We start from the raw sequence: 143,085 nt of genomic DNA on the forward strand, positions 1-143,085 counted from the left end.
GATTTAGAAAAGAAGAGAAACAGATTTCTTGTACTTTAAGGGCTATGGAACAATTTGTCTTTGTTGAAGGTGTGAGTGGCTGAGTCCCAAGTGAAGCCTGCAGGTACTGTCCCAGTATGCAGTAGTGCTCAATGCACACACAATGCCACATTTCAGGGAAGATAAAGCAATGGAGAAACACCATCTAGACATTCTCTTATGCTTATTAATAGCAATTTTAGACACCAGAGCGAGAAAGAGTGTCAGAGTTGGAGAGACCCTTAGGTCACACAGCCAATTAGCAGCAGGGTTGGGACTATAACACAGGCCTTCTAATTCCCAGGCCAGCTCTTTCCACCAAAGCTCAAATGAGCCACTTTGCTCCTCTAATTTTATGACATTCCATTGGGTTAGATCTCTGGATTTCCGAACTACTGTTCTTCTTCACAGCAAATTCCAAAGCAGAACAGCCAGATAACAATCTCAGCAGAATGGACTATAATCACTAAGTTTTACTCTATATTATTTATGCTTACGTTGATAATTATAATGGGAGACAATGAAGACAAGAACCCAATTACGTTTGCTTGTGTGTTTAATCACACAACTTGTGACACTGTCACCTCAGTTTGGATCATTTCAGCACTGATTATTTGATTTGTTAATTAGAACCTTCGCATTCCAGAGCCGGGGGACCTTAGAGATGGCTAGTTCATAGTGCTTTTAAGTCATTTTTTAAAGCTACAGCTGACCTGGAAGCCGAACACTTAAAAAAAAGAAAAAACGAACATTGTGGGCTCTGAATCATCGCTGAGGAATCCCTTTCAGGTCTTCAAAGTGTAACTGGAAAATGATTGACGTAGTTCCACTTTCTCATTGTAGAGATGGAAAATCAAGCCAGTCAAGAAGCAGACTTCACATCAGGATTTTACTCTATCTAATTTTTCTGTTTAAGCTCCTCCACCAAAGGGTGAGCAGAAAAACATTCAAACCCCTTTTCTCTCCTACCTGATTAGCAGAGTTTCAATTCAAAGGTTTAACGCAAAAGGTGCAGGAATGCTTGACTCAAATGAAGGGTTTGGATAACCATGGCTGAAGGCAATCACTAGTTTCCAGACCTTCCCTCCTCACCTTCACGTTCTCTTTCAAAAGTTTTCATATATATTTACTTTATTTTTTAAATTTAATTGTTTTGACCACACCAAGCGGCTTGTGAGATCTTAGTTCCCCGACCAGGGACTGAACCCACGCCATCGGCAGTGAAAGCATGGAGTCCTAACCACTGGACTGCCAGGGAATTCCCTATATTTGCTTTAAATAAGGCCAGGATGTGAAGATCTGGAATTAAAACAAGAAACTTAACCTAATCAACTGTGCTGTTTGGAGGATGGTCTGCATGGCCATTAGTACAGGGGACATCAGAGAAACCAAGTGGGGCCTGAGCCTGAACTCAGGGGCCAGGCCTGTCCGACTAGGGAACGATGCAACTGGCTTTGAGTGTGATGGCGCCAGCCACTCAGACAGCTCAAGTCCTTCATGAGCATCAGTTAAACTTCTGATTATAATTTGGGTTTCCAAATACGTGGGTCATTTAAATTCTCATTGTAAGTAAGTGTGAAGTGGCATTTTGGTTTTGACACCAGCATCCCAGGAGGTGACACTGGGAGGACATTCCAAAGAGACCGCTCCCTTCTATGTGTGTATTTTCTGAGGATTGGGAGGTGTTCTTTGAAATAAATTTCAGAGAAGATTAGTTCCAACAAGATATGGGCAAGCCCAGAACCCAGAAGTCACTGCCTAAAAGGCTAAGAGTCAAGGCTAAAAGTATTCTAGTCTATGAATCTAGCTAGTTATTACTTCTCGGGGCTTAGGTTCATGGTGGGGACAACTGGATGTTAACAACATAACACAGAGATAGTAATGGGTGTGTTTTATTTACAACAGGGTTTCAAAGTTTGCTGGTAAAGGACATAGCATTTTTATCCTGCTTGCAGTGACATGGAGGCCATGCCCTAAGAGACCCAGGTCAGGGGTTGGTAACCAGCAAACTGGTTGGTAACCAGCTTACTCACTCAAATCCAGTGAGTAATCCTTGGATTTGCCCAGAGTTTAAGCCAGGGAGTTCCTAGTTGTGTGTATATACTTGGGGGTGGGGGAATCAGTCAGTCTTGATGGAGAGTTTCAAACAAACCCGATGACCACAGGGAGAGGATATGGTAGCTAAGAAAGAGGAGATTCACAAGCCATTATTAAAGACGGAGGGCAAAGAAACTACTTTTTTTAGAAGCGGGGGTAGGGAAAAGATGGAAGGAAAGAGCATGCTTTTTTTTTCCATATGGTAATTTAGGCCTAAGGAGCTGAGCTGGCTTTACACCCCATGAGACCAATGTCTTAGGAAACTCTGGTCTCTGCCAGAAAGCTACTTTGTAGCTCTTCTTCATGCCTCACCACACACTGGGGTTAGGAGGTATGGATCCTTAAGATCCTGTTTGGTGGACTTCTCTGGTGGTGCAGTGGTTAAGAATTCGCCTGCCAATGCAGGGGACATGGGTTCGATCCCTGGTTCGGGAAGATCCCACATGCCGTGGAGCAACTAAGCCCATGAGCCACAACTACTGAGCCTGTGCTCTAGAGCCTGTGAGCCACAACTACTGAGCCTGCGTGCCACAACTACTGAAGCCCATGTGCCTAGAGCCCGTACTACACAAGAGAAGCCACCGCAATGAGAAGCCCATGCGCCGCAATGAAGAGTAGCCTTCGCTCGCCACAACTAGAGAAAGCCCGCGTGCAGCAATGAAGACCCAATGCAGCCAAAAAATAAATTAAAAAAAAAAAAAAAAAAAGATCCTGTTTGGCGTAGCAGAGAGGCACAGTTCTAGGGCCCAACGAAGACAAGGTGAGAGTAAGAGGGGAAATATAGGGCCAAGCTTTAGAAAGAACTCTAGTAGTATGTGTGTGTGTGCGGGTGTGTGTATTTTGTGTATTTTGCACCCCTTTTAAGCAAGGGTATTTGGGATGGAAGCTACAGTGGAAAGAAAGAGACTTTATTTCTGTTTTGTGAAAGATTTGTTATCAAATAAGTCCCAGCCCGTTTGGTTGGTTGGTTATTAATTATTTTCTCCCCAACATGTTTCAAAGAAACTAGGGCAGTGTGGCTGTGCCTGTGGAGAACAACCTGGGACAGGCAGGAAAAGTGGGGATAAGACTTCTCACTACAGAAGGCTCTTTCAAGGGCTCGTTCCTCCTTTGGAACCAGCCTGTTCAAACAGCCAGGAGAGTTGGGCTATTCTTCAACATCATACTTTTCCTAAAATACCTTGGGGAGCTGACAAAGTCCTTTCCTTCCTTGCTGTTCTATTTATTTATTTTATTTTTTAAAAAAATTATTTATTTTTAAATTTATTTTCGGCTGTGTTGGGTCTTCGTTGTGGCATGTGGGCTTATTGTGGTAGCCTCTCTTTGTTGCGGAGCACGGGCTCTAGAGTACAGGCTCAGTAGTTGTGGCGCATGGGCTTAGTTGCTCTGCGGCATGTGGGATCTTCCCGGACCAGGGATTGAACCCGTGTCCCCTGCACTGGCAGGTGGATTCTTAACCACTGCACCACCAGGGAAATCCTCCTTGCTGTCTTAAAAGAGAGAAGGGAACTTGATTTGATTGTGTGCCTGGATGAGAGTTGCTGGAAGGAGTTCTGTGTTCTCAGATATGAGAGCTCAGAACTTAAAGGACCTGCCAGGAAGCTGTTTTGACCTGAAACTAAGGCCTACTATTAGGCATGCTAGAGACCCAGTGAATGGAGCAGCTAAAACAAACAACAAACAAACTCCCAACCTCCCCAAAAACCTTTGGGAAGGTGGGAACTGGAGAAGCCCAGAAGAAAGATAGGGAATAGCTGCTATACAGGAAACTAATTTTCCCGATAGGCGTTTTGTTAAAAACAAAAAAATAAAACAAAGAAAAGAAAGAAAGGACTGCCAAGCCTGACTCTTTTTCATCCTTCCAAACTCATCCTTTCTTAAAAAGCTTCAGCTTCACAGTTCTCTGACTGCAGATTCTAACCAAGGTGGGCAGAGCAAAGCTCGTACTCCAAGGGAATGAAACTGGCAACCAGGGCTGCGAGTCACCAGAGGCAAGCATTGGCAGAGAAGCATGTCAGGGTCCAGTGACAGGCTAAGTTCTGGGCTTGCACAGGTAAGCTCTCCATGTAGCCGTGGCAGACCCCTTCTCAACTCTGACAACCATTGACATTACCCAAAAGTGGATACACATTGAGCACAGCACAGTCTCAAGTGGGCATGGGTTTTTATTCTCAGTGTGCAACAGTTTGGTTTCTGCTCATCAGCAACAGCTTTATTGGTTCCAAAAAAATTATCCTTTTTTTTCCTTCTTTTAAAACTCCCCTTCTATTCTTCCTTTCTCAATGGAACAACATATTTGAATTTCAGATTTGCCAGTTTATAGCTTTTTTTTCTAAGAACCCTATAAATACATGCAAAATATTGTACAGAGAGCTTAAATAATATCAAAATGCAAATACAGATTGGGTGCATGGTTTAGCTGAACTGCAGATTACGGCAACACACACTGGGGTACACATTGCTTTGATATCACCATTTGTTTGTTTATGTCATGCAGATCACAATAGTCAATCTTTTGTTTTGTTTTTTTTTTCCTTTTATACAAAAATACCAGTGCCTGTTATACTAGTTACTGAAAAAAAAAAAAAAAAAAAAAAGAAGAAACTCAAAATTCCTATCTGCTGATTTGAAAAGAACAACACAGATAGATTTGTTGGCACATATATATGGCATATTCACATACGGCATATATACATATGGGGAGAAACATGAACGAAAGGCCAATTCAGTCATGGGGAGCTCACTTCCCTCCATCTCTCCTAATCAGGAGGAAAGGGGAAAGCAGGCCCAACAGCAGGGCTGGGAAGGTAAAGGACAGCACTGAGCTAAATGGAAGGGTGTCTGGTCTTTTCTGAGGAAGAGCCTGGAATGGCTTAAGAAGAGCAGACAATTATTAGTGCCCCACCCCCACCACAGTAGTGGGGTGGTCCTCAGATACGGAGAGTGAGGAAGAGTGAGGAAGTACACACTTCGTGATGGCATCATGGGCTGCTTCAATCACTAGGCAGTGAAAGGAGGAAAGAAAGGAAGTGACGTGTTCAGAGGTTTCAGGGCACATGTGAGCTTGCCACACCCCTCTGGTTTTGGGCAGTAAGGTCATCACTCAGATTTAAGTGTGCAGATTCCCCCCTCTGGAGCTCAACGGGAAGAAGGAACACAAACTCTAAAGAACTCACAAGTGCTGGCGGGATTTCTCGGTGGTCTCTCTACAACCTTTAGAGATGGAGAGTCATTTCAGAGGGCAGAGGGCACCTGTGGGAAGGATCTACTCAAGACTGTCACCCAGGCTAGAACCAGCCTTTATTTTTCCACTTAGAGCTCTACCTCCCAACTAATATATTACGTGAAACTTTTCTAGGGGAGGGAAGGAAGCCTCAGATCAAATCCTTGCACAAAAAGTCGCTAATGGAAAACTCCAGGGGAAACAGGAGGTGAAAAGAACCATAAACAATGCAAACCCCAAATCAGAGAGAGTATCCTTGCAGCCCAGTGTCTTGGGTACCACTCTGCCAGCTGTTCTTCAAGAAATATAAATCTATCTGAGGTCCCTGATCCTGATCACTAGCTCCTGGTACCCATTTCCATGGGGGTGCACACTCATTTCCTGCTGGCTGCCCCTTCTTCCTGGATGCCTTCCTTCCCATCCGTAATCCACTGCCCACTCTTCTAGGTTTATCAAGAGAGGAATCTAGGATAATATTTCCCCCTTTTCCCCATCAGACCCTTTTCAAATCCAAAGCACCATTTTTGGGGAAAGCTTTATTAACTCATGCCATATTTATTCACTGTCAGTTGGATCACTGAAACCGAACAGGAAAAAAAATTATATAAAAAATATATGCACATAAACACTTAAACTTAATTCCATATCAACAAATTTATATTAAAAACATTCTAGAACCCAACAAATTTTTTTTTCCCCTAAGTATAAAGATGGCTGTTTGGAGAAAGGAAGTTTGGTGCATTGGTTTCAAAACCGATTGCAAATATACTATAAGTCACCTGCCATGTCTAACAGCTGGTTATGTGCTCCCTTCCACAGGGTTACATGACAGCACTTTATTTTAAATCCTTTAAACAAAATACATATGGCTGACTCAAAAAATAACAGTTTCTCATCTAAAGAAAACTATATTTTTTTGCATAATATTTCTATATTTTCTCTCCTACTATGGAAACTAGAATACACACAAAATCCCCACTGACTTTAAACAAGTAGACACCAGCCCTCATGAGTAACCTGTCAGGCACCATGAGAGTCTTTTGGGAGCAGGAATGATAAAATAGCCTCCAAAGTTTGTTTTAAAAACTGATCTGAGGTAATAAAAAGACTCGACAGAACTAAATCTTCCACTGTACTTAATAAATATATATGTGAACACCTAACGCCTTGCGTGAGCTATTTTTTCCCCCATTAGTATTGAAGACAGAGAAAAGATCACTGAAACATGTAACCTTTACAAAACCAAAATCAGATCTGGTAGCTGATGTAGTAATAGGGATGTGCAGGGGATACTGTTTCTTTATTCTTCCTTCCTAGGGCAGCTCAGGTGAAAGGGTGAGGGAGGAGGGATCCAGAAGAAAAGGCCAGAGAGGATAGGTTCGGGTCACCTGACTCCCAAATGGAAATTTGGCAGTTCCTAACAGCCTCAAGCCCCTTCTCCCTACTCCCGTCACTCTAGAAAGAGGGGGTAGGCTTCGTTTACCCAGTGGGAGATGGGAATCGGCAGACATGAGTTGACCCCTACACGGAAGAGCTTACAGCAGCATGGTAGGGATAGAAATGGAGATCCTGCAAACGCGGCTCCACCCTGTTGCCTTAAGGAACACTGAACAAATCTCCTAGCCAAGTCCCTGGCTCCTGAGAGACAGGTGGGAAGGGGACGCTTTGGGCAGTGTTCAGGGAGAGAAGGCACAGGGCTTAACTGTGCAGCACTGAGCACATTCTGGAGGGGGCTTGAGTGGGGTGTGCAAGAGGGAGGGTGGAAGGAGGGGAGCTTTTCAGGGTGGGTCTTTTGCTCCTTTAAGTCGGCAAAGCGTCAATGAAGCCTCCCACTTTGGATACATGTTTTCAAAATCAGAATATTTGAGGGGGCTTCCCTGGTGGCGCAGTGGTTGGGAGTCCGCCTGCTGATGCAGGGGACACGGGTTCGTGCCCCGGTCCGGGAGGATCCCACATGCCGTGGAGCGGCTGGGCCCGTGAGCCATGGCTGCTGGGCCTGCGCGTCCGGAGCCTGTGCTCTGCAGCGGGAGAGGCCACAGCAGTGAGAGGCCCGCGTACAGAAAAAAAAAAAAAAAAAAAAAAAAAAAAAAAAAAATCAGAATATTTGAGAAAGGCTGGGGCCTTATCAGAGACTGATGTTGGCGGACATGGCAAAGAGTAGAATTAGAAAACTAAAGGGCATGTCAAAGCTGGTCCCCAGCCACCTAAGCTCAAGGTTTCTGGTTTCTGAGAGGAAGGTTTGCTCAGATGCTGCTGGAATGGCACTTTGGCCTCTCCCAAGGCTGCTCAATACTCACTCTCCCAACAATCAGGTCCTGCCCTGGAAGAGCCTTGGTGGATGGCTTTGAAAGCAGTAGTGGTCACCCCGAGGAGGACCCCACAGAGTTGACTTTGATGGTCTGTTTTCCAAGTCCAGTTAGGAGGCAAGGTCATTCTTAATTCATTCCTTTGCCACCACTTTAGGAACAGGAGAAAGCTCAGGCTTCAGGTAAAAACTACAAACCGCATATATGCAAGCTTCACGTCAATGCTGATCTCCCTGGCACTTAGAAACCACACACACCTGACAAGATGGCAGTTTAGAAGTAGATAACCTGGCAACAACAGGAATATATTCTTACCAGCTCTCAATTGCTTACAAAGGACGCGGTTAACAAAGAAACCTATCTGCCTCTAGAACTAAATCAAGGGCTCCACTGGGGCCAGAAAGGAGAATGGTCAAAGTCGACTTAACTCATCCATGTCCTTTCTATTTTCTAATCATCACAACTTAAAAAAAAAAAATTAGTGAAGCTAAGGAAGACAATGGTCACAAAAGACCAAGAGACCATGGGGAGGCTTGACTGGAAGGGCAGAAAGAGGTAAAGGGCTTTAGGTATAAGTTTTCAAAATGGAAAAATTGTTTGAAAACAATCACTCTATAGGCTGATTCTGTACCTTCCATTCTTACCTCCACACATTTCATTTGAGGATATTTGTCACTCTGAACTTTTAACTGAGCTGGTAAACAGCACAGACTCATAGGGTAAAAATCTAGAAGTGAGGAGATGGATGACACAGGTATGAATACTGGTAAGAATTTGGGTTGCAGTAAATGCCAAAAGGATTCTTGTCATTTCTTTAAAAATGACAACTGATACAGGCAAGGAGTAGATCTACCATTCATTACTTGCCTGGGGTCTAACTGGGTCCTGCTACAAACCCCAGCTCAGGTTTCAGCTGAAGTCCTCGTAGGTCTGTGCTCTTGCCTCTTCACGGCCAGGTGGGGGTTCACACATACTTGGGAGCAGCTGACATGACAGTGAAAAGTCCCATCATCCCCTTAGTGACGGGGTAGATGAAAAGGGAAATAGGGAAAGCAGGAATGGGAGTCAGAGAATGAAGTTCAAACTGATGTCTCCAGGCTGTGTAGAGGGCTGTCTGAGTGGCAGGCAACAATTTGCACCTGGCAGCAATCCACTGCATTGTTGTTTTTGTTGGCTTGTGGAGTGACCTCACCATCCGATGGGAGCATCCTAGTCCCAGGCTTAGAGACCTTTTCAAAATTTTCCTCTTCTTGCTCATCCAGGAGTGGTGTTCGTGGCCCCTCCTCATCTATGGCGAATTCAGGGTGGGTCATGAAGTTGTGGATGGAGTTTTGGTTCTTGGGTTTCTGAATGCTTTCATGGAGGGAACTATGGAATGCTTTGACCACTTTGATCTACACCAGGGGAAGGAAAAGGAGGATGAGAAAATACGGAGGCGAGAATTGGTTAGTAGAACAAGGAACTGGGGGGTTTGAGGACAGAAACAAAACTCAAACTACAAAACACTACTGCTCAACAACCAAAACCAAACGTATGAGAGGAGATCATGAAACACTAGAAACATCACGTGGCTCAAATTTCAAGCACTGAGGTGGGGTGGGGAGAGTGAGTAATGGCAAACAACTGGAATATTTCAAAAGCTGCATAAAAAAAAGCAGAAAACCCAAAGCAAAGTTAGCATTCCCAAACAATCCACTCTTAAAATGAAACAGGAAACAAAAAGATTCATTAGTTCTTTTGGATGGAGGGCAAGGACGTTGGAACTAGGTGCAAATTAATAGCCGAACTTAAAAGATAATTCAGACATGTGGATTTTGTGTTAAAGCCAAACATTTTGTGAATGTGGAATGGAAAATTACACACTGAAGTTTAGTTATCTGTTTAACACCCTCAAAGAGCCAAACACATATCAATTCACACGCAATACACTTTGGGTGATAAGTGACCATGAATACCATTCAGCAAGGCAGACAAACCAATCTTCATTTGTGTCAGCAGCATGCAAGAAATGAAAACTCTTATACTCTCCAATTTAATAATTGCTCTTTCCGTCAGGAAACATGCATATATTTATATTCCACAGCCTTCACCATGTCCTCTTCCCCCAAAGAAAGTAGAACTCCATTCCTTCAGTCCCTCCCCTGGAAGAGGTGAATGAATACAGGCATCAAAAGATGCCTCCCCCTGACGCTGACAGAAGGCCCGCTCTCTCAGCTCAGATGAGGCCGGACACGCATGGCCATGTCTCTGACACACAGCAGCTGTGCCCAGTCGTGCAGCTTTCTCCAGCTGTTTGTAAATTATGAAGATGAATGTGATCTTATGTGGAGAAGGGAAAGGATAGGACCAGGACAGAAAACACCCCATCCAGGAGGCAGTGCTACAAACAAGAGGCTTTTCTGATGGGGTGGACCAAGAGGATGGGGGAAAGGAAATGATTTGCAGTTTGACTGGGCAAGGGAAATGCACTGCCCTATAAGTGTCAAAGTCTTTGTTCCACTGCACAACAAAGGAAGGGATTCAGTTTAGAGAAGAGGAAAAATCGACAATAATTGATCCCTGGGCCCAGCCTTCACCTTATCCACAGGGAGCAGCTCCTTTGGCAGCAGCTTTTCTGAACTGGGGGCCTCGCTGAGGTATGCTTTGCAACTTGGGTTGGTAGAATTGGAGGAGGGGAGAAGGTTGGATCCTAAGAGTTTGGAGAGAGAGGCCAGGGGAAAAGAAAGTGGTCCTAGGACAGTTTTAGCTGTTGGGAGGTGGCTGATCCTAGTCTTGTCCCAAAGTTCTTTCCTCAGAAAAGAAATGAAAGTAATGCAGGAGAAATTGTTGAGGTGGGGAGGGGGATAAGGAGAAATGATGAGGGTTGGGATAGGGCACATCTTTTGTTACTCTGCTCTTTAAGCAAAGAATATGTTCCTGGAAAGGAGGCAAGAATGTGGAGACATCAGAGCACCCAAAGAGGCAGGCAAATAAACTGGCTGGATTGCTTGTCTCAGTGTTTCCTATCACTGTACAGAACCTACAAAAGTAATGCACAAAGAAGGTTCATTAAAGTTGTGTCTCCACCAACTAAGGCTTTCCTTACCTTGCCTCACTCCGCAACAGACTGGCAGACTCACCCAGGATGGAGGGTGCTCGGTGCTCAGAAGGCAAAGGACTGTCACTCAATGGAATCCACTCAACGCTTCAGCCAAGAAGAATCAAGGAACCTGGGCACACATTCACCATGCTGCGCAGAAAGTTAGGACCTACTTTTCTATCTTTAGGTGAGATCAGATGGAATATAGGTTCCATCTGGCTTGCAGGAAATCCCAAGTTTTAATGGATCTATGTCAAACATCTTAGAGCAAGGCAACTTGGATTAAGTGAGCCCAAACCCAATGCCTTTTCCCCTGGCCCTAGTCAAGAAATGGGCTCAAAGCCATACCACCCCCTGTAGGAGTGATAATATAGCCCATACTTTTCACTCTCTCTTCAGATCTCAACATTTCTAACAAGTGCTACAGGAGAACAGGTACCTTTATACCATGAGTTGATCATCTTCAGTATCAGTGATTTTCAAACTTCCTGCTTCTATTTTTTTTGAAGCAATTGAATACTTTGTTAAAATAATTATATGTGAAGTCCTATCTAGAAAACAGATTTTTAAAAATAGGAGTTGGAATGGGGGTCTGGATCCCTGTTTGCTGGCTTTTCCTCTCACCTGTTGGGGTGATCAATCACTGTTACAGGTAAACAAAAAGGGAGATCAGAGTGAATTGGGGATGGGTAGATGGAAAAGATAGGGACAATTTCTTTTTTGGGGGAGCAAGGAACAGTCATCCAGCTAGATAACAGGACTTCTGGAATCTAAAGGGAAAGCAGCCACCTGTAAGGGAAGCTCAAGACAAGAGGAGTCAGAGAGCTAGGGAGCACCATCTTGTGGCCTGGCAGGTGGAGAGAAGGGTGGGGCTGTGCCAGAATGCTCCTCAACTCCAACACTGGCCTCAGAGGCGATATAGTATGTGCCGATGAACAATCACACAGCTACATCATCACCAATCCACCCCAAGTGGTGCCATCTTCCTTTCTTGACGCATAGTGCCTGGTGCATGAGCAGTGTATGGGGAATAAGACACAGATAGTGAGGTGGGTGCTGTGAAAGCTTCAGGTCCTCTCCACTCAGTCAATCGACCCTTCCTTCCCCAGTCATCATCTCTCAAAGTCTCCGGGAAGTGTCTCTTCTGTGGCCCCTATCCTACAGGTGAAAGTGGATGACTGAAGGACAACCTTTTCTCATGGCTCAGAAGCCCAAACCAGGCTGGACCTTAGGTTAGGTATGAGCACTAAGGGCCACTCTCTGGAGCTCAATGAATGCACAGATGAAGACTCCATTTCCTCAGCTGGTATTCTGTAGGTTTCTGCTCCTTTGTCAGAAACCAGGGGAAGAGAAGGGATTAGGACCTTCTTACAGAGAGAAATCTTAGAGATTTATCTACTTGAAGGTTAGATAAATAAATGAATTCATTTGGAACTCTGGAATGGGCAATGGGTTTTAAAATGCATGACTATAACTTCTAGGCCCTCCAATAGGAAGGCACAGCTGGAGAAAGAGCAGGTGCGGCCTGACTCTCCTGAGTTTCTAGTCTTTGAGGGTTTGCACCATATCCTCCACCAGCAACTCTACTACATGAGCCCAGTGGGCTCTGTCTTTTCCTTAGTCTCCTTCTACCTTCAAATTACCAGGGCAGCTGACACTACCCCTCCTAACAGAGAGGCATGATTTAAGAAAGAACAGTAACTAGTTAGAAGGACATGACAAAACTAGAAGAAAAAAGGAAATGAGAGGAATATGGAAGGACTAGAATGAGAGACTCTTGCATATTTGTAGGGTAAGACTTACTTAGTTCTTTGACTGCCTTTGAGCCTAAAGAATATGCATCTACATAAACCTCCTCTCCCCCTGCCCCTCATATCTCACATGAGAACACTTAGAGTTGGCTAGAAAGACAACAGATAAGCGAAGTCTGATCAACCTACACACTCACAGTCAAGTGAACCACAGATAGTGCAATTGTTCTTTCTTTATCCCCCATCCCAGGGTTACGGTGGTGGTGATTGGGAGTGGGGGAGGAAGAAACAGACTAAGCACTCAGATATTGGAAGCCCACAGTATACTTAACACAGAGAGACTCCTTCCCCACCAAATACCTTAATAGCATTATCAGCAAAGAGCCTTCCATTTCCTCTCTGTGTCCCACTTGGGAAAGGTGAAAAGATCAGGAATAGGAAGGCATAAGCATTAGCAAGAATCCAATAATCTACCAATAATCCACCAGATCTTAGGTTGAGCCTTCACAGCTTTCCGGTTGATAGACTGGCTGAGAAAGGGGTTCCTAAAACTTTACATGCAAAATAAGATATGAAGTGCTGGCTATAAGTAAAACAAACTAGAGGAAAGGAGAAGGAAAAAAAAAAAAAAGTTTGCTCTTCAGAAATTCCTAAAAGAAAACAAAAGACTTCCTGAGTCTTCATCTGGCTTAACCTTACACCTAACCTTAGGAGACAGAGTTGAGACTCAAAGGAGCAGAAGGAGAGAAGAGGAACAACAACATATTCAAACAGAGCAACAAACAAACAAAGTAAAGTAAAACAAACAAACAAAACTCAAGGAAGGACCAGGCAATGCAGAGGAACAATCAGAAAACAGGATTACTGTCTTTAAAATGGTTACGGTTTAAGAGCTTTTCAACATAAAAAAATAATAATAATAAAATTAAATAAAACGGCACACAGCCCGGTTTTGGAGTGGAATTTTTGCCCCGCTTTTCTTCCCTTAAGTCAAAGATCAAAGGGAAAAACCAAAAGGAAAAGATAACCACAGCTGGTTAAAGTGAATGCCACGTGCTCTCTTGTGGTCATTTTAGCAAATCATGCATCATAATAGACTATCACTCACTGCCCAGAGTAGGAGATGAAACAGCAGCAGCAACAGAAGTGGTGGGGGGAGATTTGACTGGTGCAACTGTTACATAGGATGAGCTAGGAACATGTTTTACATCAAGGTGTTGACCCATGGTCTGGCGCTTTAGGACTCCCTTAAAAGAGGCTCCCGTCTGGAATGTGTTAATTACGTCGATCTGCAAAGAATCAGAAAGTGAGACAGCTTTGCTCCACAGTCAGAAAGAAGTGAAGAAAGAGGAAGGGAGGGTCCAGGAGGGTTAGGGAGGGGGATGGAAAGAGCTGGGAAAAGGGGACAGGAGACGGAAAGCAAGAGAGAGAGTCCCTTACACACAGAACAATGGTGAAGAGAAGGGGGAAAAACATTAATTGCACATCACACTTCATTTAAGGAACAATTTGCCATGGAGTCTAAATACCCAGCCAGAATCCAGTCTTCTCTTCCCTTTTAGCCTATGATGGACATTTTAGGTGTGCTGGTATCCAAAAGTATCTAAAAATTTAAATGGACTTTCCCACTCATGATTCCTGACAGAGAATGACAGCTGTCTTATGCTCTGACCTGTATTTTCTTTTCTTTTTTTGACCTGTACTCTTAAAAAAATAAGGCATGCAATTTAAGATAGTAGGTAAAGTGTATATATTACTGAATTTTGAGGCTCAGGAACCTCTAAACCAATTAAATTGACTACCTATTTTTGCAGATTTTCCAGGAAAACAACTCATGTGTTTAAACAGAGGCATGTAGTAATCCATACACAGGTGCCATGGTGGAAAGGCTCCTGGACCATGAGTTGCTGGGCTCACCCTCTTCTGGGTTCTTCTCTAAGACTCTCTGTCCTTGGGCAGAAGTGGACAAGGTCCCTGAAAGTGGAGCTCAGGAACCCAGTGGAGAGAATGCCACTAGCAGCATTCGCGCACTGGAGATCCTGAGAGGCTGGCACAAGTGCAGACGAGAAGTCAGCAGTTAGACGGGGTTGGGGGAGGAAGAGTTGGCTGGCGGTGGTGGCAGTGGTCAGCAGCTGCTAGTCTAGCCCCGTACAAGTTGTCTCTGGTTTTCAGTGTCCTACGCCTCAGAGACAGAGGCAATGAATGCCATTTGTTTCCCGACAGCGGTCTTGATCTAGGGCCTCAGTCAAACCTACCATCCTCATCCCTGACCTCTGCCTGACCAAGGGCCAGTTGACCAGGGATGTAGGAAAGGTGCTGATTTCACTCATCTAACTTTACTTCCCCAGGTGAGAAGGTGGGAAAGCAGGTACCGTGTGAGTCAGACAGTTGTTCTTACTTATAAAGCTTCCTGAGAAGCCATGAAATGTTTAGGGCTAGTTTCTGGACTCAGACCAAGTCTGAGCTAAAATACCACTCTTCATCACATGATACGATTTCAGTTCCAGGGGACTGAGGAGCCTGATGCTGTAAGAGGAAAAGGTCTGCATGTGGGGAGGGTTCAGCCACACGGAAGGAAGAAGGGGCTGGAGAGTCACCTTCCTCAGGGCTTATTAGAGTCACAAGGTCCCAACCTCCACAATGAAACTGGGCCCCAGATTTACCTTCCCAAGATTCTAGACCTCGAGTTTCCCAGCCTTCCGCTTCCTAGTGCTCTTAGCTCTCCCAAAGCTAAAGGGACCAGGATGGGACAATAGCCTGGCAACACTTCCCACCCATAAGTGTTGCAAGAATGACAACAAGGAACAACAATCGGATGGCAGGGAATTTCGTTAGAACCCTGCTGAGGTGAAGAGTTGATGCCAGGAGAGAGCTTTAGGATCCAGGATGCAGGTTAGCACAGTCATCTGCTTACGGAGTCTGGTGGGATGGCATAGCTATGCTCATCATGGCATCTTTAACCGGTTGCCTTTGCTGCCTAAGTTTAGACTTTAACGTCATTCTGGTCCAACCGCCTTTTGCTCCAACAGAAAGGTAGTATACCTAAAGCTATGTAGACAGCGAAACCAGAGAGGTATATAGTCGAGGGAATGGAAATTGGTAGTGGAGGGGAAGGAAGATCCATGAATCTCAGCCCCAGGAGAGAAGACTGGGAAGGAGCCAGGAGACACCGGAACGAGGGCATTCTGGCTAGGAAAAAAATTACATAGTAGAAGAGGAGGCAGATGATCCTGAAGGGAAGAAAAGCAGACAGGTTATTCTGAAAAGAGCAGACCTACAGGGAAGCACCGAGGCCTTAGAGACATGAGCCAAAGATGCCAAGTTCTCTGGGCACATGAGGCCCTTGCTCGTGATGGACTTGGCAGCCTGGAGGGAGGGGTGCGTGTGGAAACTCTGGACATGCTGAGGTAGAGTTTGCAGGTCCCATGTGGATTTCCCTCTCTGGGAGGGGGAACTCAAGAGAGGGGAAAGGAGCCCCAGTGCTCCCCTCCCTAGCCCTGCTTTCCCATTTCCATCTGTTGTCTTGTCTGTAGGAGACAAATTCCCAGCTGCTACAGTAGTCCTCCCTTATCCGTGGGGGATATGTTCCAAGACCCTCAGTGGATGCTTGAAACTGCAGATGGTGATGAACACTGTATATACTATGTTTTTTCCTAGAGTAATGGGTGGGTAGCTTATATAGCGAGGATGTGATAGGCAATGGGATGACTTATGTCCAGCGCAGGACAGAGTGGGGGGGTGGTGAGATTTCATCAGCTACTCAGAACGGCATGCAATTTAAAACTTATGAGTTATTTATTTCTGGAATTTTTCATTTAATATTTTCAGACTGTGGTTGACCACGGGTAACTAAAACCAAGGAAAGTAAAGCCACGGATAAGTGGGGGACTACTGTATTTAGTTTAGACTATTCATTTCACCTTTTCCCTAGGAAGTGGTGGGCTCCACTAGGGAACTTTTGAAACCATCTGCAAGGTTAATTTCAGAGAGTGAAATTTACTTCTGGGATCTCTAGCCAATCAGCAAAGAGGGATAGGCCTGTTCTCTGGTGAACACCTTTGAGAACTTGGGGATTTACAATTCCTTGAGATGGGAAATCTCAGGGCTAACACAATAGAGGTATGTGGGGTAAGAACAGGGAAAGTGATAGGATTATCAATGTCTAGATCAGCGCATTTACCCAGGAGAAGGTAGGTACAGTTGCTGCACAGGAAGTGGGGGAAAAAAGTTACTGTAGGGCTATAGGAGGGGACTTAATAGCAGCAGGAGCAGCTTCTATCCCATTTTAGAAATTGCAGGAAGGGAAAAGGTTTGAAGAAATTATAGCTTCTTCCTTTCTGGGAAGCAAGTCTGAATCCTGTAAAAGATACTCGGGCACTGAGAGACTATTGTCGTTTATATACACTTAGCCATCAGATTCCCCACCATGGCCTTAAATTTTGAGTGGGGAAGACATAAGAGAGCGAGTTTCTTTTACAAAGATCAATCCAGATAACATCTACATTCCCCTAATAGCAGCTTGAGGATATACAGTAAATGTCTGCTGGGGATGCTGGCATAGAGATACTGTCTAAATCCTTCCCTCTGCAGGGTTAGGAAAGACTCTGAACATTTCCCACCCTGAGGTTAGGCCTAGTGCTTACAAGAGACCTTATGCAGGAAGATGGCCCACCCGACAGAGGGAAGTGGGCTTCAGACGAACCCAAAGCTAGAGGATGATGCTAGCAGTTAGTGTCCCGTGTTCTCGGCCCCCCATGATCACTCTCCTCTCAGAGGAGCCCATACCACCGCCTCTGCCTGTCTGTCCTGAAGCAAGGGAGCTCGGGCTGCCCACCAGTGAGAGGGCCTTAGGAAGGGGAGAGACGTTGGCCAGCAAGAACTGCTGCCCTCCCAACACCTCCCAAGAAAGATGGGGGAGATTCCTTCTCCCAGGGCGAGGATAGGCCACTATCACAGTACCTGAGTCTGGATACGGTTCAGGCCCCGGAACCAGAGGATCTGGCCTCGGCGCAGCTCCATCTCTGCATGGTCAATCTCGTCCAGCCCCTCAGCATCCTTGGTGATCTCCTCTTTGGTGGTGCCATGCCCAGCCTCCTTTAGGAACTTCAGGGATTGGGTAGGTATTGTGGAGATGACCTGAGGACAGGTGCAGCAAAAGGGTAGACACTAGAATCAGGGCGAGAAGAGCTGTCACTCAACTTTATGGGTCAGGCCCTTGGGTAGGTCACTCTTTGCCCTATCAACCTTCCCACTGGGAAAGCAGTGGGAAAAGTGCCAACCCATTCAGGCAAGCATTTGCCAAGTGCCTACCAGCTGTCAGGCCCTCAGGAAGATTTTCTGTATTTGTGGACGTACAAAGGAGAACATATATTCTAGTATTTGACCAGCCATCTGCCTTGTTATATACTTCATTCTCTTCCTCCTGTCTCAGTTCTTTCTTTGCATTTTGCCATCTGTCTGTTAAAGGAAGTAGAACCATAATGCGTGATACATAGTAGGAAGAGACAGAGACAAGGACCTGGGAGAAAAAAAGTCTGGAGACAGGATGGTCAAAATGTATGTGTATGGGCAAGGGGAAAAGAAGGGTGTTGGAGGGGAATGACCCTCTTCTTAGTTACCATATGCTAAGTAATTCCTCTTTTATAAAACTATAGTGAGAGGATACTAAAAATTTTCTTGGGCTTGGGGTGAGGAACTGGGTGGGATAGCCCATAGAAGAAGGGACATATGAGTATTATCAGAAGACATGGAGCAGTAGGTTGGGGCTTGCAATTCAAAATAAATCACTCTACAAGCTGTCAGTCAGTTCTCCTTTACAAATAAGACAAGGGCTCAGCTGGGAAAGGGGGGCTGTGTGAGCAGTCCAACATGGAGTCAAGTGTTTGAAATAGAAAGAATGTCCACGTTCTGCTTTTAGATGTTAGGAGCTGTTGTGATACAGAAGGAAGGCTGTTGTTACCTGGCATCAAGGCCACATGGCCACATGTGAGACTAGATCCAGGTGAGAGTTTCAAACAGTACGTGAAATAATCAAGCTCCACCCAAGTGTAGAAGTGCTTTAGGGACCCACTGGTAAATAAACTTCAGCAAACAGAGCATGGTGGAAGGACTTGTGTTAGGAACGGGGAAAGGGATTAATCAGGGAGGCATCTAGGAGCTCTGAAAGAAACAACTAGCAGGTCTATGGGGGAAAGCCTGCAGCCCTAGGGAGGGATCTTTGGGGCCAGTTAGAGCAAAGCCTCCATTACCCAGGTGGCTGGGCACCAATCAGTAGAGACCTGGGGTCTGCAAGCAGAGGTAAAGGCCAGGCCAGAGCTGAGAATGAGAGGGACTCGCAAAGTGGTATTAGGGAGGGAATGAAACTCTTATCAAACCTGATTATATTATTAGAATATTAATAGCTAACATTTATTGAGTGCTTACAGGGTACTAGACATTGTTCTAAGTCATTTCTGTATTGAAACTGATATGCTGGTTAACAATGATTCACAATGATCCTGTTATCCGGAGTTGAGGAAACCGAGGCAGAGTTGCTAATAAACTCGCTCACTATGATGCAGCTCGTAAAAAGAAGAACCGGGATTCAAACCTAGAGAGTCGGTTCCAAAGTCTGTGCTTTGACCCATATGCTATACTGTTTCTCTAGAGACCTTGTGAGTCTGGATTTATCTTAGATGACAGTCAGGCACCCATCCTGGTTAAGGCGATGGTGAGAAACAGAAGAGGCAAGGGAGCCCTACATTATGGCAGCACAGTAGAAGCTCACGGCCAGACTGCGGCTTCACTGAAGACATATGCTTTGCAAACTCTTCTACTTCCAAGACACTTAATTTTTTTTTTAGCAAAATTCCATTGAAAATGTCCACTTCCATCTCAGAGAAGCTAAGGGATTTGTCTGTCTCCAGGCATGATTAGAGAAGAGATCAGAAGCCTCTGAAGGGATGGGCACTGATCATTCTTTGGGATCCTACAAGATGGAAAGAACTTGAAAACCTGGTGGTAGAGAGAAGAGGGAAGAAGAATATGAAGGCGAGGAGCTGGGTGTCTCCACAGTTGCTCGTTCCATCTCGTCTAGGGAAGGGGGCGTCTGCCGGCCATGTGACTGCACAGGGAGGGTGTGCCCGTACTCACCTGGCCCCACAGCAATTCTCCAAAACCGATGAAGAGACACCAGAACCACTGGGACAGGGTGAGGTTCGTACAGCTGAAGGGTTTCCCCCCAAATTCCACAATGATAATCTAGAACAGAGAAAGAGGCAGCCCATCATTGGGAGGTAACAGGTAGCCAGCCCTCCAGTCAAGGCCATCAAAAGCCACGTCAGCCACCCTACTCCAGGATCCCTGTGGTGTAAACCCTGATCTGCTTGTTGGGGAAGGAGAAAGGAGAGATCCAGGTGGGGAGAAGGGAAGACAGACACAGTCTTTATAGAGCGCTCTGATGGGGAGACAGATACAGCTACTATGAACATTATTAATGCAAAGGCTGGGGGATCAAGGGGAGCTGGAGGCTTCTTGTGACTAAAGCCAGTAGGTGACAAAGAGAAGGCACAGTGATGGAGAAGAGGAATTTAGGAGTGGGGCAAATAAGAGTGAGGCAGGAGCTCTTTTGTTACAGGGCAGGCTCATAACCTCTTGTATTGGCAGGCGTCTTAGTGTACCTCTGACTGGGGCTCAATCCTTTCACCACCAGGGCAGCCATGCCCTTGACCCCACTTCCCACAGAAGGAGCCCACATCAGGCTTATCTGTCAACTACATATGGCAACATTCCACGTCTTCTACTTTTCCCTGAATTGCGTACCATTTTCTACCATGAGCCCTTTCAGAACAAAGGGGCAAGGAGGGACAGGGAGAGATCCCATATAGCACTTGCATGCACATTTCAAGTATGCTGGCAGGAGGCATGGAAAGGGGTTAGAAGACAGTGATCTTCCTCCTGGTCACTGTGTGAAATTGCTGTGTTTTAGAAAGATAAGGAAAGGATTCTACAAATTTTATTTTATTCACTACCAACATGCTGCCTTGCACTGGAGCACTTGACACAGCAGGATCCAATTCGAGAGCAATGAGCAAACGAAAGCATTTGGGAACCCCAGAGTGTTCAACCCACAGCCTGAGTCCCCATCACTCCCTCACTCCTTTCCCCGGGCGCTCAGGGAATCCTGGCCCCCAGCTTCGGGCCTTTATCCTCCCAGACTCCTATCTCAACTCCAGCTAGAATCCCACCTGGCTGACGAATGTGCCCAAGACCACAGAGCAGAAGATGAGGTTGCGGAAGATGCCCGAAAAGACATTCCTCTCTCCATGGATCTTGCGGGAGTTGATTTCATTGAAGAGCTGCATCAGCACGAACGTGTTGAAAATAATGGTGTAGTGCTGGCTGGGTGGTGAATGCAGAGGTGCTCTCCTCCCACTATCAATGTCAAAGAATTTCTCACCTAGTTGGGAGAAGGGATGCATTGGAGGATAAGTATGCTCTCAGGGAGGGTTCAGGTTGAGTCAGAACACTTGAGTATGGCCTCACTGGTTGCTTATGACTGGTGTCCATTCTAACTGGTCAGTATTCGAACCACAACAGTCATCAAATATTTTCTGTGTTAGCCCTGGTCTCAACATTTCTTTCTTTTTTTTTTTAATAAATTTTATTTATTTATTTACTTATTTTTGGCTGTGTTGGGTCTTTGTTGTTGTGCCTGCGCCTTCTCTAGTTGCGTTGAGCGGGGGCTATGCTTCGTTGTGGTCCGTGGGCTTCTCATTGTGGTGGCTTCTCTTGTTGCAGAGCACAGGCTCTAGGCACGCGGGCTTCAGTAGTTGTGGCGCACGGGCTCAGTAGTTGTGGCTCGTGGGCTAAGAGCACAGGCTCAGTAGTTGTGGCACATGGGCTTAGTTGCTCTGCGGCATATGGGATCTTCCCGGATCAGGGCTCAAACCCGTGTCCCCTGCATTGGCAGGAGGATTCTTAACCACTGTGCTGCCAGGGAAGCTCCCCCCGTTTTTTAAAAATTTTTTTGGCTGTGCCATGTATCATGTGGGATCCTAGTTCCCCGACCAGGGATTGAACCCGTGTCCCCTGTATTAGAAGGCGGATTCTTACCCACTGGACCACCAGGGAAGTCCCTCAACATTTCTGACCTTCTCCCTCAGTTTGCTCCATCACTATTTGCCTTTTCGTAGTGCTGCATTGTGGTAGAACTATGTGCACGAGTCTGGCAGACATGGGTCTGAATCTTCGTGCCACTATTTACTCAATATGTGACTTAAGCTTCAGTTTTATGATCTAAAAAAAAGGTAACATAAAGCCACCCTTTGGAGATTCTTTTTCTTTTTTTATCATCTTTATTGGAGTATAATTGCTTTACAATGGTGTGTTAGTTTCTGCTTTATAACAAAGTGAATCAGTTATACATATACATATGTTCCCATATCTCTTCCCTCTTGTGTCTCCCTCCCTATCCCACCCCTCTAGGTGGTCACAAACCACCTAGCTGATCTCCCTGTGCTATGCAGCTGCTTCCCACTAGCTATCTGTTTTACATTTGGTAGTGTATGTATGTCCATGCCACTCTCTCAGTTTGTCACAGCTTACCCTTCCCCCTCCCCATATCCTCAAGTCCATTCTCTAGTAGGTCTGTGTCTTTATTCCTGTCTTACCCCTAGGTACTTCATGACCTTTTTTTTTTTTTTCCTCTTGGATTCCATATATATGTGTTAGCATATGGTATTTGTCTTTCTCTTTCTGATTTACTTCACTCTGTATGACAGACTCTAGGTCCATCCACCTCACTACAAATAACTCAATTTCATTTCTTTTTACGGAGATTCTTAAAAGGAGTAATAAAGTGGCACAATGCACCACGTAGCAGGAACAGAGGATGCACTCAGTAAGCGAAGCTGCTATCATTCCCGTCTTGTGCTCAGCTTGCTCCCTGCTACTTTCTTTCCTTGGGCTCCTCTCTGCCCCCATCTCCCTCTAGCGCTCCAAACGCCGCCGCCGCCCACCCCCGCCTCGGCTCACCGGCAAAGACAAGGAAAAAGATGACAGTGAGCTGATAGACGGCGTGACCCAAGATGTTCTTCATCATAGTGCGTGAGATCAGAGGCTTATTTCGGCCATAGGGGCGACGCTTCAACAGAGAGTCTGTAGGAGGCTCTGTGGCCAGGGCCAATGAGGCAAAAGTGTCCATGATGAGATTAACCCACAACATCTGCACGGCTTTCAGTGGGGAATCCTGGTGGGAAGAAGAACCACTCCTTTTAGCTCTCCTTGGAGACTACTCCCCACCTCACTCATCAGCTTCATCTTTGCCCTTGAAATGGCCTACCTCCTGCTATCCACCATTTATTAGCTGAGTGACATTGAGAAACTTATTTAACCTCTTTGAGCCTTGGGTTCTTCACCTGTAAAATGGGGATAATACCTACTTTGCAAGGTTGTTTTTGAAGAACAGAGAAACTACATATAAGTGCTCATCACACTGGCTAACATGTAAGTACTACATTAATGGTAGATAAATTATCATCATCCCACATGAGCAGATGGAGACCTAGTAGAGCTATTCCTGCCCCAACACCCCTTCGGAAACTCTGTTCCTTACTCCTCAGTCGACATACTGTACCCCACACCCCTTGTTCCTTAGCCCCAGCCTCATCCCTCCCATCTCAGCTCACCCCACATTCCCTTCACCTGGGTGATACAGGCTCCAGTGAAGGCCACAATCACAGCCACCACGTTGACAGTGAGCTGGAACTGTAGGAACTTGGAGATGCTATCGTAGACGTTTCGTCCCCACATCACTGCCTTCACGATGCTGGTGAAGTTGTCATCTGTTAGGATGATGTCAGAGGCCTCCTTTGCCACATCCGTGCCTGCAATACCCTGAGGTAAGAAGGGGAAGGAAAACAGTGAGGAACTGGACAAAATTCATGTACATTCTGAACTCGTATCTTGACCTCCAAGAAGCTTCAGAACTCAGCATAAACACTAGAGGGCACACTAGCCACACAAATCCTACAGATTAAACCACCATATTTTGAGCCGTCTTCTCTCCCAAAGAAAATGAAGGGAAAATGTGTCACTGTCATTCTGTGCGAAAGGGGACTGGGCCATGATGCCACCACCTTACTCCTGATCTCAGACTGGAAATTACAGTTATCTCTGATATTCCCTTCTCCCGTCCCTCCTACTTCCCCATCTTAGAAAATAATTAGAAGATAGGGGAAAAGTCCTATCTGTTTTACCTCTAAATCTTAAAATTTCTTTTGCCACTGCCAATATCTCATTTAAATCCTTATCTCCCCCGCACCTTGAAGTTACTCTACATTTTTTCCCAGGAGGAGTAGTCTGGCAGTACAGTTCAGATGTCCTGTCCTTATTCAAAATCCTGTCACTGGGGAACCACTAAAGGTTTCTAAATAGACAGATCAGTGGTTGAAAGCAGTGTTTTAGGAACAGTAAACTTTCTAGTCTGGTAGTCAAAGCCCTCAACAAGTGAACTCTGGTTCATTTTCCAACCTGCTATATCTTTCTGCTCAAAACCTACTGTTTTATTCACAATTCCCTGAATCTCTCATTCACTTCTAGAGTCCAGTCTTCTACTTACACCCTTTTCTCCAAGCCTGGAACATCCTCTTTCCCCATCTATTTAAATCCTATCTGTCCTTAAGGTTCCATTCAATTAATTAAGCCCTGCTTGCTTGGCAAAGCTGTCCCTAACATCCCCAGCCTATTCTTCTATTCCATGTCTTACAATCCCTATAACCTACAGAGGGGCTTGTTTGTGAATCTGACCTGCACTAGTAGATTATTTGTACCATTTACCTGGTAGTATTATTTTCCTATCCAGATTGCAACAAATGAATATCTGTTAGATAGACTATACAATTCAGTTTCCCCATCAAAAAGTTTTGTAACACATCCACACAATGCTGTACCATGCACTGTAAAGAGAAAGGATGGAAAGAAAGAAAGAAAGAGTATCTTTATATATGTACTACTGCAGAATAATCTCTAAGTTAGGTTGTTAAATGAAAAGAAGCAAAGTGGAAAAAAGAGTATATAGTGTGTATATAGATAAATATAGATAATTATCACTTATCTAAGAGAGTGGGATATAAGTATACTACACATTTGACTGTATTTTAAAGGAGCAAACAGAAAGATAAACCAAAAATCAAAGAAGTAAGTTATCTGTGGGATTAAAAAGGAGGCAACAGGGTGGAGGTGTTAGGGATAGAAGCTAGACTTCTATGAATAGACCTTGTTGGTATATTTTACTTTAGAATTATGTAACTACTTTATACAAGTATAAAACAAAATTAAGCTTAAAATAAGCAATCTCAAAAGTGGAAGAAAAAAAAAAAACCATGATATAAATGAACTGGTATAACCAGTTGGTAGCACAACCATACCAAGGGAAAAGTTCCAAATGACTTTTTGAAAAACACAGTAACTTGATGTTAGGATATAGTAGGATATACCTACAGGATAAAAAGAACCACAAGAAAAATCTTTAACTGTTTTTAGTAGAGTAATTGTATTATTATTGCTATTTTGAGACTATTACATATATTTTAGGATAAAGCAAATAATAATTATGTTAATGCCATTAGGAATCAAACTTTTCAGCTTAAGTGATAAATATAAAATCAGGGAAGTAAAATAGGAAGTTAGAGTTCTAGAATTCTAAATTTGAATTGGAAATGCCAATATGAATTCATGAAGTATTTATCTTTAAAACAAAGAAACACAAAAACAAAAAGAGACATAAAAGACATATTTCCTAGCTTTGTCCACTGAAAAGTTCTAGAAACAATAATTGACTCAGAAGTAAGGAACATCCTGACATTCAGATTGTGTTCTCTGAATATCATCTCTCACTGAAATGAAGCAGAACTCCTTTGAGAAGTGGATGATTCTAGATCTAGCACAAGAAATATGCATGATGAATCTGGAACATCTTATCATGCAAGAGACCAAGAAAGCTATTAAAGACAACTGAGGTTGTACCCAAAGGACTTAGCAGTGTTGAAGAGGCTAATGATGGGTCAGTATAAACATCATAATAATAATAAGGGCAATGGATCAAAACATATCACATATACTTATAACCATGAGCTCATAATGATATTTTTAAAAAACAGACAATTAACTTTTAGTAGAGTAGTTTAGTGAATTTTTAAAAGTGAACAATTCATTGGTCACCTTTGGAGGATCCTAAAAAGTCAACGCATTATTTTGAAAACTGGTAAATAAAGGGAAAAAAAATCAAGCATTTAACCTGTCTTTCATGTAGGAAGTGAACCTCACAGTAACCAAATAGTCGACGAGGGCAAATTTCTTTTTACAGAAGTATTCAAGTTAATAAATAAAGAAAATCAGAACATTGTCATTTTGCAACCCCTAATGAAAGATGGGATGTAGAGTCTGATTGCTCATAGAACTAAGTACTACTTTATAGGAAATACAAGGGCTAAAAGAACAGGTTAAAGGACACTATAGGGATACAATCAACAAAATCCCTGCCATGGGATATTCTACGTAGAAAAACCACCTTATTCCTTCAAAACTAAGTAGCTAGAAAAAAAGAAGGAAAGGGATTGTGCAGAAAAGAGTTAACATAGCAGTCCTGAGACTGCTTTCTTGAGAAAGTCCTGTTTGCAAGGTTGGCCCTCGACTAGCACCTGAACACTTGGCTCTCAGTCAACAATTAACTGAAAATTAATTAGTGACTCACTGTGCCTAGACTGTGCCCAAACATATGGTTTCCACTGAAAACCTGCTTCCTTCTGGAAGTCTGGAATCTTAGCACGTGCTAGGCAGAAGGTGCCTATACGACCAACCCCAATAAAAACCTAGGACACCAAGTCTCTGGTGGGTTTCTCTGGGCAGAAACATCACATGTATTGCTGCATTTTCATTGCTGGGGGAAGAAGGTGCTCTTTGTGACCCCTCATGGGAGGAAGAGATCATAAGGGACCCTGCGTGTGGATTCCAGACTCTACCTGTGACTTTCTGCCTTACTAGATTCTTACTATACCAATGGACTGAATCTTAACCATGAGTACAACTGTATGCTGAGTCCCCCTGACACATAGATCCTATAGGGTCAGTGGTTGCCAAACTTTAGGATGTGTCAGAATCACCCAGAGGGACTGTTAAAACATGGACTGCTGGGCCCCAACTCCAAGCTTTCTGATTCAGTAGATCCGGGGTGAGGCCTGAGAATCTGCATGTCTATAGGTTTCCAGGTAGAGTTGGAAGGAAGAGCACACTTCAGGAAATACTGTTATAGATTAATAGATTCAAGAGATACATCAACCAATTGCAACGTATGGATCTTGTCTGCATTCTGATTTAGACAATCTACAAAAACAACATTTATGAAGCATTTGGGGAAATGTGAACACTGACTAGATATCTGATGATAGTAAGGAATCAATTTTGTTGTGAGACCATGGTACTATGATTCTTTTAGATATTTTATTGATACATATATATTTTCCAGAGACATATACTGGATGAAATGATATAATATCTTGGATATGCTTCAGAGTAATTCAGGTGGAGATGGGGAAATGTGTATGTGTGGGCCAAGATTGGCCAAGTGTTGATATTTGATGCTGGGTGACAGATACATGAGGATTCAATAAACTATTCTATTTTTGTATATTCTTGAAATTTCCTAGAGTAAAAACTTTTAAAATTTATCTTTTGGTTAAAGAGAGCACCCTAAAGACAGATTTCTTCTTGAATCTTCTTCCACTGCTTAAAACTCACCAACAGTTCAATGTGTATGGGAAGCTTACAACCATAAGTCACTTGAGTGTGAGAATGTACTTTGCAATCTGGGGACTTCTAAATGTCCCTGAGCATTAGAATCAATAAGTGTACCTGTTCAGAAAATCCAAACACTTCTGGGACCCAGCTCAGATGCTACTGAATCAAGACAGCCGACTGTGGAACCTTGGAATATATGATTTTAAATGAACTTTCCAAGTGACTCTGATGCTCCGGGCCTCACAGGTGAAAAGCAGAGTGACGAACAGTGCTAACTATAGAGTGCACATTTTCCATATAGAATGTGAATTTTCTATAGTGTGCCTAGGCAGACAATATCATCATGTTTATGAGCAAGTTTCAGTTGGTCTTGCTTTGCTGGGTAATGATACCTCATGATTTCCCTGCCTTCATACTTGAGGGGTCCCTCATTATACATATTATTATTGGCCAGGTAGGTAGGAGAGATGGAGTCAGAGAAAGAGCACAAAGGGGGATGTGAAGGTACAGGAAGCAGCAGGTTAGCAGAAGCCTGTCCTGGCTTCCCACTGGAGGAGGCAGCTTGCAGCAGAGAGAGACACTACGCTGAGCTGCTTACCATGGCAAAACCAACATCTGCTTTCTTCAGGGCCGGCCCATCATTTGTGCCATCCCCAGTGACAGCCACCACCTGCCGCTGTTCCCCAACGGTGCTGTCGATGATGCCTAGGAAAAACAGACACACTACAGTGAGTTCCACATGTGCCATCTGAGGCCATTTCCCCATGAAAGGCAGTTTTTTGGTCTTCCTCTCCTGTCCCTACCACCACCTCCCTTTCTACACTCTTTCCTCCTTTTTTTCCCTCTGCTAGAGGTTCTATAGTGTCACCCGATGGCAGTAAATTGTTTCACGGGTAGCACTCTAAGCTAAGAAAGTCTGACCTTGTCGAATATCCTGTCCGGTGCCCCAAGGCAGCTATTATGTGGTAGAAAAAGCACTGGATGATTTGAAGGCAGAGACCCAGGGATTGAATGGTAACACTTCCACTTACCAGTTGGGCAGTTTGGATAGGTCACTTGTTGTCTCAGCCTCAAACTTCCTTATTTGCAAAATGGGACTAGCTTAACTTGTACTGTCTAATTCACAGTACTATCAACAAACAAGATAGGATAATGTTTAAAAACAACTTTATTATATTATGTATCTTATACTCACCAGGGCCTCAGATGTTTGCTAAACTGTATGTTCTTCCCATGAGCGGGGAAGCTCTCCTAGGACCCCCCTACTCAGGACAGGAGAGTTGCTTTGGTTGATGACTCTTATCTGTGCTCATCCCCACCTGCCTTCCTCTATCCTAGGCACCTACTCAGGAACCAACCTCACCTTTCACCAGTGTGTGCTTGTCAGTGGGGGAAGATCGCGCCAGCACCCGGAGCTTAGGCCAGATCTTGTCCAGCTTTTCTTGCTCTACCTGCCAACACCAGACCACACCTGGGTCAGTCAAGCTCAGAACAGCCATCCGGGAAAATCTTACTTCCTTACCCACGCTGAGCTTCTGGGAGAGCTGGTATTCCATGGCCCCCAGGGCAGTGTTATCCTGGCCTCCAGTGGAGGTGAAGCAGCCAACTCAGGCTCCAGGGCAGATTCATGGATGGTGACCATTCAGGCCCTGCTTGTCTTCTTTTCCCTGCCAATTCCCTACCTGGGAGCCAATCCCGTGTTTCTTAGACCCTTGACAGAGGTGGGCCAGGGTTAGCTGTTGGCTCAGGTGGCTAAAGTAGTGCTTCTGAGGTCTTAGGCTCAACTTCTACATTGACCAGGAAGCTCTGGCCTGCTCCACACCCAGACCATGTCCTCTTACCAACCTGTGCCACTCTGAGTCACAAGGCAGTGACATAGGAGGGGTGAGGTAGAAGGAAATCAGTACAAAATCATCCCACAATTGAAAAAAATGGAAAGACATGAAAGATTAGTGACACTGTCTCAAAAGATGGCTTGTGAATGAAGATAGTGAGAAGAAAAAAAATCCGATTTTACTGTCTGAACAGTAAAAGGGACATCTCACTATGAATAGATTTTAGTCTAAAAACCACCCACTTCCTCCCACCTGTCCCAGACGCCTTACACGTGAACCAGCCCTCGCCTAATAAAGGAGGCCCTGATTCCTCCCACCCAAGACTCACCTCGCCCTTCTCGTTTCGGATGAGTCGATTGAATTCTTTGCCCTCCAAACACAGAAAGTCATCCCCAGGTGTCATGATGCCACATTTGGTGGCGATGGCCCGGGCTGTGTTGATGTTGTCACCTGTCACCATTCTGACAGTAATGCCAGCTCGTTTGCATTTGGCAATAGCTTCCGGTACCTGTGGAGAGTGAGGCAAGAGGAATGGAGGAGGTGGGGGTGGTGAGGCCTGGTAAGCTGCTCCTGTTCAGTTGTCCCTTCATTGTGGACAGCGGAGAGGCACCCTGGAAGCAGAACCATGGGGCATGGGCTAAGTCTGGTCATTTTTATATTGCTTGGCGCCACCTCGCTTCTGTCCTATCCATGATACTCACATTTGAATTTGCCTTATTGTACCATGAGTTGAAGGGGAAATTTGCTTCAGGAGCCAGGTGTAAAAGCTTACTCTCCCACTTACAATCTAGATTTCTTAGCGGGGCACGCCTGGCCTTTTGAGATTTTGCCACTGCCTTCCTTTCTAGCAGAAGTTTTAACCACCTTCCACCCCCCTGGCACATACTCCAACAATATCAATTCTTTTAAGTTTCCCAAATGCATGACACACTGGGTCTTGATGGTTGATAGTCCATTGGTCTGAACTTCTTAGAAGCAGAGACTTTTTCAATGCCCTAGAATTGAGAGTAGTGCTCAGCTCTTCTAGGGGTGCTCGACAAGAACGTGTTGCTTGAAAGAAGGTGGCTAGAGACAAAGTTGGTGTTCCAGTTAATTCCATCTCCTGACAATTCTTGAGTACCAAACAATAAGCCCAGTAAAACCTATGTTTCTTACCCCTCAGACAGCATGAACTGTAGGAATGCCACTTTCTATTAGTTCAGTACTCTACAGCAGTTCTGTGAAGCAGGAAGCACAGAAACATCGATCCCAACAAATGAGAAACAGTTAGGTAACTTGCCTAAGTTTCCTAAGTTACAACTAGAAATGGAGCTAGTACCCCAGTTCCTGCGACTCCTGGGTGGCCTCGCATTAGGTCACACTGGGCCGGCGCATGGGCCGGGGCCACTGGAAGACTTCCATTCATGTTTCCTAGCCCTTTTTTCAAGTCAAAGCCTCACCTCTGGGCGCACAGGGTCCTCAATGCCCACCACTGCAATACAGGTCAGTTCAGTGAGGATTTCACTCTCATTGTCCCATGGGGGCTCTCCGTCATTGAAATCCCGGTAAGCTATGCAGATAGTCCGGAGTCCCTCACTGGCCATGGGCTCGATGACGGTGCGGACCATCTCATCTCGGTCCTTATTCTTGAATGGCACTGCTTCCCCTTTCTTGTCCAGGATTCGATTACACCTGGTGGGGCACACAGTCAGAAAGCAGCATCCCCCGCTATGTGCTTGCATAGTCATTTACAGACATTCTGGCCACTCTGCATTACTCCTAAAGATACTGTTCTGTGGCCATAAATCTCCACTCATAACCCAAAGCTGAGCCCCTTTTTCCAAGGTGGGGTGGCCAGTAGGTGGGTAACGTCTAGGTGGGCAGAGCATTTGATTCTCCCATGTTGTCTGCTCCTACTCATATGTGAATACAACATCAAGGGTCATTTGTGGATCGCCTGCTCTTTTGAGCTTCACAAAGGTAGAGACACTTTCTCAATCCTCAGTATCTAGAGTGCTCAGTGCAGAGGGTGTGCTCAACAAGAACGTGTCACTCAAAAGGGGGTGGCTAAAGCCAAGCTGGGGCACTGGTTTTTAGCTACTGGCCCTATATCCACATAGGTGATCCACGTAGGTCACCTTTTAGTGACCTATGGATCATCTAGCCACTTTGATTATGCAACCTCCTGTGATCAGAATTGAGAATAAAAAGGAAAAGGGAACGCAGAACTAACATTTCTAGTATCAATACTTGCTATGTGCAAGGCATTTTACATACATTGAATCACTTAATCAGAGTAACCCTGTGAGATGGGTGGGTATTATCATCTCTTTTCAGAATAGGAAATGGAAGTTTGGATTGCCTAGGTCTGAACCGTGGCTGTGCCACTAAGAGTTGTATCACTTCCAGAAGTTACTGAACTTCCCAGCACCTCTGAATTCTCATCCGTAAAACAGGGATAATGACAGCATCTACCTCGCTGAGCTGTGAAGAGCAAGTACAGTATCCAAAGCACTTAACAGCAAGGCTTGGCCTGAACCAAGCTCAGATGTTAGTCATGATGTCACCGCCTGGAAGGAGGGTTCGCTCGTCATCCAGGTGGATTCAGCGTGAGGCCTGGCACCCTGACCTCCCTGAGGGGAGGATCCTGAAGGGAGGAAGAAGCGGGGGAGGGGCGCTCACTTGCGCAAGATGATCTCAGAAGCACCCTTGCTGTACATGCGGTAGCCACCGCGGGGCTTCTCGATGACGGTGCTCATGGACTTGCGCACCGAGTTGAAGGTGTACACCTTGTAGAGCTTCTCCTCGGGCACCTCACTGCGCACGGCGTGGTAATCCTGCTTCAGGTCCGTGACGAAGCCCAGCAGGGCGCACTCAGTCTTGTTGCCCACCTGCCGCGGCAGGCCGCCCTCCTTCTCCGGAGGCTGAGAGGAAAAACACACGTGGGAGTGTTGGATGAGGTGCCGAAGCTGGGGAGAGAACCTAGGAGGGGAAGGACTCCGCTCGAGGCTTTCACACGTGTACCCAGGGCCCGTGGGGGTGCTGACTGTGGTCCCTGAGCCACCTAGGGCTTGGGGATTTTTTAGTTGCCCTGGGGGTGGTGATGGTGTCTCACCCTGTGTGGGTCTTATTCTAACAGTCTCTCTTAGTTTCTAGAAACTGAGTAATTTACTCCTGACCAGCATGAAGTCTCTTTTTTTTTTTTTTTTTTTTTTTTTGCGGTACGCGAGCCTCTCACTGCCGTGGCCTCTCCGTCGCGGAGCACAGGCTCCGGACGCGCAGGCTCAGCGGCCATGGCTCACGGGCCCAGCCGCTCCACGGCACGCGGGATCCTCCCGGACCGGGGCACGAACCCGTATCCCCTGCATCGGCAGGCGGACTCTCAACCACTGTGCCACCAGGAAAGCCTGAGGTCTCTTTTTATTTATTTATTTTTATTGTGTTTATTTTTTAAAGATTTTTTGATGTGGACCATTTTTAAAGTCTTTATTGAATTTGTTACAATATTGCTTCTGTTTTTGGTTTTGGTTTTTGGGCCCCGAGGCATGTGGGAGGGACCTTAGCTCCCTGACCAGGGATCGAACACACACCCCCTTCATTGGAAGGCAAAGTCTTGGCCAGTGGACTGCCAGAGAAGTCCCAAGATCTTTTTAGAGATACTGCATTTACCTGGTGATTGGAGGTCATTTCATAGCCATAGATTCCTACCTGCCTCCCCCTTTCCCTCCCATCTCCCAATCTACTCCCATGGATTATTTTTCCTAGTTTCACCCCAAACATGTTCACTGGGGAGTGGGAAATGGGATGTGGGATGGCAATTCAGGCAGAATAAACAAGAGAAAATTAATGGTTCCCTCCACCTACCCATTTTAAGTGTCCTGGCAAAGGAAACGCTTACCAGAACCTTGGAGGTGTAGGCACTGTTGATAGAAATACCATTGACAATAAGGTCCAGGACCTTGGGCACGAGGACATCAGGGCTTGGGATTTGATGGTAATGGGTTTCTCCGATATGAGCCTGCACCACAGTCATGCGGTTCATGGTCAATGTGCCTGTCTTATCAGAGCAGATGGCTGTGGCATTGCCCATTGTTTCACAAGCATCCAAGTGCCGCACCAGGTTATTGTCTTTCATCATTTTCTACAAAGGAGAAGAGAAAAGACTTCCCAAATACAGGTCAAAGGCCATTTCCTAGCCAGCATCTCTCCACATTTCATTCTCTGGTCTCACACAAAAATGCAGGATACCATTTTTGTAAATGCTCTTAAGATTCTACTGGGTTACTTAAATGTTGATGCAACTGATCCAGATGGTCCTTCCAAAGTGCCAGCGGCTTCTGCTCCTGAAGGCATCACCCAGAGTTTATGAAGACAGAGTGGCCCATCCTTTCACCAGAGGCTACACGGTACCCTCCCCTCCGGTCTCTGTTCTGAAAGAAGACACAGTTTCATTCCAGTCTCACCTTCACAGAGTAAGCCAGTGAAATGGTGACTGCCAGTGGCAGCCCCTCTGGCACAGCCACCACCAGCACAGTGATGCCAATGATGAAGAACTTGACAAAGTACTGGACGTAGATGGGAGTACACTCAGCCAGCCATGGTCTGCGCTGTATCACAAAGTTGTCGATCACAAAGTACAGAATCAGGATGAGAACTGTGATTGCAGACATGATCAGACCTGTCCAGGAAACAAGTCAAATGAACCCAGGCTTCAGGGTATTCCTAGGGCCCTAGCCAGAGATGGATTGGCATAAATTGTAGCCTTTGCTATCCATTTTTAAAATGACTATCTAAGTCATACCCAAAGCCCCTATCCATTCTCTGGTGCTTGTACATTACAGTGTAGGGGACAGAGGTGGCTTTGCATTCTAAAGACATGGGTGCTATTCTCAGCACTGCACCAACTTGACTCATGGCTTCGGACTGGTCTTGACCCTCTCTGGGCCTATTTCCTCATTCATAAATAAGAGGATTGGTTTAGTTTTCTAAAATAGCATTCTATGATTCTATCTCAGACCTACTCTCTTCCTACAAATCATAATGTAGTGACTATAGGTGCCTATTTCCTAGTGGTTTATCAATTTTAACTTCTTCCCTAGTAGCCTGAGAATGTCAGGCAATTCACAACTTGTTCACAGTGTTGCCCTATGGTATTAGCACATCACCTACATAACTAACCCTTAGAGCGGTGCTTCCCAACCTTTCTCCTGACGTGGCATAGACAGAAGATGACAATAATAACAACTATTAATATAGTGCTTACTAGGAGTCAGGCAAGCACTTCACGGGTATTAACTCATTTAATCCTCACAACAATCCTGTGAGATGTTACTATTATCATCCCCTTTTATGTGTCTCTCTAAGGCACAGAGAGGTTTTGGTATGGTACACTGGAGGGGGACCAACCATCCTGGTTTGCCTGAGACTGAGCAGTTTCCTGGGCTGTGGGACTTTCAGTGCTAAAACTGAGAAAGTCTCAAGCAAACTGGGATAGTTGGTCATCCTACATATCCTACAATGGAGAATCTGCTCAAGATCAGAAAACAACTGGTCTAAGGGTTCCAACTGCTTTGGGTGCTGCCTGGCTACTCTGAGGGCTGAGGGGATCAGTATTTGGGCATCTGTATCTACCTGTGGTACAATATCTGGGAAAAGTTCCACTTCAAATCATAGTTTGATTTGTGTCTTTGCTTTTCCTGAGGGCCCAGTGATTCAGAGGAATCAGAACAAGGCTAGAGGTGATTGTATCATTGAAAGCATATTCTTTTGTACTTTGCTTCATCAGGGTCAGGCCTAAGAGGTGAGGCAAGCAAGGCACCTAGGCTGCAAAATTTAAGGAGGCATTCACTCTCAGGGTGGTGCAAGGCACCTCACTCGCTTCCCCCTGGTCCTTGGTCTAGATGATATGTGAAATGAATAAACAGAGGAGACCAGTGGGTAGCCCTCAGGTAGCTTGTACTCCCTAAAGAATAAGGTAGGGATTAGGAGCACAACAGGAGGATCTGTTTAATGTTTCAAACCCGTGTGCCAGGCTCAGCAATTTGATTCCACACTTGCAATTTATCTCATCTGTGTATCGTTTTGTTTTCTTTTTAAAATTAATTAATTAATTAATTTTTGGCTGCGTTGGGTCTTCGTTGCTGCGCGCAGGCTTTCTCTAGTTGTGGCGAGTGGGGGCTACTCTTCGTGGCGGTGCGCGGACTTCTCATTGCGGTGGCTTCTCTTGTTGCGGAGCATGGGCTCTAGGCGTGCGGGCTTCAGTAGTTGCGGCACAAGGGCTCTAGAGCACAGGCTCAGTAGTTGTGGCGCACGGGCTTAGTTGCTCCACGGCATGTGGGATCTTCCCGGACCAGGGCTTGAACCCATTTCCCCTGCATTTGCAGGCGGATTCTTAACCACTGTGCCGCCAGGGAAGTCCCTCATCTGTGTATTGTTTATATGCAAGAGACTTCATGGTGGTCAAAATTAGCTAGGTACTAGAACTGGATGAATAGGCCAGACTGACACTCTATAAAACTCTCTGTGGTGCTTAAAATGTTCTCTATTTGCACTGCCCAATATGGCAGCCACTAGCCACATGTGGTTATTGACCAACTGAAATAGGTTAATGTGACTGAGGAGATGAATATTTAACTATATCTAATTCTCATTAATTTCATTAATTTTCATTAATTTAAATGGAAACAGCCACACATGGTTAGTGGCTGCAGTAGTGGACAGCATAGATTCAATCCCCTCCTGGCAGCATAGATTCTTGTTATTCAATGTGTGCTTAGCAGAGTACTGGCATCACCCGGGGGATGGTTAGAAATGCAGAATCTCAGGCCGCACACAGAAATAGACTCTGGACTAGACTCTGACTGTAGTAAACAGAGAGGTGAGGTCAGCAAATAAACAGTGGAAAAAGACTGTAGTTTAAGGGATATGTGCGCTGAAGGAGCAATCTTCCTTCTTTGTTCCCTCCTCTAAATCTCCCGCCCCACCCCACCACTGAAAGAAGACAGGAGAGAGGAGAGTGAAGAGGCAAGCGATGGAGAAGCTGCTTCCTCTCACGATGCACAGGAGTGCCTTTACTGACCTCTGCTCTGCAAAGCGCCTCTTTAATCACTGTCTTCCTTTACCCTCCAGTCCTTATTCTGAACTGATTGCTCTATGCCTGGCCATTGCTATGCTAGGGAATTACCCTCAGCAAACAACAGCCTTCTCTACTGTTAAGGAGCTTACAAGCCAATACACAAGCAGGTGAGTAGCTATTAAAGTCTTCCTTCTTGCTAATGTAAATCTCCCATTTGTTTGCACCTTTAACCCTAACACACAGGAAAACATCTCTCTCTGCAAAAGCTAAACAGTCGCAGAGAGAGACACAGCTACCTGGACTGCATTAGCCACTTGGAATTTTCAGCTTCTTTCTGCCAGACCTGGTTGGTGTAGAAAGAAGGCAATCAAAGTAGCGAGGATCCAGAATAGCACTGATAAACAAACCAAGAAGGCTCCACCCTACTCACCAGCTTTCCCAATCTGTACAGCCAAGCGCGTCAGCTTGCCTTGCAGCACCGACTTCTCCTTTTTGGGCAGCTTGGCTGCCTTTTTCTCCTTTTCCTCATTGTCGATCCCCTCCTGGCTGTTGAGTGGCTGGATTTCCAAGGCCACTCCATCCTGAGTCTTTGCTAGGGTGTACACACAAATAGGACAGGTAAGCAGGCAAGGTAGTAGCACTGAGTAGCAGGCAAGTGGAAACGGACAAATCCTTCTGTCTTATTCCTGGAATATACCTTGGACCCCTGACATCAGATCTGACCACCCTCACCCCATGCCAGACAGGGAACTTGACTTTGAGCCTCTATGAGGGCTTTTGGAATGATATCTTAACAACTGGCGGTGAAATCTGGTGCTTTTACGGTGTGGATTTCCACTTCAGTGGCAGCTTCCTGGCATTACCTCAGAGCCCCAAGCCAGGTTTATTCCAGCAAGAGGATTAGTCATGCCATAAGTGCTGTTACCAACAACCATCTTTCCCGGAATTCAGTGCTTAATATAGAGAATCTTTACTGCAGAAAGGGGCTGAAGGGGAAGGCTGGTAGATATTCCTAGAGCATAAGGGTCCTAGTCAGCTCTTTGAAAGGTTCATCTCTCTCTCACTATATCTATCTCTATCTCTATCTCTATCTCTATCTATATCTATATAGACTGTCAAGGAAGAAACACAGACCCCAGACACAGGGTACTTTCCAGTTCCCTCTCGTATTAGTTGAACGATAGGGGAAGGAAATCTCTTTTCTCCCCTGTCTGATGAAGGTAGGGAGGTACAGAGTGGGACCTAGGGGAAAAGGGAAGAAGCTGGTGTGAGGGACTCCCTGGAATAAGAGAAAGCCAGGATAAAGACAGACATATAAATCCACTTTGCTTTAAAAAGAAGAGTTAAAGAAATCTAAAATTAAAGAATTATTTTTGTGGAGCCCTGGTTCTCCGACATGATGCCTTTATTTCTAAAAACTACTATGATGTGGGTTACAAAAGGAAAAAATCTCTAGGAGCTGTCTCAAGAGAGTTCTTGCTGGTTCCTGGCACCCCTCCAATTTCACCCCTGCAGAGCTCAACCCCTTTGGTTAGATGTCCTTCCTGAGATACTGTCTCTGCTGTCAGACTCACAAACAAGACAGAGACAGGATGTAAACACAGCCACCAAAAAAGCAACACACATCAGATTAGGAGGAAGAAAACAGACTGTGGAGAGAACAAAGAAAGAGGTGGGGAACGAGGTTACGGAGAAAGGGCTCTCTCCACCCCCGAGAAGACTAGCTGAGAAGGAATCCAGATCAGAAGAGGACACCGATGAGGAAGCCAACGAGAGGAGGGTGCAGGGACTGCCCATCCCAACTCCTTCCACCATTAAGGACCCTGAAGTCTTCCAACCCAGAAACCGATGACCGTTGTTGTTTAAATCTGGCCTAGGGCAGTGAAGCAAAGAGTTCAGCACCCTGGGAAGAGCAGGTCAATCTCACAGGCTCTCCAAGACTGACATGAGGTTCCTTGAGCCAACAGCAGAGGGTGCTGTTGTCCCATCTTAGATTGGGTTTGAGAGCTTGAGACCACCCCCAAATCTCTGCACCTTCCTCAGGATAAGGCATCTGGGCCACAGCAGCAGATAACAAATTTATGGAGAGGAAAAGGGAGGAGGCAGATGGCCTGGGAAGGCCTGGTTTGAGTGTGGGCAGGTAGAGATGGTAAATGAGTGGGTGGAAAGGTTACCTTTGTTGCGATTTTCAGGGACTCCTTGTTTTTTACCTGTTTGAACAAGAAAGAAAAAAATGGGGTGGAGACCCAAAGTGACTATTAAGAGATCAGATATCCAATGTTTCGGGTCCTGCTCAGAGCCCAAAAGGGCAACAGCAAAGGGGCTGAGTTACAGGAAAGGGAATGTAAAGGAAGCTCACATCTGTTTACCTCCATTTTCATTAGGGGCTCTCATGAATCCTTGGGCTATGGACCAGGCCACTCATGCAGGTGAGTGCACACCCACTTCTGAGCTGCTTTCTCCTGGAGCACAGTTGCTGTTGGGAGGGTGCTCCCGGCCTGAGTCACACCACTTGGAGAAATGGGGTGGGGGTTAGGAAGCGAGAGGTTTGAACTGTTTCTGCCTGGTGGCAAAGGCCCTGCAAGGTGCCTCCATGTCAGTTTACCAGCGCCAAGCAAGTGTCCTCCTTATTCACTTGCAGGCAGCTGCAGAAACGGATAGTCTCGTTCCTGAGTGAATGTGTTTTGTCTCCTTCTCATTAACTCCCCTTCCCTAAACAGCTCAAGATGGTCCTCCAGCCAACTGGTAGAAATCCTTCTCTCCTCCAAGGGAAGAAGGAATTCTTAAGGGAAAGGTGTAGATATGGTTTGGTATCTTTTTTTTGCCTTCTGTTTTTCCTTCTTTCAGAAACAAGTGAATGGCAAAGACAGGGCTAACTTCGGGGTAGACATTCCCTCTCTGTTCCTACTCTCCTGGCCGTGTCTCTCTTCCACTGACAGCCCATAGTTTCAGCAGGAATCCAGTTTCTTCTCCTGGACAGTTTTCCCTTAGCCTTGATGATTCATATAATCCCCCATGTCTGAGGAAAAAAGGGGCAAGGGTCGGAGGACTACACAGAGGGGAGTTGCGCACCTTGCCAGCTCATTTGGGGCAGGCTTTCTACCTCATCCCTTTACAATCCACCAACAGACACAGGAATCGATGCAACCTGACCGGGCCAGGATCTGGTTTCCATGAGAGCACTGTGGGGAGCCGGGGATGATACCCTTCGCTCAACAAGGGGTTTGGATATCTGCACTCATCATCCTGCTGATTCTTCCAACCAGGTACTGCATCCAGATCTGCTCCCTTTCCTAGTTTGTCCATGGGGGTGGGAGGGAAAAGACTCTCATCCCGAAAGCCCTTTACCTTTCTTCTTCTTCTCTTCCTCTTCCCCCTCACTGGCCCCCAAGAGGGTAAAGATGATTCCAGTCTGAGAGTTGATACCCACAGCAGTCACTACCATTCGGCCAGAACCTTCCATGACATGGGTCCCTAAATGAGAAAGAAGACGAGAGAAGTGTTGTTTTTTTTATACCTGGCCATTCTTTGGTGTGAAACGTAAACCTGGAAAAAAGCAATCCCTCTTTCTTCCTCTCCCGTGGATAGTGATATACTCAGCAGATAGCAGGAAAAGATCAAGAGCAAGCAAACTGAGGGGTAAGGGAAACAATGTGTCTAACTGCTTTAGGGTAAGGCTCCTTTCCCACCACCCATCCCCAGCCAGCAGAGCCCTTATAGCACCTGCTTCATAGGCAGTCTCTTATAGGTTGCTTGATATCCGTGTATTCAACCCACTAATATGCTACTGCCTCTGCTGAACCTTGGGGCAGGGCCAGAAGGGAGAGCAAGGTCTGGATACGGTCTCTGGGGCTGACTGTCTGGGGGGAGGCAGCATGGGAACTGGTGAAGCCAGAGGCCATACCTGAGAGCAACATGGGGTCTCTTTCCAGGGACTTTTTGACATGGTCCGACTCCCCAGTCAGAGAGCTCTCGTCAATCTTGAGATCATTGCCCTGGATCAGGATTCCATCTGCAGGCAGCAGGTCACCTAGTACACAGAAGTGAAGGGGCAACAGGGAAAGAGGGTAGGTAAGGACCATCCAACCCCATCTCAGGGCTGCTCCCATGGGCCCCGCCTATAGGGCAAAGGCCCAGGGAGAATCTGGAGAGCATTTGAAAGACAACTTCAGCTCTGACAACCTGAGATAAGACTCCATTCCGGGTATTATAAATTCAAACAGTTACTGATCCCCAAACACATTCCCATGGCCTGAATATTATATACTTTTCATCTAAGACACACAGGGTACAGTCTAACAGTCTTTGGGAGTTTCAGTTACTGCTTTCTGTGAATTTCTCTCCCATAACCTCCTTAAACTCTAACCTAGAAGCTAACACAATTTGGGGTCTTATCTTTTTGGGCCCTCAGCAATTCCAAGCAGCCCCCTTATGCCAAAGGACCTAGCCTTCAAATAGGGAGGGTGGCACAGGTACAAGAAACACAGGGCTCTCACCGTATTTGATCTGGGCAATGTCCCCCACCACGATCTCAGCCACAGGGAGCTGAATGATGTGACCATTTCGGATAACGGAGAATTTCTGTTCCTTTTCAATGCGGTTCTGCAGCCCCCGGAATTGCTTCTCTTTGCTCCAATCATTGAAGGCGGTCACTAGCACCACGATGATCACTGAGAATAAGATGGCTGCCCCCTCAATCCAGCCGGCTTCTGCCTCCCCTTCATCTTCTGGGCTAGTTACGGCTAGACCACACTCTAGCCCAGGGAAAGCAGAGAAAAGAAGGGTCACGTAGGGGCTTTTGTTGGCATTAAAAATGGGGGTTGTGGGGCTTCCCTGGTGGCGCAGTGGTTGAGAGTCCACCTGCCGATGCTGGGGACACGGGTTCGTGCCCCGGTCCGGGAGGATCCCACATGCCGCGGAGCGGCTGGACCCGTGAGCCATGGCCACTGGGCCTGCACGTCCGGAGCCTGTGCTCCGCAATGGGAGAGGCCACAGCAGTGAGAGGCCCGCGTACCGCCAAAAAAAAAAAAAAAAAAAAAAAAAAAAAAAAATGGGGGTTGTGCTTCTGCAACCCCCCAGAATAGAAAGTCAGGGAAAGAAAATAACAGCTATTCTCTTGGGTAGAATAGCTCTCCTCTGAGGATACTGGAGGACAGCAGGATTGGGCGTCATCTCACCACCAGTATAACTATTTATGTTTACCCCAAAGAAGCAAATGACTAAATAGCATGAAACATGTCAATACAAATTACAGGTTAGTCACATATAAAGAACTTATGACCACCAACATGGTAGCTCCCACTACTACTTCCTATGATGCTCACACAACTGGGGGAACTCTGAGATGCAGGGCTTTGTTGGTTGAGTGAGCATAGAGGATTTAAGACATTCTGAATAAGGATTTGATGGGAAAGGGGGGAAAAGACCCTGGAATCAGGATAGGTTGGAAGAATAGCTTACTAGCTACTTGTTAGTTTCCTTTGGAGAACCCACTCTGGATAATGGGGGGGGGCATTTTTAAGCTATAATCTGTCAACGTGAATACTAAGTGTTTTTCGGTGGTGCTGGAAACAACCCAGATCAGAGTCACGCTGGTCTGTTCAAGATACTCACGTTCATTTTCTTCCCCAGGGGGGCGATAGAAGGACAGGACCAGGGAGATGATGGCTGCGATCTCCAGGATGATGAGTGTGACATCTTGAAGGGCTTCCCACACTAATTCTAAAAAGGTCTTGGGCTTTTTGGGGGGAATCAAGTTTTGTCCAAATACTTGTTTACGTTTCTCCAGATCTGCAGGGTTTCCAGATAGGCCTGAAAAAGACACAAGAGTGGAGCAAATGAGCGAGAAAAAAGGGGTAGAGATGAATGACAGAAGAAGGCAGTTAAAAGATCCCTTTAAAAAAGATACCTTGCTTCCCGATCTGCCCACGTATGAGATCCAGTTAGGGTGACTGGTCTCTGTGGCTGACAGACTTTTTGCTCAGACTCAGGGGATGTGAAATTTTCAGTCTAAAAATGGGGGCAAACCCAGACAAGTTGGTCACAGGGGCCACTCACTCCTCTTGGTCTCCAGGGTAAGCTAACCTAGACCTAAAACTTCATCTCTTCCTCATGGAGTTTGCTCCAGGCTCCAGCTCTAAGAGCACAAACATTAAAATGTTTCCTGAGACTCACACAGAACTTTCCTCTCACATTAACATGTAAATGCTGGTCATGATTTAAAAATAGAGCTGGGACTTCCCTGGTGGCGCAGTAGCTAAGAATCCGCCTGCCAATGCAGGGGACATGCATTCGATCCCCAGTCCGGGAAGATCCCACGTCGTGGAGCAATTAAGCCTGTGCGCCACAACTACTGAGCCTGTGCTCTAGAGCCCGTGAGCCACAAATACTGAGCCCACGTGCCACAACTACAGAAGCTCGCGCACCCTACAGCCTGCACACCGCAACTACTGAGCCCACGCACCACAACTACTGAAGCCCGCGTGCCTAGAGCCCATGCTCTGCAACAAGAGAAGCCACCGCAATGAGAAGCCCATGCACTGCAACGAAGAGTAGCCCCTGCTTGTCGCAACTAGAGAAAGCCCGTGTGCAGCAATGAAGACCCAACACAGTCAAAAATTAAAAAATAAAATAAAATAAAATAAAATGTTAAAAAAAAAAAAGGGCTTCCCTGGTGGCACAGTGGTTGAGAGTCCGCCTGCCGATGCAGGGGACACGGGTTCATGCCCCCGTCTGGGAAGATCCCACATGCCACGGAGCGGCTGGGCCCGTGAGCCATGGCTGCTGAGCCTCGCGTCTGGAGCCTGTGCTCCGCAACAGGAGAGGCCACAACAGTGAGCGGCCCGCGTACCGCAAAAAATAAAAATAAAATAAAAATAAAAATAAAAACAGAGCTGGCTTCCACCCACTGGCTCATACACAAAAGCCAGAAAGAATAAGCTATCTGCCCAAGGTCATGCTAGGAGGCTAGGAGACAGGGCCTAAGCAGTTGTCCTGTCCAAGTTTCAGTGGTTTCAGGAGATCAACAGAGTAGAGGCTTCGAGGCTCCAACTTTGGGCATCCCCTTTTTGCACATAGCCATCCTTTTCTGTCACACACAGAGGCATACATGCATAGACACACACACATCACTAGAGGTACTACTGTTCTGCTAAGTACTATGTACTTAGAGATGTACTAGGTGCTAAGAGAAGTACTACTTAGACAAAGTACTAGGAGAAGCACTATTATTCAGGTTGAATAAAAAGAGAACAATGAAGGTGAAGCCACTGAGTTAGTACTCAGTCCTTCATCAGCATGTTCCCCACTAACACACGTGTGCTTACATACCTGTGTGAGTGTGCACACATAGTCCAGGCATGTTGCCAGAGAGAAGAAGAGTGAGGCAGAACTATTCCCAGTGTCTTCCTTATATTTAGGCCCTTCTCCTGGGCCCCAGGGGTGTTATACTTTAAGGGAAGAGGAGACAGCTTCTAACTTTAATTAATGCCGGGTGACATTTATCAAATTGTTTACACAACTTGATTAGCAAATTAGCCCTGGTTTTGGCACTGGACATTGTTGGCTATACTGTGGGTTCCTCATAGGCAGGGTGAGGCAACCTTTGTCTTGAAAAAAGATCAGCAGCTGAGGAGGGTTAGAATCAAAGGATGGGGACACTTAACACAGCTTCACACAGAGGTGCAAGCAAAGCAGATGACCGGAAGCTGCAAGGAGAAAATGGGGATACTGATGCCAGAGGACTTCTCCACACTTTAGTCAACGTGAAGGGCTACTCCACGGGTGGGGAATGGGGGCTTAGCAGGAGGGCAGACATCTATCCTCCACCTCCACTGAATAGGATGCAAGAGTGTTACTTTAAATGGCAAGGAGAGAGATTTGGGTTAGAACTAAGGAAGACAGAGCAAGATTTTGAAAATGGGAAAATAGGTGCTCAGGGAGTATTGTTTGCAGGGTCCACTTCTCCACCCTAGAAACAAAAACCATCAGGAGAGGTACTTGAAATCTACCTGGGGACCCTGCCTGGAGGTAAAGTGGGGGTGTGAACTGGCACCCACGATTGTGAAGTGGGGACTGCAGACCACTTCCTCTTGCCAGTGCTCAGGAGAGGGAAACAGGGGGAGTGGCGCCTGATGCTCTTATCCAGGGCCTCCTGCCTCCTTGGGCCCAAAAGTGCCACCCTGGCTGGAAAGCTGAGAGGCACAGCAGAGCTCTGCAGGGGAGCGGGTTTGACCAAAGCACTAGAAGCAAGCTGGGCTGCTTGCCAGAGAATCCCTGCCTCCACCACTCTGAGAAGTCAGTTCTCAGCAGGAAAGAAAATCCAGGGCCTGGGAAAGGAGTGTTTCTGGGCAGGGCATCTTGATCCCCAGGCAGGCAGAGGCAGAGATGCCAGGGGACAGGGCCTTGCTGGTTCTTTCTCTCAGGGACCTGAGATAGCAAGTCTGTGCCAACTTGGAACTGCTGTGCTGGATGGCCAGGCTTGCTGGAGGGAAATAGGAGTTCTGCTAATTTGTTAATCTACCTAGGATGCTTCTCAAGAAAGCAGGATTCACAATGTAAAGGGAGGAGATGTTATTCTCTCCTTAACAAGGGTGAGTAGATGACTATGAGGGCAAATCAAGACGTCAGATATTAGAGGTTATCATCAAGGGACATCCCAATAAGTCTAATGAAGGCCAAAATGGCATCAACACAACAAGAACAGTCTAGCTAAAAGCACCCCATCTGAGGTAGCCCTGCCTCTCCCTGCTCTCATATTAATGCCCCATAATCACCCTTGACTCCTCTCTCTCTCTCTCATCCACTATATCCGTTTAGTCAGGGAATCTGTCAGCTCTATCTTCAAAATATATCCAAGGTCCCCTCACTTCTCATTTTCCACAGCTCCCATCCTGGTCTAAGCCACGGTCATCTCTCGCCTGGACCACTGCGACTGTCTAACTGGCCTGCTGCTTCCACCCTTGCCTTTCTGTTCTCAGTCTCTTCTCTTTCCAGAATGATCTCTTACAGCCCAACCCATGACACTCATCTACCCAGAATCCTCTGGTGCCTTTTACTTGGAAGGAAACTGGGTACAGAAGACCTTACGATGGCCTATAAGCCCCCTTTATGAGCCCCCAGCCCCCCACCCCTTAACTCCTACCATTTTCCCCTTGTTCATTGAGATGCCATCAAGCTAGCCTTCCTGCCATTCTCTGCATGCACTAGACACGTTTCTATTTCAGGGCCCCTGCACACGTTTCCTTTCTCAGATTCCTCTCCACTAGGTAGGGCTCATCCTTTCACCTCCTTCAGGTCTTTGCACAAATGCCACCTTCCTCGCGAGGCTCACCCTGACCACCGTATTTAACACAGACTTTTCTGCCCCTAGCACGTTTGATCTCCTTATCCTGCTTAACTGTTTCCCTCTACAGGTCTTCTCTCAGAACAGGTTATATATTTATCCTACGTTTGTCTATCCCCCTCCACAAGGGCAGGATTTTTGTCTTTGTTCCTTAGGTCTAGAACAGTGCTTGACACATAGTATGCACACGAATTTATTGAATGAACTGCATGAATGAGTAATAAATAAGATTGTGAACATTTAAGCGATTACAATTGTGCCAGATGCTTCACCAGGCACATTTGTGTCTTCTCACTGAAACACTGCAAAGCCCTGTGTAGTAGCTGCTATTAACCCCACCTCACATATAAGCAAACTATGGCCTGGAGAGGTTTTGTAACTACTCAGGTAAGTACACGGCAGTCTGTACCGCTCTACAGGAAGCAGCTGGATGCCAACCTACACACAGTGGGGCTGGGGTGTGGAGGCAGCTGCACTCAGCTGAGGCTTCATTCTGGTGTGACTAACTTGTCCTGGTTTGTCCAGGGCTTTCCAGGTTTTAGCACTGGAGCTCCTGCCTCCTGGGCCGGCCCCTCAGCCCCAGGCAAACAGGGATGGTTGGTCACCCACCCTCCTTTATTTACCTCAGGGCAGGCCCACATGCTGCTTTTCTCTACACCTCTAGGCAAATCAGTCCTGTTCCCACTCTTTATTTACCACCAGGGTGAATTAGTCCCATCTTTTCCCGTCCTCAGGGTTGGTGACACCAGGTCTGTCAGAGTCTAACCTATGAATTTTGTATTCAATAAAAGGTCCATTATTGGCCTTTTTTGGACCCAAGCAAATGGAACAAGACAGGTTATGGAAAACAAAAAAGGTCAGGCCTTGCTCTTACTTAGATGCCCTCAAAGTCACACATTTACTTCCCTTTTGCCATTTTCTCTCATCTCTCTGCTCCACCTTAAGTCACCCTACGCTCTTAAAATAGCTACCTTAAGAAGTCAAGTGGCTGCCCAAGTTCCCAGCATGCCCTGTGGCAGGGAGGGGCAGTTTGGGGCTGTCAGCATAGTAGCCTTGGGAATCCTCTCTGACATGTGGCATGGCCCAGGAAAGCCATGTGGGACTGGGATCTCGGCCAATCCCCAATTTGGGGCTTTCCATTCCCATTCTTCTGCCCCCAAGAGGCTCTCAGGCCTTGATCTCAGCAGCTGTGATTTCACATAAATACTCGTCCAGCCCAGGAGGGGGTTTTAGTCCCTTATCTCCACAGTTGTTTCTAAAATATACTGCTTCCTGAAGAGGGGAAGGAAGACTTGGCAGGGAGAAAATGCTGGAAACACTGGAAAAGGGTTTCCCCTAAAAATACATCAAGAAAATGAGAAGAAATCTTGTCCCCAAGAACATAAGAGAGAAAATCCTACCCAAATCGGGAATACATCTGGCCCGAAGAACCAGACTTAACACGTGAGCTAGGAGAAGTGACAAGAATGTCAGTCTGTGAAGTCATTGCCCCCACTCCACGCTGGGGAATTACACAGCCCTGCCCAGGCTGGCGGGAGATGGAATAAGCAGCAGTGGAAAATCTGTGTCTGCTATGAGCCTGTTCGGGGACCCAGGGCTTGGGAGGAGAAGCAGCAGCCCAGCCCTCAGTGGCCTGGCTCCAGCAGGGAAGGACCAGGGCCAGATTCCCTAGGAGGCCGAGGACTGTCGGCAGAGGCACCCCTTATCAGAGCCAGCTCAGGCCCAGAAAGGGTGGGGCTAGGTTAGACATCATGAGGGACTTCCCAGCTGTCTGAGTTATGATACCTTGCCAATGGGACAGCAGAACCTTCTCCTACAAAACTAGTATAAGGGAGAGGCTTCTCTGGGTTGATCTGAAGGCAATCTATTTGGTATATAAGAACAGACATCAGAATACCTTTCAAGTCCTACCTTAAAAACCGTGGATTAGGGGGCAAGAGGGAAGAGTAGCCTAAAGTCAACATAAGGACTGACAGCCTTCAGCCAGCTGCTACTGCTAACCCACTGCCACTCCTCTGAGGATTCAGAGCACTTTCTCTGCTTCTGCATCTCTAGCTTAACACACCCACAGCTTGGAGATGTGCTCTGTACCTGCTGGCCTTCCAGCCCCCAGAGAGAAGGCAGTCTCCCTAAGGTCACCACAAGAGGATGATGGACTTAGAGAGGAATGCCCCTTTCTCACTCGCAATCCTAAAGCCCTGCCCTAGGTGGACAGCTTCCTCAGGGAATGTCTCCCCGTATCTGGCCATCTGCTGTATGGCTTTTGTGAACACTCCAACTCTGGCACAGAGAAGAGACAGCTCCCTAGAGCACCCTCCTCACCCTCTGCTCGGCCGCCCTCTCCCACGCTGCATGCACACACTCCCCTCCGGTGTCACACCCCCCAGTACTCACACCTCAGAGCTAAATACAAAGAGCGAAAGCTCCACTTCCAAGGGCGGATGCAACATCTGCCTCAGCCAAGGAGGGAATGCTATCTTTCTTCCTTCCCCTAGCTGACGGTTCAGTGCAAGGCAATGACAAGAAGGTTTAAAGCAAAACAAAGCTCGCAAGAATTTCTGCTGAGTTGCCAAAGGAATGTGGCACAAAAGGTTCTAGGCCTGGTGGAAGGGGAGAAAGCAGGGAGGGCTCTCAGGTTGAGGAGATGTAACTATTCTCCCTGCCTCCAGACTTCTCTACCCCCTGCTTGGTAGCATTATGCCAGCTAAGCCAGAAGACCAACTCTGGGCAAGGAGGAGCTGGATAGAAAAGAATTCACAGAGCCTGGGGTTGGCCTGGGAAAGAGCAGGCCCATAGCTGTCACGCACGGTTGACCTAATTCAGCCTATAACTCAAACCAGACAGGGAACTCCCAGGATGCAACGTGGAATTCCCTGCAGGGGGAGGAGGGACTAAGGGAGGGCACTTTTTCTCTCCTGTCTTTCTCAATCATCTACCATCCCACTGTTGATGCTGCTTCCCCCAGGTTTTGTGAAAACCTTTCCCACCCCTCTGCTAGGTACTAAATATTTCACAGCTACTCACAGCACAGTGTAGCTGCTCTCTGGCTGTTTGAGCCGGTCTGCCCATCTCTACCCCTTCTCCTCCCTCTAAGATATTCTTTTGGCCTGAGTCTCTGTCATACCTTAAACTTAATACGTCTGCCCAAAGTGTGATGGGCAGAGAGGACCACAGATTGTTATTCTCAGCAGTCATGCCCACATGAATTGTTTTTAGAATAATTTATTTGGCATCTTCCAGGTGATGGCTATGGGGCAGAGGGCATGAGGAAAGAGAGGTAGCTTGGCTATGCTTCTAAGTTGAAATTGATGGACTCCTCAAAGTGGATTTTCTAAAACAGACTATAAGCCCTACAGATAGGGAAGAAAATCTCAGAGAAGCCAGTTGCCCATCTTCTTCTCATATCCGTTCCATCCCATATCCACTTGCCCATTTCTTTACATCCCCTGCAACATCAACATTCTCTAAAGCAGTGGTCTCTAAGTCGGGGGCCTGCATTCATCTGTTAGGGCGTGGGAAAGGTACTGGAACTTTTTGTATTACTTCATCCATTTCTATTCCTTGTAGATCCTACTCTAAATAATGTTAGTGTTAGAAGTACTGTAGGTGAACATTTATGGGGCTACGTGTGCAATTTTCTTTCAGATTGACAATGCTACTAGAAATTTCAATCTCCTACACTGAGGAAGAGCCCAATCCCAGTATGTCCCAGCTTATGGGAAAATGGATACTTCTTGGTAGAACGTGCCACTGACCTCGAAAGGCATGGCAACAGGAACACAGCTAAACCCCAGAGACCTTAAGGTGCAGAAGAGATAAACCTAAATCCTGCAGTTAATGAACCAAAATCAAAGTCTGCGCTGTCTTAAAACAGATTCTTTCCCCCTCCTGCTGTTTAATCCCCAAAGAATCTCAGCTCCCAAAACCTAGTAGGTGCTCAGTTATTAGGCAAGGCAAAGATGCTTGCATCTTATGCCAGGAAGATTTAGTAAGTGGTAGCAATTACCACAGAGCATGGCCAGGCCAGAGCTTCCCTAGGCAATCACATGATGGAGGAGTCCTATCTCTGACTCCTAGGCCCCCTTTTCCTTCCCTACAATCCCCTCAGCTTAGGTCCCTGTACTGTGTGCCCCCATAATACCATCATAGCACTAGGACAATATTTCTGAAATTGCCTCAAGTTTTGTGTATCCTGTTATTGCCTGTAAGCTTTATGGAAGGAAGAACTGTCCCTGTCGTGTTCACCATTGTGTCCCCAGCACCTGCTGGACGTTAAATATTTGTTTAATGTGGTTGAAAAGAAATTAGAAACCCTCTGTATCCCACTGTCACACCCTCAACTCTGCAGAGGAGAAAAGGAATAGCAGGGTACAGAGGGAACATGAAACAGAAATTCCCACCAACATTCTTCTAGATCCAAATTCAACATAAATAGTCTTTAGCTTTCTGAAAGAAGCCCACAGGTAATGATTCATTGTTTAGTCAAGGCTCCCCTTCTCTGCCCTTTCTCATCTGGGCCCAGACCTCCCCACTAACTGGTGGCCTAGCTCCTCCTCAGAAAACATCATTCTTCCTCCTAAAAAGGGTCACACAGCTGAGGACCAATGTGGGAAAGTTCTACGGGGAAGAAGAATTCATACAACTTTCTATCTAGACCAAAGAATCTCTCAACTAGGATCCTCCCTGCTTCCTGCACACAAAGGGAGACTGAGACTAAGGAAAAATACCTCTTCTTTCTTCCCCTTAAGCCACGGGTAATTCTCATTCCAGATTCACAAAGGTTCTCTTGCTCTTGGAAGCCAGGAGATAGCATGGAAAACTGATCAGAAGATAAAAGGCTATCTTCTAGGGGGTATCATCCAAAATGCGCAGCTCTTTGGAGATTGGAGAGATTGGTTGGGGTTGGGATGTAATGGGGAAAGAAGAGGCAATAGAAAGAGGGGGGATAAAGAAATTGGAGTGAGGAAAGAAGCAAGCAAACTAAAAAGATTCCATTGGGCTTCCCTGGTGGTGCAGTGGTTGGGAGTCCGCCTGCCGATGCAGGGGACACGGGTTCGTGCCCCAGTCCGGGAAGATCCCACATGCCGCGGAGCGGCTGGGCCCATAAGCCATGGCCGCTGAGCCTGTGCGTCCGGAGCCTGTGCTCCGCTGCGGGAGGGGCCACAACAGTGAGAGGCCCGCATACCGCAAAAAAAAAAAAAAAAAGATTCCACTGGCGCAAAATGCTCAGGTTTTCCCTACTGATAAACCTCAGGTAACACAACAACCACTTATCCAGGAACTAGAGCCTCACCTCTGCCTCTTTGCTCTTCTTTAACATGGCCATGAAGGCTGAACTCTTTAGTGGCTTAGATGAAAGCATGTGTCATCTTTCACGTCTCCCCCACCCCTTTTTGTCTCCCCAACTCTCCTTCCCTTTTTTGCTCACACTCGGCCTTGTGTCTGGTCGTTGCTGAATGCCATGGAGGCTGAGCACCTCCATGTCATCTCGAACGTAACCAACTCTTGGCCACTGGGGCATCTCCTCTTGTTCCAACTAGCCATTGTACTCAAGGAACACAAGCCAACATTAAATTCACATTAGCATTGGGTCACGGTTAGACATTTTATCAGGCGTTGGAATACAAAACAAATTGTAAAATTATCTGTGATTCTGAGACTCTCCGTGTTGCTGCTCTAGCCAAAGGGGCAGCAGAACATGAATGGACTGTGAATCAGAAAACATGAATTATTCCATCGAGTTCTACCCTGTGGTAAGACTTTAGGCAAGTCATTTAAACCTTTTGGTCTGTTATGAGCAAGAGCGAGAGAGAGAGACAGAATAAAAGAAACATTTTAGTGTTTGAAATGTTATAAACTCCAAGTTCCATAAGGCCCCTTAGTAGCTATGGTTTAAAACAATCTACCAATCTATACTAAAGATACTATCAATCCAACAGAAAATAAAGGGGAAGAGTCATATTCTAGAAACCAGTCTCCCCTATCTTACTTCACCTTGGTTTCCAATCAGCAGAATTCTAACACCGGGAAAATTTCTTTATTATTCTTATTATTAACCTGCAGGGGCCCCCCACAGCTATGCTAGGCTGTCAGGCAACTCAGTGCAGTGTTCTGTGAACAGGCTGTTTTTTTATGGCACCTGGATATTGATGCTCTTTTCTTAGCCTGTCCAAGCAAACCGCTCAGCACCATCCCTGTCTGGGGAGAGACTCCTGTGTCATAGCTCTTCTGTGTCTCCTTTTCCTATCCCTTTACTCTTCTCACATATGAGGGGGTCATTGTTGGCACTGGGGGCTAAAAATTACTCACAGAAAAGTTATTTTCTGACACCCTGCCTCCCCAGCTCCAGGACCAGCCCTATGGGTAAGTCGTAACATTGAAATAAATCAGGATACATATTTGTGATCTAAGGAAGCAGGAGAATGGCAGTGGACAACTGTGACAATGGTAGGGGTACTGGGATATAGGCATGGCCAGGGTCTGTAGCAACAGAGGCACCTGACATCAGAAGGGTGACTTTCAACTACAGGTCTGAAACCAGGACTGGGAAAGAATCTAAGCATTTGATATCTGATGTTGAGATTAAAGTACAAGATATATGCTGGCCTTTGGGAATGGAAGCTCTCTGGGAATCAGGAAGTTAACAATAACAGCTATGAGAAAGGGTTTGGAAAATCAGGAGGAAAGTCTGGACCCTGCTCTTAGGGGTTTCTTAGGTTCCAGCTTATTTGGACTTCTGAGTTTCACTCTGTGAGAGAAACAACTGACCCAAGGGATAAGAACAGAAGAGGAAGGGGGAAAGAAAGATCCTGCTTAAATTCTGATGGATGTTTCTAAAGTATTGCAGTATCTCAGTTAAACATAACAGGAATACCCTCTCTTTAAGGTCAATGCTACTGTGAAAGTGGCAGAATAAAGAAATCTAGCTGACAAGAAGTAGGCATTATCCAAAGGGCAGTCATTAGATACTAAACAGAAGGCCTTTGCTAAGCCACATGAAAGCAACTAAGCACTGCCATCTTAACCAGGCTTTTTGACATCAACAGGTGAATGGAGAAAATGGACAGTGGTTGCAAGTAGTCTGCAGCAGCCTCTCCAGATGTAAAAACACATTGCACTCCATAGGCACCCAGATATTCTGGCAAATATCTTCAGACACATGGACTCCATTTTAATGTGAGACCACTAATTTATTGAACACCCCTTATAAGTGTAAGCACTGTACATAACATTACATTATTTAATTCCAATAACTCTACAGGCTAGGTACTAACATCATTTTCAAAGAAGAAAATGATGTTTACTTAGGGAGGCTGAGCAAACTGTTCAGTGTTATTCGGCTAGTAAATGGTAGAGCTAATGTGTGAACTTAGAGCCTATGAGATAAGAAACTGAATTCTAGAAGTACAGAGAACGTGTAGGTCAGCTCTCTTTGATTGCAAAAAATAAAATAAAATAAAATAAAATAAGACATGGGCAATGTACAGATATCTAGATAAAAATCTCTTCCTCTTTTTAATCCTAGAGAGTCTGGACTCCAAGTCACTAACTCATAACATTGGCTAGGGGTCAAAACTTCTTAGAATTGGCAAGAAGTATGATGTGGCCTCCAAGGAAGGGTCGGAAATGGTATACCTCAAGAGGCTGAAGGCATCTAAAGGACAAGATCTTTGCTCTATCTCAAGCTACTCAATCATGGCCTGCCTGACTGATAGGACCAAGCAAGGACCTGTAACAGATGCTGAAACCGGGCAAAGGAGAAAATAAGATTCCTCTGGTACTCTCTCCATTTCAATGAGGCAAAATTACCATGGCTCACTGGGCAACTGGGCTGAGCCAGGTAAGCATGAAGCTGGATTTTTCATTTTCTTTTTTTTTTCTTTTTTTTTTTTTGCGGTACACGGGCCTCTCACTGCTGTGGCCTCTCCTGTTGTGGAGCACAGGCTCCGGAGGCGCAGGCTCAGCGGCCATGGCTCACGGGCCCAGCCGCTCCGCGGTATGTGGGATCCTCCCAGACCAGGGCACAAACCCGTGTCCCCTGCATCGGCAGGCGGACTCTCAACCCCTGCACCACCAGGGAAGCCCTCGTTTTCTTTTAAGAATAGATTAAGAACAACTATACTAAAAGTGTATAGGACAGGGTTGAAAAGCCATCAATAATTCTCTGAAAGAAAACAGAGTGAGTAATCCAAAGATCTGGTGGGTACAACTCTCTACGTTATGACTTACCGTCCTGTTTTTAACTGTGTACCATAGAGAAGTGCTACATTAGGTAGATGGACTCACCCACTTTTCTTCATGTTACACTGTAAGATCAGTGTGGGGAAGAATTATATCTTCAACCCTTTGCAATCAAAGACTGATACAGAATGAGGGACTTGATTACTGATAAAAGCATCTCTAACATAAACATTTATAAAATAGAGATCTTCTGCCTTCTGTACATTGATACAGAAAAAGGAGGAAAGAATGATCTTCAGAGAATACCACAGTCACTCAACATCATCTCTGGGAAAGAAATGACATTTCTCTTCATAGCCGCACCTCCTTTCAGCACTTCAGATACTATACTTTACCCACCAGACACAGATATACCAGCAAGGTCTCCAGAAATGTTCCTTCTCTAGAAGTTGGGAAAATAATATATTTTAACACTAGCCACCTTCCTCCAACTCCCCACCCCTGGTATGGCCTTTACCTTCCACAGGGTTGGTTTTCAGTCTACTGCAGAGATTCATTACTCCTCCATAGTGGACATTGATCTGGTTTATTGCATCAGCTGAACGCAGCTCCATGAGCTTCCTCAGGTCCATTACTGTGCAGCCAAATTCCCCTTCATGGCTCTCAATTATCGAGTTGGCTGGCAAGGCGTGTTCTGTTGGGTTCGTCATTTTGCCTGCTGTTACCAAGCCCCTCAACCAGAGAAAATGTGAAATTTCCCTTCCACTGATCAGGGTCTCTTGCCTCTCTGCCTCACTTCTTCTTACTTTTTGCTTCACTGGGAGCCCAGATGGGAAATAGATCGACTATATCTTGTGCAATAAGCTTCAGAGTGGCAACCCGTAGCCCAGATCCTTTTCTGAGTATGAAGCTTGGCAGTGGGAGGAGGAAGAGGATGGAGGAACTGAGTGGAACCGGACCACGTGTCACGATGATTGGTGTCCCCAGGTGGTGATGGAAGTGGTTGTCCAGGGTAGGTAGGTTCCTAGCTTAGACCAACTTGCACAGATGGAGGTGTAAACAGGATGTGCATGTTACCACGGAGGCAACCTTAGCAACAACCAGCGACTGCAGTGGTAGAGAGGCGGCAGGAGGAGGAGGAAGAGGAGGGTTCCCTGGATACCGATGACAACGGGATCTCTGGAATAAAGATTCAAAGACAGACAAAAAGAAACAATTAGAGCAGCATGGAGATCCAGCATCTGCAAGGGCAAGAGGTACTCATTCTAGCACAGGGTTTAGGTGACAGTTGATGTCTGAGCTGAACTGATAGCTGAGGCCTGAGCTGAGGCCCCTTCCTCCCTGGGAGGCCCCAGCAGCCTGTAGACTCCAATAATTTCAGATACACCCCAGTCTTCATACCTCACCTCTTCCAAACCAAGCAACACAAATCCTACAACTTCAGAAACTTGGAAATAAAAGGTTATGACCTCTAATTGTTCTAATGCACTCCCTGTCTATTTGAGGGACCTGCTATAGAATCTTTTAGTCTGACCTTACTTCTAAGAGGTGAGAAGAGGTCAGAAAAGGAGTCCAGACCAGAGTGATCTGGAGGGTGGCCTGCCAGTCTGCCACCCTCCCCCATACCCTGCACCCTCCCTTATACCTAATACACACATTTACAAACCAGGAGGACAACCTGGTAGAAGATGCCCAATCCTCTGCAGCCCCTCAGAATACTCAGCCTGATGCTGTATAGAAATTCTTCAGGATGCCACAGTTGTCAATAGATCAGGAGCTAAGCCCCCCCACTGCTCCAAAAAGCTTTTGGGGGGAAAGGATGAGTAAAATGCTCTGTGAGTAGGCGATACAGGGTGGAACCTTTTTACATAAAGGGGACAGAAGGACCTCTGAGGAGGAAAGATAGTGAGTTTGAAGCCTATGAGTGTTCAAGTTCCTCTTGGGGTGGCAGGAATACGACAGCTACCGATTCAGATAGAGCGCAGGGCCACAACAAGGTGAGTAGGGGAGCAAAGTTAGTCTGCGTGTGAGTGACACCGGAGGGTCTCAAACCAGCACTTCTCCCCTCAGGAAGGCATGTGTTACCTCTTACACGTGCTCACTAGGGAGAGAGGGTCAGGAGTATGTACAGGTGAGAACAGGGAGGATGAACGTGAACAGGCTTATCCTGAGCCCCGTTCTCAGCGTCAGAAAGGGGCTGCTGTGTGGCACGCAGGAGGACTGCCACACATCGGCTCTTTAAATGTGAAGGGGCTCTTCCTGAACGCAGCACCCAAACACTGGGGGCCCAGCCCCTCTCTAATAAATGGATGACATCCTTGCTTCTGGAACAAAAGAGCACAAGGACCATCAGATAAGGACTTGACTCTTTTATCAATTAATTTTCCAAAAGTCACATGTGGCCAAAGTTCCTGCTAATTGTAATCAATCCTGTTCTTGGCAGGTTCCACTGGGATGGAGGTGGCTAAACCCCTCCCTCTCCCAGTCTGCCCTCTGCCTCCTCCTTCTACTATAAATTTTTAGAGCTACTCTGACTTACAAAGGGTTACACAAGCAGGGTTTTGTTTTATTGTTGCTGCTATTGTTTTTTAAACATCATATTCCCTTTCTTTTTAGGTGTCATCAGAGAATCCTGGGGAACAAGGAGGTCTGGGGAGAACCTGAGGCAGAGTGTCAAACTCTCTTCAATCATACTGGCAAAGGGATAGGCAGTACCACAGACTTTTCTCTCCAGTTCACCTTCTTCTCCAAGTCTGGAAGCAGTGGGAAGGGCTATAGCAGCAAGAAGCCCAGCTGACCCTTAAGTTGAACTCCTTAAACTTTCAAGAGGATGTTGAGGGCAGTGCTGATTGAGAGCTTAACTGGAAATCAGAAGATTTTACTTTTTTTTTTACTCTCTACCCACTGCCATGTTTGTTCTATGAAGGCAGAGATTTTTCATGTGTCTTGTTCACTGCTTTCTCCCCAGTGCCTAGATGAGCACCTGCACGGAGCGGGCATTCAGCTAATTCTTTTGGTGGAATAACCAGTAGTAGATTCAGAACCAGATTCACCATCTTCCCAGGTACCCCTCGGGCAAGTCACTTGGCCTTCTTAGTGCTCAGTTTTCTTAGGGCTCAGCTCCTCCCATCTTTATCTGGGGGAAGAATCAGCCCTACCTTTTCACACCATCCTAAGAAAGTGATAAAGGAAAGGGATTATAAACAGAAATAGTGCTTTGAAATCTTAGATGAAAGATGACCAGTGTCCAGTATAGGACACTCAAGTGATGAGAAAAAGCTTAATTTGATCTTAATGAACTTTTTTTTTTTGTGGTACGTGGGCCTCTCACTGTTGTGGCCTCTCCCGTTGTGGAGCGCAGGCTCCAGACGCACAGGCCCAGCGGACATGGCTCACGGGCCCAGCCGCTCCGCGGCATGTGGGATCTTCCCAGACCGGGGCACGAACCCGTGTCTCCTGCATTGGCAGGCGGACTCTCAACCACTGTGCCACCAGGGAAGCCCCTTAATGAACTTTTAAAATCTAGCCCTTTAAGCAGAAGAGCAATAATTTCCATATGCCCCTCCATCTTTCCTTGCCAGGGGGAACTCCCACACCCCCCAAAGAATGGAAAATTCCAAGGCAGCTTCATTAGCAGTAACCATTAGCTAGGTTATAACCATTAGCTATAACCACTAGGCAATGCGGCCTTGGATCTCTAGAGAAGTAGGGGCAGCCTGAAGAGATCAAAGAGGAGAGATTCTTCCACTCACACAGACAACCAATGAGAAAAGGTCACTTAAGATTAGAACACATTGGACAAGTAGAAAAGAATGAGGTTTGTCTGCTTCAGGTTGCTCTAGAGACACATATGTAGGTCAAGCACTGAGCTGCTGGCGCAAAGTCACAGGGACAGTGCCCATTTGGGACCCTTTCTTAAGTTGGGCTCTCCGTGAAAGTTCTTCCGGAATTCAGAGGTATAGCTGGTGCCAATACTTCTCTCTGAGCTCTTAGAATAAGAGCTCTCTGCACTGCTGAGCTTGCCTAGCCCCTAACCTTAGTAGGCAACTGGCAAAGAAGAGTATGTAAATGCTCACACAGGCTCAGCCTCAGATGCAATGCTCAGATGCCAAGGAGGTACCACCTCTTGTCAGGTCAACATTAGTCATTCGGCTCAGGGCCTCCTGGGTTAGGTATGTTCTCACTCCCCGTTTCTAGTATTTTGCCAGCTTAACGATGATGGGATGGAAGAGCAAACTCTCATCCCTTCCTGCGGGGGCAAGAAAGCATACTATTTATATGATCATTAAATCATTTTAATTTTTTTCCTCTTAAAGTTCTGTAACATCTGTTCTACAACTTGCAGTGACATGTAAAAGGATTGTCGTATCAATTTTAGGTAGGACAGCTGTGACTCCCACCTTACAGATGAAGACACTGAGGTCCAAAGACATAAAAAGTGATTTGTTCTTTGGCAAGTCAGTGGCCTGGACTGGCTGGTCCTCTTTGTTATACCTTACTCCTTCCCTCAAGTCTGGACCTCCCCATTTTCTGACAAATATAAGTCCTTTAAAAAGTAGGCAGCTTTGGGATACAGAGAACACACATAACCACTTAGAGGAAATGCTGACTCTTACACTTGCTCTTTCTCTTTCAGAATCGACTACATCACATCACAGGCAATGAGGGTGAAAGAGACCCCCTCCTGTTCCTACACATACCTGAGAAGCAGACCACCCTATGTTTCCTGATGACTCAATATGCAGCTAAGCTCCCTAGCAAGTTCTAAACTGAGGAGCTGCCAGAGACAAAAACCTCATGCCTTAAGTCACCAAACCACAAACAATAGTCAGACACTGTTTCCTCCAATTTTGTCAAGAAATCCCTTACTCTTAACTTTCCTGGGGTACGTCCCCAGGCTATGAGGAAAAAGGGTAACTCCCTATGTAGGGAGTAGGGTATTCTGAGAATCTGAAAGGAACCCACCCCCTGAATCTCCCCTGCCAAAGGCTCCTATTGAATCTGGCGTGATGCATGGGAAATGAAGTATGAATGGAAAGAGGAGAAAGGAAACAGGAGGGGCCAGGGGCCTAGGGCTTCAGGCTGGTGCAGCACTGCAGCCAGACCTGCCTGGAATAATAAGTAGCTATGCTCAACTCTGGCTTCCGGGCTGCAGGCAGGGGCTGTTCAGTGGAGCGGCCTCTCATGCCCTGCCCTCTTCGCTGGGCTGGGAGCCTCTGCTCAGAAGTGAGTTGGTAGCACTTGGAGATGCTGTGTTTGGAGCGTCGGTGCCAAGAAGGGAAGACCTTGTGCGGGTGGGGAGGGGGGTGGCATAGGAGTAGGCTGGGCCCCCCTTAGAATGCACCAAACTGAAATATGAAGCCTGCTTCAAGCCCACACTTCCCCGAGAGAAATCATATATGTAAGCACACACACATGCGCACACACGTGTGTACTGTATAGGCAGCAGCCTAGCATAGCAGCTGATATGTAGTGGTTGGTCCATACATAGTAGTTATTTATCATTATTCCACATATTGTTTCACTGAATCTTCACTAACAGCCCTATAAGGAGAGCACCTCATTTTAGAGCAGGGAAATAGAGATTCAGAGAACCAGGATTTGTGTCCTAGTCTGAATCCAAAGCCACCCTGCCTCAAGTACAAGGACAATCCTGTAAGAAAAATGGAAAAAAAGCTACAGATTTACTTCTTACAGCTTGATCAGAAGGCCCATATAAACCTATCTATCTGTCCCTGGCCCACAACCCCTGAAGCCTCTACAACACATCAGGGCAGGCATAGGGGTAAAGCTACAGCTTGTGAGGGGCAGACACTCCCCACTCCATCCCCACCCCCACACATACGTATCCCCCCAGCCAGAATGCCCTTAGCTCTGGATTGGCATGATTCCACGTATATCCAGTTCCCACCTAGAGACCGAAGGAGTGGGGCTGAGGGCTTCCTCCCCTCCTCATCTCACACCCAGGGCCTTGCAGCCGGTAGGGACTGGGGAGAGGCACAGAGAGCCCCGGCTCTAGACTCTCTCCCTCCTTTCTCCAGCGGGGGCAGTTCCTCGGCCATTACCCACAGTGTCTTAAGCTTCACTCCTTTTCTCGGCACTGTCATACCTCTTAGAGGGGCTTTCAAGAAAGCTGGCAAGCACCTGAACATGGCAGGCTGCCCAGCACGAAACACCCCTGGTTGGCCCTTCTCTCTGAAAGTCTAAATTCTACACAAAGGCTACTCTGCTTCCTCCTCATTACAGACCCCTTATTCCCATAACCCAGAGTCTAGCCCACCCGCGCTGGTTCCCACCACTTGGGTGTAGCAGCCATCCTCATTGTGCTTCCAGGTTCTCTTTCCCTCCTCATGCCCGCCCTGCCCTACTTGCTCCCCTAATGCCTGCTGACTTGCAGAGCAGACCTGTGCACATACCCTCCTTCAGTCTACTGAGGCCCTTTGGAGGCATATGGGAAGAAGGTCAGAGGCAGAGGATGTTGGCTAAAGTTCAGGTAGTGGGCGGCACCACCTGTCATCATCAGCAATAGCCATGCTGGTGCCAGGAAGCCAAGTGAGGGCTGAGGCACCAAAACCATGCCTCTGTACTGACTACAGCACGACACACGGTAGCCTGTGGTTCTGGTCCTGGTCTTGGAACTCGATGCTAATTCTCAGCCAGCCTCTAGGATCTGGATTCTGGTGGGTACTCCCTTCCTAAAGAGAAAACATCACTTGCTGGTTAGGAGGTGGTATACATGAGGCTCCCTCCCTTACCCTCCCCCTCCCCAAGTCTGCTACCCTGAGAGTGTCTTCTTCAATTCAGCAGCAGAAATGCAGTGCTAGAATCAAAGCATCTATCCGGAGAAAATGTCTTGCCCTCAACCCCTGGGTCTCAGGGATCCAGAATTTCCCCTCCTCCTTGGAGCCACCTCGTACCTGACAGAACTAAGTCTATGCGTACTCTGGATCCAGTCATCAAGTGGGTACATCTCCCAAAGAAATTCTCACACAGGTTCAGAAAGGGGCATGTGTAAGGATATTCACTGGGGCATTATTTGTGGAGACAGAGAGTTGAAGGCGACCTGGGATCCCCTCTCCCAGTGATGGACAGGTGAAATATGAGCTACATAAGAGGGGATATTATGCAACAGTTAGAAAGACAGATCAGATATACACACAACAATATTGCTATCTTAAAAATAGTGCTTAGTGGGGGTAAAAAAGGTGCTTTAACAAAAGTTAAAAACACATGCATCTAAAGCAAAACTATACATTTTAAGGGATGTATTTAAACAAAAAGATACATATTAACACATGAGAATGCTGCTCCTAGGCAAGGAAGGGAAAAGACATGGGATATGGGGAAACAGTGAGCACAGGAAGGGCCTTGCATGGACCAACGATAATACTGGGCCATGAATCCATAGTATGATTGACTCAATAGTCTGTACCTGAGGTCCCCCAAAAATAAAACATACTATGATGCTGAAGCCTGGAGGGGCTGTACTGTCTAAGATATGCTATGACAATGAGGACAACACTAATCAGTTCTGGCCAGATGCCTTCAGAGGGCAGGGAGAAGGTCAGGCCCATAGATAGCACAGTCTTCTCTCAACAGTGATACCAAGAATTGACCCAAGGCTGATGACAGTCTCTTCCTGATCATCTCGCCTGTTGATCCGGCCCCTCTCAGAGACTCCAGGAACCATCAAGATGAAGACAGGAAGCTTCACGGTATGGGTTGGGAAACTGAAGCTGGCATGTGCCTAGTGGGGCACTGTCACCCCCCTGCATTCATCCTAATAATAGCATCAATGGATCAAGATGAAAACGGGCAGTCCCTTGAGCCTAGAGCCATAGGGAATATACCCTTTTTTTCCAAATATTATGAGTCATACTGGCCCGGGCCACCTCCGTGGCCTCCTGTGACTCAAGGGGTGTTGACGGAATGTTCACAGCAAGCTAGAGCTAAAAAAAATGTAGAGGATGGAACAGCAACCTCCCCCGCCTTCAGCTGATTAAGGAGGACAAGAGGTGACTTCAGGTGGTAGCAACAGTGCCATCCAGAAGGTCTGTTGTCTAATGAAAGGAGTGCTGGCCAGATTGTGGGAAATGCTCAGGATATGGGTTAGAAGGGTACCTGCCTCTAACACTAAGGTGCGGCTGCTCGAAACTGGGACGGTTAGAGGCAGACCCTTGGGAAGCAGCATTCAAATATCCAGTACACACACTCTCCTGGGCAACACAGATTGCCTTTCTTGAGGCTGCGGCGGTTTTTCCATATTTTGGTCCCAAGGGAATCAAGGGGCTTTTTAGCAGCTGGATTGGATCCTGTGTTATTTTTAGAAACAAATTTCAGCAGAATCATGCCATGCTCATGGAGGAGGGCCAATCTCCCTTGACTACTGGAGTCAGTCAGGATCTCGCTGCTCCCGGGCCTCAGGCTCTGGGGAGGCCTCGGGGTGAGAGGGAAGTTGCCTGGCCTCAGACTGAGGAGGCCACATGGCATCTACCAAAAGAGACCGCCGGGGCAGCTGTCCCAGGGGCTCAGCAGGAGAGGAAGCAAAATAACATTCCTGTGGGACCCAGACACTAGCCAGAGTACCACACCCTGGACACTGTGCCTGCCGGCGTCCCATCGCCTCCCTCACTCCACGGCAGTCTTGCCGGTACAGCCTACACAGAGAGCCAGCCCTCGCCGCTGCCTCTTCCAGGCCCTCTCAGCCCAGCTACTTCCCGGAATTCCCAGGCAAATGGACAACGGCTCCATGCTGAGAAGATGGAGTTCACCAGGAAAGAGAGCCGGGGGCATTCCTGAATAGCTGTCGCCTCACCCCCCAGTTTCACTCAGGAGGCGCTAAGTCAGTTCTGGTCTTTAGAAAGTGGGCAGACCATACTCTCTGGCACTTCTGTTGTGCCTTGGAGCAGTGATCCTGAAACTTGAGTGAGCATCAGGACTTCCAGGAGGGCTCCCAGAGTTGCTGGTTCAGGAAGTCTGGGGTGGGGCCTGGGGATGTGCATTTGTAACAAACTCCCTAACAAGAGGATGCTGATGCTGGTCTGGGTACCACACTTGAGAACGACGCAGAGTTTACACCGTCGTGAGAACCTCCAGCAACACCAGGCTAAAGCACTTTGAGAGCCTCGATTGGGGGCCCAGTCCCGACACTGTCCTCAGATCCAGCCTGACAGGGGAGGCACAGGAGGCTCTTGTCACATCTCGCCCTCCTTTAGTCCTTCCAGAATGTTGATCTCTGCTTCCATTCATCTTGGGGCAGCGCCCTTTCCCAGAGAGACCCATGATCCTCCCAAGGAAAGCTCCTCTCCTGTGAGTCCTTGAGAAAATAGACTTGAGAGGACCTCCCTGAACAGGCTGCAACTGAAGCCAAGATTTATTCAGAAAGTTAAAACAAGATACCTGGTGAGGTTCAGAGGAAAACCCAGACCCCTTTCGGGTTCTGGTGCAGCTAAGCACCCTCTGCACTCCTGTTTCCTACTCGGCAGGAGATGAGAGATGGTGTGATACCCAGGGGCGGGGGAAAACGGACACAAAAGACACCCACCACTCACTTCAGGCTCCCCAAATATTACTGCCCCCCCAGCACATCTGAACCCCATGCTGCTTTTGCTCTGTCATTTCCCACAGCCCCCACAGAAGGGCTGGTCTGTGGCCCCTGCAACACCTCTCGGGGGGTGCCTGCCTGCCGTGCTGAGGCCAAGGCAGCGGCACGGGTGCAGCTGATGAGCAACAGCAGCTGCTGTTTTCCAGTTGGGGCGACAGGCTGCTATAAACACTCGACAAGGTTGCTATGGCAAAGTGAGTCTGCAGCCTGGCTATGGTGTAGCTATTTATGTGCCTGTAATGGCAGAGTGGTCTGTTTTTTATTATTTTACTTTTAAAGTTTTCCTTTCCCAACCCCCTAAAGCAGCTTAAAAAAAAATGTCAGCACAACTTTCTTAGGAACAAAAAGAGTATGGCCAGACTATAGAGCATGCGGTTTGAGCCAGCAAGGGGAACACTGAAGTGAGGTGTTCGAGCTGAGGTGTCCTCAGCTCATCAAGGAGAAAGGCCCAAACTCAGGGTTTTCTCACCTCTGCACCACTCACACTGAGAAGAGACAAAAGCGCTTTGTCCTCTTCCTTCCTGTCAAAGGCTGGCTCCAGCCAGCAGCATTCCTCGCATCCCTTTACTCCCCACCAGGCCCCACTGGCTGCCTGTATCATCAGGATGAAGATACGGAGACTTCCACCAGGGGTCGTGGGAAGAGAGCCTCAAAGCAAGCCCCATCCCCTACAACCTGGGTACAGTGCCACCCAGCATGGAGCCTGGTCACTCCTGGCTGGAGGGCTGCAGGAAATGACCTCTGAGGTACCTCTGAAGAGACACATGTTTCCGCCACTTGTACAGAGAACTTTCATCCAATTCTTACTCCTCAGGGAGCTCTGGGGTGAAGGGATACTCCTGCACAACAAGATTCAAGGTTCTAGTCAGGGTGGTGAGGACCTCTCACCAGCACCAAGGAGTCAGATGCTGAAGGATGACCGAAAACGAGGTTGATTTATCCTTGAACACATATGTCTCCAGGGCACTAGGCACTTGGGAAAAGATTTTGGTAGAAATAGCGAGTACCTCCTACCTCTGGCTACTGGATGGGGCACTATAGCCTCCTACCTTCTCCACTCGCCCAGTCAAACTCAGAGTAACAAATGAGAACAAAGAAATGGGCCATCAGGCATAGGCAGCTCAAGAGGGGCAAGAGCGTGGAAGATTACCATGTGGTAATCTCACACACACACATATACACACCCACACACATACACAACTGAGCTGAAAGTGTGTGCTGACTGATAAATATGCCAGTCACTAAATGGTATCTAAGGAAGAGAGAGACACCTTCCAGAAACAGCTGCTTGGAATACAAAAGATGCTGCAGGATTTTTACCATTCTTCTTTCTCCACATTATTCCAGTTCCTTCTGGATTGTTATACACTTAGTAGGAGAAAAAACCCCACTGCCGATGGGCATATTAATCAGATTAAAAAATAAAGTTAGGGCAGTGTTAAGAAGAGCAAATCTCACAGACTGTTCAATTCTGTCCATCTCAGATTATAACTGAATGTCTTGCAGATACCACTATGGCTCAGAAAGGCTAATGAGAACAGCCCCCAAAGGGAAGAGAGAGGAGGAAGAGGGAAGCTGCTGCTGATTCCACAAGGGAAGCACCCTCTGCTGCCCCAGGAGAGGTCAAAGTCCTAACTGACAGCCGGGTGAGCTGATAAAATCTTGCTGGGAAAATCAGAACTTGGGACACAAATCAGTCTTGGCAGCACCTTGAGGTCAAAAGAGCAGAGAACGCATGGTTTCTAGGCTTGTCAAACCAACTGTCATCAGCATCCCGTTGTTCCTGTAGGGTAGGAAGGGAGAAGGGAGGAGGTGAGGAAAGGGCCCAATATGGGGCACCGTCCTGGATGGTCGGGAGTAGGCTGATAGCATCATAGACACCAGTGTTTCTGTTCCTAAGTCTCAGGGTATTTACTCAGGCTGAGTGGCCGTTACGTGGGAATACATAAAAGACAAAGAAACAGACATGTCTCAGAACCCCCAAGGTAGAGCAAGCTTCCAAAAATCATGGTTAGAAAGAGCATCTATTCAAAAGGGCTCAGATCCACAGTGATGGACACAGGGCCCATTGTTGAAAGAAACAACGAGCAGGCAGAGAGGTGACTCAGACCCAGCTGGTGGCTGTTTATGGAAATCTCACGGGAGAGAAAGAGGAAGGTACTGTTTATTCTCCTGAGTGAGCAGAAAGGTTGTATCACCTCTCTCTCTCCCAGTGTCTGTCCCAGTGCCCAACCTAACATGTGGAGTTCATGAATGAACCACCCTTCTCTGCTCCAGTATGCTTTTGTTTCTAAGGGAAGGAGAAAGATGGAAGGCCCAGAAGGGGACCCAATCTGCACAGAGAATCAGTTGTCTGTAAGTCCCAAGAACCACAGCCTCAGCACAGGCCCCATCTCCCCCTCTTCCCTCTGGGGCTATATAGTGTTGGTGTATTGGAGGCACATCACCCTTGTTCTCCAAGACACAGTCACAGGGCTTTTCTGGTGTAGACAGAAGGGAAACCAGCCATCACTGTAGGAATCATCCGCTCTCTAGGCAGAAGCAAAGGTAAACTATAAAGAATTCAAGTTCTCCTAACACCCATTTGATTCTAAACTCCCACACACAGCATTTTGAACATCACTGCCATACCTCCAAGGAAAAACCTGGGAGAACTATGATGATGGTGCTTGGGGGGAGGTCTGTAGGAAGTGGCAAAAAAGGATGTTTTCTGGATTATTTTTGAAGCACTGAGCTACCAAAAATCATGGGAAAAATACTCAGTACCAATCTCTTTCCACCTCCTCATTTTTCTCTCTATACCTCATTTCCAAGCCTCTCACTTTGTTTTTTCACATCTCTGTATATCCCTTTCCCCATCTCTCCCTCTCTTCTTGCCTCCTTCCTTCTCTCTCTCTCTTCCTCTCACCTCCTCTATCTATCTATCTATCTATCTATCTCAATCTCAAAATCTCTGTCATTCTCTCTTTTCCACATCTCCAAGGACAGCCTAAATGGACAGAATTCCATTCTCCTTACCTGGGTAATTTCTGAAACCAATCAGCCCTGTCAAGTCCACATTGGCTCAGATAGCGAAAGAGTATGGAAGTGCTGAGAGGCAAGCCGGGAACTCATGGGGCTGCCACAGCTAGAGCCAACACAGGGCTGATCCGTGTCATGGGTCATGGATGATGGGCCCAAAGCCACACAGGATGAACTCTATGAGCCAATCTGCATTCTCCCAAATCTACCTGGAGCTTGCCTGGATAAGTCGAATATGTAGTATCTAACTATGCTTGAAGCAGAGGCAACCACTGAGGACTCAGAAGTGAGAAGCCCTAAAGAGATGGGGGGAGAGGAAGGATATGAGACTACTCCTATGGATTAAAAAGTAAAGTCAGGATTTAGTATGCTCAGCCATTCCCAATCCAGTGTAAATAGGAAGTGGCCTGATGGAGGAAGAGGCTGGGAGATCAGACAGATGTAAAATACACCTTGTGCTACAACTGGACTCTGGTTCCTTTCAGTACTCCCACAGAAGGTGAAAATTCAGAACTGAACATGATAAACTAGTCCTAGCCAACCACAAGCTGCAAGGTGGCTCCACTATTCCACCTGAATTCCACTCTGAGCCTATAAAACTGGGGCTGGGAATAGACAGATGGAGGCAAACATTCAGCTCCCTGGTGACACGGCCACCTTCTCCTAGCTCTCCCCAGCACCGTGCAAGGATTCAAGGATTTGCAGAGGGGACCAGAGGAGGAGCAGCAGAAGGCATCCTAATCCAGCAGAGCCAGAACTCTGTAGGCATCTCACACTATTTACCTAACATTTGCTTCTGCAAAGGTTTGTGGGAGCTCCAGTCTCACATGCCCTGGCCAGCTGTTCCAAATCAGTTAAGACCTCTATCTCCAGAGAAAATCCTTTTCAGTGTGGGGGGAGGGGTCAGTGCCCTCCCTTCAAGGCTTCAGCCGCTAAACCCTCCCATTGCAAGCCTCCAAGTCCAAAGAGAAGCCAAGGACAGGCCAGCCCACTCTCTCCCCTCCCACCTCCAGCGGCCAATTCAAGAAAGAGGACTCCGTGGGGGAAGTCCCTCGGCAGTGAGGCTATGGAAACTTTGCCGTCTAAGGCTGTGGAATTCTTCTACCGGGCTCCTGCATTTAATCATCACAGCTCCCTGGATTCCCTACTTGGGGCTTTAAAAGGTAGCACCAGAACAAGAAGTACAAACATGTCAAGAAGAAAAAGAAAAAAAAGTTGGTGTAAGCTAAAAGATAAGCACCTCCAACAGAATTTTCTAAGCAACTGAGTAATTGTGAGAAGGGAAAGGAGAAAAGAGCATAAGAAAAATAAGTGTGGACCAGACACTCCAGAATACGCTTCAGGATTCCTAGCTAATGCTGCTTATATTCATACTCTGGATCTTACAGGGAATGTTGCTCCCATTCCTAACCAACTTGTAAAAGGATTATATTGGGGTTGGTTTGTTTGAAACTTTCTTCTTTTAGCAGAACTGAAAATTCAGAGGCTCCTGTCCCACTTTGGAAAAACGTGTTAGAGACCTCGCAGCTGTGAGTACAAGGCTTTGGAGCATTAACTTCCAAGGTGGTAGAAGTGGCCTCTTAGGCCAAGTTGCCATAGTTTCCAAGAGAACAAACAGAATATGGCCCTAAAGAGGGGTAGGAGGGAGAACTGCCTTTTTTTTTTCCAACGGGAGTAGTTTCAAGAGCCAAGACAGGAGGGGGATATCGTAAAATGTAGAGAAGTTTACAGAAGGTTACAGGGGACAGAAAATGGACTTGATAGTCCCCATTCTTCCTGGGGAGGCTAGGGTGAAGGCCCCATTTTTAGGATGATAAGGCACTATGTAGGGGGTGAAATAAACCTAGGAATTACATAGGAAGATGAGCAACTTCTCTTCAAATGCCCAGCCAACCTAACCTAGGAGGCAAGGGGAACAGAGGCTGAAACTGAGTTGCTTCGGGAAAGGCAAGGACCTCCAAAGCCTCTGAGTTTTGCCTGCAAGAGACAGGTGAGACAACTATCCCCAAAAGTGATGCATAGAGGTGCTGTTCCCCAGAACTGAGGCCCACCCCACTGGCTGCTCCCTACACCAGCATCAGCGTACAGCCTCCCAGGCCCCCTGGTCAGGACTCTTCACTCTTGTTCCAAAAGGAGCCAGATGGGGCAAAAGTGTCCAGTGCCAAAATGCTACCATGTCTTTCCAGCAGGAGCTGGCAGGTGAATGGGGCCACCTGGCCTAGGAATTCCCTTTCATGCTCGTGGGCAGCTCTCTGCATTGTACAAGAACCCCCTGGATGCCTCCTCTAGAGCTGCTGCCAGCTTGACTCATACTGGAGAGATGGAAAGGAGACAGACCTGCTCAGGACTCCACTACACCCAGAAGCAGTGACTGCAGCACCTTTGTAGGTTAAGTACCACGTATGCCCCGCTACCTTCTCAAAGCAGAGTGGGGCCAGGGGTTGACTGGCCACAAGCTAGGAGGCAGGCCAGACCTAATCACAATTTCATTACTAGTAACTGCGCTCAAGAGTAAGTTCCTTGGCTTTGCAGGGAGCAGATCGTCTGCTCTTCCTACCAGCTACAGCAAACACCTCACAGAGTCCCAGAATCACAGCCTGGTAGGGAACTTTGGGGAAAGCCTAATACAAACCCCCTCATCTTACACTGAAGCCTCTATGAGTCAAACACTGTGCTGGGCACTAGGACAAAAAGACTATACAATCTAGATGGGGGACTTCCCTAGTGGTCCAGTGGTTAAGACTCTGTGCTCCCAATGCAGGGGGCCTGGGTTCAGGGAACTAGATCCTGCATGCTGCAACTAAGAGCCCACATGCCACAACTAAAAGATCCCACATGCTGCAACGAAGATCCCACGTGCCGCAACTAAGACCCTGCAGCAGCCAAATAAATAAATATTAAACAAAAAAAAAAATCTAGGGGCTTCCCTGGTGGCGCAGTAGTTAAGAATCCGCCTGCTGATGCCGGGGACACAGGTTTGAGCCCTGGTCAAGGAAGATCCCACATGCCTCGGAGCAACAAAGCCCATGTGCAACAACTACTGAGCCTGTGCTCTAGAGCCCACGAACCACAACTACTGAGCCCACGCTCCTAGAGCCTGTGTTCCGCAACAAGAGAAGCCACTGCAATGAGAAGCCCGTTCACTGCAACGAAGAGTGGCCCCCGCTCGCTGCAACTAGAGAAAGCCCGCGCGCAGCAACAAAGACCCAAGGCAGCCAAAAATAAAATAAAATTTTAAATTAATTAATTAATTAATTTAAAAAGTCTAGATGGGAAAGCACGGGGCAGATGATGCAAAGAAATCTGTCTTAGGTGTCAAATGAAGGGCGGAAATACCTCACTTACCCATTCACCTGTGTGTATCCAACACCTCCAGGGTCTGCTCTGCAGGCCAGCTTGCAGCCATCACGTGACTGCCAGGGAGCGCTCACTCACAGCACCCCCAGCCCCCAACTCTGGGCTCAGCCCACACCCTGAGCAAAGCAGAGGTTTCTTACAGCTTTCCAGAGCTGCTACATACAGGTGTGCAGAGTGTGCCCTGAATATGATGAGCCATGGTAAGGAGGGGGTTGGGAGATGAGACATGCTAAGTTTTGCCAGGTAGGCTATGCACCCATGCGCTGCGTTCATCTGAAGGGAACATCTTGCTAACATCTTTATAGAGGTGTCTTACAGGCTGGCAGTTGCACTTAACCATCAACCTGGCACACTGCCTTGGGTCAGTAGACCCTAAGAAATATCTAAGGAAGAAAACCACAAGTGAATCCAGTGTGACCAGAGGATACACCAGAAGCAGCCAGCCCCATGGGCCCAGGCCCTGATGGAGCTCTGGGGGCCAGGTCTGCCCACTGTTGGCCAGGCTCCTGCCCCTCACAGCTCACAGGCTTTCCCTTAACAGTTCTTCCCAAGCAGCACTAGGCTTGCCTTCCCCTCAGCACATTTTCCTCCAAATCCATTCTGCCTAGGTCTTAATTTCCTCATCTGAAAAAAGGAGATAATGAGAGTAACTGGCTTCATATGAAGTTGAGAGGGTTATTACTTCTTTTTTTGTGTGTGTGGTACGTGGGCCTCTCACTGTCGTGGCCTCTCTTGTTGCGGAGCACAGGCTCCGGACGCGCAGGCTCAGTGGCCACGGCTCATGGGCCCAGCCACTCCGCAGCATGTGGGATCCTCCCGGACCGGGGCACGAACCCGTGTCCCCTGCATCGGTAGGTGGACTCTCAACCACTGCGCCACCAGGGAAGCCCTATTACTTCTTTTGTATCCAAAGCTCCATTGCCTTGAAGAGGCAATGATGAAGAATGATGAAGATCATTTGCATTAAGAAGCTTTTGCAGAATGGAGGCAACCAAGGCTGCCCCTTTGTCAGAGGCTCACAGTGCCTCTGGCCACCTTGTTCCTATACATCCCAGTACTGGTCTGGATCCTGGCTCTATGTGCCAGGAAGACACTGATACTCCCCATTCACGGATCTCTCCATAATCTCCAACTTTTGCAGCTTTATCTTGGGAACCTGTCTGCCTGAGGTTTTCTGTTAAGTGGTGTCAGGAAAACTGAGGAGAAAGGCAGAAAAGTTCATGAGAGTCAAAGACGATTGAGGTAAGAACTCACATCCGGGTACTGCCTCGTAGTTTCAAAGCACTTTGATGTGTGATCTGAAAGCAGCCTTTTAAGATAAACAGGACTGGTGATATTATTCCTTCTACAGATTTTATAACACATGGTCTTAAAGGTGACATGACTCAGTTAAGGGCACGCAACCACAGGAAGAGCCTAGAAGCTAAGACATACCACATGATACAAGTTCCTATAAAGAAAGTGGAGAGAAACAGGAATAAGAGAGAAGTCAGCAGCCTATATAAAACAGTCAGATGATTTTAGGCCCAACCCAGGATGTTGAAGCTGGGAGATTCCTGTCCTGATGAGCTCAGAGGATTAGTATAGGTTCTCCTACTTCCCCTGAGAAGTAACTGTGAGACACGCTGAGGGTATGTGTGATGACGGTGTGTGTCATCATCTTAGCCACGGACACCTTGAGGGTACAGATTGTGGTCGACATAAAGGCTATGCAGTTCTGGTGCATTGATGGGGTGTGAAAGGGAGAGAAGCAGAGAAGGGAGAACAAAAAAGGGTGGAGGAAGATTCAGAGAAAGGAAGAGAGCCCTTCCCTTCAGGGAACTCCCAGATACAGAAGTCTAAATAAAGAAGACAGGACACGTCTCTATTAATAAACCCTACAATTATAGTATAGTACACACAGAAATACTGACGTGCCAAGCAGGAGACCAGAAATGACAGAGATTGATGAGAAGAAATATACAAAACAAAAACATACAAACAAAAACTTAAAAATATACACAGGAAAACCAAAGTTGCTCTAGAGTCTCTAGACCCTTTGCCTACAGCACTGAAAACAGAGCATCCCTGGGGCAGCAGTAGGCTCTGTCCCCAGGAAGGCAGGCAAAGGCAAGCTTGTAGCCTCAGATAATCCCTTCTCTCCTTTGCCACTAGCACTTCTGGGTTCAGGTGACCTCAGCACATTATGTACCTGTTGGGAAGAGACCTCTGGAAGGGTGAAACCCCAGAAGAGGCTTCAGAGCAGAGTTTACAGACAGCACACTCGGCTGCACCCTCTCCCACCATCTGGGACAGTGACACCCCTCCGTGTTCTGCTGCAAGAGGCTGTTCTCTCCATATTATTGCAAATTATGATATGCCCAAAGAAGTTCGATTAGAGAAAAGAGAGCAGGGACTTCCCTGGTGGCGCAGTGCCAGGCCTGCCAATTCAATCCGCCTGGGACACGGGTTCGAGCCCTGCTCCGGGAAGATCCCACATGGCGCGGAGCAACTAAGCCCGCGTGCCACAACTACTGAAGCCCGCGTACCCAGAGCCAGTGCTCCGCAACAAGAGAAGCCACTGCAATGAGAAGCCTGCGCACTGAAACGAAGAGTAGCCCCTGCTCACCACAACTAGAGAAAGCCCCCGTGCAGCAACGAAGACCCAACGCAGCCCAAAAGAAATAAGTTAATTAATTAATTTTTTAAAAAAAGAGAGCATTCATCAACAGATGAATGGATTAAAAAACTGTTGTATATCCATACAATGAAATATTATTCAGCCTTTAAAAGGAATGAAATTCTGATACATAGTACAACATGGATGAAGCTTGAAAAAAATTATGCTAAGTAAAAGAAGCCAGAAACGAAAGGACAAGTATTGTACAGTTGCACTTGTGTGAAGTGCCTACTCTGGACACAAATTCATAGAGACAGGAAGTAGCACAGAGGTTGCCCAGGCTTGAGGGGAAAACTGTACGGGGGTTACTGTTTGATGGGTACCGTTTTTATTTGGGGTGATGAACAAGTTCTTGAAATGGATAGCAGTGATGGTTGCACAACAATGTGAACGTAATTAATGCCACTGAATTGTACACTTAAACATGGTGTAAAAGGATACATTGTATGTTCTGTGTATTTTACCACAATGAAGAAAAAAAAAAAAGAAGAAGACAGGAAAGCAAGTGACACAGTGCCGGTACAAACAGGTGAGAAGGGCAGAGCAGAGTCTAGTCCAGGGCTGTGGAATCCAGCTGCTGCTGTCATCAGGAGCTCAGCCCCGTCTTGGTAGTGGAGGTGGAGGCCCAGTGGCGCAGAGGTCAGTTACCGCAGACTTGCCCAGAGCTGACAGCCCATGGAGGGCCTAGCACAACATCAAACAACTCAACAGGGGACCTGGCAAGGCTGAGTGGCAAGGCCAGGGGGAGGGGAAGCAGACTGGGGCTTTCTTTCTTTCTTTTTTTTTTTTTTTTGCGGTACGCGGGCCTCTCACTGCTGTGGCCTCTCCCGTTGCGGAGCACAGGCTCCAGACGCGCAGGCTCAGCGGCCATGGCTCACGGGCCCAGCCGCTCCACGGTATGTGGAATCTTCCCAGACCGGGGCACGAACCCGTGTTCCCTGCATCGGCAGGCAGACTCTCAACCACTGTGCCACCAGGGAAGCCCACAACCACCTTGTTTAATAGCTTTTTTAAAAATCCCCTTTCAACAGTTGAAGAAGTTGAGGCCCAAAGTCCTATAGTTAACTAAAGTCCTATAGTGGTCAAGCCCGGCCATAAACCCAGGTCTGCCTGAATCCAAAGCTCCTGCTCTCAGCTATCATATGGATACTTCTGCATCAGAGAAGAGAGGGAAAGTCTACTACATGGTAGAGCGGAAAGTAGGTGTGGTTGAATTCCAAATACCTGGATTGGAATCCAAGCTCTGTGACTCTGCACAAGTTCCCTACCGATAGCATCTATCATTTAGTGAGCACTAAGCATTTAATGAGCATTGTCATGTGTCAATCACTGTTTGACTTATTTTCACAGATAAGAAAATTGAGGGGCATTTATGCTCAAAACCACAAAGCTCCTAAGTAGAAGAGCCGCCGAGTTTCATTCTCATGCTGCCTGATGCTTTTCTTTTTATCGTGTTTCTCAGAGCCTCAGTTTGTTCATCTTTAGATAGGAATCAATATTCACTCCCATTTAATTCATTCGTCAATGAATGAGTGCTTACTAAGCTCCAGATCTTGTTTTAAGCACAGACATATAGTAATAATAGAAAGTGTACATTTTAATGCCTACTTTGTGCCTGGTACTCTTTTGTGTATTACATGAAATTATGAAGATAAATGATGCAAAATGACTAACATGACATCTACTCAATAAATGGTAAGTTATTATTTTCTTCTATATCATAGCCTTAACCTTTTTAAACTGTCACATTTCCTATTGTCTTCATTCTTTTCTTTCTTTCCATTTTCTTCCCCTCCACTAGTTTGGAAGTTATATTCCTAGTTTTTTAGTGTTAGCCTAGAAATCTTAAGAATCCTAGAATGTATATTTAACTTAAAAACGTCTGATAATCAATATCTTTAACCTCTTCCCAAACAATACTCGGACCTTAGAACACTTAAACTCTACTCATCTTCCAATTTATATCTATTGTTACTGGCAATTTTAATTACAGCTTCACTTTATTGCTATAAATTAGACATTGTTATCTTTATTTTCTTTGTGAGTAATATTTAGATTTAGCACCATGTTTACAATTTTCTTTGCTTATCATTCTTCCTTGTACCTTCCTTGTGGGTAATTTTTCTTCTTCTTGAACTATTTCCCTTAGAAGTTGCTTTTGTGGAAGGCCTATTGGTAGAAACCTGGTTTTGTTTGTCTACAAAGGGCCTTATTTTGCCCTCATTCTTGGAAGATTTTCACTGATGACAGAATATTGTGTTAGCAGTTTTTTGCTTCAGAACTTTGAAGATATTATTCCACTATCTTCTCGCTTTTACTGTTGAGGTTGAAAAATCTGTTGTCAGTCTGACTGTCATTCCCTTGAAGATAATTTATCTTTTGGGTTACTTTAAAATTATCTCCGGTGTTTTGTAGTTTCATTATTGTGTGTCTAATGGTGAATTTTATTTATCCCTCTTGGGATTCATTAGGCCTCACAAATATAATGATTATACTTCATCAATTCTTTTTTTTTTTTTTTTTTTACTTCATCAATTCTTGACCACTGCTGCTTTAAACATTGTCATACTCCTATTTTCTCTATTATCTCAGTATGGAGCATTAATTAAGTGTATATTGGGATCTTTTTACTCTATTCCTGGGGTGGGGAAACTATACAACCTGGGCCAAATCTGGCTTGCTGCCTGTTTTTGTAAATAAAGCTTTATTGGCACACAGCCACATCCATTCATTTATATATTGTCTGTGACTGATTTCATGTTACATCAGCAGAGTTGAGTAGTTATGACAGAGACCATATGGACCACAAAGCCTAAAATATTTACTATGTGGCCAATCTCTGATCTATTTTCTATGCCTCTATACCTCTTCCACATTTTTCATTTTCATCTCTCCCATCTTCCATTGCCTATAATTACTCAGAAATATCTTATAACTCGTTAATTTTATCTTTAGCTGCAAAATACTACTTTAAGCTATTCACTGAAATTTTAATTTCTTTCATTGTATTTTTTTCATTTTTAGAAGTTCTCTCTGGATATCTGCCTGGTCAGTTGAGTTTCCTGTCCCTGCGTCATTCTTTCAATACCCTCCTATTTCTTTTAATATATTAAATATATTTAATTTTTTTCTATATCCAATAACTCCAATGTCTGCAATTTTTGTGGGTCTGATTTGTGAAGTGTTATTTCTGCTGTTCAGCTTCATTGGTAATCAGAGAAATGCCAATCGAGACCACTAAGAGACACTATTTACAACATTCAGTTGGCAAAAATTTGAAAGTCTAATGATACCAGGCACTTGAGAGGACATGGACCAACAGCATCTCTTACACTTTACTGGTAGAGGCAGAAGCACTACAAACAATCTATCATTATCTTATAAAGCTGAATGTTCACATACTAAGACCTAGCAATTCCCTTCTGAGACTGATACCTAGGAGTGACTTGCAGAGAAAAACATGAACAGGAAAGTTTGTGGTAGTACTGTTCATTATGGTGAAAAAGGTGATAGCTTCGCTAATGGAATATTACATAACAGTGAAAATGAATGAACTGCAGCTACACTCAACAGGGACAAATCTTAGTATTATAATATTGAATGAAAATAAGAAAGCCCCAGAAGACTGTACACAGTATATATTTTTAATAAAGAATATGAAGATTAAATAATATATTTGTTTAGGTACACATATGTTTATCCAAAGAATGGTAAACACAAAATTCTGGATAGTGGTTGGGATGGGTGATGAGGTAGGGGGATAGCATAGAAAGGACTTACAGGTGGATGCAAAATATGGGAGTGATCTCATTTTTGGATTGGGTGGTGAGTTTAGGTGTCTTTAACAGGTTATTAAAATACATTAATAACCTATATAAATAAGTAGCAAAAGAGAGACATGCATAAACCAGTGAAGAATATGTATCATGAACCATCCATTTTTGTGCACCAGAGAAATAAAAGAAAAAGATAGAGCTAGAGATCAGAGAGAGAAGAAAGAAAAATATATTTCCAGTATTTCCGCCAGCAACATTTTTTAATCTACATGATCAAAGTCATGGATCTACCAAAAGTTAAGTTAGCAAGACTTTCTTTTTTTTTTTGCGGTATGCGGGCCTCTCACTGTTGTGGCCTCTCCCGTTGCGGAGCACAGGCTCCGGGCGCGCAGGCTCAGCGGCCATGGCTCACCGGCCCAGCCGCTCCACGGTATGTGGGATTCGCGGACCGGGGCACGAACCCGCATCCCCTGCATCGGCAGGCGGACTCCCAACCACTGCGCCACCAGGGAAGCCCAGCAAGACTCTTTTAGATAAGACTTTCAGTTGTCGATTTCACGGTCTAAAGTTGCCATTTAACAACACAGTCAATATACTGCACTTGACCATGTTAGTAACATATCAACCAATTTAGAAATTCTGATTTTGGGCGTGGGGTGGGGGGCCAGACGTGGTGTCGAGTAGAGGTGGGAGTAAAGAGAAGCAGGGCAGAGGGCTGATTTGCATTATTCCTCTAGAGACCAGAGAGCAAGAAGGTGGGAGGGAGAAGTCCGCAGTGACCTGGTCCCCCACTTTGGGTGGGGAGAGGTGGAAGAGAGGCATTTCATTTCACAATGGAGGGAGACAGCAACTGGGGGCAGAGGCCTAAGCGCCAGTCTCTTCTTGGATCCAGAGTAAAATAGCTCGGGGAGAACCCCCACCCCTTCCCGCCGAGACTTCCTGGGTCCTCTTGCTGCCACCAACCCCACCCAGACAGGGAGCTCCATGCAGTCTCTGGGCGCGGGAGGCCAGCGATGAGCTCCCGAGCCTCCCGCCAGCACGAAATCCCCGGCCCAGCCTCCACACGCTGCCGCGCCGCCTCTGTACGGTAGGCGGGCGGAGTCCCAGGGTAGCAGCTGGGCCGCCGTAGCTCCCCGGGCCTCCCCTTCCGCTCGCTGAGCCGGTCTAGCCCTCGCCCTTGCCCTCGCCCTCGCCCTCGCCCTCGCCCTGGCCCGGGGCGGCCGGGTTCCAACGTGTCGCAGCTCGGCTCCCAACGCGCCCGGGCCGGGTCACAGCAGCAGCTGGGGCAGCAAATGCCTCGGCCCTTTCCAAGTCTGGCTCTGCACCAAAGCCCGGGAGAAGGCGGGCGCCTACACCCCTCCGCCCGCGGATTGCTCAGAGGAGGCAGTGACTCACCGCGCCGTCAGGCCGGACAGACCCTGGTCCTCCCCCAGGACTCTTGTCCTCCCCGTGCCACACCCCGGGGAGGAATCTCCACTTTTCAGCCTCGGGAACCCTTCCAGGTCTCACCCCGCCCTTCACCTAGCCTCCCTAAACACTCGAGAGCTCAACCCCGCGGTTTCAGTGGCTCAGCCGGCTGCTCAGCACAGTTTCCTCCAGAGAGCCCTGTCCCGGCGCTGCTGTGATCCCTGGGCGCAGGGCCAAGCTCCCCACTCTGCCCAGCACGCCCGCTTCACGAATGTTGATTATCAGCGGCTGCATGATGTCAGAGCACAGGGACAAATACTGGGGTGCTTCTAGATGTTAGCATCCCAGTGGAAGGGAAGGCTGTGGCAAATCTGAGAGCCTTTGACACAGGACACTATGGTGTGTATGCAGAGTGCATGATCTCTTCAGTCCTGACTCCTCCGCGCTGGGATGAGGGAGAGGTGAAACTGGAGGGCACCCCACACATGTGGGGAACCCGAGCCCTAGAGTAGAGTGTGACCTGGTCAGGGTACAAGAGGGGACTGTGTGGATTCCCTGCACTCAATTTTTCTCATGTGTAAAATTGAGGGAGGTGAGCGATAGCCCCTTCCCATTCTGATCTAATAGGATTCTAGGATTTGTAGTCTTAAACGCTGGTTCATCTTGACATCCTCAGGGAACACCTCTGAGCTCTAACAGCATACTTTCACACATGTATAGTGCTTTTAACTTCTCAGAACACTTCTATTTAGATTCTACACTCTCCCCCTAGATTATCTATTAACAATTCTCATGGTTAGAAACAAATGACAGTTCAGAGGTTAAGGGGTTTGCTCAAGGTCGCGCTGTTAGCTAGTGGCATGGTCAAGAGTGGAATTCCATTAAGGGGCTCTTTTTAGTGCCTCTAGAGTTCCAGCTTTTTTACCTACTTTGAGCAAACCATTCACACTTGCTGGGTCTCACCCTCCATCTACAGCATGGAGAGAATCCAGCCTACCTAAGAAAGAGGGCTCAAATTTTAGATGAGCTGGAGAAAAGGCCTTCCAAACCTCAGAGGAGTCACATGAGTGAGGAGATGCTTCCCCACTCAAGAATCTTTGTTGTACAAAGTACTTTTACATCCATTGTCTCATATGATTCTTGTAATGATCCTGTAAGGTATTCAGAATTATATTATCTGATATTTTAAGGAGAGTGAAAAGGCTGAAGTTTAGCAGTTGGGTGACACCTGCAATGATAACACCCAGTCTGTTACCTTCCTGTGTTATGGCAGGAGGTTCTGCAGTAACTAGTATAATAACAAAGATTCCTCTATTTCATAATGGAAACCAAAGCATCTCCCTCCATCTTCCTCATCTATGTCCCTAAGATGGCCTAGGAAGGAGGAAGGTACAGGGATGAAACCTCCCTAGGAAGGAGGAAAGTGCAAAGGTGAAACCTCCCTGTGGGCCAGGGGACAAAGTGGTGGAAGGCTTCCCCAGGGTCACATAGGGAGGTGGCACCAGCTCGTGGATGAACGAACCCAAGACTTCATGTCCCAGCCCTTGAGCCTGCACTGAACAAGTGCCAACATTCTTCGGATAAGCCTATATCCCTCATGGTGGTCACCAAGACTATTTGTCACTCTCAGATGTATAATTGCTGGTTCGTGCAACCTCTAAGAGGCTGACATCTTAGGCTTTCATTCCAAAGCATCCTAACTGTTGAGGGGTGTTGAGCTGCCTACCAAAAGCACAGGGACTTTCTGTCTCCATCATATGCACTTGACCTTGTCTTTGTCCCCAGCCCTACGTTTGCTAATTTTGGTGGTGGTGGCAGCCTCTTGCTCTTCCTAACTCCTTTCTCTCTGCCCCTCCTTGATCTAATCCTCGATGATTATTTAAAAGACAAAAACAAAAACAAAAAAAAACATTTCTTTTCTTTAAAAATATAGCCCAAGATGGGACCTCCCCGGTGGCACAGTGGTTAAGAATCTGCCTGCCAATGCAGGGGACACAGGTTGGATCCCTGGTCCAGGAAGCTCCCACATGCCGTGGAGCAACTAAGCCCTTGCGCCACAACTACTGGTTCTGTGCTCTAGAGCCCGTGAGCCACAACCACTGAGCCCTCGTGCCACAACTACTGAAGCCTGCACACCCTGGAGCCCACGTGCCACAACTACTAAGCCCGCGTGCCTAGAGCCCATGCTCTGCAACAAGAGAAGCTACCACAATGAGAAGCCCACGCACCGCAACTAGAGAAAGCCCATGCACAGCAATGAAGACCCAACACAGCCAAAAATAAATAAAATTTTAAAAAATAAATGAAAAAATAATTAAAAAAATATACAGCCCAAGATAAAATATACTCAGCCTCTTTCACACATCCCATTTAAGAGAAAGAAGGCAGGAAAGCCATGTGGTTCTTTCCAACCAGGGGCTAGTGTGAGAGCAGGAGGAGCCAGCCTCTCTGCCATTAATGAGTAATTCCACTCACAGGTGTATACGGGGCTTGATTTAGGGTGTTCCACATCTTCTTCCAGAGAGCCCGGCCCCTAACGGAGCCTGTGTAAAAGCCACTTTACATTTTTAACTCTCACTTCAAACACAAGTTGGCCTGGACCCTCATGTGGGATCCAGACACACAAAGGAAAAGAATTTTCAAAGGCACTTCAAGAATTCCAAGCTTTCTCCCCTCTCTGATCTCTTCATCCCAGGTTCAGACCCCTGTGCCCCACCCAGGTTGGCTCCAGACTGTCAACTTTCAAGGCAAAGGGTGCAGGTAACAGTATCTTTATTTTCCTTCCAAAATCACATCAACCTTTCGCCTCAGGTTGCCTGCTATTATTTGATTCCATGGACCATATTCTTAACTGACTTGTGGCCAGTTTCTTAGGATGTAGGAAAATGCTCATGCCTTGGTACTGGGTAAGAAAAAATTTGAATCAGAAACTTGATATTCAATGTAGTCCCAATTTTGTTTTAAAAATGTTTAGAGTCACCTCACCTACATATATAAAAGGATAAAAGAGAATACACCAAAATGTTAACAATTATCTCTGGACTTATGGAAGTCTTACTTATCCCTTAAGAAAAGCATGCAAACCAGAAAGTACAAAAAACAGATTCTGTGAGTGGGTGTGCAGGGGATGTTCTGCCTGTTAGGGTAAGAGAGAGGCAGAGTTGCCTAGGGCTTAGACAGGATAACGAAGGAACTGAGTAAGAAAGAGCCCTGACTTACACTGGGGCACAAGTTAGCTTCCAGTTAGACAAGGGACTTTGGGATTGGCCAGCCTTGGGGAGCTCTGAAGTACAGCTGTTCACAGCAACAGGTGCATGAGATTACCTGAGTAAGTTAACAGGAGAACATACACTTCACCTATCTGAATACAGCTGGGATCCTGGGTCGCTTCATGTTGTATTTATTCCAACGGTCTGGCCTGTTTGTGCCCAAAACACTAGTGGAGGTTGGACAACAGAAAGAAATGAAAAGGGAATTACCACCATTGCCAGGGTTCTAAGATGGAGCCCCAGCCCTCCTCCCCACCTTGTAGTGGCCATGTAAAGTTATACAGGGGCAGCCCCAGGGAGCCTCACAATCTCCCAGCAGGGGTCCAAGGAAAAGGAAACAGGTGAAGTGGGGACAGCTTCCTCAGACAGGCTTAACAATTCCTGGAGGCCAAGTCCCTAAGCAAAGTCTCCTGGGGCACTGGCTACTGTTTCTTTTCACAACCCAGTCACCAGCTTCCCAGGAAGATCCCCCAGTCTCTGCCACCAAGCCCAGCTGAGCTGTTACCCCCTCCTAGGTGTCCTTGCCTCCACCCTTAGAAGTTTTGCTTTCCCCATTCTAGGTCTGCAAATTCAAATGCCTACACAGACCAGGCAGGCACAGAAATGAGTGAAGCAGGCTGAGCATTAGGCAGTAGGCAGCGGGGAGAGGAGGAGTCTGTGGCAAACTAGAAAGCATACGCGTGTCTGAATGGGGCGGCAGTTACTTAGTTCCTGCTAACTGTTGCCATGGAAAAAAGGCAGGATTTTTGTCAGACTTCCACTTTTGGAGAAGAGGCAAGAAATTTGGATTTCTATGGAAAATCTTATTTTTAAAATTTGCTAACCAACTGTAAGTAATCTGCAGGGTTGTTTGGGTATGAGGAGAATTGGGAGTTAAAACATCCCTGCAGTATACTTAGGCCAGACTATTCATTTTGCACCTGAACAAACAGCAGCCCCGATCTATCCCCAAAGCGACAGAGCAACTTAAAGGGTTCAAATTCCACATCTCGCAACTTCTAATCTAGAACTCGTTCCTCTGGACCACCCTGCTCGTCATTAGGAGTCCTTTGCAATTATTCAGCCTGAGATGATGAAGTGTTGAACAGGGATGGAGACCCTGGGAAGAAAAAAGGTAAACTCTGCTGTGATCTTCACTCCAGTTTACAGAAAAATTTCTATTTGTTTATTCAGTCATTCATCCATCCAATGTTTACGGATGATCATTCCTTGGACCAAGAGCTGTGCTAAACATTGGCTAAACAGAGCTAACGAAGGCACCACTCCTCCCTTCAAGCAGCTCATAGGCTGTGTGTGGGCTAGGCTGATGCTGTAGCCAGAGCCAAAAAAGGTGACGCGTCCCGGCAACCACACTGCCATAGGCCTCCTCACACGAACTGGGTTAATACTCACATGCTCACTTCTTCTGAAAGCATCTCCTGTCTCTGGATGCCATCCCTGAGAGACTGGGAGGGGGCTGGAGAATCTCCTCCACTCCAAGAGAGCCTGGAACACTTAAGTAATCCATAGGAAGCAGGAGCAAGAACCCAGCCTCTCACTGCCAAGCCCCTTCCAGCTCAGGGAGGGCAAGTTCTGGTTCATGCATTACCTTGGCCAAGCTGCCACTTCATACCAGCTGAAGTTTGTGTGGGTGCATAGTGGGCAGAGAGGAGGAGATCCCAGACTGGGACTCTCCGGCCTGTTTATTTTTTAATATTTATTTATTTATTCATTTATTTTTTGCTGCGTTGGGTCTTTGTTGCTGTGTGCGGGCTTTCTCTAGTTGCAGTGAGTGGGGGCTACTCTTTGTTGCGGTGCGTGGGCTTCTCATGGAGGTGGCTTCTCTTGTTGTGGAGCACGGGATGTAGGCTCACGGGCTTCAGTAGTTGTGGCTCACGGGTTTTAAAGCACAGGCTCAGTAGCTGTGGCACACGGGCTTAGTTGCTCTGTGGCGTGTGGGATCTTCCCGGACCAGGGCTCGAACCCGTGTCCCCTGCCTTGGCTGGTGGATTCTTAACCACTGTGCCACCAGGGAAGTCCCCCGGCCTGTTTATTAAGTAGCCTGCTTGATTCCAGTGGCAGATATCTGCATGACAGCAATGGCATCTTTGGGCCACAGCTTCTACAACCAAGTAGAGCGCTGTCACCCAGTCTGGCTCCCTGCATCAACAAGAGATTTCCCGGCATGGCTCTTACAGTATACCTCCCGGGGGAGGAATGCAAGGCAGGAACAAATAAGGTGAGGTGACTGTAGCTCTCCACCTGCCACTCTGCCTTATTTTGCCAGGACTCTTGCTGTGCAAGGATGAAGCACAATCTTGGAACTGGCACTGAGAGGGTAACCTGCCACGTGGAAACGATGGAGTCCCCAGTCAGCCCCTAAAGCCCTTTGGTGGAGAGTTGCAGGAAGCTGGGGCCTTCTGGGCCTTTCAGTTACCTGGAGACAATGGGCTATGACCCTTTTATAAAGGTACTCAGCCCAAAAGTTAGCAGGGAGCAGGTGGGCAGGCTTGTGGGATCCATGGAGAAGGAAGGGAGAACTGGAGGGATGGAAGAGGAAAAACTGAAAGTCAACGAGGACCTACTATGGGCCAGGCCCTCAGAACATGTAGCACTCTTTATTAATATGTTATCCTCTTTTTTCAGAGAAAGTTGAGTCCAGTCCCATGGAAAAATTTGTCCATGGTCACAAGGATGGCAAGGCAGACTTGAACACAGTTCCGTTTGACTCTCTCAAATCTGGGATTGGGAAGGTTGTCTGGGTGATTGAAGACAGAGGGCATTGCTATAGAGAAGGGCATGGGAAGAGATTCAGGATTTGGTAAACTCTGGATCCTGGGGCTGAAAACCCAATGGAAATTAGCATTATTTTCTCTAGGGATAGAGGAGCTTGGCATCCTATTTCCTGTTCCACTAAGTGAATTTTCCAGTGTTTGGGAAATCTCCTTTCACCTGCTCCCTTCACAGGGCTAAGTGTCTTAGGTCAGATGTACAGGACAGGAGACACAGATGGATATAGGGCCATACTTTCCTTTAGACTCCTCCATGTTGAGGGACGGTTGCTAATGTCTCCCATCAAAGTAGAGTTGAGTAGGGATCAGAGGCACACCCAGAGGGTTACCCCAGTTATTTCAGTGGCCCATCCTCCAACAGTTAGAATAGTACCCTTTTCCCTCTGACCATGGGAAGCCCAGGAGTGCAGAAGATACTAAAACAAAATCCACTCAACGATTTTTTAAATTGAGCACTTACTATATGCCACATACTATTTTAGGTGGGATACACAAGTGAACAAAGAGACTAAGATCTTTGCCCTCATGGAGCATACATTACAGCAGGATCAACGTAAAATATCTTTTTTTTTGGTGAGTCTTGGTTAATAGAAAGGGTCTTAGTGTCAGACAGGCCTGGGTCAAATATCAGCCTAGCCCTAACTTAGCTTGCTGAGTGTTAGCTTTCTTATCTATAAAATCAAACAATGACACATCATAGGGATGTTCTAAGGATAAAAGATAACGTACATAAAATGCCTGGCACATAGCAGAGTTCAAAAATGGTATTCTTATTTCTCCAGGCCCACCTGAACATGCAGATTCTGGGACAACTCACAGGCTGTCTTCTTTAGGGGCTGCATGCAGGGCATCATCTCCATGATGTCCTTAGTGACAGTCCGGTGTGGCAAAGAGTATACTTGGGTTTGCATCTACCTAAGGTCAAGGATTTCCCCTCTAGAAACATCTGCTCCCACCCATAGCCCCTGTTGAAGGGATAGACCTGGGTGGACATGATTTGATTAGTCCACACTCTCCTCAAGTAGGCCACGGATAATTAGCAGGGGTGGACATTGGACCTGAGCTGGAAATCAGCATCTCTTGACATTTGGATGGAGAAACTGAGTTAATTTACTTTGGAGAGTTAGGCAGGAAGGTCATATTGGAGAAACGGAGTTAATTTACTTTGGAGAGCTAAGCAGGAAGGTCATATCAACTTGGAGATCGAACCTGTTGCTTGGTGAACCACAATGGGTGCTGCGCATGTGGACCAGGAGGCAGAGAAAAGAATGCTATCAGCCCCAGAGAAAAACCGCGGTCCACCGGGTACTGCACTGCCTGCCGCTAAGCCTGTGATATTTCTCTGTAATCTCCTAAAGCCCCTTTTTACTTGTGCTTCTTTGGGTTGGTTCTGTTCTGCAACCAGATGATGTCTAAGACAAATCCAGTACCTGTCTCAGAAGGTGGTTATTGTGACATAATTTGAAATCAGCGTATTCAGTCGACATTCAACAAATGCTGTCGAATCTCTCCCTGTTCTTGTCAACCACTCAGTCATTCAGCAATGGAAAGAGGAAATTCAGAAATGGCCTACACTTGGGTTGCACCTCAGCCTGTGTTTTATGAACATATTTACTAATCTGTAAAATGAAGATAACACTAGTATTACTTTATTGTCTGCTAAGAATATTAAATGATGGGACTTCCCTGGTGGCGCAGTGGTTAAGAACCCGCCTGCTAATGCAGGGGACATGGGTTCCAGCCCTGGTTCAGGAAGCTCCCACATGCCGCGGAGCAACTAAGCGCCTGAGCCACAACTACAGAGCCTGTACTCTAGAGCCCGTGAGCCACAACTACTGAGCCCGCGCGCCACAACTACTGAAGCCCGCGCGCTTAGAGCCCGTGCTCTGCAACAAAGAGTAGCCACCACAATGAGAAGCCTGCGTGCCGCAACTAGAGAAAGCCCGTGCACAGCAACGAAGACCCAATGCAGCCAAAATTAATTAATTAATTAATTAATTTAAAAAAGCATATTAAATGAGATAACCCAAATTTAATATCTAGCACATAATTAATGGATGTTAGCTCAGACTATTACTTCTACTGTTGTTATTATTTAAGATGCAACAAGGGTTGTTTTAGATCTTGATCTAGGCAAGGAGAGAAGACATGGTAAGAGCAGAATCCGGAGTGGACAGTGAGAGATCACAGAAGGATGTGCTGGCAAGTGGCGTCAAACGACTGGGCAGTAGAGGGGACCGAAATGCGAACTGGAAAATGAGAAGGGGGCCACTGGAATAGTAAGCCTTACATACATCCGGCACTTCAGCGTTTACCCAATGCTGTCATCTACCATATCTCATTTGTCCATCACAACACTCTAAAGGGTAGATAAGGAAAGGTGATAGTATATACACGTTATAGATGGGAAAACTGCGGTTCAATAAAGATGCGTATAACATGTATCAACTGAATCTAAATCCACTCTTTTATCCTTCAATATCACAAGTAGGGTGGAAGGGCTGAAATGAGAAGTAAGGATTGGAGGAGAAACTGGAGGGTTTCTCTTGAAGTTTATTTTTTCATTCCGAGGTTCCATTCAGATGGAACTCTGCACATCCCGGCAACAGAATGTCTCTGCCCCATCAGATTCTGAGAACAGAAGCCAGGGGTTACAAAGTCAGATGACACTGGGATGCCAGCCCAAGGACTGGGTATACCAGGCTGGACAAACACCCAGCTCCAGCACCAGGCCCTGGTCCAGAAGGCAAAGAACAAGGGCAAGTCCTTCATCATCAGGCCACAGTCTTATTGGTAACCCAGAGGTGCCTCTCCCAGCTCAATCCTTCATGGAATCTAGGCCTTATCTTCCTGAGTTCGGGGGTTGAAGGTATTCTCCAAGAACACAAATGCAAGTTCTCTGGAACACTGCTACAATCAGAGTTTGCTGTGGGCGCCCAGGCTCAGGATGCTTGTCCTTGAGCTGAAAGTAGGTGATTTTTACTCCTTCCCTGCCTTCTGGACGCCACTTCTCTCCAAATACTAACACAGCGCCTGGCACACAGTTCGTGCTTACTTTGTGTTTGTTGAATGAACAAATAAATACATAAACAAGCAAATGAATGACAGATTGGCTCTGGCAGTAAAATCGATCTGTGCTGTCCCATTACAGTGGTTCAACCCTGCTGATTCTTAGCCCCCAAATCAGAGCTCCCAGCCAACCTGGGTTAGTCAGCTGCCAAGGAAGAAGTGAAGGTCGGAGTACTTCCCCTCCACACTCCTTCCGAGAGGCCACATCCTGAGCAAAGGGCTGGGCTGGGGACACCCAGGCAGAAGGAGGTCCTTTTCCAGGACTTCTGCTTCCCCTCTCCATTATCCTGCCTCTCCCAGCTCAAGGCCCAGCTGCCTGGGAGGGGCTGTGGAAGAAAACCAGGTCCCTCAGGAGCTACACAGTGATAAGGGTGGTGCCAAAAGTGCTTCTCCTTTGCATATTCTCTAGTCCTAATGACCTTAATTGTTAATAATAGCAGCAAAAAGAGTCATCACAGCACAGCACTTCTGTGGTTTCTAGCATCTTTCTTCCCAAAAGCTTCTAGCACATGACCTCATCGTGTCACACATCGTCCTAAGAGGGGCTGGAATAATTCTCCCAGTTACATGGGTAGAGAAATCGGGAACCAACGTGGTTTGGTATTGATCTGGCTCACGCAGTGATGCACTGAGGGGCTCAGGGGCCCAGTCACCGACTTGGAGTGGGGAGAACTGGACTTGGCCTCCAACTAGTCTGGTGTCCTTCGGCAAGTCTCTAGTTTTCAGTTTTCTCACTTGGGATGAAGGGAAATTGGACCATTTCTCCAACTCTATCCATCTCAAATGCCTGGCTCAATAAAATGAGCTACCCCCCAGCCCAAAGCCTGGTGACCGACTTCCCCTGTACCAAGGTCAGAAAGCCCCTGGAAGTTTGGATGCCGGCTCTGCCTATCCTAGCATCCTAATAGATGTCCTATGAGTGCTTCCCACAAAGAAGGTTGTAGTACAGACAGTGGGGAGAAAACATCAAAAAATCATCCTAATGGTCCACGAGCACCAGGAGAGCAGGCAGGCAGCAGGCTGCTGCTGAGGCCAGATGCCATCCTGCTTGAGACCCAGGTGCTGGCTCAGACAGAGGGCTGGAGGCATTTCAGCAGGAGGCAGCAGACAGCCTCCCTCACCTGCCAGAGCATCTGACTCTCCACGATGCTGAGTGTCCTCAGCCAGATGCAGCAGCACAATCCTTCCTCCCAATCTACCCCCACCCCCATCGTCTCCTTCATCAAAGCTATTTTCTCTCCTCATTCAAATCCTGTTTGGCAATCACCTCCCCCAAGAATAATTTTCAGGTGAGCCCTGCCAAATTCTGGTCCCCACATTCCCTCTAATACCCCTTCAGCTCCCGTATCACTGTGCCAGATGAGGCTTCAAGTGTGTGTCCCCGCTGTTGTCTGCCACTAGAGGGGGGAAAAATTAGATGGATATTTCCTATTTCTTCCCTTCTTAGTTTCCTCCATTCTCAGCTCCCAAGATATGAAGCAGGGCATTCAGGGCACAGGAATAGTGGACTATAGATGGACAGCACTCTCCTCTCTACCCATGGGCAGCCGCCCTGGCCAGTTACCAGAAATGCTAATGCTGAAATCTCAACCAGAGTCTGGACAAGGGCTCGGCCAATGTGTCTACCTTCAGGGCCAAAAGTCTGGATTGAGAGGTAGGACAGGCTGGCCTAGCAACTGGTGGCTTTACCCAAATTTCTCCAAACCCAATCCATTGTTCAGATGAAAATCTCATCTCTCCATCCCACGGTACTGACTGTAGTTCCTGATTTCCAATATCTAATAATATTAATATTATGTTGAATCATATTAAATTGCCTTTTATAGGTTAAAAGCAGTTGCAAACTGGCAATTTCATATGGTTGGGCCTAATAACTCTTTGGGGGGACCATGTTCCTTAGGAGATAGTAAACTACCTGAAGGCTTGGATTTCTGTATCTCTAGCTAATCTTTCTTTCTCTAGCTTAGGACATAGCAGAATGGTGGCCTTAGAAGGTGTTGAGTAGGTACTCAATTGAACTTACAGACAGGTGGAGATGGGGACTCTAAGGACCTGTTCTAGTCCCAAAACGTGAGGGTGTGGCTGTCCACAAGGCAGATCTTTTTAGGTCTCCTTATGTCTGGTCATCCTGGGAAGAAGGATGGAACTTAGCTACAGGCTGTTACATTGTGCTAGACTACCATAAAGAGCTTGGTTTGGGTGTTGAGAGTTTTGCCTCTTTGTAGAAAAAGAATCTTGAATCAGAAGTGTTTGTTTGGGACTTCCCTGGTGGTGCGGTGGTTAAGAATCCGCCTGCCAATGCAGGAGACATGGGTTTGAGCCCTGGTCCGGGAAGATCCCACATGCCTCGGAGCAACTAAGCCTGTGTGCCACAACTACTGAGCCTGCGCTCTAGAGCCCTCGAGCCACAACTACTGAAGCCCACGTGCCTAGAGCCCGTGCTTCGCAACAAGAGAAGCCACGGTGATGAGAAGCCCGCGCACCACAACGAAGAGTAGCCCCCGCTCACCACAACGAGAGAAAGCATGCATGCAGCAACAAAGACTTAACGCAGCCAAAAACATAAAAAATAAGAAATAAATTAAAAAAAAAAAAAAAAAAGAAATGCCTATTTGTCCAAGCTTGGTTTCAATTTATAGTCGGGGAGACGAAGGCCCAGAGACATCACCTGCCTCTGTCAAGGTCACACAGTAGTCAAAAGCCCAGATCACCAGTTTTCTTTTTTTTTTAAAACAAATTTATTTATTTATTTATTTATTTATTTATTTATTTATTTATTGGCTGCATTGGGTCTTCATTGCTGTGCGCGGGCTTTCTCTAGTAGTGGGGGCTACACTTCGTTGTGGCACGCGGGCTTCTCATCGCAGTGGCTTCTCTTATTGTGGAGTACAGGCTCTAGGCGCGTGGGCTTCAGTAGTTATTGCACGTGAGCTCAGTAGTTGTAGCTCGCAGGCTCTAGAGCGCAGGCTCAGTAGTTGTGGCTCAAGGGCTTAGTTGCTCCATGGCATGTGGGATCTTCCCGGACCAGGGCTCGAACCTGTGTTCCCTGCATTGGCAGGCAGATTCTTAACCACTGAGCCACCAGGGAAGTCCCATGATCACTAGTTTTCTGACTCCCAGTCCCATGTTCTTCTGGCAGGCCTGGCAGCGCATGAGAACAAACTCCTCCCTGTCTGCCCCCTTTCAACTTCCTGGCTTCTGCTCTTTCAGCCTCCCTAAGCAAGACAGAAGGTGAATTGACTAAAGGATCAAGAGCCCTCTCCTACATGAAAAAAACCCTGAGTCACACAGAGCCTTAGTCCCACGGTTTTCAGGGAGAAAAGAGAGGGGGAGAGAGAGATACGCCTCCTGGAAACCTGATATCTCTCCAGAGCTAGGACCAGGCTGAAAAGGCAGTGGTGGACAGCACAGTAATTTGGGTCAGTGACAGTGCAGCCGCTATGCAGGCTCCAGCAAGGGAGGATCTAGGAGCCCTTGCTTAGCCCACACCTGAAGGCTCAGGGCAGGCACAGCTGGCTTCTCTCAGAAGCACCTCATTATAGAATTCAGAAGGGATGTGAAAGGTTGGTCAGAAACCACTTCTGGACTGTTGGTGGATTCCTCCTCTTACAATTGGGGACCCTCCTCAAAAGGCAGGTGGGTGATTCTGGAAGCCCTCAATCCACAGGTTTCCTCAGCTGGCCCATGGCACTGTGGGGAAGTGCCTGCTTCCACCCGTTGCTCCTGGCCCGCCCAGCTGCCCAGCCCATTGTGCCCCAGCTGCTCCCACCCAGAAAGAAAAGCCTGATGTTGACAGAAGTGAGAGTGAAAACAAAGACTCCCCGGAGAGGGTGGCGAGTGGGGGCTAGAGAGCTGAGAAAAGATGTCCCATTTGGTTGGTTGGTCCGGAGTCAGGGCGATGAGTGAGGGCGGTCTAGGAATCTGGGGTCCTTCCTAGCATGTACTTCTCTCCACACCTTGGTACTAGGAAACATTTCAGATTTGAAACATTGAAAAAACTAGTACAATAAACAACTCCAGACCCTTCACTTAGATTCACCAATTGTTAGCATCTTGTATGCCCTCTCTTGAGGTATATATACACATTTTTTGCTGAACCATTTGAAAACCACTTGCAGACATTGTGCCCTTGAATACTTTTTCATAAAGATATTCTCCTATAAAACCATTGTCATGACCACTAGCACACCTTTAAAGATTAACAAAAATTACATGTCATCTAATATCTATATTAAAAATTCCCCAATTGTCCCAGAATGTCTTTTACGGTCTTTTTTTTTTTTTTTTTTGACCCAAGATCCAATTAAGGTTTCTGCATTGCATTTGGCTATAATATCTCTTTAGTTTCTTTAAATCTAGACTGGTTTCCGCCTCCCCACCCTTTTCCCCAAACACATAATTTTAATGTGTTTTTTTAAATCAATTCACTTTTTTGAAGTCTCAGTTGTCATGTAGGGTGGCTCTCATTCTACCCTAGCAGATGCTTTTTTTGCTTTTTTTTTCTTTTTGGTTGATAACATCCAGAGATGCCTGCTTTATTTCTTACTAGGTGATTGCGTTTCAGGCTGATGACATCAAATAAGTCTAATTACCAACTAATTTTGTACCTCTGAACACCTATGAGATTAGCTAAAACACTACCCAAAAAAAGAAAAAAAAAAAAAGTGACCACACTAAGTGCTTGTAAGGATGTAGAGCAAATGGAATTCTCATACAGTGTTGGTTCAAAATGGTACAGCCACTTTGGAAAACAGTTTGGCAGTTTCTTATAAATTATAACCCTAAAGAAGTGAACGATGCTCCCACAAAAACCTGAATCCAATGTTTATAGCGAATTTATTCACTGTCTCCAAAAATTTGGACACAACCCAAATGTCCTTCAACTAGTGAATGGATAAACAAACTGAAACAATGGACCACTACTCAGTAATAAAAAGGAACACACTCCTGAGACACACAAGAACGTGGGAGGATCTGAACTGTGTCATACTGAGTGCAAGTCAGACACAAAAGACCACATCCTGTGCAATTCCATCGATGGGACGTTCGGGAAAGGCAAACACCGTGGTTCAGTATCTCATGGCGGTGGTGATTATATGATGATCACTTTTGTCCAAACTCACAGAACTGGACACCAAAAAGTGTGACTTTTACCACACAGGAATGGTTAAAAAGTGAATAAATTTGTTAGAAGGTTATTTAAAGAAAAATATCGTAAGGCTCTTACAAATATGTCTTAAAGAATCACCTCGTGCACACATCTTTTTGTATTTGTGAATGTGGATAAATTTCTAGAAATAGGATTGCTGGGTAAATGCATATGTTGTTTTGTTAGGTGTTGCTAACTTGCTCTCCATAGGGGCCGTACTAATTTGTACCCCTGACATTGATTTTGCAACCTAGGTGGAAGATCATAGCAAGACGCTAGGAAGTGTTCTGAGCTGAGAGTTACCCTGAGCTTACCTGAGAGTCCTTAACCTCGCCACCAATAAACACACTACCCCCAGCTCCCTCTGCCCTAGCGATCCGGCAAGAAGGCAAAAGCAAAGGAATCTCACTGATTTCATTGCAGTCCATCTCCCTGAGTTATCCCAAAGATGTCTCTACTTAACTTGGGAAAACAGAGCAGAGAGAAATGATGAGGCAGAAGCCTGTAGCCAGAGAAGAACTAGAGTGAGGAGAGTCCGAATAGAGGGAGGGACCCTCGCCCCTTGACACCTATGTTCTCACCTCCCTCTTCTCTTCTTTGGCCTCTCTGCTACCCCCTCTCCCAATACAAATTGCCTCCAAAAGCTCCTCCCCTGACTGGGAGTCCTTGGCTCTGGTTCTAACTAGGTCCTGCCTGGTTTCCCTCCTCAGCCCGCATTTATGTGGGTTGAACACAGAGGACTGGCTTAAGGTGGAGGCAGAAGTCCCTGTCATTTCTGTTTTAACACGTGCAGAGGAAATAAGTCAGTGGAACAAGAATGGCTCATACAAGGGAAAGAGGAAAGAGGAGACAAAGAGAGATGCTGGGAGAGGAAGCAGAGTACAAAACATTCCACACAAGCCTTTTGGACTCCAGCCAGCTTTATTCCTCTGACCCATTCTACAGAAGGGGGAAATGAGTGGAGAAAGGATGTCATCCCAGTTGACTCTGCCCAGATGTTCTCCTTCCTTGTGACCCAGAGACCTTGCCTTTCTCATCCCTCCCTCCTTCTCACCTCTACCCACCAAATACCAATCAGAGATGACAGAAGTCAATGCATACATGTCTGAGGAGCAAGGAACTGGCTGGGAAGAGAGCCCTGTCTCAGGGTAGGCTGGGGGGAAGAGGTCAGAGGGCAGGAAGAATTACTCTGGGAAGGCAGCGAGGCCTAGGGTAGGGCATTCCTCTTCAAAGTCAAACCAAATACCTGTGTCAACCTAAGCCAAACATGATTCTTAAGGTCCTGGGACCAAGAATGAACAACCTCCTTTCCTCCCTCCAAGGCTTTGGTGGATCTGGAATGCCCTAGATGGGGAGGCCTTATCCCTCTCTCTGGGTGCTGGGTCCAAGGCCAGGAGAATAGAAAAAAAGAGAAAAGGGCTCATGGGGGTTGCTGAGAGAAGCTAAATTCTTGAATAAGAGGCAGTTTGCTGTGTAATATTTGAATTGCTGGGTCAGTGCTGGGCTGAGTGGCCCAGGACCCCTCTTCTTTTCAAGAGGCTGCGGTCAGAGTGGGAAAGAGTAAGGCTCCCCCTTACCCTTGCTCAGGGACCTCCGCCCCTCCCCCACACCACCTGACTTCTTCTGGCGCTCACACCTCAGGCAAACTGAGCCAGTTCTGCCCCTAACTGCGCCCTCCCATTTTGACTTTCTTCTGACACCAAAAGCCGTAGAAATCCCACAAATCTGACTCAGCACTCCCTCCCACCATTACTGCGGGAGCAGGCTTTCCACCTTGCAGGGGGGAAACCGAAGACCACAGGGCAAGCTAGGAGTCAGCCCGGATGAGGTTGATCCCCAGATCTGCTGATTCCCAGACTCCCCCAAAATGCCACCTCCTTCTCCCAACATTGACCAAGCGCCTAGGTGCTAGGAATCCCAGAGGTAAAAACGAGCTGTGTTCCTTCGAGTTGATCTTGAATCCAGCCAGGGACACGGAGATGGTAACTGGGAGTGGAAGGAACCGAGGCTCAGCACGGCCCCAGAGGCAGGAAACCTCCGCTCCATCTCCGAGCGCCCGGTGCAAGGAGTACTCAGATTCCCGCAGAGCCCGAGGGTGGAGCGGCGCTGCAGGAGTGGCTGCGACCGGGCGTGGCCGCAGAGGCGCCGACGGGAGGGGGCCGAGGGTGTGAGGTAGCACCGACCCCGCCCCGCGGCCCCGGCCGTAGGGAGGGGGCTGCGGGGAGTTCCCCCCCGCCGCCCCACCCACCCACGACTCAAGGCCACGGGACAGGCGCCTCGGTGCGCGCCCTGCTTCTCAAGAAGTCCTCCCGAGCCCACCAGAATCTACCCCTAGTCAGAGCACTGAAAACGGGAAGGTCGGCTGCAGGAACGGTGGGATTATGGGCTCCCAGAATGGGAGGGCGCAGGCAGGGGGGAGGCGGGCGGTGTGATTTCGGGGTTTGTACCTCTGCAAGATGGTGGCAGGGAGGATGGGGCTCCTGGGCAGAAGCAAAGAAATGGGTTCTCCTCCCTGACTTTCTACAGAACCAAGGCATGGATCCTGTCATGGGTCTCCTGCCCACTGGGTAAGGCCTCATTCCCATCTCCAGCAGAATCTAGGGAGAGAGGAGCTGTCTGTCCTTGGGTGGAGGCGGATCGGTCATCCAAAACCTCAGGATGAAAACTGGTTCCTGTTGCTTCCCGGCCCCCATTTCTGCTGTCCTCCAATTCTTTTGCTTCCTTCTTTCCAGTTTCTAACCTCTTGCTTTTACCACTCTTCCAGCCAAACTAGCTGGGACAGGGGGCAGGTGCTTCTTTTCCACGCACACCCCCCCACCCAGCTTCGGTACAGGACCCACCTCATAGAGCACCCTTTACCCCCTCCCAGAGTCAGCTTCCCAGGCCACCACCCCTAGCCAACCAGCGAGGAAACCCAGCTCTACAACTCTTCCTGGCCTCCTCCTTCTCTTAAACCTTCCCCCACCCAGCTCCTCCTAACCCCTTAGGTCCCTCTCCGTGGCCTGTCACAGCCTAGGGTGACCCAGGTCTCTTCCCTTCCCTTCCTTCCTCGTAAAGAGGGCCTGGAGCTGAGGGAGCAGAAAGGGGAGGGGCTCCAAATAGGAAGGACCAGAAGGGGCAGCTCTGGGGGGAGTCTCAAGGAGGGAGAAGGGGATCTTAAGACTGCCTGCCAGACACCCCACCCAGAGGAGGAGGTAGCCTGGGAAAGTGGGATTTTACTTCCCCTCCCCAGTGGTGCCAGTTGACTGCCTGCCTATTTCTTCAGCTGAGATTCCCCCCCTACCAGGCTGGCTGGCACCGACTGCAAGTTATTGTAAGTAAGGCAGGAATGCCCACGAGGGTACTGTCTCTGGCCAGCAGAGTGCCCACTCTCTCCCAGGATGTGGTTAGCCACTCTCGCATCCCCCACACCCAGCAAGAGAAGAGTGGTGGATCCTTCAGTGAGATGGAAGAGTGTGTGAGGCTGGACTCGTCTGGAAAGGATGCCAGCCTGCCTCTGCCACACCAAGAGCAAGCCAAGTGTTTGAGTGAGTATGTTTGTGGATGAAAGCAGGAGGGACAATCCCAGCCTTAATTTATAGCTCTTCAGCAAGACAGCGCAGTGGCCCAGGATGCTCAGGGACCCTCCCAAGGATGCCTGTGGCCAACCCCCAACCACCAAACACTCACCAGCCCCACAGTCACCAGCCTTGAAATTGCAAACTTTCCAACTTCACCTCTTCTCCCCTTTGGGAACAGCTATATATGGGGCAGTGCCCTCAGAGACACTCATACAGTTGGTTCTTGACTCTCCGCACACACTCAAACAACAACCAAACAACAACAGTACGAGGGAACTCCCAGCTTTTTCCACGACTAATTATAGACGTGAAAGTCTGAGGATGTTTTGCAAGCGGTAGAGAGAAATTGTTGAGGTTTCTCTACAAAGCCAAGGAAATTTAACTTGTACATTCCCCTTCCCTACCCCCAGCTTCTCCTAGCTCCTACAGCCATCCCCCCCAGTGAGCCCCTCCCTCAGTCCCCACTGGTGTCCCTCCTTCCTGTTGAAGATTTCATACTCATTTTTTTTTTTTCCGTTTTTCTTTGGTGCTTTCAAGAAAGGGAACAGACCCGGAAAATATTTTTGCAACAGTTTTCCATTCTGCGTCTCATTCCCAAGCCAAGGGGGAGGGGGAGGGCAGGAACGAATGGGGGAAAACAAATGCTTTTTCCAAAAGCTCAATTTGGGTATGAAGAATACAGGCCCTTCACTTCCCTACACCCACAGGCCAGGAATGACAAAAACTAGGGGGGAATGAAGGAGAAATCACTTGTTTGATTATATGGTTTCTAAGAGCTGAATCTAGGAAGGAAATACAGTATTTGACAAATCTGTGCACACACACACACGTACACACACCCTAAACCCAGTCGCAAGAAATATGCTAGTCAGAGGAAATTCAGGGAGTTTTAGAAGCCATTGAGAGGAAAGAAAGAAACTAAGTTTACAAATCAAGATTCAATTCATTTTCTACAAGCCTACCTCTCTTTCTAGCAAAGATCCAGGCTTCTCCACGCGGGAATCTCCCTCTGGCTGTCCATGCACAGGGGTAGGGTGGGGGTGACCACCCACCGGTCCAATGTGGCAACCACGCCGGAGATGCTGGCTGGTCTCTTCTGCCTTTCCAGCCACGACCAGGGAGTGGGCTGGGTCTCCTCCCCCGGCCCTCCCAAAGGGAAGGACCTCTCAGGTTTCTGGAAGGAAAGGGTGCAGGGGAGCTGGGCGGGTGTCTCCGGTCTTACTCTCCTCGGAGGGATGGTTCCCCAGGAAGTTCGTGCCCCCTTTCAACCCCCAGCTTTAGACGGTTTCAACAGCAGAGCTTTCTTGAGAAAATGCTTGTCATGGCAACAGCTCCAGCCAACTCCGGCAGACTCTGGCTCACCAGCCCGGCCGGAGCGGGAGGAGAAAGGGGAGGAGCGAGAAACGGAACGGGGGTGGGACTTGGCGAGAAGCCAGACCATTACTCCGCTGTTAAGGTGGCTCGATTGCGAGCTGCGGCTGCTTCCTGGTTTGTTTTAAGGCGGAATGGGGAAAGAAGGGGAGGAATCCTCTTTCCTGTGGGGTTTCCTCCCCGCCCTTTCTCACCCTTGTTGAAAGCAAAATAGGGTGTGGGTGGAGCGGGAGTGGATGTGGGTGGCGGTATTCAACTGTTGCTGGGTGGAGGGAAAAAAGGAAGCTTCTGCAGGCGGTTGGCTTCCTGCAGCTCCTCTCAACCTCTTACTCACTTAGACCCAGGACCCAGAAACCCAAGGTGTCTGCGAAAACTTGGACCTCCCCCTGCCACCCTCCTGCCCCTGTCTGAGTAGGGGGCCCACTGGAGAAGGCGAAGGCATTGCTTTGGATGCACACACCCGTACACCGCTTTGCTTATACACACACATTAGTACACATTCCTCACCCAGATTTGATACACACACTCCCAGGTCACATTTTGCTCCCTCTTGCCTCTGCACCCACATCCACAGTGCATGAAAATAGCTGCCCACTTTTATTTTTTTATTTAATATTTATTTATTTGGCTGCTTCAGATCTTAGTTGCGGCACGTGGGATCTTCGTTGGGGCAGATGGGCCTCTCTAGTTGCCGCGCGCAGGCCCCAGAGCGCGTGGGCTCAGGAGTTGTGGTGCACGGGCTTAGTTGCTCTGCGGCATGTGGAATCTTAGTTCCCCACAGTTCCCCCACCAGGGATCAAACCCGCATACCCTGCATTGGAAGGCGGATTCTTAACCACTGGACCGCCAGGGAAGTCCCAATAGCTGCCTACTTTTGAGTTCAACTATGTGTGGGCTATGGCACCAAAAGCTTTGTATATATGGTTTCTAATGCTCATGGCAATCTTGCAGGGTCTTATTATCTTCATTTCAGAGTTGAGATTGAGGATCAGTGACTCGCCCAAGATTACACACCTGGTAAATAACAGAGCAAGGATGCAAGGCCAAGTCAGACTGAGTCCAAAGCCTGTGTACTCTCCTGCACTTGTATCATGTTCCCGCACACATTTCCATTTTAGTTTGCACACACTCAGACATCCATGCACACTTATACATAACTATAAACTGTTAATCACACCCAGCAGCCACACACCCACCAGCATTGTGCAACAGTGCCACTCCTAGATTTTGCCCGAAAAATGCCGGCTTTCAGGTGCAAACATGCACCATCAACTGGTTCTTGATGCATATCTTCATTGACTGGTATATTCCCACACCTACCTCAGCAGGCGCACACACACACACACACACACACACACATTCATATGCTAATGGAAGGCAGGTTAACACACACCTCAGAGGTTAGAGTTGTAAACTATGCTGAGAGAAGGTGACTGGCCACAGCTTCAGGGTTTGGGAAGAGACCTCTTTGATCCTCCCATCCTAACTCAATACCTCACACCACACCTGTCCTCCTTTGCCATCCGACCTCCCTATCCTGGGATGAAGAACCATGTGTACATGGAGAAACAGAGTTGTGGATTAGACACGACTGGTTTCCCTCTGCCTATTAACACCCTTCCCAGTGTCCTAACATTGGGGTCCTTTCTTTCCTCTCTTTATTTTTCTATCCTAATATTTCTCAATAACTCGTCTATGTCCTATTTCTGAGCCAGGGAAAGTTAAAGAGACAAAAGTAAAGAAACTTTTTAGAGTGGTTGGGCTGGGCTCGGAACTCAGAGTTTCCTAATGTGGTGCTAGAGATTGCCTACTGCCATCTATTTTGGGAGCTGAATCCAAAATAAGCCCCTGCCTATCCTTGTACTTCTCCTTTCCAGCCCAGCCCAGCAGATGGAAGGTTCCAGGGGTGTGGAGGGGAGTTTAGGGTCACCCTCTTCGGAAGTCATCATGGATTGTTTTCCAAGCAGTCCTTTTTTCCTAGGGATTGAAAGTCTCCTCCTCTTTGGCATTTAGAGGACACCAAAGGTGAGGTGTGCTCTCATTCACTCCCCGCCTCTCTCCCAACTCCTCTGGTCCATCCCACTCCACTCCCCAGGGCATTTCAGTGGAAGAACTGATGGCAGGGATAGAGATGGTACCTTGTTAGAGTTTGGAAGGTCCTACCAAAATGTCAGTTTCAGGAGCCCAGATCAATTGTTGGGGAAGACGGGGGAATGAAAGGAAAGGAATCAGCAGAACAGAGCTTCAGATTTAATGGCTTGTCAGGCTTCCTGCCGGATTGCAACAACTTGACATTTTAGTCCCCAGTGAGTGTCAGTTGCATCTTTATCATGAGAAAGACAGTCTCTGAAATGGTGCTTTAAATGTATTAAAGTGTATTTTAAGCTTGTCTGCAGTGGCTGTGCGGGGAGGCCTTGCCTAACTGTTCGGTAAACTTGTCTTGGGGGAGTAACAATTTAGGCCAGATGTGTGGGCCCATTAAAGGAAGAGTCTGCTTTGGCTGCCTGGCATGTGGGGCCCGGGAAATGATGCCTGGTTAGTGTTTGAAAGGCTAGATCCTCTCCTCAAACTCCTTGGGTTCCAGGGAGGCAGGCTGTGCAGGGCAGGTGCTGCCAAAAGGGCCTCTGAAGTCTGTCCTACCTCTGGCTGGCTGGGGTCCCTGGGCCAGTGTCAGGTAGATCTGCCCAGTGTCCCCTTCACCGGTGGGGGCTTGTGGGATGAGGGAAGAACCCCGCCATCCCATCCCAACTCCAGCCCCCTTGTAGACAGGAGGGAGAATGTGGGAGTGGGGTGGCTGCCACCTACCTGATCTCTACAGCAGAGCTAGCCCCTGAAGCCTGTGTTTTCTGGAAACCCAGAAGCCTTGGTGCCTTGTTTCTTTTAGCAGTGGGCTTGAAATCTAGAATGGATAAAGATAAATAAAGATAAATCTACACATAAAAGTAACTGCCAAGTGTGGGAGAGTAGAGTTGTGCCCCTTCTCCCACAATGGCAAGAGGGGGGTTACTGTCTCTAGTATCGAAAGTTCCTAGTTGGGCTGTTGTGTATGGCTGGCTGACTAGGCTCTGACTAGACCCTTTTCCTTCTTATCCCTGCCATGCCCTTGACTTTGCATGTTCTCTACTTCCTGAGCTCTAGCCCCGCTCTCCTCATCCAGGTGTCATGGCCTCCCCAGAGCAGGTCAGTCTAGTGGGCTTCCATCACTGTGGACCCTGTCCTCAAGCTGACTCTTACTTGAAGAAAATGCAGTCAGCCTTGTCTCTCCCTTAGCTGTTTAACAGAGTATGTTCCTCTGGCCTCTGGAGAGTCCCACTTTGAGTTCCTCAAATTACCTGTGTCATTTCTCCCCAGCTTTCTTGAATGCAGACTATACCTCTCCTTATTGTGAATATCTACTGTTTTATCTGTCTAGAACAGCAAATATCCTCCCCACGCCCAGACCCAGGTCTGCTTTAAGGTGGTCTTTCTCTTCATTGTTAATATGGGAACTGTCATTTTATTAGAGGCCCCATCTCTACCTGACCCAAACTGAGCCAATTATATTCTTTCCTGAGAGTTTTGAGTTTAAGGCCAAAAAGAAAATGAGGCTTGATTCTCTCCAGCAGTGGACACTCTGAGGAGTGAAGCTCTGGAAGTATGAGGGACTATATTCCCTGCCACATGAAAGAAGCCTGCCATAGGAAAGAATAAAGCTTACCTGCAGAGAGAGACAGAGAAGAAAGCTAAAGAGCAAGTTCTGGAAGCATTTGCATCAACTCTACCTCATATCCTACTGTACCCTTGCTGTTCCTACAAATGAGTTAGTTACATGACTCATTATGAATGTATAATCTAGACTAAACTGGGTTTTTTAGTCAGTTGTACTAAGTGATATAGAAATATAACATAGAAACCTTTTATGCTGGTACCTACTACTTAGATACACTCATTTCAGTGAATTTTATTCATTCATTTTATTCATTACTGAATATCTACTATTCAATTCAGTACACATATATTGAATGTCTACTGTTTCAACATCTATTGGACCCAGATGAGGCATACAGAGATAATAAAGCTTATAGTTTAGTGGAGGAAAAAGAGGTATTCATAGCATAAATAACCACAATAGGTGTTTAGTTAGTCTTTTAAACATAGTTATTGAGTGCTTACTATGTGCTAGACAGTAGATGTTGAAATATGGAGTACGAAAATACTTCTCTGGAAATTCCAGGGAGTGATTACTTCTGACAAAAACATTAGAAGGCTCTAGAAAAGAGATGGTATTTGGAGGTACCTGGAAAATCTTGAAGAGTAAGCTTTAGCCTGTTTTTGGCGTGGTGGGGTGGGGTGGGGTGGGGTGGGCGGGCTGGGGTGGAGCTGTGAGCAAAGGTCCAGAGGCAGAAAGTGTAGAGAGTGGAGGCTGGGAGATGGGCTGGGAATGGACTGTCCAGAGCCCTGAGTGGCCACTTCAGGTCTATGTTTAGCAAGCTGGCTGTGGCAACAGTGTGTCTGGTAGCTTGGAAACCTAGGTGGCAGGCGGGGATCATCCCCGCCCAGTGCGATGCTGGGCAATTTTATATAATGTAGTTATATTTAACATAGTCCATATTTTCTAGAAGTTTCTGATCCGTTGTGGAGACATAAAACAGATCACAAAACAAAGTGTGTGATTAAGTGTAAAACTTGGCTCCAGGTGAAAAATCCAGTGAAGGTCTAGTGAAGGGAAAGCTAAAGATGGGCTGGAGCCTTTGGGGAAGGCTTTTTAGAGTTGGTGGGACACCAGCTGGACTTTGAAATTCTTCCCAGTGTCTCTCCTCCCACTACCCTGCAGAACAATTCTGGTGATGGCTGAAGGCAGGATAGACAGAGGCATTTATCCAAGCAACATCTGCCTCCATGCCCTTTGTTTGTCCTTATACATAACCCAGGACAAGGCTACTGATGGGGAGGAAACTGGAAGACAGAACTTAGGAAATTAATTTGGCCGCAGGCTGGTCTCAACGGTTGGGGGACAAGAGTACCTGCTAGCACCTGGGGGTCAGAGTGCTAAGCAGAGATATCAAGACAGAAGTCCACAGAATTAGCCTGGGCCAAGATGACAGGAGATAAAAGAAGGCTGCAACTAGATAAGAACACAGATAGCCAAGACAAGCTCATCTGCACTCAGACAGCTAACTCTCAAGTCTGTCGTGAGGATTGTTCCAGGAACCAGATAGGGAGGACTCTATCCTGGAAGGCAATAGTGATTTCAGCTGGGAGGGTCCAAGGACGATAAAAGGATGGATAGCTCTGGCTGTTAGTATGAGAGAGAAGCAAATCACAGCAGCTGTCTCAGCAGCAGTAGCAGCAGCAAGCCAGAGCTATTTTTCCACCACAGAAACCTTGCTGGGCCCTCCACAGGAGGCCTGGCTTCCAGCTCACCCCCTTGCTGAGCGTGGGTGGTCGTCTACCCTAGACAAGCAACAATTTCATTTTTTTCCCACTTTCTGGGATTCCTGTGGAGAGGACTGGATGGGACAATCTTTACTGAGATCATTCGAAAGCATGTCTGAGCTGCAAGGGTACGATGCAGAATTAAATCAAAGGATGCTTTCTCTGCTGGCTGGGAAGTGCTGGTCTCAGGATCACCTCACCACAGAGGCCTTTGGGGCTCAACTTTTATTTGTTGGGGTTTTGGTGTTTTGTTTTATGGCTGGTTTCGTGCTCTGATTCTGGCAATAATGAGGCTTTGTGGAGGTGCCGAGAGTTCCATCTTGCTCTGTGATCTCAGGCAGAAGAGGGTTTAGAGTGGGGAGGCAGTTGAGATGGGCAGTGGGAGCATGTTTGAATAGGAAAAACCTGTGTGTTGGGCCATAGGCTCCTGGAGGGAAGGGATTGTCTCTTCCTTATCTTTGCATCCTTGGTGACTTAGCACATCTGGGACGTCTGGGGCATCCCCTTAAATGAAGGAGTGCAGAATCTGACGTGGGAAAACGTGGACCAGCAGAGGTGAGGGCCAGAAGCGCTTTTTGGATCCAGGGCCTTTGATGATATGTAGAATCAGTTTGATTTACTTGGGAGCATATTTTGCTGTTCCAATTTCATTCTGGTTCAGTTGTTTTGGAAGCTGCAGTGGCTTGGTTTTAATTTCATTTTGAACTCATTAGCTAGGTTCTGTTTTTTTTAAGCTCAAGTTTGGTTCATAATCTGTTTTTCTAACAAAATATTTGTCTTTCATTTGTTTCAGTCTACATCAAATTAGTGACAGTTAAAAATAGTTTTGGGTTAATGGTTGTGCTCAATAAAGCTGAGGAAGAGAGCGTGGAAAGAAGGGAACAAGTGATGACTTTTAAATTTAATTTTTTAAAAAATAAATTTGTTTATTTATTTATGGCTGCGTTGGGTCTTTGTTGCTGCGCGCGGGCTTTCTCTAGTTGCGGTGAGTGGGGGCTACTCTTCGTTGTGGTGCGTGAGCTTCTCATTGCGGTGGCTTCTCTTGTTGTGGAGCACAGGCTCTAGGCGCGCGGGCTTCAGTAGTTGTGACACGCGGGCTCAGTAATTGTGACGCATGGGCTTAGTTGCTCCGCGGCATGTGGGATCTTCCCCGACCAGGGCTCGAACCCGTGTCCCCTTCATTGGCAGGTAGATTCTTAACCACTGCGCCACCAGGGAAGTCCCTAATTTTTAAACTTAGAGTGTCAGCAATGCCTTAAGTGCTCATTAAATTTCAAATGAAGATCAAAGAAAAACCAATTGGAAGGATTCTTTCTGGCCCCCCTGCCAGACAGGAAGAATTTACAATCTGTCCCATCTCACATGTCCTCTGTTCCAGAGCCTTTAATAGCTCTTCCGTGTTTGCACAGTACTTGCAGTTTACAAAGCGCTTTTTCTGCATAGAATAATTGGATCTTTGCAGTAGTCCTATATGGTAGGGAGGATAGGGTGTGAGCTATTATTCCCATTTTCCAGTTGGGGAACCGAGGCTCAGACAGGATTGCATGAGATCACACAATTCATGTGGCAGGACTGTAACGAGGTCCTCTGCCTGCTGACCTAGGCTCTTGTCCCCTACCTTGAGTTGACAGGCTTTCTCACCCTGCACACCTCGGGCCAGTTCTTCAGGCTTCAGGCTTTCTAGGCTTGGGTGGTACCAGGGAGACCTGGGGAGAGCAGCCCTGGCTGGGAAGGGCTGCAGCAAAGGGGGGGCAGCAGTAGTTCTGCCTCCATCCCAGGAAATGAATTCTAGCCCCTCTGGTTTGTTCTCAAGCTGACACTGGATCCTGGATTCCAGAAATCCTCCTTCCTTCATGTTTTCACCTGGGAAAGACCACAGGAGATGGACCCTCACAGAAACCCAGGGTGGAATTTGCTCTGCAGGGGAGGCTCAGGTTTTTTACTCCAGGATCTAGGGCCCTTCAGTCTCTCCCCTTATTTAGGCAGCTCCTTAGGCCCCATCTTCATGGCCCCTTCCAAACACAGAGTGAACTGAAGTGTTCCCACTGGGGCCTGGGCAAATGCTTAGGTTGGACACTTGCCTTTCAGTCATTCATCCAACTAATATTTATGTGCCAGACAATGGACAGGCCACCTCACTTGCCTTATCTCCTTTCACCCTGGTGGTCCTAAGAAGTAGGTGGCATTACGCTCATTTCATGGGAAATGAAGCTCAGAGAGGGCTGCTAACCAGTAAGTCACAGAGGTGGGGCCAGATCTAGACATTCTGACCAAGCCTGCTGTGCCCTCACCCTTCTGTGCTACTTAAAAGAAACAATGGACATATGGGTACAGTGTCCAGACCAACCCAGAGTGGCCAGGGCAGGGAGGAAAGAGAGGTTTTAAATGTCTGGCTAGTCTGCTTGTCCATCTCAGTTTTTTTTTTTTTTTAAATATTTATTTATTTATTTTCTTTATTTTTTGGGGCTGCATCAGGTCTTCGTTGCGGTGCGCGGGCTTCTCTCTAGTTGTGGCGTGAGGGTTTTCTCTCTCGTTGGGGTGCGCGAGCTCAGCAGCTGTGGCTCGCAGGCTCAGTTGCCCAGCGGCATGTGGGATCTTAGTTCCCCGACCAGGGATCCAACCCACGTCTCCTGCATTGGAAGGCGGACTCTTAACCACTGGACCCCCAGGGAAGTGCCTCCATCTCAGTTTAACAGCCTCCAGAAAGCAGGGACTGAGGATGGAAAACATTTCTGTGAAAAGGACACCTACTCCCTGTATTTAACCTGGGCCTGGGGAGGGTTGGGGAGAGGGAGAGTAGGCGGATGGAGGGCAGACCCCAGGTGAAGGGAGGGTCCTGAGGGCTGGGGTGGTGTCCTCCCCAACGACTGTCTGCCCCACTCTGCCCCGGAGCCCTTGGGGTCTCAGCCTGACCTCTGGAGGAGCCATGCCCTGTGCTCCCGGGAAGTCGCTTAGTCCACACCCCTGCCTCTGAACAGATCCTTGTAAGGCTCACCAGGTAGGGCACCCTCTTCCTCAAAATCCCCCTGAGAAGGAAACTCTGCAGCCTCCTTGGGTTATTACACATTCCTCTTTTATCTATTAGAAATAAGTAAATTCTTCGGAAGGTCTAAGCTGAATCCTTCTTATTCAGATTCTGACAGGCACACACCAGAAACAGGAAGAGGACGATAACTGAGATAGGGGGCATTTTAAGACTTGCTGAGTATCCCCAGCACCCCGTGCCACACTGACATTTGGGGTCTGCAGTTCTGCCTTAGAGGCACCCTCGTCTGCTGGAGCTGAAAGTGAGGGTGCCGGAGGGAGTGCGTCCACCAGAGCCGAGAACAGGAGCATAGGGGCTGCTTCAGCCGCTGGCTCTAGGCTGGCTTCATTTATCTGCTTAGTTTCTTCTGGGATTTGGTGGTTGGGGGTGGAGAGAAAGTGTGTAGTCAGGAAAAGCTGTTTTTCTTTGCATTGTTTGGAGGGGTGTGGCTTACCTGACCCATTGGAGTGGCCACAGACAGTGTTCTATTTTTGGTTCCCTGAGTGGCCTTTTGCAAAGTGCTCAACTTCCGTAGGCCTCTGTGGGCTCCCCACACCTGTGGCATAGAAGCATGGGAGTGGGATACACGGATGCCTTTCCTATGGTGGTGTGAAACCTGGCTAATTAGTTTGAGGGAAAGACCAATGACAGCACTTTGAGGCAAGATCCTTGGGATAAGTTAGAAATAAAGTGCCCAATTCTGAAACTTCGGATCAGAGGAGCCTCCCGAGGTCATCTGGTTCTTCCCTTCCACATTCCAGGCTGGACGGTCCTTGTCACCATTCCATCTAGCTGATTTTTCATGAAGGGAAAGTGATTCCACACCCTTCCCCAGTGGGCCACCACGCCCAGTCTCTGTGAGGACCGGGCCTCCATTCCTGCATCTTCCATTGAACATGGAAGCTGCAGCAACCCCTGTGGTGCATTCCAACGGGACCACCTGCTTCTAGGACCTTAGGGCATCATTCACCATAAGAGTCCATGGTGCCCAAGTTGTCATCACCCTGGAATCACAGGCATTGGGCTGTAACTTCTGCTTGGTAATTACCCCAGCACTTTCAGCGTGATATCATCTCCATGAGATAATCAGCCTGACAGTAACCAATTGTTAGGCTTCTTGTGTGATAAAGGCTGAGAAATAGTTCTCAAAGTAACTGTTGCTCAGATCTGCTTGCTCAGCAGTCCCTTAAGACTCAGCTCAAGTGTCACCTCCTCTGAGATGCCTTCCCTGAGTTCTCTCTCCCAAACCCAGGTTAGGTGCCCCTCGGGGCTTCCAAAGTGTTCAGAGGTGACCTCTGTTGAGGCACTTACTGTGTACTATGATGATGGTCTATTGCTGTGTCTCCTTCCCACTAGACTCCAGGCTCCTTGAGGGCAAAGCATCTTACTCATTTTGTATTTCCAGCAGCTGGCATGGTGCCTGGCACAACAGGTGCCCAGTAGTTTATTATAGCAAAAATGAATCAACAGCTGAATGAATACTGGAATGAATATAAACTTTGGTTGGTGCTGGAGGGCTTGGAGTTAGTCACAAGAGCATCCTAACTAACAGATTCCAGAGGCAGGCAGGCCGAGAAGTCTGCCACCTGGAGGTCTTTAAGAAGGAACAACATGCCATCTGCCTGGTCTGGGCTAATTCTGGTTTTGCCAGGCCTAGGAACAGGGATATAGGTCTCTGACCTCCTTGCAAGCCACAGATATTAAGTGAGGAGGTGAAGAATAGGGTCAATGGTTCTCCCTTTGGGAACTCACCCTCTTCTCCCTCATCTGTTTCTGAGGCTGCCTGTGGCAGAACAATGTTGAAATGCTCAAAAACCTTTGAAATGGGAAGTCTTGGGTGGGGTCTATACCCACCATTGATCAGACACGTCTGAATTTCCAAGGTGATAAAGGTTTTAGTTAGGCTACTGTATTTTAGTTTATAAAAACTCATCATCCTCATTGAATCATTATCCTCATTTTATTGAAGAGGAAAGTGAAGGTCAGAGAGGTTCAGTAACTTATCCAAGGTCACACAGTTGGTATGTAGCAGTACTAGTTTTCAAACCTAGTTTCCTTACTCTAAAGCCCATATTTTCTCTTCCAAAGCCTGGGGCCCATGGCTCCTGGACTTCTGACTTTCCTCCATCCCTATCCCTCTGCTTTACTTGCCCTCTCTTAACATTTAGTCACAAGTTTAGAGTTCACAAAATAGTTTATTACTGGGTCTGGCATCTTGGTGTATAAACTCAACCCCAATGAGGTAACTGATGCCGTCTCTGCCCTCTAGGACGGGTTGGCAGGGGCTCCCTTACACACCAGCTATCACAGCCACATTTCTAGTTCCCTTTCCTGGATTCCCATTCCTTCCATCCCAGTCCATAGCCAGGGATATTTCTCTTACCTTCTCCTGTCACACAGGAAGCAACACCTCCTCTGTCTGGGCTCTGAATTATCTCGGCTTTCATCACAGCTCTGTCGATCTGAAGTCATTGCATCCCCTGAATTACGAAAACCAGAATTTTACAAGTGGTTTCTGCCTCTACTGGACACCCAGGAGAGATGAAATTTTTGCTAAACATTCTTCATTTTTCTTGAACTCACAGTTTTTAAAAAATACCTTGGAGGTATTTAAGTCAAATGCACTGACCGCTGTTTTAAGACCAAAGGAACAAAGGTGGATAAGACTGACTCTGGCTCTTGAGGGGCCAGGAGTTTGTCAGAAGATCCACATGGCATCCATTTGTTTAAATGCTTTGCCTAACCCTGAAACATATATATATATATATATATATTTTTTTTTTTTTTTTGTGGTACGCGGGCCTCTCACTGTTGTGGCCTCTCCCGTTGCGGAGCACAGGCTCCGGACGCGCAGGCTCAGAGGCCATGGCTCACGGACCCAGCCGCTCCACGGCATGTGGGATCTTCCCGGACCGGGGCACGAACCCGTGTCCCCTGCATCGGCAGGTGGACTCTCAACCACTGCGCCACCAGGGACGCCCCCTGAAATATACTTTAGTAGTTAAATTGGATGTCTTCATATTAAGGAAACTTGATCCACTGATTAAAGATAGGGTCAGTAGTGGTCATATGTATGTTTGTCTGCTTCTGGTAACAGCACTTTGATTTTTCTTTGAAAAATCACTGCTTCCTCGTGCTAAAATCTTGCAGTTTGGGAACAGTTGACCCCACTCCTAACTCCAAACCTGGCAATGAGACCCAATTCTGGGACTTCCGGTAGAATCGAAGCTAGTAGGATTAACACTTGGAGTTGTGGGGCATCTTGTCAATGCTTCCAGGAGAGTGGAGCCAATGTAGAAAGTCCAGCTGCAAGTGGGAAAGAAACCAGTCCTGACCATGTCATGAGATTTCTGTATGCAGCCAGGCCTGATATACTCATGGATTTTGCTCAGGCCAGGTATAGTTGGGTTCTTTTCATTGCAATGGAAAAAATCCTGACTAATATTGGACCTGAGGCCCATATTCATTAAAAAAAAAAAAAGTTGCCTTTTCCCACTAGCCTCAGGGAACAGGAGTGAATTCTTCTTCCTCCTACATCTCCTGCTATACACTGACCTTTTCTTACTTCCTTTCCCCTTCCAGGCTGTCCCTGGAGTTTGGTTTAACCTGACTTCATCAGGATAAGCATGTTAGAGTGTATAGATGATGGAGGAAGGGGCAAGCCTCCAGACACTACTGTCCTGATGGGGCAGATGAGGCCATGGAGGGATTCAGAAGCAAAGTCCTCAGTTTGGGGTGGCCCCAGCTGCACTGACTCCCAGGAACAGCCCTAAGGATGGTAGGTTACTAAGACTGGGTGAGGGAGTAGCAGTCTGTCCATGGGCAATTGTACAGCCTCTTGAGATGTTGTCCACCCTCCACCTTCTGACTCCTGATACTGAAATAACTGGACTCTTTGCCTCCAAACTCTACAATACCTGGAGGTCTCGCTTCTATCCTTTTCTATCCAAGACCCCACCATTTAGGGAATCAGCTGGGTGTGGTTTTACCCACAAGAGCAAAGGGACCTGAAATTTTGCAGGTATGCATTATCACATCTAAAGGTCACATTTTGGACAGGTCACCCTATGAGGGGATTTCTCTACATACAAGGTATTGTTTTAATGCATTAGACTAACAGAACTCTTTGGTGTATTGCAGACAGATTTGTCAGTCACTCCCTTTGTTTGTTCCTTCCCTCTGTCTTCCCTGGTTCCTGTACCTATCTTGGCTTCTGGCCATATCCAGTTTTTGAATTACCGTTGAGAGAAGCAGGACTTGTATTAATTATCTCCATAATATTCTTCCCCTCTGGCCTGTGCTGAGATGAAAGAAAGAATATCCTAGCTAGAAATGCATGAGGGAGGGAAGCTGAAGAATGTTCCAGCCTAGGACTAATGAGTCAGCCGCACCGACCAGGCTCCTGTGTCCCCGCTGGGAGCCCTTTCCAATCAGACAAGGAACCAGTGCCTTTCTGTCTTCAGCTTGATTGTGGCCCAGTCCACAGGTGCCTCCCCAAGCCTGGATGCTACCTTGGCTGGGGTCCTTCTGTATTTCAACTGCTCTCCCAATGGCCACCACTCTCGTGGACTCCAAATAATTGGCCGCCCCCTGCATTACCCGCTGCTGTGCCCTATCAGTCTGATTAGATACCCAGCACCATCTACTTTCACATTAGCACAGAGACACTTGTTCTTTTGGACTCTAGTCCTAGCCTGCCTGAGGTTTTCTCCAGCCCTAGTCTGTGCAGCAGCATCTGCATTGCTGTCTCAATCCGGTTCCATCTGGTCGTTTCCTCTCCTACAAGGCCCCAGTCACTTTGAACTAGATCAGTATCACAGAAAGCAGTAAGGTGAAGGAGGAAAAGGCTCTGCGCCCCCTCTGCGGGGCAGGTGCCTTTGTTCTGGCTGTGGTGGTGGGAAGTGGTGGAAGGTTCATTCATGCTCACTTGTCCCATCCTTGACTGACCAGCAGCACAGAACAGCCTGGGTGGCCTGGACTCTGAGAACCATCTATAGCCTGGACCCTAAGCCCCGATCTCATTAGCCTAATGCTCTAGCTAAGCTCAGCTCCTTCACTCATTCAAAATAGCTTTAGCATCAAGTATGTGACTAGTTTTGTTGTAGCTGCAGGAAGAGTTATGAAAAGGCTATGGTGTAGCTGGCTGTAAAAACTTACACCCATGAAAATTACCCAACAGCATAATAAAAGGAGATGCGAATGACACAAGAATGTCCCAGAATGGTCTGTGATTTGTTGTTGCTTGAATCAGAAGGGAAGTGCTGTGGGTGTTCTGAGGATGGCAAGATGCCTGGCACTGGGATTGTCAGGGAAAGTCTGTCTGGGTTGATGCAGGTCTTGAAGTTTTGAAGGATCTGGACCAAGTGGGTCTGGCCTTCCAGGGAGTGGCTGGAACTCAGGGAGGCCCAAACTTTGGGGAGGCATCCGTCTGAAGAATATCAGAGTTGAGGTCTGTCTAATTGAAGCCAAGGATTCTTGTCAGGGGCAGTGGAAGATGAGGAGAGAATGTGACCCCTCTTTCTCTAACTTTGGGGAAAATTAAGAACTCAGCTGTCAAAATAAGTAACATTTATTGCTAAAGTCTTTTGCACAGATTAATTCATTTAATCCCTAAAACAATGCTATGCAATCGGCATTTAGGTTATCCCGGGTTTTTAAAGATGAGGAAGCTGAGGTGCAGAGAGTTTAAGGCCCCAAAGCTCTGTCAGTATTTGAACCTGTGTGTCCTCAAAATACTTGTTTTTCTTACCGTGTCATGCTGCCTACCCCACCCCACCCCTGGCCCTCCTTCCTGTGGGTCCTGGTGACTCATACTCCTTCTTGGCAGACATTGTGGTTTTTGATAACTCAGTAAATGAAGTCATCTTGATGTTGCTGCACCCACTGGCCCCAAGTCCGCGGGCTCCTCAGGGCTCTTGGCTGCTGGAGCAGGAACTCTGTAGCTAATATTGCCTGTTTTTTGTTTGTTTGTTTGTTTGTTTGTTCATTTGTTTTGGTTTTTGGTTTTAGTTTCTTCTTTGAAAGAACATGGACCAGGTTCTCCAAGGGCTGAGCCAAGGCCATTTAAGTGATGTGCTCAGTTACCTAAAAAAGCCTTTCTTCTACATCAAGAACAGGAGTTCTCATCTCAGGTGAGTTTCTTGCCTTTCCGGAGCTCCCCATATGCTCACAGTACTTGGAACAGACTTTATCTTCCCTTTTCGTTTGAAGCCTTAAGCCTGATGTGCCAGAAGCCTGCTCATTATCCCAAAGCCCTTTACCTTCTTCTCAGTGCCCCTCTCCTGGCCCTTGTAAACATGGTGTATTGGTTGTCTCCCAGAATTCCCAGGGTGCAGTTGCAGTTAGGTGCACTCTTTGCATCTTGTGGAGGGATGTGGAGGGAAGTAATAGCGAGGAAAGCAGAAGGGGGCTAATGCATACTGAGTGACTTCCATGGGCTAGGCACAGTACCTTCTATATATTTTAAAGTTGAATCACAGTAGTAGAATATCAGTACTATTGGCCTCATTTGGCAGTTGAGGAGACTGACACTCAGAGAGGTTACGGTAACCTTCCCGTCAAGGGCAGAGCCAGGATTCTCTTGGTTCTGAAGTTGTTCTTCCCTCTATGTCACACCTCATCCAGCTTGAACTTTATCCTTTAGGCAATGGGGAATCATGGTGCCAAGCAGGGAACCAAGAGGCTACAGGAGTATTTTAGGACGATTAATTCGACAGCAGTGAGTGGGATGGATGGGAGAAAAGCGAGGCCAAAGCTGTGAGGACCAGTTAGGAGGTTACTGCCACAATGTCACCTTGAGACACCTCCAGGAGGACAGCAGAAGCGGAAAGGACATTGAGAAGGAGAGGTCAGTAGATCTCCACAGAAGAGAGGACCCAGATATGATAAGGAAACCTTTCCTTCTTTCTGATCATTTAGGGTCTCACTGGCTTTGGTGGCCTGTGCCAAGAGAGAGACCCAGTTGTCATTTCTGCTCAGGTCAGTTCATCCAGGAGCAGAGGCACATGTGTGGTGAGAAGGTACCTTGCTGTGCTCCTTGGCAGGGCTGGGCCAGTTTGGCTGCTGTTCCTGGGCCAGGCCTAGACCTTTGAAAGATCTGTTTATCCAGCCCAGGAGACTGCATCTGTGTGCTCAATAAACTATAATGGACAGTGGTGAGCTCAGAAGTGTCTCTGAAATAGACTGAGCAACACTGTTTATGAGCAACTCACCTCCTCAGCAGGGGACGCAAATGGGTCTAATGACTCCTCCTTTACGGATGGGGAAACCGAGGCTCAGAGGTTATGCCACTTTCCCAGGGTCGCCAGGAGAGCCAGAGGGCAGAGTTCCAATTCAGATGCATTGACCTGGAGTTCTGCTGCTTTCCCAGCTCCTCTCTCTGTGGTGTCCGACAGACAGGGGAAATTAATGATAAGCTTTCACACGAGTATGGCAGTTCACAGTTTACAAACCTGCTTCCCATTCATTATCTCATTTGATCCTCACAGCAACTGGGTATTATTATTATACTCATTTTTACAGAGGAAGAAACTGAGGCTCAAAGAATTGAAGGCTATGGTCATTCCACTGTGAGTGACAGAGCTGGAATTCAAAATGAGGTTTTCTGACTTGAAGTCCACAGCTGTGTCCCGGAGCCATGAGAATGAGGAAACAAATGAAAACCAGGGCAGCCAAGAGGAGAAATGGAAGAGTCAGGGAGGCAGTGAACACAGCTTAGATGGTGCTGGAGGCCTTCAGGTTCAACATAATAAAAGCTTCTGGGCAGCAACGATTATTCACGGTAAGTGTGAGCTACTTGGGGAAATCAGTCTATCTGCTGCAGAAATGACCTCTAAAAAGTCTCCCCCTTGCTACCCGCAGATCTCGTGAAGAGAAAGAAGCCAGAGAAAGAGGGAAAATGCACATCAGCTTTTGTCTGTTAGGTGTCCAGTAAATTAGGTTGAGTGGATGGATGGATGGATGAGACTTAGGGAAACTGCACATCCACTCAGGCAACGCACCGCAGGGTCCTTCTTTTTTTTTTTTTTTTTTTTTTTTTTTTGTGGTACACAGGCCTCTCACTGTTGTGGCCTCTCCCACTGCGAAGCACAGGCTCCAGACGTGCAGGCTCAGCGGCCATGGCTCACGGGCTAGCCGCTCCGTGGCATGTGGGATCTTCCCCGACCGGGGCAAGAACCCGTGTCCCCTGCATCGGCAGGTGGACTCTCAACCACTGCGCCACCAGGGGAGCCCCTCATGGTCCTTTTTATAAGTCCTGAACAACTCTCCCGGCTCCCTGGTCCTTTAACCCATCCACAAGATCTCACGTTATAAACGACAACGACGTTCCCAGCCAAGGAGGAAGAAATAGGTGCGGCACTGAGAGAGAAGCTGGGAAGTAACTTGCTCTGTCGCAGAAAGGTGGAGGAATGGATGGAATGGAATCCGCCCCCCACCCCGCCCCGCCCCATACCTCTTCTCATTTGCTGAAGCCCTGCTCTGAACTGAGTCAGGATTTCTTCCCACCCGGCCTCCCGGCCTCCCGTGGGGTGGTCAATATGGCATTTGTGGTTGGGCTTAGAAAGGTAAAGTACCTACAAAGGCCCCAGGAGCCAAGAATTCTGCTGGCTCAGGCTCTCTTTCCTCTTGATTTTTGCCCACCTGTCAGAGAAACTCTGCTGTGGGGCCCCTCTCAAGCCAGGGAGGGGAAAGTCCAAAGAAAGTGTTGGAGATGGTCCATATAGGGCCGTGCCTTTGCTTACTGCTCAGGCTCAACCACCACTTACTAGTTGAACCAATAACTCTGGCCTGAAGGCTGTATTGTGGTTTCATTAGAGAGAACTCATGGGCCTGTGTATCCTGACCCTGAGTTCCGGTTCTAGCTGTCACTGAGTATGCCCAGTATATAACACTACATCTGTAGGTAGTAGGTGCTCACTAAATATCTGATGGAGTGAGTGAATGAATGAAATAATTAGCTGTGACCTTGGGCAGATTACTTCTCCCTCTGGATCTTGATTTCCACATCTGTAAAAGGGGCATTATAATGCTGGCCCTACCTCTCACTCCAAGCCATCCCCTAAACTTCAGGAGGAAATGAATGGATGGATGTTTATGCACAGTAAGGTCTGGGCACACACCAGTAGTTGACATTTGAGCCACTTCCCCTAAGGACACATTACTGCCTGCTCTGTGGTTAGGATGGGCCCTATCCTTAGGCTCCTGAAAGTCCTAACCCATGGCAGAGTCCTAATTTTTTTTTAATTACTTTATTATTTTATTTTTGGCTGCACTGGGTCTTCGTTGCTGCACGCGGGCTTTCTCTAGTTGCGGAGGGCGGGGGCTACTCTTCGTTGCAGTGCGCGGGCTTCTCATTGCGGTGGCTTCTCTTGTTGCGGAGCACGGGCTCTAGGCGTGCGTGCTTAGTAGTTGTGGCTCGTGGGCTCTAGAGCGCAGGCTCAGTAGTTGTGGCGCATGGGCTTAGTTGCTCTGGGGCATGTGGGATCTTCTCAGACCAGGGCTCGAACCTGTGTCTCCTGCATTAGCAGGTGGACTGGCAGAGTCCTAATTTGCCTGGTCACCTGGGCACCTGGTCGCTGCCCTCCAAATTAACCTGCAGTTTCTTTCTCTCCTGAAGAGCTTACCCATCTCTGGGGAGAACGCTTCAATGTACTTGGAGGCCTCCTCCCCGCCCTCACTCAGCCCAGGACTTGGTGCTGGTAAGGAAAGGAAACAGCTCACTTATAAACTCATTCCAGCTGAGCCTCTGATGGAAACAGTGACAGACCCTTCAAGCCTAGACGCCAGCTCCTGAGGCGCCTTTGTAAAACCCCGCCTCTGAGCTAAATATAGTCATGGGAGGCAAGGTGGTGCTGGTTTGGGAGGTGGGGAGGGGCTAAGGAGAGGGGGCAATGAAGCCTGGAGGAGAGTGGGAGGAGGGAAGAAAGGAGGGAGAAAGAAGAGGCAGCAGGGGTCTGAGGGAGAGAGAGAGAAGGGGAGAGGCAGAAAAGAAATGGGGAGAAAATGCGAAGAGATGCAGAAAAGAGTTGCAGGGAAAGAGATGAGAAAGAGAGCTGGAGAGATAGAGATCAATCAGTCCCTGGGAACGACAGTAAATCTCAGCAGTCCCGACCGGTGAAACGTGCTAGCTTGGTGGAGGGAGCACAGGGGGAACAACAGAGGTCGCCTGGGATAGGGATAGGTTGGGATGGCCCAGGTCTGGGGTCTGGCCACCTGCTGAAAGCCCTTGCTAATTGATTATCTGCTGCGGTGATGACTAGCACAGAGACAGTGTGCTTCTCCAGACCCCTGCCTGCCTCCCCACATCTTCATTAGGAGCCAGACCTGACATTACCTTAACCCCAAGGCAGTAGTTAAGGGGCCTAGGGTCCCAGCCAGTCTGCCTTTGGCCTTGGGTGGAGGTAGGGTGGTAATGACGGTGGTGGTGTGCCCTTCTGGATGGCCTGTCCCGAGTGAGGGTAGGATTCAGACATAGTATAGTGAAAGAGTGCAACCTCAGAAATCTTCTTCCTTAGCTTCAAACCCCTCGCTGTGGAGGCCGTGGACGTAACAGGCAGGTGGAAGCAGTGACCTGGCAGCACTGATGTGGAAATGAGTCGGGGCAGAGCAGTTGAGCTGAAGCCAACTGTGAGCTGGCTGAACGGGTGGGTTGTGGAGAGCCCAACGTGGGGGGGTTCTGTGGGGAGAGAAGGGGGTGCTGAGGCACATGGGAGGAGAAGAAGGAACTGGAAGGCTGTCAGACGGGTTTGGAGAGTCCACTGCAGTTTGGTCTAAAACCTAAAACTGCGTGAACATCATATGCAACTAGGTCTGCTTTCACAGCAAGTGCTCTGGCCGCTTGGGGTGTGGGGTAGGCTCTGACCATGGCCACTGGCTCTGTGGGGTGAAAGGTGAGTGGGGATCTGGAGGGAGGGTGGGTGTGTCTGCTGCTCTGAGGCTGCTCTGCAATCAGTTTGGGGCGGTGGTGAAGGGTGGGCATATCCAAAGCCTCAGGGAAGCAGGAGACTGGCGCTTTTCTCTTCCTCATCTCATTCCCTTTTTCTCACAGATTCTGGGAGGGAGAACCGGGCAAGGAAAGAGGGGAAAGTGGCTTGTTCTCTCACTGGTGTGTGAGCACAGGAGGAGATAGATAAATTAGCCTTATCACCTTTTTCCCAGGCTCCACAGAGCAGAACGTTCCTGTCCCCCGAGGGAAGATCAGCCATTATTTATGAGCTCCTCTGAAGGGGGCACTGCGGGAATATCCATCTTTGCTCCCCTCCCCCTAGCCGGGGAAGGGGGAGGGGAGGAGCTGGTGGTGCCTGCAGGCTCCTGCTTTCTTTTCCTTTCCTTTTTTAACATTAATTAATTTATTTTTGGCTGCATTGGGTCTTCGTTTCTGTGCGTGGGCTTTCTCTAGTTGCGGAGAGCTTCGTTGCGGTGCGCAGGCTTCTCATCGCGGTGGCTTCTCGTTGAGGAGCACGGACTCTAGAGCACAGGCTCAGTAGTTGTGGCACATGGGCTTAGTGGCTCCGTGGTGTGTAGGTAGGATCTTCCGGGAGCAGGGCTCGAACACGTGTCCCCTGCATTGGCAGGCGGATTCTTAACCACTGCGCCACCAGGGGAGCCCCAGGGTCCTGCTTTCTTAAAGGCACAGGAGACCCTTGCTGGAGAGACTGGGTCCGGCCCACACTGGAACCCGAGGCATCTTCCAGTTAAAACAGAGAGGTGCAACTGAGACCTACTGCAGGAGAAGCCACTGATGGCACAGGATAAGAGACACCCGTGTGAGTGATGCAGGGAGCGTGGGGGTTTTCTACACCTGGCATCCTCAGGAGCAGCTTCCCTGGTTACTGCTAGCTTTGGCCCCAAGCACAGCCAGCAGGATAGACAGAAGTTCAGTGGACCGACTGGCACGAACCAAAGATTAAAGGCTGGGAATCTGGGGAATGGGTAAAGGCCTAGGTACAATCGGAGGATGGAAATAAAAATTTTCAAATCCTAAGTTTGGGGGTCAGGAAACACCTCAAACCACATGATAGCCTGGCCTTTCTCCTTGTTGGTGAGGGTCCAAGACCCCCCAAAAAAGGAGCCCAGGCAGAAAAGGGAGAGAATGAGGGGCTAAGGGAAAGTAAGAACGCAGTGGTTAGAGGAGCTGGAATGGGAAAGGAAGGGAGGAGAGAGAATAAAACAATGGCTGAATGGCAGGAACTTAGGTGGGCCAGGGATCTACAGCAGGGTGAGGAGAAGCAAGACGTGAGGGTGGAGAACCTGGAGACAGGCTAAGGGAAGAGGCAGAGGGTGAGAGCGACAGAGCTACTGCAAGGCAGGCAGAGGGACAGACAGCACGTCAGGAACACTGGGGAAGAGGAAAGGAGGAGGCAGGTGCGGGGGAGAGAGATGGGGGGTGTGGAGGAAGAGGCCTGTGAGCTCTGAGGAGTGGGATGTCTCAGGCCCCAGGGAAGAAGGTAGGTGGGAGGGCAGGGGAGGGAGGGCAGTGAGCCAGCAAAGGAGAAATTGCTGCTTTTTTCCGTCTCTTTCATTTCAATCGCTATCAATAATACATTCCCAAGGAGCCGCCTTTGACAGCAATTAAAAAAGCATTTATGCTTCCAGAGAGAAATTGAAATGATTTCCTCCCACCTCCCTACGCTCTCTGGGCAACGGTCCCTAGCAATGATCTTCCTGGTGGTGTGTTGTCCAAACCTGGGACTCACTAGGGAAGGGATGGACAGGGGCCAGGGAGGATCCTCCACCCCCTTCCCAGGGGTGGAATATCTGAATGCTTTACACCGGGCTCTGGGTGTGGGGGTGGTGTGGGAGATGGGGTGGGGTGCAGAAGCGGGGATTTTAAATATGGCACCTTTGGAAAACCTTTCCTGATTACCAAACCTCAGAGAACGGCACAGGGAGGCTGGCTGCCTCTTCAGCCTGATGGCTGGAGGTGACACCTGTCTTTGCTAAAGTACCAAGAATCTGGGAGGCTGCACCGTGAGGAGTAATTTCCAGAGCTGATTTCAGTTCAGTAGACTTTTACCAAGCTTCTACTGTGTGCCAGGACCTCTGACAGGTGGTGAGGTGTTTCAGAAAGAGTAAGAGGGTCTTGGTCCTCTAGGAACTTGTTGTCTGATGGGCAAGAGACATATTGAACTACACAAAGAACTGTGGTACCAGGCAGATGGTGCAGGAGGCACTGGGAGCATGACAAATTGATACAGGAGGGGGATAGAGAAGGCGAGAAGGACAAGTCGATGGGAGAAGCTCTTTCCCAGGATGGGGAATGGGGCGGGAGGGGGGCAAGGATGATCATTGCTCCATCGCCTCCTTATCCCCGTGAGCCAGGCTTTGTGCCTGGCACTTTGTATACATTACCTTTTACTTGACCCCTCATAGCTACCCTACAAGGAAGCAAATATTTTAACAGACTAGGGAACCACAGATTAGTGAAGTCATATAGCTTGCTGGAGGTCACCCAGCTGGTTAGTGACAGAGCCAGGATGAAAGATAGCAGTCTATTCCTCACCATTCTGTTCTGCTTCCCATTGGGAATGTTTAATTCCAGAGCCTGCCACTCAGCAGTTTCATGTCTAGGAATTTATCCTACAGATGTCCTTGCACATGAGCACAATGACCTTGTATACAGAGTTGCTCACCGTAACATCCTTTTTCATAGCAAAGGGTTGGAAACAACCTAGTGTCCGTCATAGGGGACTGGTTAAATGGATTTGTAGACAGTGGAATACCCTGCAATCATCAAGAGAAGTGGAGAGGTACTTCCCTGGTGGTGCAGTGGTTAAGAATCCACCTGCCAATGTAGGGAACACGGGTTCAATCCCTGTTCTAGGAAGATCCCACGTGCCACAGAGCAACTAAGCCCGTGTGCCACTACTGAAGTCTGCGTGCCTAGAGCCCGTGCTCCACAACAAGAGAAGCCACTGCAATGAGAAGCCCGCACACTGCAATGAAGACCCAATGCAACCAAAAATAAATAAATAAAATTGATTCTTAAAAAAATAATAATAAAAAAAGAAGTGGAGAACACTTTATGTATGGATATGGAATAATTACAGGAACACATTGTTTAGTAAAAAAAATATAGAAGCACAGAGCAATGTGTTTAATATACGATCATTTCTTTTTTTTTTTTTTTTTTTTGCGGTACACCTGCCTTTCACTGTTGTGGCCTCGCCCGCTGCGGAGCACAGGCTCCGGACGCGCAGGCTCAGCAGCCATGGCTCATGGGCCCAGCCGCTCCACAGATCTCTGTGGGATCTTCCTGGACCGGGGCACAATCCCGTGTCCCCTGTACCGGCAGGTGGACTCTCAACCACTGCACCACCAGGGAAGCCCACGATCATTTCTCTTAAAAGGGTGGGGGAAAGGATATTTATACATAATTACTTCTTTTGCACAGTGCATCCATGGAAGGAGATATAGAAAACGGGTAACGGTAGTTGCTTCTGGGAAGAGTAGCTACATGTTTGGGGGTCAAGAGTGGAGGAAGGGGCTTCCCTGGTGGCACAGTGGTTGAGAGTCCGCCTGCCGATGCAGGGGACACGGGTTCGTGCCCAGGTCCGGGAAGATCCCACATGCCGCGGAGCGGCTGGGCCCATGAGCCATGGCCGCTGAGCCTGCGCATCCGGAGCCTGTGCTCCTCAACGGGAGAGGCCCCAACAGTGAGAGGCCCGCGTACCGCAAAAAAAAAAAAAAAAAAAAAAAAAAAAAAAGAGTGGAGGAAGACTTTTCATGGTACGTTCTTTTGTAACATATGAGTTTTGGGCTTTTTGAATATATGACCTATTACACATAAAGAAATAGGATTAAAAACAAATGTCCTGGCCTAGGCGAGGTGCAGTCTTAATGAGCAGGGAAGTGGAGCTGACAGTTCATGGAGGCAGTGGAGAGGTGGTTGATATTGGCTTTAGAAAAACCTGGATTTGGATCTGCACACTGACACAGCTCCAGGTCTTCAGACAAGTTACTTCACCTCATTGAATCCCAGTTGACACATGTAACTAGGGATTCTCCCTCCTCGTGGGGAAGACGGGTGACGGTGCAGGCAGGCACTTAGAGTGCCTCTCTGTGCTGAATGCTCAGAAAGTGGCAGCTGTGCCACCATGGGCCCTGGAAAAACAGAGAAGGAGAGCCTGGGTGCTGTTCATGTCTGGTCAAGAGTAAGAAAGCCTTGCTGCTTCTTGATGCCCCACTGGTTCAGAGCATCCCTGAGCATCCCTGTGCTGCTTGAAAATCTGGCGTCCTCTGGGTTGCCGGGGCAGGAGGAAGTATGGAGTTCATCATGCTGGCTGTGCTGGCTCAGTAGCAGCGCCCTCTTGCCTGGGCAGAGCTGGCCTCCACCGGGAACTGCTGGGCCCCACCCAGCAGTTCCATCTGGCCAGAAACCCTGAGGGCAACCCCAGCCTTGCTCCAACTTGAAGGCTATGTCTATCTTCTTTTTTGCAAGGAGCTTTCAGTTGTCTTCAAAGACTTTCTCTCCAGCCCAAAGGCGATGCCTTTCTGGAGGTTGCACTTTGTGTGACCCCACATCAGGTGGGGAGAGAGGCAGAGGGTTGTCAGGTGACCTGGCAGACTGGAGTCAGAAGGTCTCTGTCCAAACTGTGAGCTCCAGGTCCTTCAGTCCATCTCCCTAAGCCTCAGTTTCCTCATCTGTAGAATGGAGATGCATCTGTGATGATCAAATATACAGTAAAAGCACTGTGTTAGCAGGAAATCTGCCTGAAGCACACTTTCTTTTTCTTAAGATGGTTGTGTTACAGACAGTTGTGGAGACTGAAAGGGGCCTCAAGTCAAGTCAAACCAAAACAGGATCAGCCAGGGGTTTCAAAGGAACATGATGAGGCTGTGCTAGTTCTGCTCCTGCTGCTTGGGAGGGACCTATGGGTGGGCAGGTGAGCATTGGGTAGGGAAGAGAGGCTGAGTGGGCTAGCTGCAGAGACTTTTCTGGGGTTTTTCTCCACTCACCCAACAATCAGGAGTGGGTATCCCTTTATTGGTTCTATTGGGAGATTCTAAGAAAAGATAAGACATGGGTGGCCCCATCCTTGAGAAACCCTCAGGCAAATGTGGGGGCAGAGATCATTCAGTCATTCAACAAACACGTATGGAGCCACTTTTGAAAATGGTTGTGAAAGATGCACAGGATGGATCAGCCATGGTCCCTGCTTTCTAGAAGCTTATAGTGTGGCAGGGAAGATCATTCATGGCACATAAGGCTGTATTTTCATAAGAGAAATTACCACTGTGCCAACTAATTTTGTGAGAACTGAACGAACATGGGGCATGAGTGCTCAAGGCCAGGGAGGCTCAACTAAGAAAGGCTTCCTGAGGAGGCTGGAGCTAGGCTAGTGGGACCAGAACCAAGAGACCACACTGAGGGGAGGTGGGGTGTCCCTTCAGGAGAGTGATGTGTGACGAGCTAAGAGGGCTGCTGGTAGGTGGACTGGGGCCCTGGGGCAGTATGGGCCTCTCTCCAAAACTCCCATCAGCCATGCAGCTGTATTGCTGCCTTGCTCTGTAGGGGGGAATAAACTGCTTATTATTTTCCCCTCAGCCTCACCCAGGCATCTCACCCTGCTAAACACCAGAGTGAAAAGGAGCTGTAAACGTCTGGCAGGGGCACACATCAGATCTGGCCACTGGAGTGGCAGGGCCTCGTTGGCTCCTGGCTCATGCTGACCTCAGTCTAGCCAGAGGCACCAGGCACCTGGGTCACCTGCTTTGTGTCTGAGTTGAAACCCGCCCATGTGGGGGATGGCGACTCTGCCTCTGTCTGCTGGGTCTCTCTGTCCAGCTGGCCTGGTGGATTCACATAAATATTGATTGTCTGCTCAGCCATCTGGGAAGGGTGAGAGAGAGAGAGAGAGAGAGAGAGAGAGAGAGAGAGAGAGAGAGGGAGGGAGGGAGAGGGAGGGAGAGAGAAAGAAAGAGAGAGAAAAAGAAAAAGAGGGAGAAGAGAGAGAGAGAGAGAGAGAGAGAGAGAGAGAGAGTGAGAGAGAGAAAAGCCGGGCAGTGGGGAGAGCCCTATCAGGCAGCCCTGGATGGATAGAGTGCTCATGCTGAAGGATGACCAAGGCCCTCTTTGGCCTTCTCCCCGTAGGAGAGGCAGGAATCCTAGGGTGGAGAACACCCTGGAGGTTGGTACACACCAAATTCAGAAGAGTGCTAACCTCGGAGCACTCATGATGAGAAGCATGCCAGCAGAGAGAACAAGGGGGTCTACCGGGGTATTCCTGGTGGTTTATTTATTAAGCTACACAGAAGGGCTACACAGGTGTTCCTGATCTTGTTCTTTGTGTCTTTCTCTATGTCTGAATAGTTCATAATACATTTTGTTTAGTGACCTTGAGAGTTCACTGACTCCTTCCTCAAGCCTCTAGGCAAGACTTCAGCAATCTACTGGAAATTGGTGATGTTCTAGCCTAAGTTTAAAGCTTTGAAGAAGGAATTCCCAAGACCCCAACACAGCCCAGGCCGCGTCCCGCTCCCTGCTCTTCCTCCAGCTTGGTCGGGGCCATTGTTCCTTCTCTGGGCTCTGGGCAGCAGCCCTATAGCATTCCTTAAGTCCCCCAGTCAGACTGTAAATGCTGTGGGGGCAGAGACCCCTGCTGTGATGGTGCTGGGCACACAGCAGGCACTTAATTAGTGCTTGTTGAAACGCTGGGGAAAAATCAGCCCAGGTGAGAGTGCTTTCATAGCTGGGGAAGCGTGACACAAAGATCACAAGCTTTGGAGTCAGACCTGGATTTGAACCTGAGCCCTGACACATATCAGCTGTGTGACAGGGGGTGTCACTTCACCTCTCTACTCTGGGGTTCCCTGATCTGTAAAAAGGCAATAATGATAATGCCTACCTCATGGGGCATTACAAGGTTAAACGATCTAACGTACAGAATGCAGCTGGTCCACAATAGGTGCTAAAATCCTAAAGTCCCCAGCCCCCATCTTGAGCAGTTGAATTCCCGAGAAGCTTCTTTTTTTTTTTTTCTCTACGCGGGCCTCTCACTGTTGTGGCCTCTCCTGTTGCGGAGCACAGGCTCCGGACGTGCAGGTTCAGTGGCCATGACTCACGAGCCCAGCCACGCCACGGCATGTGGGATCTTCCCGGACTGGGGCACGAACCCGTGTCCCCTGCATCAGCAGGCGGACTCTCAACCACTGCGCCACCAGGGAAGCCCCCGAGAAGCTTCTTGAAGTTCCTGATGGAGATGTTCTTATAGCTTTGTCCTTGTCTTAGTCTGTTTCTGTGTCGTCTCGTTTCTGATTCTGTCATAGCTCTTTTTTTTTTTTTTTTTGGTCAGTTTTTCTTTCTCCCCTTTCTGTTTCTCTCATTACCTTTCCCACAACCCACTTTCTTAATTATCTTCCTTTCCACCCCCTCCCTTCCTCCTTCTTTCCCTCCTCCTTTCCCCTGATTCCTACCCTCCAGGGCCTCTGTGTGACTGTACTTCTCACCTTGCTGGCTCTGTTTCACATTCCTCTATTCAAGGCATAGGATGACTCTCCTTAGAGCATTCAAGGAAATGAGCGAAAAGAAACCGGACACGGAGCTGCTGTCCGCGGAGGCCATGTTTGATAATCAGTCATTTCTGGGAAAAGCTCTTAACGCTTGGAACCCAAATGGCTCCTATCCCATGGTTATTGCTCCTACTTCCCAAGGGCCCCAGTCTCCATCAGGGTCCTCTGCAAACCAACAGCAAGGCCTTGAAAATCGTGTCGTCCAGCAATGGACTCCTTCTCTGAGTCCACTCCCAGGATTCTGCAGGACCCTGGAGGGAGGGGACGTTGTTTGGAGGATCAGGAAGCTCTCATCTAATGGGAGAGTCAGCACTCTCATGAGTCAGACCTGACACAAGCTCAGAAAACAAGCAATAAATAGAAAGCAATTTTCTTCCTGAGCGCTGAAGAGCTGTGCCTTTTAGAACAAAACAGATTTAATCAGAGAAGACTTCTTGGAGGAGGTGAGTATGGGGCAGGGACTGAAAAGAGGTACTTGGGGGGCGGACACCAAGATAGAGAATAATGGCCCAGGTCCTCTCAGAGGGCAGGTGAGGGTACCCAGGTTGTGTTGCGTTCAGGAACTGTGCATTTAGTTTCACAGGTTGGAGCCAAGAACCATCATAATGCAATTAGATTGGTAGGGAAGGGACAGCAGGAAGACAGGTCTCCCCAGAGCAACTGGGTCAAATCCAAGGATGTCAGGCTGTCAGCCTCTGGGACATGCAGATGCTTGGGCTGCTGGTGCCACTCCCCTCCTGGAAAAAATGCAAATGGTGCAGTTACTCCCCTAGCCCTGAGCCCCCTAGACTGCTTTTTGGGAGAAGCCCACCCTGCAGGAGGGAGGGGCAAGGTGAGGCGGGGTAGAAGGTGAGTGATTTCATTTGACTTTCTAGTATGTGGGGGTGGGGGGGAGGGTACATCAGGATCTTAAAGTATGCATCTCTGCTTTTATGAGTCTATGTGTGAACTAAGATCCCACATGCCCCACGGCATGGCCAAAAAAAAAAAAAGTTAAAAATTAAATTGTACCTGAAAAAGACATGTTTTTGTAAATCTGTGTAAATGGGAGCGTATGTGTATGTATATACATGAGACCCAGGGCCATACCCCGACTGTTTCTTTTTTAATTAATTAATTAATTTTTTATTTGTTTATTTTTGGCTGCATTGGGACTTCGTTGCTGCACGTGGGCTTTTCTCTAGTTGCCGTGAGCTGGGTCTTCTCTTTGTTGTGGTGCACAGGCTTCTCATTGCAGTATCTTCTCTTGCTGCGGAGCACGGGCTCTAGGCGTGCAGGCTTCAGTAGTTGTGGCTCGTGGGCTCTCGAGCACAGGCTCAGTAGTTGTGGTGCACGGGCTTAGTTGCTCCGTGGCATGTGGGAACTTCACGGAACAGGGCTTGAACCCATGCCCCCTGCATTGGCAGGCGGATTCTTAACCACTGTGCCACCAGGGAAGTCCCACCCCGACTGTTTTTATTAACAAACTCTTTTGGTCCTACTGAGGTGTTTCTCTTTTGTGGCCTGAGGGCCCATCTAACTCTCCTGCTGATCAGGGGATGGGATCTGGGACCTTGGATTTGGCTGAGCCCAGTTGCATCGTTTTGCACTGTGATGCTGCAAATTGGCTGCCGAGAGGCCCAGGCCCAGATGGAATCAAACGGGGAGAAACTCTGCTTTCCTCTCTGATGAGGCTGGTAAGAGCCCAGCCGGCAGGGAGGAGGGGCAGAAGGCTGGGTCGTTGTTTAGGAACTGATTCACCAAAGCTCACCCGACATGTGTTTTAATGAGGTTCTTTTTTGCTGGGTTCTGTGGGGAGCGTTGTGACAGAGCAGGGGATTCCTTACATCCAACCTTTCCCTGGCTTTCTCCTGAATTTCTCCTTTTCCAGGGAAGCTCAGCAGCTAGAACTGGAATCAGCAGGTTGGCACCTTCCCACCTTCTTGCCATTCTTCTCTCCCTGTCCCTCCTCCCTCCTACTGCAGCAGCCCAGGCTGGGCCGGGCAGAAGAGAGTGGGCCCTCAGCCCCTTGAAGCACTTTGGAATGGGAGCGGATGGGCCAGCCTGCAGCAAGCTGGGCCAGCACACAGCAGCATCCAGGTCTTCCCCTCTGACTGTCAGAGAAGCCTTGGTTGCCTCGGATGAGAATAATCTGGGCAAGCTTCTGGCCCTTTGCCCTCAGGTAGCCCTTGGTTCTCTGCAGGTAGCCATCTCAGAAAGCAGGGATCAGAGATCTGAGGCTGCTGTCATGAATTTTTCATCTGTTCCCTTGGGAGAGGGGGACTGTGGCCCAAGGGAATGCTATTTGTGGGCTCTTATCAGTAAAACCAGACAGGGCTGGTGGCCGGTGCCCAGGAGCAGTGCGGGCCAGGTGAACGGGGCTGATTACTCACATCTACCCCCATCCTCTGCATTTGTCTCTATCACTGTCCTATACATTCTCCCTGGAAGAAGAAGACGTGTTACCACCTTTTACTTGCTGTTTCTGGGTCTTTGTGTCGTTATTGTTTTGAGAATGTGCCCTTCTCTGTACTTGTCCACCCACTCAGACTGGAAATTTCCAGGGCAGAGGCCATATGTCCCCAGCATGGAGCCCCTTAAGGGCTCCTTAACTTTTCCCTATATCCTGCCTTCTGGGCATGTAGGGTGCCCGGTGGGGTGGGGGGTGGGGACGGGGGTTGAGCATGGTTTTGACTGATTGGGAAACTTGCCTCCTGCTGGGAGTCCTGGGCTGGCAGGAAGGTGGTGAGAGCCTGGAGCAAATTCATCAGCTTCTTCTTCCAAAAACCTCCAAAGAAACCTCCAAAGCACGTTATGAAGATCTTTATGTCCTCCTACGACGTCTGGGAAACCAGAGGACAAAGTCACTACTTTTCTCTATCAGAGTGGGGAACCCCTGAGAAACCTAGCATTTTAGCCAGACAAACACATCTGGGAGTAACAAAGTCAGAGTTCAAATGCAGAGCCCTTCTGTCTCCAATCCTGCTTCCCCAAACAGACATTGGCTTCACTTTGTCTTACTTTCCTGGGACTGGGGGCGACAGTTGCGTGCACAGAGAAGAACTTGGTAAGTGCTCAGAATTCCTTTGGGCGGTTGGTGTGTTTTGTGATCTGGAGCTATTGTTATATCACATTAGAGTTTAAGCTTGCTCCTGTTGGTATCTTTAAAATCAATGGCAATACATAAAGGTTTTATCCAAATCAAGGCATATATCTGCAGGTGCTAAGAATTCATGCAGGAGAGATCCGTTAGCAGTGCATGAACAGCAGAAAAGGGGCAGAGAGGAGGCCAGGGCCTGAGATCAGATGCTAGGACCCAGCATGGACACAGAGGTCCTTGACATTTTGTCAGACACCTGCCAAGTGGGGGCCTTGGAACTGCAGCCAGAGGAAAGCAAGCATTAGGGAGGCTGGGCATGGTCGCCTGTTCATCCATATCTCAGCCACATTCTGGGCAGATGAGATACTCGTGTTTCTTGAGGACATCCAAAGGAGTGAGATAATCTGAATGGAAAGCCTAAATGGGGGTGAGAGAATTCCAAGGGATAATGCTCCCTCTTTCCCAACAGAAGGTGGAATGTGTAGCTCTCTGATCTGAAGCCGGAAGGGTGGGGTAAAGCTCCTACAATTTGAGTTTTTATGAATCTTATTACTATCAGTGATGTTGTAAATGATTAATAAGGCATTTGAAATGGAGGCTTGTCCAGTGGAGATGAGGAAGGAAGGAAGGAAGAAAGGGAGGGAGGGAGGGAAGGAGGAAGATTAGTATTTATTGAGCGCTGATGTATCAGGAGCTCTGCTTGGAGCTTTCACACACCTTATCTCTGTAGTTTAACCTAGGCAGCTGCAGTCTAAGGGTAACTCCTTGCCTCCCACGGCTTCTCCCTGTTTACCTTTCCTCCATCTGGGCCTTTGGAACTCAGGTCCACATTCCCTCTGAGTTTCTGTCCCCAGGGGCTGCCTTGGAGTTGTTGCATCAAGGAAACAGTTCACAAGGCTTCCTGGCTGTCACCGACTCAAGACTCCAAGCCAGGAATGGAGCAGACAGTCAGCTGGAGACTTGTGGAACAGGCTTGGAGGGGGAGGAGGGGGAGGAAGAGGGAGGGAGGAGGGGACTCAACACTACTCTTCATCCTCCCCAATCAACACAGTAACCCTTGCCCTTGACAGGCGCTCTGGGAAGGATACTGGACTGGAGTCACAGCCTATGTCCATTCTCTCCTCTCCTACTGCTGATTGGGAGGCTGGGGCTTACTCCTCACTCTCTTTTCCTCTCAAGGCTTCAATTCCTCCTTGGTGGGAGCTCAGGGGCTATTTCTCAAGGCCTGGAACAATTCTGACCTTCCAGAATCGAACTTGCAGTAGAATGTAAGCTCCATGAGGCAGGGACTTTGCCTGTTTTGTGAACAGTTGTGCCGGAACAGTGCCTGGTGCATGGTAGACCCTTGAAAAATATTTGTTGAATGAGTCTCCTATCCTTTCTTCCCTCAGAGAGACATCCTTTCCCAGGAAGCCCACTTCTCTCTGCCCTTGCACTTGCTCCTGGCAGCAGTGTGGGTAGCACATGGAGAAATGCAGGTTCTGGCTGTTCTCACACAGCTTCCTTGGGGTCCTGGCTTCCCAGCAGGCTCAGTAACCTGCTGTGGAAATACCAGACCATCCCTTCCTCTGGTGGAGCAAAGCACAGTGGAGGACAGGGTTCTTCTCGGCAAACTCCAAACACGGCCACTCGAGGCTTGCCACTGCACAGTAAATTATTACAAACAGGTGTTTCCTCTCAACCCCACAAACTCTTTAGAGATGGCTGGGCTGGGGTGGAGGGAACCTCTCCCAGAGGCTCGGTTACCAGGTGCGGAGAGAACACTGTTTCCTCACCCTCCCGGACCAGGTCATGTTTGTGAAGCACCTTGAGCACCTTGGGCAGGAAGAGTCCTCCAGAGGTCATTCCTCTGCCGCAGGCACCCTGGGTGCCTCCTGACTGGCAAACTGGTCAGAAAGGGAGACCAGTGTCCTCTGGGTCATTCAATCTTCCTGCTTCCCTTGCAAAGAATTCCCGTCCCTACATAACTCCTTTCCAGCCAGCTTAGGACCTGAGCAAGGTTACAAGTCCATCCCACTGTGGAGGGGCGAGCACATCCTTGGGCTCCAGGTGGCCACAGGCTCTTCATTCAGTGGGTGTGCCTGCAGTCTGCACCCTAGGCTTCAGTGCCAATAGCCTGTAGGGCCCAGTGCCAGCACCATGGCAGAGGCTGGAACCTGGGCAGCCTCTTGCCGACGGCAGGCTGGACTCTCCCCCACATATCTAGAATGAGCCCTCCTGTAGGTGGGAAAAAAACATGACTGCCGTTCTACATGGTCTCCTGGAATCGCTGCCTGAGAAGGAAAATGGGTGTAGATTTGCTTCTCCCTACCTGCTACCCATTTCATACCAGAATTCAGGGAACGAATTCCGGGTCTTGCAATTTCCCTGTTCATTGTTAGCCTCCTCCTCCCATGGTCTCCCGGGTCACCCAGCCCATCCAGCTCAGAGGAACTCCAGGTGGGGAGGCTCTCCTTAGAGGCTGGGAGAGGTGGGGTACTTCCACCACGTTAGCCATCTGGTCTCTGGAGCAGCCCCCCAAGGGCGCCGCAAGTTGGAAGCTGCTCTCTGCCTGTTTGGAATCTTTGCTTGGGTTCCAGCAGGACAATGGTGTCGTTTTCATAAGCTTTGGCTCTTTGCTGCACACTACCTGCTCCTTCTAGGGGGCTCCCTCTCCTTCCTCCTCCTTGTACCTCTCTTCTTGGTTATTAGCAGGGCCTGGGAGGGCATCCTGCCAACAGACGGCCAAAAGGCAGAGCAGGCAGCCGTGGCAGTGGCCGTGCCAGCAAAAGGACGGGCGATTAAAACAAAATGATTCATCTTGGGAATGAGTGCAATTCGCCTTCCGCTTACAGGAACTGCGGCTGGGCTCCAAACAGCCTCTGTGGACTCTGAAGGGAGATGGGAGTCTAGGCCATTGACTGTTAAGTAATGAACTCCACTGAGTGCTCCCTGATGACTCTATGGAGGGGGGATCTGGCTGGGAACGTGGGTGGGTGAGCCAGAGAATGGGCAAGGGAGGCCAGAGGCTGTACAGCTCAGTCAGGACACAGGGGAAAGTGGGGGCAGGGCTTCTGCAGGTGCCCTGGAGGATCCAGAGCAGTCCTGGGCACCATCATTGTTGGAGACCTCCAAAAACAGTCAGGCTGGGGCCACCTAACCCTTTGCTTTGTCACCAGTGCTTCAGGAATCCACAGGCTATTTAAAGAGCATTTGCTGAGTGTGCCAGGCATTAAAGAGCTGGAGATTAATAAGGCGTGAATCTTGTCCTCAAGGGATTTATAGTCTAGGGGCGGGCAGTCAGCAGGTCAACAGAGGAGTGCAAAGGATAAAAGCACAGTGATGGAGACAAATAGAGGACATCATGGGGCCCAAAGTGTGGTGATGCCAATCCTATCTGGTGGGGGTGGGGGAAGTGAGGAAAGGCACCTAGGTGACTGTATCCTGAAGATGACTAAGTGTTTTCCAGGTGGATTGGGGCGGGGGTGGGGTGGGGCAGCAGGATGGAGTGAGGAATTAATCTAGCTAGAGAGATGAGCCTGAAGAAAGGACATGTGAAAAAGCCTGTTTAAAAAATGAGGACTTCCATGGTGGCGCAGTGGCTAAGAATCTGCCTGCCAATGCAGGGGACACGGGTTCGAGCCCTGGTCCGGGAAGATCCCACATGCCACGGAGCAACTAAGCCCACGTGCCACAGCTACTGAAGCCCACATACCTAGAGCCCCCGTTCTGCAACAAGAGAAGCCACCGCAATGAGAAGCCCGCGCGCTGCAACGAAAAGTAGCCCCTGCTTGAGACAACTAGAGAAAGCCTGTGCGCAGCAATAAAAACCCAACACAACCAAAAATAAATTAAAAAAAAAAAAGAATAGTTAAAAAAAAATGCTGGAATTTGAACAGCCTGACCCGGCTGCCGTTGGGGAGGGGATGCAAGTAGAAATGGACCTAGGGTTCAAGAGGGCCTGGGAACACCATGCTGTGGAGCCTGCCCTGATCCCAGCCACTGAAAGGGTTAAATCAGGTATGTGATGAGGTCAAGTTTGCATTTTTAGGCAACTTTCAGCCACCTTGGGTTTTTTCAATCATGTCTCATCCAAGCCCACTATATTCTAAAAAAGAATCTGAAACGTGTATGTCAAACTGTTAGCATTTATTTAAAAAGGGCAGTGGGTACGTGAGTATATGTTATTTTATTCTCTGTACTTTTCTTTGAGTTTTCAAATTTCAAAATTAATGAGTTTTTGTTCAGCCATATGATAGAATACTGTGCAGTATTGAAGAATGAAAGTGAAATACATATTCTGTCATGACAAAATGCTTGTGATATGTTTTTTTAAAGAATTTTTTTTTAATTAATTAATTTATTTTTGGCTGTGTTGGGTCTTCATTGCTGCACATGGGCTTTTCTCTAGTTGCGGCAATCAGGGGTTACTCTTCGTTGTGGTGCGCAGGCTTCTCATTGTGGTGGCTTCTCTTGTTGAGGAGCACGAGCTCAAGGTGTGTGGGCTTCAGTAGTTGTGGCACATGGGCTCAGTAGTTGTGGCTCATGGGCTCTATAGTACAGGCTTAGTAGTTGTGGTGCATGGGCTTAGTTGCTCCGCGGCATGTGGGATCTTCCCGGACCAGGGCTCGAACCTGTGTCCCCTGCATTGGCAGGTGGATTCTTAACCACTGGGCCACCAGGGAAGTCCCTACTTGTGATATGTTTATAAGTTGCTAAACAGGATATATATATAGTATGATTCTATTTTTGTAACAATAGTAGCAACAAGTAAATAAATAAAACGGATCTGGAAGGAAATTATTGAAATATTAACAGTGGTGAAGTTACCTTTGAGGGGTGGAATTTGGATACAGATAGAGAGAAGGCAGAATTTTCTTTTTCTATTTTATGCCTTTTAGAGTTGTTTGATCTTCAAAACGCACCTGTATTATTTCAAACAAAAGCCTCCTTTTTAAATTGCTAACTCTTTATTTTGATGTAATTTCAAACCCAGAGACAAGTTGCAAGAATAGTAAAGGCATTCAACTCTACTTCAATTAAAAAAAAAAAAAGAATAGTAGAGGAACTCATTATACTTCTTACCCAGGCTCATCACTGGCTTCCATCTTGCCCCACACAACACACATTTGTGAAAAGATTACCTCCATTTTGCAAACTCCAGTGGCCACTTTACAGTCTTTACCTTCTAGACCTCTCTCCTGCTTCTGACCCTGCTGTCCTCATAGCTTCCTGAAAGGCCTGCTGTCCCTCGGCCTAAATCTCCTCTGCTCCTCCAACTCTCCTTTTGTGTTCTCCTTCTCAGGGCCCTCCTTTCCAGCACCCCTTAAACACTGGGGTTTCTCAGAGTTCCAGCCTGGGCCCACAACTTGGCTGTGTGTATTTTCTCTTTGGGAGAGCTCATCCACTTTCATTTACTAAAACTACCGTCTCTATGCTGATGAAGCCCACATCATATCTGCAGCCACCATCTCTCCCTTTAGCTTCAGATGCCCACATTCAAATGCCTGTTAGACACATATGCCCTTAGGTGGTCTACAAACATTCTGAACTCAACAGTCTCAAACGCATCATCATCTCCCCTCCCTCCTGCTAACTGTTCTCTTCTGTGTGTCCTTCATCTCAGGTAATAGCACCATCATCTTTCACTTTGACAACTGTAATCAACTCCTAATTGGTCTCCCAGACTACAGTCTTCTGCCAGATAATCCCCCTCTGTCAAAGTGACAATCCTTAAATGCACATCTCATTGTGTCTTGCCCTGTCAATGGCTCTCATCCCCTGCAGGTCCAAGATCCTTAGGCTGGCACATGTGGCTCCTCCCAGCCTCTCCAGCATATCTCGCGCCCCTGCCCACCCCATCCCCATCAGCCCATGCCTCCATGTGTCTGATGAAGTTGTTTTCCTGGCAGGGACCTCCTCTCACCTTTCTTCCCTTGGCTAACCCATCCTTCAACACTGAGCTCAATGGGCATCTCCTATAGGTTAGGAGGAGTGTCCCTTTCATGTGTAATTGCATTCTTTTTCTTTCTTGTTTCTATCCATCTACCAGTTTTTAAAATCTTGGTTTTTGTGTTTGTCTCCCTCACTACTCTGTAAACCCTGGAAGGTAAGGGGTTTGCGTATCTTTATATACAATTATATACCTTTATATTCTTAGTGCCTTAGCACAGTGCCTGGCGCATGGTAGACACTACTAAATGTTTGCTCAACGGAGGTGGACATTCGCTCTGGCCTTCTCCACATCTCTCCCCGCTCCTCCTGGCTGCAGTACGCTTGACCACACGTCGCCTCTTTCTCTGTCCCAGCTCTGGGCTCCAGATTCTGCTCCACCTTCCCCCTCTGTCCCTATCCTCGGGCTTTGCTCCTACGTGCTTCTTCTGCTGCTTTCCTCCCTCACGTTCTCTTCTGCTTCCCTTCTATTTTCAGCAGCTCTTGCTACCCTCTCGTATCTTTCCAGATGCTTCTCTCCCACTATCCTCCCCTGTGGGGGCCGCTCAGGGCAGTTCCAGCCCACTCCTGGCCCAGGGGTCTGGTGTAGGACTTTATATAATTACTTCACAATGGAACTTAATGATTGTAAAGCATTTTCATCTCAACCCACACAATTCCAGATTTACAGCAACCAAGACTTTATGCTTACAATTGAACTCACACCCCACTAGGCCCCTAACTGGAGTGTCTTACGGAAAATGTATCTTCACAGCCCTTTAGGGAAGAGGGTAACTTGCTAACAGGCTTTTCTCTCTAATACCTGTAAGCGTAAGAAGCTAACTTTGCTCCTTAGTTCTCCTTGGCACCCCATCTCTGTAAGGATCCCATTCATCACATGCATCCAGGCATTTACCGTGTTATAAGCTGATCTGCTACCATGTGAGGGGTCTCGGGGGTACACATTCATTCCGTCTTTCACTTGTAAACTTACTGAGCTCCCACTAATGCTACCCACTGGATACAGACAAAGGGTCATGGATGAGTATGCCCTGCTCAAAGATCCAAAGGAACTCATGGTCTGGAGTGGAAGACAAATATGCAAAAATTTTTAATAAAATAAGAAGGGTGTGGTGGAGGTACCAGGTGCTATGGGAACATGGAAGGAGCACGTGAGCATGCCTGGGTTGGAGGAAGGTTTTAGAGAAATGACATTTGAGGAATGAACAGGAATTGATGACACAGAAAGGAGACAGTGAAGTGGACATTTGTCTTGTGTTTGATTGCCCAGTGTCTGAGCACCCTTCTTATTTCAGAGGGAATTCCCTATCGCATGAGTCTCAGTGCAGGCAGGATTCCACCTTCTACTCCACATGGTGGGTAGGGGCGGGGGGAGCATGGTGGTGCAGATTTTTTCTCTCCCTGCTTCCCCCACAGCATGGGTGTGAGCAGAGTATGGGTAGAGGGAGGGTGAGCCCTGGAACCTGAGCTCAGCCAATCTGATGCCCCCACAGGGTCTTTGAGACTTTGACAGGAAGGGCAGGAACAATTGAGAATCATCACAGCAAAGATATCTAGCCTGGGGGGGGGGGTGTCAGTTGCGGGTGGGTGGGAAGGGGGCAGAACTAGCAGCAGTGTCTAACCAGATGCCCTTATCATTGACCTTGGAGTGTTCTCTGCCATCTAGCCTCCCTTTGTTCCTGCTTGTGGTGGGAGTTGCTGCTCCAGCCTACCCATCAACTCTTGAGCCACCAGAATTTCTCTTTCCAGAATACTCCTTATCTGCTTAATTAGTGATAGTTGGTTTCTGTCGTTTGCAGACAAGTTTCCTGTCTGGTCTAGGCTGGGAAGAGTCTTGAAGCTAAGAAGAGCAGAGTGCAGTGTTTGGGGAAGGGTGGGTAGGGTGATATAGCTGGAGTACAGGAGAATGTAAAGAAAAAGGGTTCACAAGACTGGGAGGAGGGGCAGAGGCTCATGATGAAGGGTCTTGTCAACCAGGCTAAGACATTTGCCTTTTTCCTCATAGGAGATGAGCAGCCATTGAAGAGTTTAAGTGAGGAGGGTCATGGTGAGACTTGGACTTTAGGAAGATCACAGGAGATCCATACAGGAATCGATTGGAGCAGGGCCACTGCTGCCCCTGGGGGAGATTTAGCAAAAAGGTGCCTCTTCCAAGCAACCTCTATCCTGTGGGTTGTATTGCTTGGCTAGCAGAACGTGACTGCATTTCAACCCCAATTCGCTTGCTCTGTTGTGCAGACCACAGGTGGTACAACAGTTCTCAATAGCCTGGAATTTAGGACACAATACTATCCCTGACCCTAAGGAGTTTACATTATCACCTCTATTTTGCTTTCTTCTGACTCAAACCTCCTTCCATTCTCACCAGAGAGACTGCCTCTCTGTCCCTGATTTCTGAGGAAACGAAGCCAATTTTTTAAAAAAAATTTCTATTGGAGTATAGTTGATTTACAATGTTGTGTTACTTTCTGTTGTATAGCAAAATGAATCAGTTATACATATACATATACATATATCCACTCTTTTTTACATTCTTTTCCCATATAGATCATGACAGAGTATTGAGTAGAGTTCCTTGTGCTATATAGTAGGTCCTTATTAGTTATCTATTTTATGTATAGTAGTGTGTATATGTCAATCCCAATTTCCCAATTTATCACCCCCCACCCCCGCTAACCACAAGATTTTTTTCTACATCTGTGACTCTATTTCTGTTTTGTAAATAAGTTCATTTGTACCATTTTTTAGATTGCACATATAAGCAATAACATGGTATTTGTCTTTCTCTTTCTCTGTCTGACTTACTTCACTCAGTATGACAACCTCTAAGTCCATCCATGTTGCTGCAAATGCCATTATTTTGTTCTTTTTTATGGCTGAGTAATATTCCATTGTACATATGTTCCCTGGTTGTCTACTGCTTAGGATTCAGTGCTTTCACTGCTGTGGCCCAGGTTCAGTTTCTGGTTGGGGTACAGAGATCCCACAAGACATGTGGCATGGCCAAATAAAAAAATTAAAAAACAAACAGCCAAAAAACGCCCCCAAGGGCTTCCCTGGTGGTGCAGTTGTTGAGAGTCCGCCTGCCGATGCAGGGGATACGGGTTCGTGCCCTGGTCCAGGAAGATCCCACATGCCACGGAGTGGCTGGGCCCGTGAGCCATGGCCGCTTAGCCTGCGGGTCCGGAGCCTGTGCTCCGCAACGGGAGAGGCCACAACAGTGAGAGGCATGTGTACCGCAAAAACAAACAAACAAAAAACAAAACCCAAAACTAAGCCACTTTTTTTGCTTGTTCTCAAGACACAACCCTTCATTTCAAGTAGAAATTGGCTTTATAGTCAGGGCCTCTACCCCACGTGGTTGTGGTTCTCTAATTCCTACACCCAGAAATCTTCCATTGAGTTTTTCCTTAGGCATCTTCTCTTCAGTCTATTCAAGTCCTCTAGGGAAAACAGTGGCTAGGTCACTTGGCTGATCAGTGGGAAGGTCAGCTGCACTGGTGAATGCCAGTGTATGCAAGGAAGGGTTGGCCCCCTGCCCTCAGCCATCATGCACTGAGAGGGCCTGTTTCATGCAAAGACTCTGAACCATGGACTCTGGACTCTTCCTGCCACCAGAATCTCAGAGGTCATTTGACCTAAGCTGCCACTCATAGTAGCCTTGTCAGTGGGCACCCAGCCTCTGCTTCCATACCTCCTATGATGAAAAACTCAGTACTCATGGTAGCAGCTTGTGTCTTGGCTGGACAGCTCAAATCACTGGAAGGGTCCTTGTTTGATGGTGACCTTGGTCTGAGTTCTGGGATTTAGGAGCTGTAGAAAGATGCTAAACATGGTCCACTTTACAACCAGTTGCCTTTCACCGTGCTTTTTAAGCCCATCTCCCTACCTCATAGTATCTCAGTTCACTTTTGGAACATCTGGAGAGGCTGAGGTCCGTGTCCCCTGTCACAGAGGGTGATGTATTTGGGTGACCTTCTCAAGGTCAGACTCCACTCTGACTCCCACTGTGGAGCTTCTGGGTCATTCCTGCACATTCTTTTCTCTGCTTGCTGCCTCTTCCTGTTCCTAAGGACTTATCCCCTCAGGTAGTCTGACTTGTTAGCTCTCTCTGGACTGACCAGCCTGAGGTGGCAGGGTGCTACCCGAGTGGGTGGGCTGCCTGGGGCACCCAGACCTCGCCAGCTCCGCAGGGCTCAGAGGAGAGAAGGATGGAGGTAACTGGGGCATGCAGCTCCACCAGGAGGCTGGCAGGGCAGATTTTTTTTCCTGTTTGGTTTTCATTCTCTCTCCTCCTATTAGGTTCGGCTGGGCGATTGAAACTGCTGGTGTGTGTGTGGGCAGCACAAGCCTGTGTGTTTGTGTGCTTGCACGTGTGTGTGTGTGTGCGTGCGTGTGCGTGTGCACAGCTGTGTGGGAGGACATCCGTGCGGGAGGCTTCAAGAGGGAGCGGCCTCTCCTTTCCGACCAACTCAGGCTCTGACAGCGCTCCCACTGAATTGGCCTTAGAAAGTTTCCTGGGTTTGACAGGAACAGAACAGAAGCTGCAGATAGGCTGCACAGTTTCCTTGACAACCCCAAAACATGGAGGGGAGAGGGAATGGTGGGAACCAGAGAGAAGGGAGTGATTTGGCTCCACCACCAGCTTCAGCCCCTGTCTTTCCCTCTCACAATAGCTTAGGATAAAATGTTGACCTGGTCCCAGCGTTATCCTGGGAAACGGGGAGGGAGGACATACAGCAGTGAGGGAACAGCGGTGCCCCTCAGATAAGGGAAGCAAGAGCTGGGCTCCAGAATCAATTTCTGGAGGAATCTGGCACCCTCGGTTCTCCTTTCTTACAGAGGTGACTTCTCTCCCTCTACCATTCACGTCCCTCACTTTCTTCTCCTGGCAGCTTGGAGGACCCCTCCCCTCCCTAACTAACCCAAGAAAGACCAGAACCCTGGACTCTCTCTACCTGAGAGGAGCCAGAGGGGCAGCGAGGGGTGGGGTGTCTCTCCCGATCCCACCCGCTGAACTTTGGGACCGCTCCACTCCTAGAAAGCAGGAGGCGGAAAACCGAGACTGTTCACTAGGAACAAAAGTCATTTCTCAGTAGTTAGTAAAGCTGCCTCCCCTACTGCAAGGTCCCCTCCCAAGCGAATGTGCTCATAGCGTCTCCCCAGAACCAACTCCCGGGAAGACCTGTGCCTGGCAATTCTTGACAGCCCTCTGGTCTTTCCCAACATGGAGGCCTCTGGATCATATTAGCCCTGTCCTTGATCCCTGGTCCCTTGTCTTGGGCACTAGAGTTCCTTTACTTGAGAATTATGGAGGCTCTGAAGGCATTTTTGCATAAAATTTTAAAACCAAGCAACCCTGATGCTGCACTAGTCCTGCAATTAAACCTTAGTGCTGGTTGCCCAGCCCGGCCTCGGTGCAGACCAGACACCAGGCTTTGGGCTCCTTTGGGCACTCAGAGAAGCCCTGCCTTGTTGAGGTGTCAAATGTATTTAGCGAGCAGGTAGAAGGCAGGAGGAGACACTCACAGTCTCCCCTGATGGGTTGGTCTGCGGCTTGAATGGAGGACAGGGTGCTGGGCAGGGAGTGACAAGGCCAGGGTTCCAGTCTGGCCCAGGCTCCAGCCAGCTGACTGGTTGGAGGAAGACAGCCACACTTCTGGTGGCCACAGTCCCGAGCCAAACATTGGAACACAGTCTGACACACATGTGGGGGGTGGGCAGGTCAATGAAGCAGATGGTTGCTATGACCATGATCCCTTTCTGAGTCTGGCCTTTCTGTCTCTCTCCATGCCTGCTGGGCCCATAACTCCCAGGATGTGTTTGTCAAGATCTGCCTGGCTTTCGGCCTCCAGGGAGTCCAGGGTTCCAGGGCATGTTCCCTCTGCCTCCTCCCTATCTGCTGCCCCGTCCTCTCATCTCCCTCACCCTCAGCAAGGCGTCGTGGCCCAGGCCCCCCATCTCCCGCCCCAGCCCAAGCCCAGGCGAAGAGAAGACAGTGCCCACCTCCTCCTCCTGGCTCCCAGGAGAGCAGCAGAGCTGGAAACCCACCCAGGAGAACAGAGAAGACTGAGTCTTGAGAGTTGCCAACCCCCATGGCTCTAGGAGGGCAAGACAGCTTTGAGACTGTGATAATTTTAGGACACTCCAGTAGGTGGCTGAGAACTGCTTATGAGGAGGGCAGTGTCTAACAAGAATGAGCACAGTATGGGGATGGAGGGAGAATGACTCAGGAGATCAGGCTCCTTCCTAAGTAGTAGTGTAACCACGTGGGTTGCCAGTAGAGAGGCCCCAGCGTTGGGCCCTTTGTTCACTCTGGAATGTTCTTCCCAAACATCATATACGCACATACACCCCATTTAAAGGGAAGAATCTTTCTCAGGTACCTTTATGGGAGGAAGTGGGGACAATGGATAAAAGAGTGTCTTCTTTTGGGGGTTCTCTGAGGTCCTTACTTTGAGTGCTGGGATCCTGGTTTCCACTGCCTTTGACCTCCCTTAACCTTATACCTATGTGTCCTCTGCTTCCCCCAGGCCAAAGAGACCCCTGTGACTGGCAGCCCTGGCTGAGACTGAGGAGAGAGCTGCTGGAGGTCAGGCAGGTGAGAGATCCACGGTGGACAGTCACCATTGGGCCTCATCTCCCATCCTGAGCCTCTGAGAAATCTGTATGGGGGAAGGACTGAGCAAACTGAGGCCAGAAGCTGTGAGCAGATGTGGCGGTACAGAGAGGAGGTGGCAATCCTCAGGCTTGGCCTGAAGCCCATGCTGAGTGGTGCAGAGGGCAGTTCAAGGTGGGTTTCATATGTGCCTGAAGTGGCTCTGAGGGAGCAGGAATTGGGGGGACGATGTAATAGAATCTCTAACTTCTGAAGATGCTCTACTGAGAGATGCTGCAGACACTACAGTGTAGGCCATTAAACTAGGTGATACTCCAGGGTACTTTGGGGCCCTTGGGGCACCTCTGGAACCCTTCTGCCCAGTTCCCTTGTATTAGTTTCCTGGGGCTGATGAAACAATTTACCACAAACGTGGAGTTTAAAATAACAGAAATTTATTCTTTCACAGTTCTGGAGGACGAAAGTCAGAAATCAAGGTGTCCGCAGGGTTGGTTCCTTCTGGAGGCTCTGAGGGAGCCTCCATTCCATGCCTCTCTCCTGGCTTCTGGTTGTTGCTGGCAATCTTTGGCTTGTAGATGCATCACTCTGATCTCTGCCTCCATCTTCACATGGTGTTCTCTGTATGTCTTCTCCTCATTTTATAAGGATATCTGATGTAGAGCCTACCCTGAACCCAGGATGACTTCATCTTGAGATTCTTAACTAATTATACCTGCAAAGATCTTATTTCCAAATAAAGTCAGTCTGAGGTTTCCGAGTGGTCATGAATGTTGGGGAGACACTTCTCAACCCAAAACATCCCCTAATTGCACCCTTACACCAGAGGGCAGGAGGAGCTGAGAAAACCTCCACAAGTTTGTTCGCCACCTGCTTGTTGGGGTGTCGCAGGTCAGGGTGGTCAGAGGACACTGGGATCTGAAACTGAGACCCACCTTCCCCACCTCCTTGTTACCCTGAGCCTCCCAGAAAGTTGCAGGGAAAAAGCTATTGAACCCCACCCCCATCTCGGGCAGGAATGTTCCTCCTCCATCCAAAAGAAAGACAAATGTCCAGAATGTTTCCTTGGAGAATAAAATTGTACCTTAACTTCTTCTTATTAACTAGACAAGTGCCTTTCTCAAGCCTCCCTTAATCCATCTTGCAGCAGCTCAGCCATATTTCCTCTTGGTCTGTCCGTGAGGTTGGAGTAGACCAACCTCCTCCTGATCTACCACTCTGCTAACGCTGAGGAAACATTTATCATCATGTCTTTCCCTGTTTCGGTGGCGGATATTTTCACCTGGAGAGGATACAGCAGAGGCATTCAGATGAAACAACCCACCTAAACGCACAGATTTTGAATTTTCTCTATGAGCCATCTCGGCTGACTGTTATTTTTGCACCCCTCCCTTTGTCCTCCCACCCCAGGGTTGGTAACAAGCTGAGCCATGACTGTCTACTTGCCTCAGAGCAATTAGCCACCCCCACCCAGCACCACTCCACACAATTTCTCTCTAGTGAAAGAGAAAGCCAGGAAGGCAAGTGTGGGGTAGCATGGCTGTCAGTCACCCTGATGCTCTAGAATCAGCAATCATTACTATGATAAATTTCTTTGGAGCTCCCATCACGAATAGTGCCTCAGAAGGGATAAATCATATTTAGACACGAGGCCCCGCTGAGTTCATCTCCTTTCGGCATTTTAAGGAGAAAAAGGGCCAGCGCTGCCGTTTTAGGCTTTCTTCTACAGCACATGAGGGCGGCAAAGGGTCAGGGGAAGGGGATACTGTAGTCTGAGGATTGAGCAGCTCTCACTGCAGTCTTTTTAATCTTATAAACTCTAGAGCGTTTGGGAGTCTGGTGATAAGAGCAGATCCTGCTCAGGCAGAGCCCAGGGATGGGTGAAAACAGAAGAGACTGGAGCAGGGCCTGGGGAAAAGGAAGAGAGTGGGGCCAAGTGTTGCACCATAGATCAGTGTGTAGGCTGGGCTGAGGACCCAGACCCCAGCTGCTGTGTGTCCCTTCCAGGACCATGAATTTCACCTACATATAAACAAAGGAACCACCATTGTTTTGTGCTTTATACATTATCTGATTTAATCCTTACAACCCCAGTGTGAGGTAAGTGTAGTTATGTATATTTTACTGATTGGAGAGATGAAGCTCAGAGAGGTTAAGTAATTTGCTCAAGGTCACACAGTAAATGGCGGGAGTCTGGATTTGAACTCAGGTTTGTCTCACCTCAAGAGTCAGTAAGTACTCGCAAGCACCTTACAGTCCAGCCTCTTTTTCTCCTTAAGGGCCAAGTTGAGGAACTCTGGAGCTGTGAGGTGGAAAGAGGGAAAACTGTACAGGTGGTTCACAGGAGCCACTGCAATAGGGCAGTGAGTAGGTTTGCTGATGCAGAAGAGGAGGCGTCCAGTGACTGGTCCTGGGTACCCATGGGAGAGAAGTCTGGCTACGTCACTGGAATCAGAAAGTGGCAGATACTAGAAATGTAGGTTTTGTCAAGGAAATATGAGGTAGTGACTGACTGGGTCAGGGTCTATCTCATTCATGGAACTCTCTGCCCAAGCTTCTCCTCAAGCAGGACTTCTTGCTTCTCTTAAATGACTTTATTTTTACCCCTCAGAAGCACAGAGTTAATCACATCCCTTAAGTCACTGTCCTGTTCTAAACCTGTGTTTTATGCTATTTTATTATTTTCTACCCTCACTCCTGTTAACTCCTTTACCATAGACACTCACTTCAGTGCATGAAATACATATCTCTCCAGTCTGCCTTTCATATGCTGATAGAGATATATGTGTATTCTTGAAAAAAGATTCATGATGTTATTGTGTGTGTGTGTGTGTGTGTGTGTGTGTGTGTGTGTTCTTAATTTGCATCACTGGTTTTGTGCTCTAACTCTCACTGTTTCTTCGTTCACTCAGTGGTAGTGACTTCAGATATATGCATGTTGTCATGTGTACTTTTTACAGCACAGTAGTCCATCACATGCAGATACCGTGGTTACTATCCAGCTCCTAGGCACTAGCAACAGCGCTGCAGTGAGAATCTCTACACATCTCTTCATCAGCCCGGGGCAGTGTTTTTCCCACAGTGGGAATGGGAACGCTAGGCCATAGGGCAAATAGATGCACCCCAGTCACCTCAACCTCTCCTTGCACGAACTCCCTGCAACCCACATTCATCATTATGTTCTGCTTTTTAATTGCTCGTTGTATCTTCACTTGTACATGTCTGGTCTCTCCTGCTACAGCATCTCTTGAGGTCAGAGACCATATTTCACTCATTTTCATATTCTTAACAGTTCCTAATATACATCTTATACATAGTTGGTGCTTAATAAAACATTTTTTAATAGACTGAGTGAATATCCCCTTTCCCACTGATGTTACTTTCTTTTTTTATTATTATTATTTTATTTAATTAATTAATTTATTTTGGCTGTGTTGGGTCTTCGTTGCTGCACTCGGGCTTTTCTCTAGTTGCGGTGAGCGGGGGCTACTCTTCATTGCGGTGTGTGGGCTTCTCATTGGGGTGGCTTCTCTTGTTGCAGAGCACGGGCTTTAGGCATGTGGGCTTCAGTAGTTGTGGCATGCGGGCTCAGTAGTTGTGGCTTGCAGGCTCTAGAGTGAAGGCTCAGTAGTTGTGGTGCGCGGGCTTAGTTGCTCCATGGCATGTGGGATCTTCCCAGCCCAGGGCTCTCACCCATGTCCCCTGCATTGGCAGGCGGATTCTTAACCACTGCGCCACTAGGGAAGCCTGGGTCGTTACTTTCTTGAGAGCAAAAGTGACTGTGTTTCATTCATCTCAACCAAGTTCAGAATCTGACCTTTTGTAAACTGTTTG

At 47.8% G+C, this 143,085-nt stretch overlaps 1 protein-coding gene and 1 long non-coding RNA gene across 5 annotated transcripts; one reads left to right on the top strand and one right to left on the bottom strand.

Annotated features, from left to right (window-relative positions):
• Positions 1 to 4,262: 4,262 nt before the first annotated feature.
• Positions 4,263 to 96,662, bottom strand: ATP2B4 (ATPase plasma membrane Ca2+ transporting 4). 2 transcript variants are annotated; one of them, XM_082613238.1, is made up of 22 exons: positions 96,267 to 96,662; positions 54,180 to 54,841; positions 41,752 to 41,949; positions 40,635 to 40,892; positions 40,043 to 40,168; positions 39,487 to 39,612; positions 38,313 to 38,348; positions 36,569 to 36,730; positions 33,527 to 33,741; positions 32,962 to 33,204; positions 31,746 to 31,987; positions 30,524 to 30,755; positions 29,413 to 29,592; positions 28,613 to 28,700; positions 27,848 to 27,954; positions 23,158 to 23,349; positions 22,489 to 22,702; positions 20,700 to 20,911; positions 19,606 to 19,713; positions 17,434 to 17,610; positions 13,583 to 13,763; positions 8,879 to 9,038 (listed from the first exon to the last, which is right to left on the bottom strand). In XM_082613238.1, the coding sequence occupies exons 2-22, from the start codon at positions 54,370 to 54,372 to the stop codon at positions 9,013 to 9,015; spliced, it is 3,516 nt and encodes a 1,171-aa protein (XP_082469364.1). In that variant the 5' UTR covers positions 54,373 to 54,841; positions 96,267 to 96,662; the 3' UTR covers positions 8,879 to 9,012. The 2 variants fall into 2 exon arrangements, with proteins under 2 accessions (XP_082469363.1, XP_082469364.1); XM_082613237.1 differs by lacking the exon at positions 13,583 to 13,763 and having other exon boundaries at positions 4,263 to 9,038.
• On the top strand, positions 93,937 to 114,152 carry LOC309799742. Of its 3 annotated transcripts, none has more exons than XR_014293331.1 (4): positions 93,937 to 95,271; positions 111,125 to 111,246; positions 112,637 to 112,895; positions 112,976 to 114,152. It is a non-coding gene; the product is annotated as an uncharacterized lncRNA (long non-coding RNA). The 3 variants fall into 3 exon arrangements; XR_014293332.1 differs by having other exon boundaries at positions 93,937 to 94,117; XR_014293333.1 differs by lacking the exon at positions 93,937 to 95,271 and having other exon boundaries at positions 110,989 to 111,246.
• The last annotated feature ends 28,933 nt before the right edge of the window (positions 114,153 to 143,085 follow it).

This window comes from Mesoplodon mirus, assembly GCF_964341445.2.
Source record: "Mesoplodon mirus genome assembly, chromosome: 3".
In the NCBI taxonomy this organism is placed as follows: Eukaryota; Metazoa; Chordata; class Mammalia; order Artiodactyla; family Ziphiidae; genus Mesoplodon; species Mesoplodon mirus.

What these genes read in the sequence shown, in the direction of transcription:
- ATP2B4 (XM_082613237.1), bottom strand. Translation starts at nt 54,372, where the DNA reads ATGACGAACCCAACAGAACACGCCTTGCCAGCCAACTCGATAATTGAG. An exon ending in TCTGAGATCATCTTGCGCAA is followed by an intron (nt 30,756 to 31,745) that starts GTGAGCGCCCCT and finishes GTGCCCCACCAG; the next exon opens with GTGTAATCGAATCCTGGACA. An exon ending in CTGGAGCCTGTATCACCCAG is followed by an intron (nt 22,703 to 23,157) that starts GTGAAGGGAATG and finishes TCTTCCCACCAG; the next exon opens with GATTCCCCACTGAAAGCCGT.